The 137469-nt window shown below is 35.9% G+C and overlaps 1 protein-coding gene and 1 pseudogene across 1 annotated transcript; both read right to left on the bottom strand.

The window, feature by feature from the left end:
- Positions 1–46629: 46629 nt before the first annotated feature.
- On the bottom strand, positions 46630–113193 carry LOC131432116 (uncharacterized). The gene is made up of 6 exons (XM_058598206.1): positions 111913–113193; positions 60362–60570; positions 60093–60228; positions 59760–60022; positions 59505–59637; positions 46630–52020 (listed from the first exon to the last, which is right to left on the bottom strand). The coding sequence occupies exons 1-6, from the start codon at positions 111953–111955 to the stop codon at positions 51869–51871; spliced, it is 936 nt and encodes a 311-aa protein (XP_058454189.1). The 5' UTR covers positions 111956–113193; the 3' UTR covers positions 46630–51868.
- LOC131433359 (U2 spliceosomal RNA) lies at positions 94735–94948 on the bottom strand (annotated as a pseudogene).
- Positions 113194–137469: the final 24276 nt, after the last annotated feature.

Below are 137469 nucleotides of genomic sequence, written 5' to 3'. Positions count from 1 at the left end.
ATTCTTGATGTATGTAAGTTCAATCATTGGATGATTCGATAAGCTTTGATGTTGGTGGAGGAAAATCACATATGATCAAGATAAGACATGACATGATCTACGTCTAAAATCGTTGATCTCCCGCCCTTTTTCAAATGGAGTACAATTGAATAAACTGCATCAGAATCAGATAAGAGAAATTCTTGTGATATACTATTATCAATGCTAGAAAATCAAATTACTGAAAAAATTGTCAGTGCATAACTTAAGTTAAACCGTTTGAAGACATCTTATTCTTTTTTACTCATATTAGGCAAAATTTATTAATTTCGCTAATTTACTCGCTCCTCAGTGCACTTTTGCTGATCACAACAAAAATGATATCCTGCACCACTCATTTCCGAATTTACAATAAGAAGCTTTTACATCAACAAATACACGTTTTCCTATAGAATGTAAACGTTTATTGTGGAAATTTTTTTCAGGAAATAGGACAAAGCAATAATATAATTAGGTATTTTAAAAAAGCGCTCATTGAAAATATTGGACGTCACATTCCAAAAACCTCCCCCCTTCCCCCTGTCACAAAAGGTCACGTTTTAAGAAACACCCCCCTCCCCGTTGCGGCGTGACGTCTTTTATGGAGAGCCCCTTAAACCACCTAGAACTGAGACCTAAGTTATATTTTGCCAACATTGCGTGATAGAGAACTAACTTCTTCGGATAAGTTGTACACTGGGGTCTCTTTTTACGCGGTTGTTTTCTATGCGGTTTCATTTTACGCGGCTTTTTTTGCGCGTTTTTTTACGCGAATTTCCAAAGTTACGCAATTTTTTTTCGGCATCTCAAAAAAATTTTCGATTTTGGAAGTCTCAAAATTTTTCTATGTCCCAAAGTCGACTTTCACAAAACAATTTTTTTCCAGAATACACCAGATCTGGACGTTTCATGCATTTCTAAGGTATTTGGCATCAAAAATGTTTTTTCCTTTAGTTTGCAGGTTTTTTGCACGCGGATCTCCGAAGTTACACGGCTTTTTTTTTACGTGGATTGCCGAAGTTACGCGGTACGTATCTTCCGCGTAAAAAGAGACCTCAGGGTAGATTATATTATTACAAGAAATACGCCCAACACATGAACTTTGTGAAATGGATTAGTGAAGCATTGTTCATCGGAGATCCCAGAATGTATAGTTTAATTTTTTTTTACATTGTATTCTAGTACAATTGCCCATAAGGTATTACTGGACTGCTCGAAGCGCCTCTACAGGAGAATTGCTACTTGGTAATTGCTTTTTAAAACAACCGTTAAATTTTTTACACAAATTGAAATTTCTACTTGCATGTCTGTTCTCTGTACCTGTACAGTATAACTGTCGCACCTGATGTATTAATATTACTAGCTGACCCGTCGAACTTCGTCTAGTCAGAAGAATTGTCGAAAGACTAAGTGGTCAACGTTTCTCGCCATTATTTTTCTGATAACTTAACCTGCAATCAACGGACTTCGACACACACTCGCTTTAGCTCCAAAAATAGTAACATCATCAAAGATTAATGTGAAAATATGAAATACTTCTGTTAAGCGAAAATTGAACAAATGCACAGATTTCTATTCTGAACAGTCCGTTTTATGGAATTACTCATACGTGAATGTTCACTCGACTGAACAAACTTTGAAGCAGTTTCTTATACACAAAAAAATCTATTTTTGTGTTCGGTAATAATTTTGGCGCCAACGATCTGTAAAATATTATTTTTACTGAATGATACGTAAAATTTATCCAACTCCTAGGTAAAAGTTACGGTTATTTATTATTTACTGACACGGTCTGTGAACTCTGGAATGTCATTTCTCTTGACGAACTAAGTGAAAGCTCTACCAATATTCGGAAAATTTATAAAAAAATAATGAAGAATTTCAGTAACCGTCACTATACATTCAGCAGAAATACAAATCTGTCAAATAACATAATTTTCGGACGTAAAAATGTGAAAATTTCTGGATTTATAGAGATAAAATATTAGTGCGAATTGATTGCTTACGAAAAATAGATAATACTGATTCCTAGCGGTAATTTTCCATTTAGTGAATAAATTCAAAAAGCCTTTTACAACTTTTTATTCCAGAACTCTAAAATTATGAAGGGTGATCCCATATTCTACTGAATTGCATCAGAAAGATATCTGATCATTTTATTTGAATAAATTATTTCTGGAGAGCAAAGGTATTCTTCACAGAATATGCAACATGAAATAAGTCTCAATTCATTATGGTAATCATCTTGAACATTGATTTCTAATTACCACTTATTGTGTGCGCATAGTCTAATCTAAATCATTAGAAAAAAATGCATCTTTTCATTGATTCATTAAAAAAATTTCTGATTTGTTAATCTTGCCCCCGCAACGACCAATACTTTTCATCTGACTCCATTGAACACAATTCATCAACTGGTAAATGATATCAAAACTTCTTTTCCAGCCTACAACGGTTTTCTAGAACAGTCATTGAGTCATTTATGTCGTTTTCGCTTGATGCCAAACCTAACCCAGTTTCCACTCTAACTGCTGTCAAACCGTTTGTTTGAATTCAGTTTCGAACCTAGTTTCAATCGAGTCAGTTTCGAACCTGATTTTTTTAAATCAGTTTTACTCAAACCCCCGTTGCTAAGTGCGAAATGAACACAGTTTCGTGAAAAGTGTTTGTTTGATGAAACTACCTTGGGTCAGTTTCAGTTTTTTCAAGCGAAAACGACATTAGTAAGCAATAATTTGGATACCCATTTAAGCACGTGGCTCAAAATGACGAATCACATCCATCAAGTATGCATGTGAAATTTCCACACAAAATATCTCGTTGCGCGCCAAACAATTTTTTCAACGATCCAGTATTCTTTCCTTCGACGGCCAAACACTTGCAGCAGCCCTAATTTTTCCAAAGAAATCTTTATATAGTACAGACAGTAGACCAGTAGAGTAATAACTGATAACGATGATGACAGTGTATCGATATTCATCAATCATACAGAAGTAATTCTTACATTTACTTACATTGTAACTGCAGCAGCCCTAATTTTTCCATAAAAATCTTTATCTTAGCTAGTACAGGCAGTAGAACAGTTGAGTCATTGTAATGCCCACGGCTGGCTATTTCAACATATTGCATCAGCCAGAAAAAACTGTATCACCGATCGAATTAATTGATTATGTACATAAGCGACGCGATCGCAGTGAATTTACGTAGGTGGTAGTTAGTCTACCAGACATATATATATAAATATAGGTTTTTGTTAGGTACATATATTTGAGTATAAAAGGGTCGGTTTTTGATTTTATCGGGGCTTCTTGGTTCAACTGTTGGACCCAGAACATCGGATCTCGTCGTTGGTTTTTTCCACTTTGCATCCGTTGGTCGATCTACTTCCTTGTTTGTACCGCAGGCGGGGAATCAGATTAACCAGACGACCGGAATTAGTATCGGCTTGTAACGCAGGACGGTACTAACTGGACGAAGGACTCCACCCCAAAGACTATAAGCGTGTAGCATTTGTTACGCAGGTGCTGCAAACTATAGATTCCATCTAGACTTAGAGGTGGCTTGTGCCGCAGGACATCTCTAACTAGAACCTTGTTCGACCGTCGGTTAACCGGTAGAAGTGATTACCGTAGAAGTTAGGGCAGAAGTTAGGTCAGGCACAAAGTTATGTGCTGTAGGGAAGATAGGGCAGTAAAGTGCAAAAAATTATTAGAAGAAAATAAAGAAAAAAAAAAGTAATTTGTGCGTTCTATAAGTGCTTCGAAAAGAAATACCCCTCTCGCCGCTCGGGCAACGCACACTTATGCAACACGTTATGCCTCAAACACCTATCGATGATCTAGCAATCATTAGCGACTTTTTCAGTGGAAAATTCTATTGTCCATACAAAACAACTTTATGGATTTTTCCCACTTTTCCGGTAAGTTTCCCTAATTTTTTTGATGTACGAACCCGGTGAGGGTAAAAATTGATCAAACTAGAAAAGAATCATGTAAATCCGTCCATCCCTTCTTACGTGATGCGATTACAAAGAATGATCTCTGCATTTTTATATACACCCGAACCTCCATTTACGTAATAATCGGGACTACGTAAATCGAATTATGACGTAAAAAAAGTTTACGTTATTTGGAAATTTCGACGTAAAAAAAGTTTACGTTATTTGGAATTTTCGACGTAAAAAAAGTTTTCCTTATGTATATGTATTATTGGATATGTATAATATATTGGATAGTTATGGAACGAAAATTACGAGTGTTTACAGGAAAAGGATGTTCTATGCAGCATAAATTTCCAAGATGGCGACTTCCGGTTTATTGATATTCCTTGAAAACCCTTACAATATGGGTATTTTCGGAACGGGTTTGATAAGTAAATGTCGGAAAACGATGTTTGAGGTGGTTCTGAATTCCAAGATGGCGACTTCCGGTTTATTGATATTCCTTGAAAACCCTTACAATATGGGTATTTTCGGAACGGGTTTGATAAGTAGATGTCGGAAAACGATGTTTGAGGTGGTTCTGAATTCCAAGATGGCGACTTCCGGTTTATTGATATTCCTTGAAAACCCTTACAATATGGATATTTTCGGAACGGGTTTGATAAGTAGATGTCGGAAAACGATGTTTGAGGTGGTTCTGAATTCCAAGATGGCGACTTCCGGTTTATTGGTATTGCTTGAAAACCCTTACCATATGGGTATTTTCTGAACGGGTTTGATAAGTAGATGTCGGAAAACGATGTTTGAGGTGGTTCTGAATTCCAAAATGGCGACTTTCGGTTTATTGATATTTCTTGAAAACCCCTACAATATGGGTATTTTTGGAACTGGTTTAGTGCATATTACGTAGAAAATAATGTTTGAATATTAGTGGATTGCTGATTGTATCCTATATTGTATTAATATTTGGGAAGAGTCGCTTAAAACAAACTATGTTGTGCCTCTAAAAAACACGAAATATACTGTGAGTCCAAGTTTTTCACTTTGTACTCCAGTACTTTCACACTTGATGATTTATTGAAATCCGTCCAATGTAATGTAAAATTCAATTGGCTATATTTTGCAAATATTATTTAATTTAATTCTCAATTTATTGAATAACTAAGGTTTTCAGTGTTTAAATCATAGTCCTCCATTGATACCTTCCACTATCAATATATGTAACACATGGTGACTGGTAATAGGTGTTACACCCGAAAGGAGGTGATAGTAAACCTTTTATATAGCCAAAATTTGTACAGGAAGGTAGGTCCGAAAATCATCCTCAATGAGTTTTTGCCAAAATCAATTTGATTATTGTGTTTACTCTCTAATACAGTCGTCGCATTTCAAACATATACCGAACGCTTTTGGATGGAAAACTGTGGTTATTTAAAAATAGAACTAAAATGTCTTAGTTCATCATTCATCGAGCTGAGTTGAATGATATATAACGACAAGTGTCTCCGAGCTTCAAACAAATTTTTATTTTAATTCAAATCTATACTCTTTCTATAGAGAAATGCAAAAATAATGGAATGTACACGACTCAACAGTGATCAAAATCGAAATAGATGTTGAATATGGTTGACAGTGCCAAACCATATGATGTGAGTTTTCTTAAATCGGTCAGTCTAAACCGGAGCTTTATTGTTTAAGTGTAGGAAATGTACTTGTGAGATTGTTTTATGCCTCACCGCCTTTATAACAGGAATTCGAGTCAAAATTTTGATTACGCAAGCCGACTTTCTATCCGAAGCCCGGAGGGCCGAGTGTCATATGCCATTCGACTGAGTTCGTCGAGTACGCAAAATGTCTGTGTGTGTATGTGCGCATGTGTATGTAACGTTTTATTACGCTAAATTTTATAGGAGATGGCTGCAACGATTTTCACACTCTTAGATTCAAATGAAAGGTCTCATACAAAATGTGAAAATAAGTACGCCTTATTTCCGGAACTTTTTCCGGAGTTGAATAAACCGATTTTAACACACTTGGATCAGTTAAAAAAAACTCTTCAGGCCTGATAAAAATTCCTGAATTTGTTTGGATCTGACTACTGGCTCCGGAGTTATGAGGTAAATGTGCAAAAAAAAAAATAAAATTTTTGTGCTAACTTTTCTCAGAGATGGCGCGACCGATTTTCACAAACTGATTCAAATGGTCTAATAGTCCATTACAAACTTTCTCAACTTCATCTGGATCCGACTTCCAGTTCCAAAATAATTGGGTAAAGTGTGTCAAAAAAATGTGCACACCTTTTTTGTTTCAAATGTTTCGCGTATGAAAGTGCGTCGCCATATGTCATTAGTGAGTGTTATTATATTTGAATCTTAAGCCTGGCCATGCTGATATGGACCGATTCGTGCATAAGAATGAATAACAGTTCAGGTATTGAAATCAGTCAACGAAAACGAAAACAAAAGTTTTAACAGCAGTACAAAACTTGAATCTATTCAAATAAATCATATTTACTACAATACTGAAAATAAAATATTACCATTTCTTTCACCAAAGAATGAACCTTAAAATATTTACATCGAAGCATATTCATCAATTTATGTATTTGTTTGACAATTTGATTGTAAGTGTCAAGCTAATATCATATTGAATTTGGAATAAAATTCCTAAAGTTTATTTTCAACAACTTTCTTCCAAACATTGACTCGTAAAATCCATTCCAAAAGTAACAATATTATAAAATATTTGACAGTAAGTCATACTTACTCAAACAACGTTTAATAAGAACTGTTCTTTAAACTCGTTCCGAAAACATTCGTTTTGATACGGGTTTCGAGTAACACCATCTTCCATATTAAAATTATTACCGTTCCAAAACTACCCATATTATGAGGGTTTTCAAGGAATATCAATAAACTGGAAGCCGCCATCTTGGAATTCAGAATCACCTGAAATATCATTTTCCGACACCTGTTCATCAAACCCGTTCCGAAAATACCCATATTGTAAGGGTTTTCAAGGAATATCAATGAACCGGAAGTCGCCATCTTGGAATTCAGAACCACCTCAAATATCGTTTTCCGACATGTACTCATCAAATCCATTCCGAAAATACCCATATTGTAAGGGTTTTCAAGGAATATCAATAAACCGGAAGTCGCCATCTTGGAATTCAGAACCACCTCAAATATCGTTTTCCGACATGTACTCATCAAATCCATTCCGAAAATACCCATATTGTAAGGGTTTTCAAGGAATATCAATAAACCGGAAGTCGCCATCTTGGAATTCAGAACCACCTCAAACATCATTTTTCGACACCTATTCATCAAACCCGTTCCGAAAATACCCATATTGTAAGGGTTTTCAAGGAATATCAATAAACCGGAAGTCGCCATCTTGAAATTCAGAATCACCTCAAACATCGTCTTCCGACATCTACTTATCAAACCCGTTCCGAAAATACCCATATTGTAAGGGTTTTCAAGGAATATCAATAAACCGGAAGTCGCCATCTTGGTATCCAAAACCACCTCAAACATCGTTTTCCGACATCTATTCATCAAACCCGTTCCGAAAATACCTATATTGTACTAATTTCCATGGAATATAAATGAGCCAGAAATGATTTTCATTGTACGCAAAAACCTCTTTTTACGACGTATTTTCAACGTAAAAAAAGATTACGTTATTTGGGATTTATGTCGTAAAAAGAGTAACGTAAAAAGAGGTAATGTAAAAAAAGTTTACGTAAACGGAGGTTTGGGTGTATATAGATAGATTTTATAGTAATTATTATTTTAGGTAGCATTACTATTACACCCAAACCTCCATTTATGTAACAATCGGGAGTTCGTAAAAAAAGTTTACGTTATTTGGAATTTCATTGTAAAAAAGTTTTTCTTATGTATATGTATGTTTGAATATGTATAATACATCTATGAAATATCGCATTATAAATCATTCTTTTCTTGTAGAGAAAATTCCTGTGGAGGCTTAGCAATATATGTCAAACAAAATATCAAGCATAGACTAATAACAAATTATACAATCGATGGATTTCATCATCTAAATATCGAATTATGTTTTAACGGACATTATTATGACATTCATGGTGTGTATCGTCCCCCTAGTTTTGACTTCAATGAATTTTCCGTCTAATTAGAAAGCTGTCCAACCGAAGCATACGTGTTTTATTGTAGGTGATGTAAATGTTCCAATAAATCTCATCAATAACAACATTGTGACGATATATATGGCTTTGCAAGAATCCTATGACTTTTCGTGTACAAATTATTTAACAACCAGACCAATTAGCGACAACATACTTGATGACAGTAACCGGATTAGTAACGACACAATATATAATGAGTTAAGTGACCACTGTCTAATCCTAACGACCTTCAAATTATTTGTTGAAAGGGAACCAATGACCCTAACGAAAAAAAATTGTTAACAATCGTCAATTGACTCAAGAGTTCTTCAATTTCATTAATAAGTATTGATGTCATAGACGACGTTGAAACTGTTCTACAAAATATTGTGCATGTGTATAACTTCCTACTTGAAAAACATACGAGAATAATTTCAAAAACAGTTAAAATGAAAGGCTCTCATTGTCCATGGATGAATTTGGGTGTATGGACACTGGTAAACATTAAACGTAATTATCTCCATCGTGTTAAAGCAAATCCACAGGACCAACACCTTAAACAAATGCTATTACATATATCTAAAAAGGTCGATATCATGAAAAGGAATAGCAAGAAAGCATATTATGAAAACCTTCTTACAAAGACACCTCATTCAAAATTCTGGAGAAATCTTAAAAATACATTCGGAATAACAAAAAAAAAATGTGACAAGATAAATTTGATTCACAATGGTAACAAAATTAATGTAAACTCTGAAGTTTGTGAGATATTTAACCAATTTTTCTCCAATGTCGGCCAAGAATTAGCTGAAAATATTCGTATAAACCCAACTGTTTGTCCCACTGATAATGTTCGTCGTGTTAGCGACTCTATATTCCTACGTCCGTCATCTTCTAGCGAAATCATTCTACTGATACAAAATTTGGCCAATAGAAAGAGCAGTGGCCCCGACAACATCTTTGCAAGTGTACTAAAAAGTAACTCTGTTATATTTTCCAGAATTCTATCTCAATGTTTCAATGTAATCGTTCAGACTGGTTATTACCCTGACTGCCTCAAAGTGCCCAAAGTTTTTCGTGTTTACAAGTCTGGTGATCGTTATGATTGTAATAATTATCGTCCTATATCGACTCTGTCTGTCTTCAACAAAATCTTCGAAAAACTATTGGTTAATGGACTTCTCGAATTTTTAAACAAACATAGTGTCCTTTATAAATTTTTAGTATGGCTTTAGACAAGGTTCTAGCACACATACTGCTGTCATAGAATTAGCAGACAATATAATGTACGAGATCGATAAAAAAAACATGATTGGTGCCTTATTTTTAGATCTCAAAAATGCCTTCGACACTTTGGATCACAGTATTCTCTTGGATAAACTTCAGTGCTACGGGATCAAGGGCATCGCGAACACTATTATCAGTAGCTACTTGATAAACAGAGTACAATTCGTGTCCATCGAGGGCGGCTGTAGCAATCTTACTGCCATAAACATTGGAGTGCCGCAGGGTAGCAATATAGGACCACTATTAATTCTTTTGTATATTGATGATATAGGTAACCTGCAACTCACAGGGACTCCGCGGTTATTTGCCGATGACACAGCTCTATTTTATCCTAACAATGACATCAATGCTATTATAAACTCAATGGAGAGCGATTTAAGTATTTTAGATCAATATTTTAGTGCAAATTTATTGTCCTTAAATCTTATAAAAACTAAATATATGATTTCCCGGTCCATAAGGAAAATAATACCAATCCATCGTCATCCTAAATTGGGACATTATATTATTGAAAAAGTTGACTGTTTCAAATATTTGGGTGTTTTTTTTTACCCCACGTTAACCTGAATTCACCATATAAAATCTATTGAAAAACATGTGGCATCCTACTGCGGTATTTTGTGGAAGGTCAAGTCACATGTTTCTAAGCGTGCACTTCTAAACCTTCATTTTGCTTACATCCATTCCCAGCTCATTTATTTGGTATCTCATCTAAAAAAAATTCAAACTCTACAAAACAGGTGCCTCGAAATCATCTGTAATAAACCTACTTCTACTGTTTTCAAGCTTATTGTAGTACTCCGATAATACGCATAACATCTTACCTCTAGCATACTTATGTGTTCAAACATTACTGTTCGTTCATGATATCCTACACAACACCTCAACTCACTATAATTTACAGTTTCCAACTTTAACTGACTCTCGAACTACACGTCGTAGTAACAACCTGCTTCGCGTTCGAGCAGTCACAAACATTGGTCAAAGAAGGATTCTTTTTGTTGGTCCAATAAAATATAACGCACTTCCACTTGACATTCAAAGAACATCCAGCCGTGCCTTATTCGGGGCTAGACTGAAGTATCATTTTAAGCATAGACTGAACGAGATATTTAATAAATGTAGTTCCTTAATGTATTAATGCATTCCTTGTTTTACAAACTATCAACAGTAATTCATTCTTGTATAATTTCTTTTTTAGTTAGCCTGTATCATTGTGAATCCCCTAAAAAGAAAATCAATTCCACTGGGATTCCGCAATATTTATTAATAATGTTTAATTGCACATCACGAAAATACAAACATCTCAGCGTATTGTAACGTAAGACTTTCTTTTAGTAGTATTTTGCCAGATTACCAGAATGCTTAACAAATTGAAGCTCTTTGGTGTGGGGGAGTGTGATGGGCAAAAAAAAAATTTAAAAAAGCCTAAAAAAGTTACGCGGAGCACCAAGCCTGAAAAAAAGTTGAAAAGGTAACTTTAAGCTATCATAGCTTAGCTGTTACTTGAACAATTTCGATAAATTTTCCACCCCTGAATTTTGTGAAGTTTTAAGATTATTTTAGGTATATCATTATTGTTGATTGTTTAAGGAAAACTAATGAAAATCAGATTTTTCTCGTTCCAAGTTTTTTTTTCAAGCTCGAAATATGCCCCATCTGCATTCATGCGGCACCTGCATCGCGAATAAGATATTGAGAACTTTAACTTTACCGAGTCATAACTTTGTGGTTAGTCAACCGATTTTCGAGATTTGTTCACCATTGAAAAAATGTTACGTCCATAAATAAAATGCACTGAAAAAAAAAGAAAAATAGGTTTGTTTCTATTATTGGGAAAATTTTCCCAAACAAAATCAAGTCAAAACTTTTAAATTTTATTACATATATTTTTTTATTATTTTAGTTGAAAATTGATTATGAACAAAACTTACAAAAAAATTGAATCTTGGAATTCACTGACAATCTTAAATTTGTTGTTATCAGGTGTACAACTTTGCTTCCGCCGTTTTTTTTAAACTTAAAAGCTTTATTGCGAAAAGGTGCTTACAGATGTATTATTCAAAGTATTGTCCGTCTTTTTCTTGTTAACGACTAACGGCGTTTTTCATTGAGAAACACTGGTGGCGTGGATTGCTCTGGTTTTGCACTTTAGAGCAGAAATGGCAATGAAACACCGTCAAAATATTGCATTTCTGCTCGAAAGTGCAAAATCAGAGCAATCCACGCCACCAGTGTTTATCAATGAAAAACGGCATAAGTTTAGTAGTCAATATTTCTTTTCTCTTTTTGCGATATTCTCCTAACCAGAGACCTTTCTTTTGCCGGTTCGGATAGTAAATGGTAAAAGACCTTTATCACTACTTTCCGACATACCAGAGACTTGGGTGATTCGCGTTGTTCAGATGCCTAAGCCCAATTCTTCTGGTAGAAGGTAAAAGTTAAGTTACTAGAAGATTTCTGCTTGCTTAAATGACCCTCTGTCACGTCTCACCTTTCCGTTCTATATATTCACATCCTTGCTCTGCCTTGAGTACTATCATTCTATAATTTTCATTGTCTGTTTCTACAAAAAATGGTCTATGGTTAGAAGAATATCGCAAAAGAAAAAAGTATTGTCCGTCGCTAGCGGACTTTCTCCCATCTTTCCTACAATTTTTGGATCCCGGCTCGAAAAAAGGAGTCTTTTTTTGACGCAGTCCATTTTTCCAACTCTTCGAAGGATTGAAAATGTTGATCTGCCAGGCCGTGTTCCATCGAATGGAATAGGTGGAAGTCAGAAGGGGCGACATCTGGAGACCCACCATTTCAGCGTTTCCAGGTACTTTTGCGACGTGAGGCCGAGCATTGTCGTGTTGGAGGATGACTTTGTCATGTCACTCTTGATATTGTGGCCGCTTTTCTTTTAGCGCGCGACTAAGGCGCATCAGTTGCGTTCGGTAGCGATCTCCTGTGATGGTTTCACCCGATTTTAAGAGCTCGTAGTAAATCACCTTGGCGCCGTATTCGGTTTTGCCTTCGACGAAGTAGCATGCCCGGGCTTTCCCCATGATTTTCTGCGTTTAGGATTATCGTATCGAACCCACTTTTCATTCATTCACGATTCGATGTAAAAACTCCTTACGATTTTGTCTTTGAAGCAGTTGCTCACATACAAATAGACGGCGCTCGATGTCCCTCGGTTTCAACTCGTACGGCACCCAGTTTCCTTTTTTCTGACTTCATGCCCAGGGCCTTGAGACGTTTTGAAATGGCTTGTTGACTCGCTTCCAACGATTCGGCAAGCTCTTCTTGGGTTTGGCACGAATCTTTATCAAGCAATGCTTCTAGTTGTTCATCTTTGGAGGTTTTTCTCTTTTACCACCATTGTTTGTCTTCGATATCGGAATCACCATTTTTAAAACGTTGAAACCACTCCCGACACGTTCTTTTACTCAGAGCAGCATCACCGTAAGTTTCTGAAAGCATTCGATGCGCTTCAGTTGCATTTTTTTCGAATTGTAACAGAAAAGTAAAACTTCCTGCAAATGGCGAGAATTGGGCACATATACAGACATTTTCAAGTGTGAATAATACGAAAACAAGAGCAAAACCAGTTCAAAAACAGAAACTGCTTTATCTTTATCTTTGAGGCAAAAATCCGTTTCTTGCATTTGACAGAAAATACTTTTGAGCATTTTCATAAAAAAGGCGGAGGAGAAATTTTGTTTTAAAGTTGTGTTCAAACGTTGGGTTTTTCCATTGAAAAATACTCTATCATGTAAGGCATTTATTAGCTATACATGAAAATAAAGTATTTTTGTCTTCTAGAGCTTAAAATTAACTCAGGTGCAAATTCGGGAAGATGAAGCTAACTCACGTTGGTTGTAACTCTATTTAATAATGCTATTACAGAGATTATCTGACATTAAAAGCAATCGTTACCTCCTCCAGATTCACTAAACGGTTGAATTTCTTTATACTTGTGTATGGATTAATTTCGACTTTCTTGCATTTCCTTACCGAACGTCGAGATCATGAGTCATCTTTAATATTTTTTTTTAAATCGACTCTCTGGGACTTTGAATTTTAAGATTTCCGATATCGAACGTCGAGATTTTGTGTTATCTCGACGTTTCAGGCAATTCTAAGATATTTGATATAAAAAATAAATTTCCGATTTCGGTGATTTTTTTTCAAACAAAGTAACATAAGTGCAGGGTTTCATTCAGTAAAAAGCATTCAAACGGAGAGGTTGTTTTTCGAGACGAAGACAACTGTGAGCTACAGATAGATAACCTGTTGGTGCTAATCGAAATTCCAGTTTCAGAAGTACCTGGAATAGTGGAACTCACTTCACAGAGAAAGATTGCCTAACCTGAACAGCCATAATGAAGTGAAATTCTGGATATAAAAAACTGAAGCAGATGGCTATGTCATCTTGGAATTCAGAACCACCACAAATATCATTTTCCGACATGTACTCATCAAACCCGTTCCGAAAAAACCCATAATGTAGTAATTTCCATCGAAGATAAATGAGCCGGAAATGATTCTCGTTGTATACAAAAACCTCTTTTTACCAAGTAGGTTCGTAAAAAAAGTTACCATTATTTGGGATTTTGTTCGTAAAAAGAGCTACGTAAAAAGAGTTAACGTAAAAAAAGTTTACGTAAACGGAGGTTTGGGTATAAAATTTTATTGTTATTATTATGTCATTATAATTTTTGTTGTCATTATATTTTTTTAAATTTAATTTGAAATTAATTTACAATTATTTTCATAAGTTCATTTATAATTCTTGTTATTATCATTAGTACAATATTTAATTTAGCATGTGTTGGATTTTTGTGTGTTTGTTATTCTTCAAAATAATAAATGCAATGTTGAAACAAAATTCAATTTATGTTCACTGTAACATTGATGATTTTAATTTGTCTAATGGAAATAAATACGGAACTCAAGCTGTCCGGGGAAGTGATTGATATTAATGGTGTTTATTGTCCACCATCTTATGATTTTTATATTAACAAAACATTATAACAAAATATAACAACAACATATTAAAAGATTGCACCAGGTTAGTCACGAAGTCACGAACTAACATCAAAGACACACAATGTCCATGGATAAATTTTGATTTTGAGTATTAATAAAAATTAAAAACAACTACCTTAAACGATATTGGCGAGACCCCAACGATGTTCGCTTAGCTGATTTGTTGATGCATGTTTCTACAAAACTGGCCCTAGCTAAAAGACAAGCAGAGAAGAATTTTTTGAAAGGCTATCGAACAGCACGCTGCGCTCAAGAATGTGCAAGAACTTAAACCTAATATTAGGTAAAAAGTAACCCAAACCAATTCCATTTTTGATTTCATCGGAAATCGTATAACTGACAAGAAATTTATCTGTGAAGCATTAAACAAGCACTTCACTACAGTTGGTTCAAAGATAGCAGTGAATATCACCACTGCAGAGCAAAGAATATGCCCACTGCAACACGTTGATCCAATTACAAATTCAAATTTCCTTCAGTCATCATCAGTGAATGAGACTATATTTCTCATCAATGAACTGAAAACGAACAAAGGTCCAAGGCTTTGATTTTGTTCCTGCAAAGATAATTCAAAACATTGCTGCATCCTTTTCTCGGATCTTATCTGACTCCTTTAACTTGAGGTTTCTACCCAGACTGTCTTAAAATTGCTAAAGTTGTTCCAATTTTAAAATCAGTTGACTCTGTAATACCCGATAATTACTGACCTATAGCGACACTTTTAGTTTCTAACAAAATCTTTGAAAAATTACTGATAAGTCGTATAGATTGTTTCCTAGAAAGTCACAAAATACTCTTTAGTATGCAATATGGTTTCCATAACGGAAGTAGCACAACTGTTGCTATAACTGAGCTCATAGATAATATTCTAGAAGTAATTTTTTTAATGACCATCTTCAATAAGGACACTTGCTACGCTCTCTCCCTCCATGAAAATATTCTTATTACTATCTCTGAAGAGCAAGAAGTACATGTGCCAAGTTTGGTGGCAATCCGTTCAGTAGTTCCGAAGTTATGGCGTTACAAACATACAAACTCACATCCAACATATATCTAGATTAGCTACTTTCTACTCAATAATGAATAAAACTAGTATATCATATACATATTATCGATCATAGATAGTGGTTTCCAAAATTTAAAGCTTTATTGCGAAAAAGTGTTTATAGGTGTATTATTCAAATTATTGTCCGTCGCTAGCGACAACTTTCTCCCATCTTTCTGGGAATTTTCGGATCCCGGCTCCAGAGATGGCATTTCACTAGAGTAATACATCAGGGCGTAGGTTTCAATTCTACACTGCGGATACATTTGCTCCGCTCCACACAAAGAGGAAAGCGCACTTCTTCTCAGTGTCCAGACAGACAGACTTTGAGTGCGTGCTTGTGTTGAAAGAAGCTGGTGCGAGAGAATATCATTCTCTTCGCACGAATCACTCTCACGTGCTCTCGCCTAAATACACCCAAGTGATCACTGGCGCGTGATGGTGAGCAAACACTTCTGTGAACTTTATTTAATAGAGAGTAGATCTGGTCTTGCTATGAAAAATTTGCAATGAAAACTGAAAATTTAACAATAAATTGTTTTATATTGCTGATTTTGCGTGCCCCAGGCTTCTTCTACGCAAACCATACACCAGAGTGCTCACCGGCGTGTACACCTCTGTGAAAGTATCTGCATCCACCTCAGAGAATTTATTAGCTAATGCTCTAGCACTTTGGAGCGAATCAGTGCAGGAGGTAAAAGGAAATAAACAAACGCACTCATAATGCGTGCACACTTTATACAGGGTGATTTTTTAAGAGCTTGAGAACTTTTTTAAACAATAAAACGCATAAAATTTGCAAAATCTCATTGGTTCTTTATTTTAAACGTTAGATTGGTACATGACATTTACTTTTTGAAGATAATTTCATTTAAATGTTGACCGCGGCTGCGTCTTAGGTGGTCCATTCGGAAAGTCCAATTTTGGGCAACTTTTTCGAGCATTTCGGCCGGAATAGCCCGAATTTCTTCGGAAATGTTGTCTTCCAAAGCTGGAATAGTTACTGGCTTATTTCTGTAGACTTTAGACTTGACGTAGCCCCACAAAAAATAGTCTAAAGGCGTCAAATCGCATGATCTTGGTGGCCAACTTACCGGTCCATTTCTTGAGATGAATTGTTCTCCGAAGTTTTCCCTCAAAATGGCCATAGAATCGCGAGCTGTGTGGCATGTAGCGCCATCTTGTTGAAACCACATGTCAACCAAGTTCAGTTCTTCCATTTTTGGCAACAAAAAGTTTGTTAGCATCGAACGATAGCGATCGCCATTCACTGTAACGTTGCGTCCAACAGCATCTTTGAAAAAATACGGTCCAATGATTCCACCAGCGTACAAACCACACCAAACAGTGCATTTTTCGGGATGCATGGGCAGTTCTTGAACGGCTTCTGGTTGCTCTTCACTCCAAATGCGGCAATTTTGCTTATTTACGTAGCCATTCAACCAGAAATGAGCCTCATCGCTGAACAAAATTTGTCGATAAAAAAGCGGATTTTCTGCCAACTTTTCTAGGGCCCATTCACTGATTTGCAAGCGTTGCTCGTTAGTAAGTCTATTCATGATGAAATGTCAGAGCATACTGAGCAAATAATAATGCATGAAAATCATAACCTCAAAAAATCTGAGCAAATACTAATGCATGAAAATCCTAACCTCAAAAAAATCACCTTTTACAACAGTGGTGTAACATATGTAAAAAGAGAAGAGCTCTCGTTGAAGTTGTCAGTGCGTGGGGAGAAATTTTGCTTGCTCTTCGTCACACAGACGAGATGGACATCTCTGCCCGGCTCGAAAAAAAGAGTCCTTTTTGAAGCTATCCATGAAGCAATCCATTTTTCCAACTCTTCGAAGAATTCAAAGTGTTGATCTGCCAGGCCGTGTGCCATCGAACGGAATAGGTGGAAGACAGAGGAGGCGATATCATAAATTGTTATTCATCTTTGAAGGTTTTTTCTCTTCCACTATCATGTTTGTCTTCGACATCGAAATCACCATTTTTAAAACGTTGAAACCACTCCCGACACGTTCTTTTACTCAGAGCAGCATTACCGAATTACTTTCTGAAAGCATTTGATGCGCTTCAGCTGCATTTTTTTTCGAATTGTAACAGAAAAGTAAAACTTTCCGCAAATGGCGAGAATTGGGCACATAAACAAACATGTTTGAGCGTGAATAATACGAAAACAAGAACAACTGTCACTGAAACGGCGATGACAATTCGTTAGGCACTGTGCAAACTCACCTTAAAGGCATTATCATCTATGTATTTTGACCAGCCTCAGCCGGTACAGCCACCTATCGGAAAACGGCGGAAGCAAAGTTGTACACCTGATAGTTAAATTTATTTACTGAATTGGAAAACAGATTATGACATTTCAAAGTATACCAACCATGCCAGTAAAAAAGAAACAAATGCTCGGAAATGTTTTTTTAGAATTTACCGAAACCCGCTAATTTGAAGACTGTCCCAGAAAGAATGGACGCAACCAAAAACCGCAGCCATTTCGCAACGGTTCAGAATCTGTCAATTTTTATGGCTGCGTCCTGTTGTTTACACTCTTCTCTAACCACTTGTGCAGTTGTTTATTCGTTATCATTAGTTTGTTTCGAAATGCGTGGACTTTCAGCAGCACAACGTCGAAAAATTGTGTACAAATGGTGCACAGAACGCGGACTGCCATTGAGAAAGATAGCAAAAATGGAAGGAGTAAGTGAAAAAGATTTGCGAAATGCAATCAGGAAGCTCGGTGAGGATAACACCTTTTAGGATAAACCGAAAACGGGTCGAAAAAAAGGTCCTGCTAACCCTCATTTGGATAAACGTATACTAAATGGCGTTCGAGCAAAAGAAGGAGGTTTCAGTTCGGGATGTGGCCAAAAAAGTGGGCCCTTCGAAGTCAAATGTTCTTCGTACTAAAGAACGTTTGAATCTTCGAACCTATATAAAGCAGAAACAACTAAAACATAGTCCGAAACAAGAAGCATCGATCAGGCCGAGGCTTCGAAAGCTGTACAATACGATTCTTGCTGGAAATTTGAACTGCATAATCATTGACGACGAAGCCTACGTGAAACTCGATTACTAATCCTTGCCGGGACCACAATATTATACGGTGCGAGAAGGGCAAGTGTTAAACCAGTCCGAAACATCGATTGAAGTCGAAAAATTTGGTAAGAAAGCTATGGTCTGGCAAGCAATTTGTACCTGCGGTAAAATTTCGAAACCCTTTATCTCCACTGCTTCAATAAACAGCGAAATATACATCAAGGAATGTTTACAAAAACGACTTCTACCCATGATTCGCAGCCACAAGGATCCTGTTGCCTTCTGGCCAGATCTTGCTTCTTGCCACTACTCGAAATCAACGGTAGAATGGTATACTACCAAAAATGTCACTTTCGCCCAAAAAGACATGAATCCACCAAATTGCCCACAACTGCGAAATATATCTTTGTTAGACGCAACGTTCGACCAATTGACGAATTTTGGGCATTAACGAAGGCACATCTTAGGAAACATGTCTCGGCAGCCAAAACCATTCAACAGTTCGAAAAAGATTGGAATAAAGAGTCCAAACTTGTCGCCAAGAAGTCTGTACGGAATATAATGAGGAACGTTCGCAAGAAGGTACACCAGCTAGTCTACAATGGCTAAGTAGCAAATGTTAAGAATAATATTCTGTTGTAGTTTAAAATTATCAGTATATCGAATAAAATTTTAATTATCAAAGCGAAATCAAAGTGCGTCTATACTTTCTGGTACAGTCTTTATTGACAGATGACTGTGAATTGGATAAATTTTACAGGTCGTTCAGTGAAAGCATTGTTTTACAATTAAAAATAATTGCTGAACATCAGTATTTGGAGTTGGCAGCACCTTCTCAGATTACACTTACGTCTTCTGGACATGTAGACTTTGATTTTATTCGATAATTTGACTAATTTTTGAAAAATCACTAGTACACCACATTTTTGTTGGATTTGTCATTTTTCGACTATAACCATTTGGTCCTTTCCAAAAGATAGTTTAGATCAATTTTAGAATAAACAAAGTCTGTAAAGTGTCTTTTTTCAACATGTCCAGAAAGAAATATCTCGTGCGGTAGGCGATCTGTACTTGTGGTCTGAAGAGCGACAGTTTACATCACGGTCGGAATCATTAACCGGAAAATTTGTTCCTTTTACCTAAATTAACACAACACAATACATGAAATAATATTACGAAACGAAATCTACTGATCTGCGTAATTGTTCAAAACCTTACCACTTTTCTGTCAGTCTAACAAAGATATATTTCGCATTAAAAAACTTGTAAGAACCACTTGTTTAATGATGATAATCAACGGAGTTATAAAAATCTAATCTAATTACCTATTACAAGTCGATTGTCCTAATCGATTATAGAAGAGAAAAAACCCTTTTCCGATTTCTCCAAAATGACAATAATTGAAAATCTTTTCGAAGAAATGTTCTTCAACAAAGTGCGGCCGAAAAGGTTCAGCGTATGTGGGTTGTCGAAAGCATCAATTTTTAACTGAATCCGGGTTCGGGCACCCATTTGAGATCACTATTAAATGAATATGTGATAAGATCGGATTCGAACGGTCTTCGTAAATGGCTACCGATGAGAGACAGAAAGAGAAGGAGAGGCGAAAAAAAATCAACATCACAAAGCTGCGACCGATATTTGTTGGATGCTGCGAAATAAACAGCAAAACGCTAAATGTGCAGTTGTCCCAGAGCGACGAGAGAAGAAGAAAAAAATTACCTGCCATTTCTCCCCGGTGACACACGATAATAATTCATTAAAAATTTAATACCGATCAGCCGAAATCTGACACCCGCGAAATGGGATATTTATCTATGGCATAATTCATCACGGCTTAATCGCTGCGGAGCCCACTTCCGATGGAGATAAATGATTGTGGGTTCTCGGGTTGCTACTGGGATCGTAAGTCACATTCCATTAACTGGTCGAACGAAGTGCCCCGTGACGATGATGCTGATGATGCTGATGATGATGATGATGACGATGATAACGCAGTGAGTCGCTCAACCACTTTTTTTCCTGTTTCTTCCGCAACGCCAATATGTTATGATATGTGTTGGCACCCCGCATTAACTCATAAGCTCCGTTTGCCGATATTGACCAAATCAGTTCTCCGACAGCATGCTCGCTCAAACGACACCAGTTCTGATGCCGTCCCGGAAGAGGACATCGAAGGGATGAAGTGTAATCCAATTTCCGGATTTAAGCTTTATATCCGTTCTTGGGCTTCGGCGTGGACTTGGACTCGGACGATCGCTCCGCTGGTTTTTGGTGTGACTGCTTGTATGCTTCCGGTCGCTCCGGATGCTCGGTGACATGAACCGACACTACACGACACACCAACCGACTTCAACAACAACAACGACGACGACGACCTCTACGAAGCAAAGTGTAACCATCGTCGTTTCCCATCGCAGCAAGCCAAAAAGACGCAAAGTTCTTCCGAGCGGTGTTTTTTTCACACTTTTTGCTGCCACCTACAGCAAACAAGCAAACATTTTCCGCCATCGGCTGTTTACTGAAAGCAAACTGGAAACGAACCAAGCAAAGCAGCGGCAAAGATGCGTTTTGGGTTTACGTTTGTCTCCGAGTTCCACGGGATTCACGGGTTTCCGCCGGGTTGCCGTGCTGTTTGGCTTACGATGTTACCACTTTGCATTAAGGTTGAGTTTTTCGGAAAAAAACGGTGCAGCTGCGTAAACAGGGTCGAACGACTCGTGCCAGCCAGCAAAAACCCAGAGACGGGTCTGATCTGCATACACCAAAAGTTGATGGTTTCTGTGCAATGAGCAAATTGCACTTAAGCAAATTGTTATGATTTTCACTGCACACATGTCGGCCAATCGAGCGTGATCATGGCGCTATGCTGAGAGGCGCTTCTTGCAAGAGTCAAACGATTCGTGGGAAGTTTTCTATGGTTCGTTGATGAAATGGAAGTTTGTTCTGCAAAGCTGATGTTACAGGTTTCTGTGGGTTTTAAAGGTACTACTAAGCAACTCCTGGAATGTGTAGCAGATCGTCAGACTTCACATACACCGACTAAAATGAAACTTAACATACATCTTCAATACGACAAACCGTTCATTTTTCACGAATGGGGAGATCAATTCGACACAAGAGTAAATTTTGGAAAAAGAGTGAGTGATTTTTATTTAATTTTAATGTAGGTATACTCTGCCCATACTCGGATATCAGTCCCATATTGGTTTGGCCACTTTTGAGTTAGCCCGACGGATAACGTCTTTTTTTACCCTACTTTCAAAATTTTCAAAAATAATTTTGGGTTTGTCAGTAACATTTGAAAACAATATCACGTTTTAGCAACTAAAAAATGTAAAAATTGTATTATTTTTTTTCCTGCCACTTTACCAATAATGAGTGCAAAAATTTAACCAAATGAGCAGATATCATCAATTCCATCATATTTTGTGTTGAAAACGTTGAGAAATGACATATCACAAATTATGGAATGATTTTATCAACGGTAACAAGGCGCAACTACATTTTTAAAACTCTGTCACCAAGTGACTTTTCTACCATGTAACTGAAAATTTTGAAATGAAATAGTATCATAAATAATGATATTTGGTTCTATATCTGAGTCTGAATAACTCATTTGTACTAAACCAGGGAGGACGCTTCAAAATCATTTTCAGAATTTTATTCTGAATCCTTTGAAGCGTTTTCTTCCTGGTGGAACAACAGCTTGACCAAATTGGTACCGCATAAAGCATGGCTGGTCTGAAAATTTGTTTATAAATTAACAATTTGTTTTTTAGACAGAGCTTAGAATTTCTGTTTATAAGAGGATATAAACATTTAATATATTTATTACACTTTGCCTGGGTTCCTTCAATGTGATCCTTGAAAGTGAGTTTTTTGTCATACGTTAAACCTAAGTATTTAGCTTGATCAGACCATGTCAATTCCAAGCCATTCAATTTGAGAATGTGATTATTGTTTGGTTTAAGAAAAGAAGCTCTTGGCTTATGAGGAAAGATAATTAATTGCGTTTTTGCTGCATTTGGTTTAATTTTCCATTTTGACAGATAATCACTGAAAATATTTGAACTTCTTTGTAGGCGACTGCAGATTACTCTTAGATTTCTACCTGTGGCTAACAGACTTGTGTCGTCACAGAATAGCGATTTCTGACAACCAACGGGTAGATTTAGAAGATCAGAAATGAAAATATTATACAAGATTGGAGCTACACTCGAACCCTGCGGAACACCGGCTCGTACGGGTAGCAATTCAGATTTACAATTCTGATAGCTAACCTGAAGAGTGCGATCAGTTAAATAATTTTGAATCATTTTGATCAAATAAATAGGAAACTGGAAATCAGACATTTTTGCTATTAAACCTTTGTGCCAAACACTGTCGAATGCTTTTTCTATGTCTAGAAGAGCAACTCCAGTGGATAACCCAGAAGATTTATTTGATTTTAGCATGTTCGTTACTCTGACAAGCTGATGAGTAGTTGAATGTTCATGACGAAATCCAAACTGCTCTGGTAAAAAAATTGAATTCTCATTTATATGAGTCATCATTCTCAACAAGATAATTTTTTCAAAAAGTTTACTGATAGAAGAAAGTAAGCTAATTGGGCGATAACTTGATGTTTCTGTTGGGTTTTTATCAGGTTTTAGGATAGGAATTACTTTAGCGTTTTTCCATCTTTTTGGGGAGTAAGCTAATGAAAAACACTTGTTGAAAATTTTAACCAGGAGTCTCAAGGCAACATCGGGAAGATTTTTAATAAGAATATTAAAAATTCCATCATTACCATTACCATCAAAATTCGTCTCAATAATGTCATCTTGTGATAACACTTGGGTTGAAATATGATCATATTTCAGTGAGACTTCATTTTCAATAGGACTCACAACGTTCAAATTAAAATTGTGGACACTCTCGAACTGCTGAGCAAGTTTTTGAGCTTTTTCGCCATTCGTAAGAAGTATTTGATTTCCTTCCTTGAAAGCAGGAATTGGTTTCTGAGGTTTCTTAAGAACCTTAGAAAGTTTCCAGAAAGGTTTAGAATATGGTTTAATTTGTTCAACTTCTTTAGCGAAATTTTCATTTCGCAAAAGAGTAAATCTATGTTTAATTTCTTTTTGTAAATCCTTAACTATGTTTTTCATTGCAGGATCACGAGTACGTTGATATTGTCTTCACTACAAATGTGACTTAGATCCGTTAGAACCAGATCAATTGTAGACGGGTTTTTCACGGAAGAGAAACAAGTGGGATTATTGGGATAAAGAACTGTAAAGTAACCAGCTGAGAGTTGATTATGAAGTATTTTACCATTACTGTTATTTTGCCTACAATTCCACTGGACATGCTTAGCATTTAAGTCCCCTATGTCGAAAAATTTCGGTCGATATCTTGTGAGTTTTTGCAAATCGTCTTTAAAGAAATTTAATTGTTCGTCGGTGTATTGGAATGGCAAATATGCTCCAGCGATGAAATAAATTCCATGAATGGTTTCAACTTCGATTCCCAAGCTTTCAATAACTTTAGTATTGAAAGAAGGTAAAATTCGATGTTTAATTTGCCGTTGGACAAAAATGGCAACTCCACCACCCATTCCAGTCAACCTGTCAAAGCGATGAACCACATAATGTGGATTACTTTTCAATTTGACATTTTGTTTAAGAAAAATTTCTGTCACAATGGCAATATGAATTTTGTGAACTTTGAGAAAATTATAAAATTCATCTTCACTCGATTTCAAAGATCGAGCATTCCAATTTAAAATATTCAAATAATTATTTAACATCACTGTTAAATTTTAAATTCATTATAATATTGTTTGCAAATTGCAATCCGATTTGAAATGCTTTAAGAAGTGATGAAGTCGAATTCATTCGGATGATCATTTGAAAAAGTTGATCTTGTAGTGTAACGAATCAGAAGAATTTTCTTACCACCAGGTAAAGTAGGAAAACCTAAATAAATAAAAGATAAAGCACCGATCGAGTAGGCCAGTCATTCCGGCGCAGATAACGTTTTGAGCGTAGGGTATATCAGCAAGAGGTGCAATAAAAGTTGGATTCATTCCTTCTCATTTTATCTTTCGCGATTTGTAGAATTTGTTATTAGATATGTAAGCTGAAAACTTGTATAAAAACCCAAGAAAATTGAATAAAGTCAAGCATTCCTTGGAAGAGTGTTCTCGTAGTCACTACTTCGAAAATCCCTTCTTGGCAATCTGACGATAGTTCTTCAGTTTTGAAGATTTCTAACGTTCGTTGAAATAATCAATTGATTTGCGCACAGAGTTCAGAAATTATTCATCCTCGTTGATCCTCTTGCTCAGATAGCTCTAGAACGTATTTTACCAAGCTTCCGTTCCATACTCACTCAGTTTGTACGAAGGCAGCGGGTTTAACCGTTCAAAGAAGTTTCTACCGTGACTTGACAGACTTCCAATTTGCTTCAAGTTAAAATTGTCCCATCTTAACTCAGTAGGGTCGTTTCTTTCGCACGACCATGTTCAAGATTGGGTACAACATTTACATGTAGGTAGATCATTTTATTTTCAGTTATATCGCCTAAATCGACTTCATTTAAAGAAGCGAATGGCGTTGAAGGAATAATTGTAGGTATACTACCATTAGAACTGCCATTAGAAGAAGATGATATGGCCGATCTACCTATTAATAAATTGTTTTCGTTAGAAGATGAACTGCAATAAATTGTTTTCGTTAGAAGATAAACTGGCGGTGTTTGAGTTGCAAGGTGTTTTGATTATTTATATTAGAAGAATTAATTGGTAGATTACTACCTGTTATACTAGCATAACTGACTTTAGAAGAAGATGATGACAAGGTCGGTCTACCTGTCAATAAATTGTTTTCGTTAGAAGACGAATCGGCAGGCGTACCTGTTTTTTGTTTTAAATTCGAAGAAATAAGTGCCTTAGAAGAATTAGGCGTGGCATTTGTAACGGTTTTTTGATTTTCAGGTATGTTCTGTAAATTTAAGGTCGTTGATTTGACTTGTTGTCTAAGCGAACGAGCGTTTAAAATTTTTTTCCCTGACAGGACATTTCAAATAATTGGATTTATGATTTCCATCACAATTTGAACATGAAAATTTATCAGTGGTTTCATTCATTGGACAAACGTCTTTCGAATGCGATTTACCACAATTCAAACACCATATGACAATTTTTGGTTCCATGATTATCATTCATATATTATATGACTATCAGTTACGTTTGAAATGTTAGTGAACTATGTGTTAATCATCATGAATCAGACTGAATGTATGTTACCAATTGTCATTTTAATCCCTGAGAAGAGTAATATTCCTAATAATAAATTATAGAGCAGTTCGAATAATTTTAGGATGAGCGAAAAATGAGTTTTATACACATTTCTTCCATCATTTTATATGATTGGCATTAATATATGGAATTATATTACAATTGTATGTAAGTTTGCTAGAATCGAGATGAATCTTTTATATGATATTTCCGTAACAAAAATCTGTCCATGCATGCATTATTTCCATTTTGCAGTGTTTCATACAATCGAACACAGAATTTCTTCTTTCGAAATTTGAATGAAACTTTGATGATTCGCAATGTGGAAGGAAAAATAACATAGCATGATTTTATTATTAATTATCAGTGCGTTTCCTCCAATTGTTAGAATATTTTTGGATAACTTGTCAGAGAAGTCAATGACAGAATGTAAACAAAACGCGTTTTTAACCGAAGTTATACGTTTAAGTTTTTATTTAATCAGTGATTAAGAATGGTGCTCGATGGAAATATTGGAAAACCTGGTGTCAGAGTGCTTTGGTGAGTATTCAGTGAAGTAAGAGTCTGTAGTAGACTTAGAATTCACGTAATGTAAGGGCAATTTCCGCTTCAGATAAACAATTATTGTGGCCAATTCTATTTTGCTAGGATTGTATATTGCCCCCCTGATTTAATAAATTCAAAACCTTTTTGAATACGTATATCGGATCAATAATATTTTATTTGTATCTACTACCTTAAACAATCAGTTTGATAAGAGGAGACTTGCTCCGACCTCCGACCCTTATGTTTAATAGAAAATCGAGCCAAAGAACTGAATTGAAATGAATGACGACGCATTTTAAAGAAAAAAAAACTCAGATTTAATCAGTAGAATGAAACATGATCAAAATTTGACAAGAAAGTTTTCATTCTACCAGGATCAAAATGAATGGATCAAATCTGAGTTTTTACTTTTTACAAACGTCTTTTTCCAGGATTGCTATGGAGATGGAAACGAACAAATCTCTGTAACTATATTGCAATGCAGAACTTGATCATCTGCATACTTTGCTGCAGATTTTTAGTGTACAAGTCAATCATGTTCTTACTATCAATCAATTTTATTGAAAATAAAAATATTATTTTAAATAATCGTGGAAATTTATTTTAAAAGCATTACTTTTACAGACAATAAATAACAAAAATAAATCGAAGCGCTGGACGTGTTTACTTTATCCAAATTTAACTTTTCTGGCTGCTTAAAAGAATTTATTGTGAAATCGTTTGGAAAGGTTATAACGGTTTTCAACAGTAATATAATTTGCATTTGAATGGATACGGAAAGGTCGTGTATCTCACAGCAAACGATATTTTATATGAAATTGATACTTTCAACTTTAAAGTTTTCTTACATTTTCTTATATTAATAAATCATTGTATTTTTCATTTGACCAACCAATTCTACAGCGGAAATAAGTGATTCTCAATCTGAACTATTCGGATAAATACAATTTATTGCATTTTGATGACAAAATATATTTTTCACTGTGCAATATGCTTTTCTTATGTTGGTTTCTGCTGCTAAATGATGAATATATTTAAACTGCACACTTGATTTTTTTCAGAAAAATTGTTGTTAATTGTTACGATACTTAACAACCTACACACTTCATTGTAAAAAGTTTGTGTACAATCCATTGAATACCCTGACGAAAATTAGTACGTTAACTCAACCGACTCCAGCATAGTTTATACAGAATAGTGCAATGTCTACTTATGTTGAATGGAAAAGTTTCAATTAACTAATATGTAACAATAAATCTTATGGTTTCTCTGCAACATTGTCCCAGGTGTCTAAGTGGTGTATGTGAAAGCCTTGCTCTCGGCATCTTAAAACTAAAGCAGAGTGCCTTATTAAATAACAGATTGGCTGAAAAGTTCGTATCGTTTCTATGAGAGGGCGCCACTAGAATTAAATCCATACCATTTTCAGTTAGTACCAACCTTCAAAAGATACGTGTATAAATTAGACAGCTGTCTGATTATTAGTTTGTGAGATATTGCATTTTGAGTGAAGCTACTTTTGTTATTGTGAAAAAAATGGAAAAAAAGGAATTTCGTGTGTTGATGAAACACTACTTTTCGATGAAAAAAAGTGCCGCCGATACCAAAAAATGGCTTGATGAGTGTTATCCAGACTCTGCACCGGGCGAAGGAACAATTCGTAAGTGGTTTGCAAAATTTCGTACTGGTCATATGAGCACCGAAGACGATGAACGCAGTGGACGTCCAAAAGAGGCTGTTACCGATGAAAACGTGAAAAAAATCCACAAAATGATTTTCAATGACCGTAGCTGAGTGAAGTTGATCGAGATAGCTGACACCCTAAAGATATCAAAGCAACGTGTTGGACATATTATTCACGAATATTTGGATATCAGAAAGCTTTGTGCAAAATGGGTGTCGCGTGAGCTCACAATCGATCAAAAACAACAACGAATTGATGATTCTGAGCAGTGTTTGGAGCTGTTATATCGAAATAAAACCGATTTTTTCGTCGATATATAACAATGGACGGAACATGGCTCCATCACTTCACTCCGGAGTCCAATCGACAGTCAGCTGAGCTGACAGACTGCACGCGATGAACCGAACCCAAAGCGTGGAAAGACTCAACAATCGGCCGGTAAGGTTATGGCGTCTGTATTTTGGGATTCGCATGGTATAATTTTCATCGACTACCTTGAAAAGGGAAAAACCTTCAACAGTGACTATTATATAGCGTTATTAGAGCGTTTGAAGGACGAAATTTCAAAAAAACGGCCTCATTTGAAGAAGAAAAAAGTTTTGTTTCATCAAGACAATGCACCGTGTCACAAGTCGATGAAAACCATGCTGAAATTGAACGAATTGGGCTTCGAATTGTTCCCTCATCCACCGTATTTTCCAGATTTGGCCCCCAGTGACTTTTTCCTGTTCTCAGACCTCAAGAGAATGCTCGCTGGTAAAAAATTTAGAAGCAATGAAGAGGTAATCGCTGAAACTGAGGCCTATTTTGAGGCAAAGGACAAATCGTACTACAAAAATGGTATCGAAAAGTTGGAAGATCGCTATAATCGCTGTATGTTGAATAATAAAAACGAATTTTGTCAAAAAAATGTGTGTTTCTATAAAACGATACGAACTTTTCAGCCGAACTGTTATATTATTATAACTACCATGTGGGAAGGTAAGTTTCTTGAGACATTGTCAACTATTCAACCAATTGTCTTTCAGTTATTTTAGTCAAGGGCAAAAAGCCCGAAGAAACTATTTTTGATTCGCATACATACGACCAATGTTGCGATATGTTTTACATTTCGGAATTTTTTTCAAAGAAAACTAGCACGCTCGGTAATTTCTGGTGTAATCAGTGTAAGTGGATTTACATAAATTCGGCAATAAATCATTCGATTATTATGAACCGTTTTATCAACAGAAAAAATACGACTAACTTCGAAAAGCAGATCAAAACTAAAAAAAACTGTCGTCGTAATGGTTAGAAGCAAAGCCTTCCAGATGAATCGGGTAATAGTGCTGATCGGTTTAAAATATAATAATTATAATTATAATAACACGTATGCGAAAATAAACCAAATTTAAATGGGAACAAATATATTTTTATTTTTGATAAATGAATGATTTTTATCTTCAGTGTTATTTGTATCTTCTTCTTTCAATGTCATGTTTTTTGTTAATTCAGAAAAAATATTTTTAAAAAAATCTAAATCCATTAAAGGTAGACAATTTGCAGCTTCAACCAATTCTATTAATTAAATTAACCTTTTTAATGATTTTGTTGCTATTTCAATAAAATAAATTGAAAGTGCCCAAACTTATTAATTCGTACAATCTATCTATCTATCTATCTATATCTATATATATAAAAATGCAGAGATCATTCTTTGTAATCGCATCACGTAAGAACGGATGGACGGATTGAGATGCTTTTTTTTTGTTTGATCAGTTTTTACCCCCACCGGGTTCGTACATCAAAAAAATTAGGAAAACTTACCGGAAAAGTGGGAAAAACCAATAAAGTTATTTTGTATTGACAATGGAATTTTCCACCGAAAAAGTCGCCAATGATTGCTAGATCTACAAATGATGTTTGGCGCGCGAGGAGATGCTCAGTATTTCGCCGTTGAAGAAAAGAATACTAGATCTTTGGAAAATCGTTTGGCGCGCAACGAGTAGTTTTGGGTGGAGATTTTACATGCATGATTGATTCGTCATTTGGAAGCACGTGCCTAATAGGGTATCAAAATCATTACTTGCCAAATGACCTTATGGTGAAATGCACATGACTCTATTAGCTATACCGCAAACAGAAGCGAATGTTCCAATATCATTTACCAGTAGATGTAGTTAGATGAATAATGTTGGCCATCGTGGCCGTGAGTTGAACAAATCAAATTATGTAACGATTTTTTTACGTATCAATGATCTGCTGTTGAAATAATGAGTTCAGATGAAAATATTTTCTTGGCATTTAGCATGCTGAAGTTTGTTCAGCCGATTCGGGTAAGTTTTCAAGAGTGGTTTACTTCAAAACGGTCTGCTTAGGATGCTATTCATGACATTTGTAAGCTGCTTAAGCCAAATCATTTCATTTTCCGAACTTTGGATTACTTGACGAATTATCATATGCGAATCGTGAATATCATATTTGAAGGAGAAATCGTGGCATGTAAGAACCATTAATTGTGAGATCTGTTGTTTTATACATTGGCTTTAACGATAAGAAGAACACTGATATAATCACTCCTCATGTTCACTCCGCTAGAACAGAATATTGATTCTCAGGACTGAATACTAAGCAAACCGATGTGGTGGCTCGACGAATGAGAGGCCTTTTGATACAATTCTTGAACGAATATAGCGTTCATGTCAAAGTTAATGGACACAATATTTAATAAAAGGGTAATTTGAACTTTCGAATGTCCAGGAATTTTTCATTTTATCGCTAATTCGTTAATCGAAAATTGATCCTGTAATTATCATGCTATCACTAGATCCTGTAATTATATCACTAGCGGTGAAGCAGGTTATGTACAACCGTTCAAAATAAAATTATTACTTTCGATGATCTCTAAGTTACGAGATAAATTGAAATCAAATTCATCAGAGCAAGTATTGAATACGCGACACATACTCGAAAACGGTTCATTGAAGCCATAGTTAGCTCTAGCACGAGGAATTCTGAGAAAGGGATTAAACCGCAAATTACGCCGAAGAATGTCAAAACTTAGTTGTTGTAGGAGATCTGCACAATCAATACGAGATTGGATTAAGTCCGCGACGGAAACAGCTTTTTGTGTATCACGGCGGACAGTTAGCAAATCGAAGTGTATGAGCCTACAACGATTTTCGTAGCTTGGAAGATTCAATGGATCTTTTCAGGGCAGGCGACGCAAAGCAAAACGAATGAACTTGCACTGAACAGTTTTAATGCGTAGCTTACCTGTTTGGTAATATGGTGTCCAAACAACAACAGCATACTCGCGAACTAGAGCGCAATATAACGATTTCAGGCAGTATATGTTATTGAAATTTTTTGAGATGCGAAAGATGAAACCTAGCATCTTTAATGCTTTAGAGAGGGTATATTCTATGTGATCTTTGAAACTAAGTTTTGAATCCAATAACACTCCTAGATCCCTAATTGATGTCTCCCGTTTTAGTACAGCTTGCGAAATAGTGTAATCATACATGATCGTGGTTCGTTTACGAGAGAAGGAGATAACGAAGCATTTGAAGGCGTTAATAACCATTCTGTTGACGTTGCACCAGTTAGAAAATACTTCCAACTGTGACTGCAAGAAGTTTGAGTCTTTCAGATATTTGATGAGATGAAACAGTTTGAAATCGTCGGCGAATGATAGCTGCATGCATTGCAATGCGAAATTCAGATCATTTAGATATAGCAGAAATATGAATGGTCCTAGATGGCTTCCCTGAGGAATGCCAGAGCTCACGATGAATGATGGAGTAACGCAGTCGCCAATTTTCACGGTCATACTACGACCAGTCAGATATGATTCAATCCAATCCATCATCCCACATGTCAAATCTTTAGTTTGAGAGAGATCTACAATCTCTGTTCAATACACTGACTCGAAGGATGAGATGGCAATAGGTGCATTTGTTTAGTTTTTGCGTAACAAAAGCATTGAACATATCCACAATAATTCATGATGTTGGATATGAATTTGTCGTAATTCGTTTATTGTAAGCCAAGTAATCAGTAAAATAATGGAAAGAAACATTAACGTTTGACAACTCTGCTGTCCGAAAACATAAATTAAAAAAAAAATAATTTCAGGCGAGACGAAGTTCGACGGGTCAGCTAGTCTATATATATAAAACCTGTCTTAATCCACCTAGTGGTGTAATGATGCCTTTCTCATGTACATATAATATTGTGGTATTCTATTCAAAAATATTCTCTTCGATTTTTGAAAGAAACCAAGTGATTGTTTATGCATAACATACAGAATAAAACAGTGCTTTGATTGCGTAAGCCATCCTTAAGAGAACGAAATGGGTTCACTATTATATGCACTTCCGGCACCGGAACCCGAGAACCGGTATAGACAAAGTCGGTTCGTACGGCAACCAACTAACATGACACACAAACTCTTCTAGTACGCACTCTATAACTCCGGATTCGGAAGTCGGATCCGGATGAAATTCAGGAATTCCGTATGGGACCAGAAGACCTTTCATTTGAATCTAAGTTTGTGAAAATCGGTCTAACCATCGCTGAGAAAAGTGAGTGAGATCCATTTTGGTATATATGACCACTATTTCCGGTACTTCCGGAACCGGATACCGGGAACCAGGATAGCCGGAATCGGTTTGTTTAGTTGCCTAATGATAATAACTATCGATTTGTGTAGTTTTGAGACCAGTTTAGAAAAATTTTCACGTTTTTTGCTTCGCCGGTTTTAGGTGATGGTGTACAATATTGAACACACTTTACCCTATAATTCCGGAACCGGAAGTCGGATCCGGATGAAATTCAGGAATTCCGTATGGGACCACGAGACCTTTCATTTGAATCCTAGTTTGTCAAAATCGGTTCAGCCATCTCCGAGAAAACCTAGTGAGATTATTTGACACATACACACACACACACACATACACACACACACACACAGACATTGCTCAGCTCGATGAACTGAGTCGAATGGTATATGACACTTGGCCCTCCGGGCCAATTTTCACTAGTCGTTTTTTCAAGTGATTGCATAACCTTTCTATATGAGAAAGGCAAAAATGCAGAGATCATTCTTTGTAATCGCATCACGTACGAACGGATGGACGGATTGAGATGCTTTTTTTGTTTGATTAGTTTTTACCAACACCGTGTTCGCACATCAAAAAAATTAGAAAAACTTGCCGGAAAAGTGGGAAAAATCAATAAAATTATTTTGTACTAGCTGACCCGTCGAACTTCGTCTCGCTTGAATTTTTCTGTTGAATTTATATTCCCTGACAGCAGAATTGTCATTTAGCCTAAAATAAACGAATTACGACGAATTCGTATCCAACACATTAACTTCGGCCCGAAAAAGAAATTTCATACAAAATTATTATGAACATGTTAAAAGATTTTGTTACGGAAAAATTAAGTGAATGCACTGATCGCCATCTTATCCTTTAAGTCAGTGTATTGAAAGAGATTGTAGTTCTCTCTTATGGGGCAATTTACCTTTTCAGAAAAACAGCCATTGTTGCAAAACGCAAAAGTAGTTTTCTTAGCGCTGTCTTCGAGGAGAAATTTAAAACAGAAATATCAAAATGTTTGGTACATTTTTTCTGAATAGTCTGATGTTTTCTTCGATTCATCAAGCAATAGTGGAAAAAACTGCCATTGAGTTTTTCAACAATGGCTGTTTCCCGGAGATTGTTTGTAGAACCTTAAACTAATTGTTTCGACATATGAAAGAGCGGTGGAGCAGAGATGACCAAGATGAATACTTGAAATTGATTCCGCAAATTTCCAAAGCGACTTGTTGTTTGTCATTGTAAGGCTTAATTGTAGACTGAAGACGTTAAAAAATTTAATGGTAAATAATACTGGATTATCGGAAGGAATAAACCTGTTTTGAGCGGTTGTCCATTAGCTGCTTCACCGCTAGTCTGATGATAATACCTAATCTTGTTTGATGAATGTTCGTAGCATGACAATCACAGGATCAATTTCCGATTAATAATTTAGCCATGAAATAAGAAATTATTGAACATTCAAAAGCTCAAATTATCATTTTATTAAATTAAATTTATTTTTTAAATTATTGTATCAATAGTCGTCTCATTTGTTGAGTCACCTCATCATTTTGATTAGTACTCGATCTACAATTAACGAATGGCGTTGAGTTCGGTCTTGAGAGTCAATATCAGAAAGAATTATATGAAGGAATGTGTAATTTTTTCTGTTCTAGCGGAGTGAATATGAGGAGTGATTATACCAGTATTCTTCTTATCGTTCAATTCAATGCATAAAACAGTAGTAGTAATGGTTTTTGAATGCCACGATTTCTCCTCCAGATATGGTATTCACGGTTTGCATTTGGTAATTGGTCAAGTAATACAAAGTTCGAAAAATGAAATGATTTGGCTTAAGCAGCTTACAAATGTCATGATGTCATAAGCAGCCTAAGCATCCTGTAATCCACCCTTAAAATTTTACACGAAGCGGCTGAAGGAACTTCAGCATGCTAAATGAAAGAAAAATCTCTTTATTAGACCTCATTATTTCAGCAGCAGAATCCTGTCATTAATTCGTTAAAAAATCGTTCTATATGTTGACATGTTCAACTCACAATAGTCAACATTATTTATCCAACTGATCACATTGTACACAATGCATCAGCTGGTAAACGATGTCAAAACTTTTGATATATTTGATACGATATATCAAGAACAGTCAAATGCGTTCCACCAGTCATTTGGCTAGCAATGATTGTGATATCCTATTGAGTACGTGTTTCAAAATAACGAATCACATGCATGTAAAATCTCCACCCTAAACTACTCGTAGCGCGCCAAACGATTTTCCAAAGATCTAGTATTCTTTTCTTCAACGGCGAAATACTGAGCATCTCCTCGCGCGCCAAACATCAATTGTAGATCTAGCAATCTTTGGCGACTTTTGCAGTGGAAAATTCCATTGTCCATACAAAATACTTTATGGATTTTTCACACTTTTCCGGCAAGTTTTCCTAATTTTTTTGATGTACGAACCCTGTGGGGGTAAAAGCTGATCAAACAAAAAAAAGAATCATGTAAATCCGTCCATCCGTTCTTACGTGATGCGATTACAAAGAATGATCTCTGCATTTTTATTTATATAGATAGTCAATGGAATTTTCCGTTGAAAAAGTCGTCAATGATTGCTAGATTTACGATTGATGTTTGGCGCGCAACGAGTTGCAGAAGTATTTGGCCGTCGAAGGAAAGAATACTAGATCGTTGAAAAAATTGTTTGACGCGCAACGAGTTATTTTGTGTGAAGTTTTCACATGCATATTTGATTCATGTGGTTCGTCATTCCGAGCCACATGCTAAATTGTATATCACAATTATTGCTTGCGAAATGACTCAATAACGGAATGCATATGACTGTTCTAGAAAACCGCTGTAGGCAGGAGAAAAAGTTCTGATATCGTTTACCAGTTGATGGATTGCGTGTAATGGAGTTAGATAAATAATATTGGTTATCGTGAGCAGTGTTGGCATTATCATTCTCAAAATATCAAAAATCAGTTATTATCGCCGATAATAATTGTTGGTGATTATCACTTACAAAATCATCGCCGAACATCATGAAGAAAATCATTTGATATTCTGAGAATGATATTAGAAAACGATTATCACTTAATATCGGTGTGCGAAATTTTCAAAACATCAAATATCACCGCTGAGTATGGGGGAAATCATCACCCGTTCAATCTCACTTTAGCGATGTTTCGTAAACTCACACATGATTATCATTCAAAAGCATTATCACGATTATCACCCATGCGCGATTTTCACTACCACATGGTGATATTCCGTGAGGTGAGTGTGGTATTGAAAATCAATTTCAACCAAATCTTAACATGCAGTATGATTATTTTTGGAACGGGTGGTGTCGAAAATCATTGTCTGAAGTTATTTGAAATTGATGATAGTGAATTTCGGTTCGTAAAATTTTATCAAAACCCATGCAATATTGGTATTTTTGGAATGGGTATGATGAGTAGATGTTGATTATCGATGTCTGGAGTTATTTTGAAATCCAACATGGCGGCTCTCGGTTCATGAAAATTCAACTAAACCCATGCAATATGGGTATTTTTGGAACGGGTATGATGAGTAGGTGTTGAATATTGGTGTCTGGAGTCATTTTGAAATCCAACATGGCGGCTCTCGGTTCATGAAAATTCAACTAAACCCATGCAATATGGGTATTTTTGGAACGGGTATGATGAGTAGATGTTGAATATTGATGTCTGGAGTCATTTTGAAATCCAAGATGGCGGCTTTCGGTTCATGAAAATTCATCTAAACCCATGCAATATGGGTATTTTTGGAACGGGTATGATGAGTAGGTGTTGAATATTGATGTCTGGAGTCATTTTGAAATCCAACATGGCGGCTCTCGGTTCATGAAAATTCAACTAAACCCATGCAATATGGGTATTTTTGGAACGGGTATGATGAGTAGGTGTTGAATATTGGTGTCTGGAGTCATTTTGAAATCCAAGATGGCGGCTCTCGGTTCATGAAAATTCAACTAAACCCATGCAATATGGGTATTTTTGGAACGGGTATGATGAGTAGGTGTTGAATATTGGTGTCTGGAGTCATTTTGAAATCCAAGATGGCGGCTCTCGGTTCATGAAAATTCAACGAAACCCATGCAATATGGGTATTTTTGGAACGGGTATGATGAGTAGGTGTTGAATATTGATGTCTGGAGTCATTTTGAAATCCAACATGGTGGCTCTCGGTCCATGAAAATTCAACTAAACCCATGCAATATGGGTATTTTTGGAACGGATATGATGAGTAGATGTTGAATATTGGTATCTGAAGTCATTTTGAAATAGAAGATGGCGGCTCTTGGTTCATGAAAATTCATCTGAAACCATGCAATATGGGTATTTTTGGAACGGGTATGATGAGTAGGTGTTGAATATTGGTGTCTGGAGTCATTTTGAAATCCAAGATGGCGGCTCTCGGTTCATGAAAATTCAACGAAACCCATGCAATATGGGTATTTTTGGAACGGGTATGATGAGTAGGTGTTGAATATTGATGTCTGGAGTCATTTTGAAATCCAACATGGTGGCTCTCGGTCCATGAAAATTCAACTAAACCCATGCAATATGGGTATTTTTGGAACGGATATGATGAGTAGATGTTGAATATTGGTATCTGAAGTCATTTTGAAATAGAAGATGGCGGCTCTTGGTTCATGAAAATTCATCTGAAACCATGCAATATGGGTATTTTTGGAACGGGTATGATGAGTAGATGTTGAATATTGGTGTCTGAAGTGATTTTGAAATCCAACATGGTGGTTCTCGGTTCATGAAAATTCAACTAAACCCATGCAATATGGGTATTTTTGGAACGGGTATGATGAGTAGGTGTCGATTATCGATGTCTGGAGTCATTTTGATATCCAAAATGTGAACTTCTAGTTTATGAAAATTTTTCGAAAAATTTGAACTTAGTTTGTGTAGAACGCTCGTCGCGTGCGATTGTATTTCTTTGTTGCTCTGCGTTGTTTCGCTGTGTTTCGGTCGGATTTTTCTGCAGGTTCCAGTGTTGCATTCAATATTTTTGTTGTTAAAAACGGAGAAATGATGAATTTGAAAGAGGAAAGAAACTACAACTGATGCCAGAAGGGTGGACAGTGCATGGAAGTTCTTTTTTGGTGTTGGTATTTTATTCTCGTGAATGCAATCTATCACCGTGTTTTACCCACCAAAACTGAAGTGAAAACCACGGAGTTTTAACTTTTTCGGGAGTTGAGTGTCATCTAGCGGCAAGTAACACTCATCAATTAACCATTTACTATATATTAAATGGCATTAAGTGTGAATTGAAAATATTAAACGTCACCGTGATTGGTAGTATCTGCTACACAACCTTGTAATTTTGTCGCTATAATCTGCATCTCTAAATTCTAATTTCATAAGCTTGTAGGTCTACTAGAAGACAACTGTGCAGGCTATTGCGCATTAACGTCGATTTTGCAGTAATGTTTCCGACATTACTTACCGTTTGTTTATAGAGGTAATTTTTTTCAAATTTCGAATAAAAACGGACAATTTTCTTTGAAAAATTAGTGCAACACTTCGAGACGGTATTGTAGATTTGAATTCATTGTGCGAAAGCAGACATTTATTTAAGAATCACTATCAAAAATTTATCATCGACAGTTCTGCAAATATTGCACTTGAACCAATACTACTGTTCTAAAGCTTGGGAAAAGTAAGGAACTCGTTTGTTGAGCATTCTGGTAGTCGAATTGTTGACATCAAATTGGTTGCTGTCAACCAAATGATTGGCGATTGAAAACTAACACAATCCAATTATACATATTTTCGAAAATTTGCTATGTTTAATCTATCACTTCAAACAATTTTCTTACTTTCGTAGTATATTTTTATTGCTGATCTTGGATTTCAAAATGACTCCAGACATCAATATTCAACATCTACTCATCATACCCGTTCCAAAAATACCCATATTGCATGGGTTTAGTTGAATTTTCATGAACCGAGAGCCACCATGTTGGATTTCAAAATGACTCCAGACACCCATATTCAACATCTACTCATCATACCCGTTCCAAAAATACCCATATTGCATGGTTTCAGATGAATTTTCATGAACCGAAAGCCGCCATCTTGGATTTCAAAATCACTTCAGACACCAATATTCAACATCTACTCATCGTACCCGTTCCAAAAATACCCATATTGCATGGTTTCAGATGAATTTTCATGATCCGAGAGCCGCCATCTTGGATTTCAAAATGACTCCAGACATCGATATTTAACATCTACTCATCATACCCGTTTCAAAAATATCCATATTGCCATGGGTTTAGATGAATTTTTACGAACCGAATTTCACTATCAACAATTTCAAATTACTTCAGACATCGAGATTCGACACCACCCATTCCAAAAATAATCATACTGCATGATAAGATTTGGTTGAAATTGATTTTCAAAACTTCACTCACCTCATTGAATATCACCATGTGATAGTGAAAATCTTTGCATGGCTGATAATTGTGAGAATGATTTTCAATGATGATAATTTATAATCATGTGTGAGTTTACGAAACATCACTATGGTGATATTGGACGGGGTGTGATATTTTCCATACTCACTTCGAGTGATCACAATTATCATTGATATTGTAGATAGTGATAATCGCTGTCGAAAATCGCGCATGATTTTCTGCAGCGGTGAGATTTGATTATTTGATATTTTCGCAACACTGATCGTGAGTTCAACAAATCAGAAAATTTTTGATTGAATCAATAGAGAGATTGTTCTGTAGAAGCACTAATGTCAAACTAATAGATTTTCCTTGCTTTGTAATGATTTAGCGCACATAATAAGTGGTCATTAGATATCAATTTTCAATATGATTATCATGATGGATTTATACTGCCATTTTATATTTCATATTCTGGAAAGAATGTTCAAATTTCCACGATCAGTATCAAATTAAAATTTAGGCGCCGTCTCTATAAGCAACCAAAAGTTCCACAGTACCTGACAGGCCCGTGTGGGGATTGTAGAGAGGGTTCAAGGGAGGATTCAAAAGAAGAAGCGGGGGTAGGAGTTCAAGAGAAGAGGGGGGGGGGGGGTTCAAGGAGGGAGGAGATTCAAGGGTGGGGTAGGCGCACAAATTTGAAGGAAAAGTCATGTTATTTGCACTTTTATATAACAGGTACTCTACATACATCTGCTTGGTGTGTAAAACGAGCATTTAAATTCATACAGTTACAGTCGAAACCAGAAAAATTCAAGCTAATTTAACATTAAGTCATTACAAATGAAATTTTCCGTCATTTGACAAAATAGGTCTTTATGAATTACATCGTATGAGGAATTAAGTCACCTCTAATATTCATTCTTTTGGTATGTAGGCTTCTAATTTCTTCTTACGTCTTTGTCATGATGATCGATGCTGTTAAGATGCCTTGAGTTTAACCGTTTGAAGATTCCTATAAAGCAATTCAGTGGCAAATAATGCATTTGTGAATTTAAAAGTTCAACGGCTTTCAATAGACCGGATCAAAGCTGCGTTTATTTGTGATAAGGAGTTCAATAGTATATGACACTTGTCCGTTTATTCCAGGTTTCGCGGTAGCACCCTCCATACGGTATATTTTCCTCAGGCGTCTTCTAGGTTCAGTACAAACAAGCATAAAACCATTAGAAGTAAATGACATATGATATTACAAACAACATAAAATCGTCGAAAAGCTTCACAGCCATAGCAATGCAAAATCGTGTTAGTGAAAGATAGTAATGAAATTTAATCAGTTCAATGGTTGTTCCAATAGAAATCCGTACTTAGAATTTGTGCACGGAACAATCGACGACAATAGTGCAATTTCCCGAAACATTGTAAATTTCTAATTGTATTAAAAAGTTCTGTGCACGAATTGCCCAAGACCAAAACCGGTTGGCGTTGCTTCTGTCCAGTTGTTAGAGTTAGAGTAGACAATTCTAAGCCGTTGCCGTTGGAAAGCAGTCAACCGTTGAACAAAACGGTCGATCGACGGAGGTGGCAACTGCTTAGCACACTAATGCCGTATTAGTACACATTCTGTGTTCGGCACTAATGGCAGTAAAATTATGTCAACCAACGTCGGGAGTCGGGCGTCCGGTCGGCTGCAAAAATCCCTGCAAATTGCACTTTACATGACGAAAGCAAAATTCCCATCCAGTAAATAGCCGGTGCAGAATCACATTCATTGCATTAGCTTCAAAGTGGATTAGCTGACCCGATTCAGCACCGGTTTGGCGTGGCAAAGAAGCTAGAACTGGTCCGCTTTTTACAAGTGCTTCTGCTAAAGCGCAAGACTTGCTGGAGTGAAAATTTTTATGGATTCCAAATACTTTCTACACCCACGGCGTCGTCGCTTTGATTGCCTTTTGCCGTGCACTCCAAGAAACGGTTTGCACTTACCAGCCATTATTATTGGGCTTTCCGCTTAAACTCGGAATGGTCGGAATTAAGCATTCATAGTTCATAATTTACTATCGAATGGTGAAAAGTTCTACAGTCCATCCGAACCCGCGTCGCACTGATAGGTCACCAAGGGTTTGCAGTTAGATTTTTTTTCTTCTCTCAACACGTTCGTACCGGAGCAAAACGGTAACGGGGGAAAAAAACCCCGACTATATAAGGACAATCAAGTGGCACCGGACCGGATTAAGTTGCAATGCTGAATGCGGTCAAAACTAGGGGATGTAATTAAAGGGTTTTTGCTGCGACAGCAGCAAATGTGGTCAAATGAATGCTGAGTGGCGAAAATAAAATGAGCAAAGTTGTTTAACCTGGAGAACCGGTGGGTTGGCACCGTGATGGAGGAATTCAGAACCCGGCTGGATAAGGTTCGGTCAGTTGGAAACGTAATCGGCCCGCCGTGGTTGTGGGTTCTTTTGGGTTTTAACGCTTTGGAAGTGAAGATGCTGAAAACTAACTTACCGTACTTTTTACAGTTTGACGGCTAGGCCTCGTCACAGTAGGCGTCAGTTCGGATAGAATAAAAACACTGAACGAAATTATTACTCAGTTTTTAGTATAGTATTTCTCAATAATAATGAAAGTTTTTTTGTTTGTTCGTTTAATTAAAACTTAAACACTTAACCGAGAACGGTTTCCCGGCGTACGCTAATGACTGATGTATTACCTCTTGTTCTCTATTTAGTTTGTTCTACAGTTTTCAACTTGATTTGTTTTTTGTGTGTGTTCGACCACCATTCTTGATTTCTTTTTTATTTTGATTTTTTGATTTGATATCATGGCACTCGTGTTGTCCTACCGCTTCTTTGATATTATAGCCTTCGTGTTTTTTTTTTGTTGTGGGAATTTACGATAGTAAATGTTGAGTTAAGCACGGTTTTAACAATGAGAAACAGTACAGAATTGTTTGGACTTTGCTTCGATGTGACGATATTGGCGCAAGGTTTTTTTTTTGTTTGTATGTTTTACTCTGATCCTGCTCTTTTTGTACGTGAATCATTAGTTTTCCGAATTTGAATCTGTTATTTTTTCGTTATAGTTAAAGCTTACTAATTTTACTACCCTTCGCCCGTTCGTTATTCTAGGGAGACCTTAAATACCCTTTCGATTCATTTCTGATATGAAAACAGTTTTATTTTATTTTTTTTTTGTTCACGATATGTTGCATATGTGATGTGTTTGCTTTTAAAAACAGTTCATTCACGGGGGACGGGAAGGGGAGGGGGATATCAATTTCCGCTTGTTTAAAGTCGCACTCTCGAAATACAATAAGCTTTGAAAAACGGTCTGTTTACGATTCGCCATGTTTGATAGAAACAGGGTTTAAAAAATGTACACATGCATATTGATGAGATTTAATTACATTCATAATTATTCCGTTTCAGCCTCGTCCCGCGTTCGTTTCGCGTCCAGGGGGGAGCACATTTCGGTACTTTATCGACACAGCAGAAACTAAAAGCTGGAAATTAATCGTTTCATCAAACCTATAAAATAGTGTGTGTGTTTCGGAGTAAAACCGCTTTTGTGTGTTCACGTGAGTAGATATGATAATACCTGATTAGAATGTACGGATAAATGCATTCCTCGGGGATCGAAAACACGCAGCTGCTGCACCAAATGCGGACGGAGATTGCGGTTGTTTTAGTTGATAATGGCGTCGGATCGTCGGGCGCAGAATGGGAGTAAATGGGATTTTTCGTTTCAATCTACGAAACCAAGGATGGGTGCTTACTTCGGGTAGAAGGATCATCAGTTGCTCACCAGGAGGAATGAATGCGTCGGTTGCGAAGTGCGGAGACATCATTTTGCCATAATCTATCACATAATTCATGTACAATCGGTTTATCGGCTTTCGCCACACGATTTTAATTGAATGACGAATGATGTTGGTGTGATATATGATAAAATATGCAGCGTTGAGTGGGTTTCCGATTGGCTCCGGTCATTTTTTGGTTGATTAAATTTGGTTTACAGCAAGCGGAAGGCGGAAAATAATTTCCACGAATTTACATCGATCGGGAGCCTTTCGAACCTTTTTCATTCGCAATCATGCAAATCGGTTGATTTTTTTTTCGTGGAGCTAATGTTAATGGATTTCATTTAATCCTCAAATTCAATTGAGCCGAAAAGAAAGCTGTTTGAATCGATCTATAGGAGCAATTTGGAACTTGTTTAAAAATGTACTTAAGGTTTTCACTTTTAATCATGAGTGTTTTCTCACTAGTTTTTGAGAATGTAGCTTTATTTGAACTTAAGGTGAAATGTAGCGGAATGCGAAAATCGCATTTTTGATCAATTATTCAAAAACTAGACCGATTTTCGAAAAACCAAAAACACTTAAGTTTTCGAAATCAAATTTATCATAACTAAGTATTCTTAGAATTTTGAAATTTTGCTTTGCCGAGCCGTAATTGGTTTTTGAAATGTATAAACGGTCACTGTTCCGTCCCACGGGGATGATTTTAGAACTGAGAAGTAGTGTTTGTAGCAGAATTTCACAAAGAATCTAAAAATGCAACTCAAAATTATAAAAGTTTAGCTAAAACAACCGAAAATTAAAAAAGTTTACATAAACTTTTCTGCATTTTTTTTATTGCTTGCGCGCTGCTGTTTCGTATTGAGGTGATGTGAGAAATGCACGGTGGGCTCGTGAGCAAAAATTAGATATAAAATAATGACGCGAATTTATGCATTGCATTATTATTGGGTTTTGTGTTGAAATAAAAACGAGTTGAATACAATAAAATGGGTATTGTAAGAAATCTTTTATTTTCTAAGTAGCTGTCATTTATAATGCTCCAACTCTGTTGAGTTCAATGCATTGATGTTGCTGAAGCAATAATGCTTGGCTGTGTAATATCGTAAAATAGGTATTATTTTAGATTGCAGCAATTTTTATAGCAAAGCTAAAACTTCAACATTGACAAGCTACTATACAAACAAAGTGATAAACATTGAGGGTCAGCTTTGAGCCAGTCAACATGGAAAACTTATTGGAATTCATTGGTTTTTCAATTATTATGAATACAACGAATCAACGCTTGATTTTGCTTTCAAAACTTCATGGTACGATGAACTATTAGTTATAATTGGAATGTTTTCCAATAATGTAATCTAAGAAATTATTAAACTATTGATGATTTCTGGCACCGGACGCCAGAGGCTGTTTGGTCTTCGGTTCATTATCGTTGAAACAGACATTTCTAGACTCATCATGCTATATAATTCCGAAAGTCGCTTCCGAAAAAAAGTTAATGGTGAATACTTTTACGTAAATTCTATCTCATCGGCGGGAAGGGCCTGGTGAACGACTGGCAAATATATCGAAAATACTTGAATGTTCTCTTGTCTTCAATCGTTCTCTTGAAGAAGAATCCATGCTTGCTACTAAGCTACATGGTTAGCAAGTGAGTCAATACATGTACATATAACCTCATGTTAGTCATTCATAATTACTCATGATTTATAGCTCTAGTGTAAGAGTAATCACTAACAATAATGATTGAATTAGCATATATTCAAAGTGTGAAGAATTCAAAACTGCATTTGCAACGTCCATTTTTTTACAAGCCAATATAACGAGAGGTAAGCCCACTGCGCTCAATCACTGAAAAAAGTTCTTGTTTCTATGTGTCCGTTTTTCTTGGTACGCTTTGTGCGACGGTTCGTTCAACTGAAGCGGATAAAATTTTGCGCGCATTTTATGACGCTACATTTCACCTTAAGGCCAAAACAATCAGTGAATGAAAACCGAATTATAGATCCTTGAGATTCTATGCCTGTGAGTACTAATTTGAAATACCATTGAATTTCATCATTATTACACACAGCACAGTAAAACAGACGTAATAATACAAACATGTATTTCGGATGTTAATTACATTCTTATTCAGTGATACTATTTAAAAGTCTATTAACAGTCACTTAACATTCCATTAACAGTCCCAGTTACAATTTGTAACTAGTTTCAAAATCACCTTTCGTGTTCCGAATAAACTTAGTTGATTCTGCAAATTTTCGAAATTAATTCTTCGAGAATGTTGGTTACCTTAACCTTTCAGTTGTGTTGGGGTTTATGATGGAAGGTGCTGAACTCGTTCACTCAGCTTTCCATAATCGAAGTCAGTGCGTTTCCTCTAATACGACGAAACAGCCGATTTTCGATCAAAATGTGTCTCGTGCGAATCGAACGGCGCATAAAACAAATCCAAACAAACAGTCCAGCCACTGATGTACATAACATATTGTTTGAAAAGTCCCGGGACTGGCCCACAGATGACGTTTGTAGTGTCAAACTAGCTAGATCAGATGATTTGCGTCAAATTTTCACGTCAATCGCACCACAAACAATAAACCTACCGCAATTTACATGTGACCTTACTTATTCATTTTTAAAAAAACTTATTTTACTTTTTTTATTTATGACTCCTGGTCAGTCAGTAATTTTCACTTTTTCGGTTTTTAACTAGAAATAATGGGAGCAGAAAGAATATGAAATTATTGAGCCATAGTACTTAAGGAAGAGCAAGAATGTGAAGATAAAGTGCCTTTGCCTTTACTTTCTGACATTTCAGAGAATCGGATGATTCGCTAAGATGCCGATTCCTCTGGTAGAAGGTAAAAGTTTAGATACGAGAAGCTTTCTGCTTACTCTAATGACCCTTGTCACGTCTCGCTTTTCTGCACTTTATCTTCACATCCTTGCTCTTCCTTGAGTACCATGGTTCTATTCTTTCTCCTCTCATTAGCCGTATCCGATGTTGTTAATAAAGATGACGAAATAATCCGTAAAATTACTAAGGTTGTTAAGGAAACGAGAAAAACTAAATATACCCTTCATTTTGAGCTCAAGAAGGCATATAGAGCTCCCCTCTGGAGTTGTACTAGATGGGCTGGGAGATACAAAATGGTGAAGTCAATCGTGAAGCAAGAAGCTTTCTATGTTGAATTAGCTATACAGTTTGAAAATGTTGGTATGTATTCGAGAGTATGTATATCATAGATTGAATAGCAGCTAATCATTCGTTTTTCAGCATTCTCGTCAGAGGACTGGAGATTCATGAAACATTTTATTACCGCTTTCACACCGGTGTATAAATTGACCAAATATCTACAAAACCACCACGTTCCATTGAATGATTTTTATATACAATGGTTAAATTTGATGCGGACCATCGAGCATGACCGTTTTGTATTCCACTTCTTAAAGCTCTTAAAAGTCGTTTGACAAAACTGTAGGAAAATATGGCATTTAAGGCATCTATTTATTTAGATCCTCGTTTCAACTTTTTAGGTTCAACAATATTTTCATCTATAGAGGAAAGGTTTGCGGTTCAGGTAAACATAATACAATAAATTATAAATAAATATATATATATATATATATATATATATATATATATATATATATATATATATATATATATATATATATATATATATATATATATATATATATATATATATATATATATATATATATATATATATATATATATATATATATATTATACTGCGAACTATGCTGTATAGTAAAAAATTCACAATTATGTTACAGGGTTTTATAACTGAAACGTGGATGCGTATCAACCGGCTGAATCCAAATACTTTTTCTAAGTTAGTAGCAGCAAGTTTTGTTCAAGAGCAAGTTGTCCTTCCAGAAATGGTGGATATGGACCGTTACATGACTGATTTATTTGGTGGTTCTTCAGCAATGGAATCTGCCTCTTCGAGTGAATTATCTTTTAAAACTCAAATGGAGGAACTAGTTACTGAATCTCGCCAACCGCTCAATTATGATGTGTTCAAGCATTGGACTTTAAGAAAACAAACACATCGTGAACTTTACGAAGTAGCCATGGTAGTTTTTGCTGTGCCAGCTACGCAGGTTTCTGATTATATCTCCAGAATTGAAAGTCTTGGGTCTTTGGACTAGATCAGTGGCCTTCCAAACAATCCAATCGTAATCCGTTAGCGCCATACGTGGAAAAGTGCACACGCACAACTTTATCTTGTCTTTGGGGCTCCGACCAGTAGTTGATTAGCAATTCTTTTTCTTTTCTTATATATAAAGGTCAGAGCTTAAAATTGTCACGCATTCTCAATGAAAGAAACCATTTCAGCAGTTCAATGTTTTACTGTCTCATTCGTAAATGACCGACACCAGAACAAATGAAGAGAGACGAAGCATTGTCGTTTCTCATCGAAAAAATGAGAGAGCATGATTGCCAACGTCATTCTTTCCTCTGTGACAAGACGAAACCAAACTAACATCTTCAGGTAGCAACAGCAGAATTTCAATTCTCATTCTTTCATCGATGTATTGAAAAAATGTGACGCTTGGCTATAAAAAGCGACAAAAATATGGCAAATCGAAGTAATTACATCTCAGAACTTCTTTGGAAACCAATACTACTACAAATTCTAGCACCAACAGTTAAAACTTATTGTGAAACCTTTTTCTGTCGTTTTCAATTCTCACAGCTTTGGTTGAATATCGACACTGCATACTATGGGAGTTTCACTGAAAACTGCAAATGACTGAAAGGGCAAATGAAAGAAAAACACAATTTTGAAACTACTGTCCCGCTTATGTCATTGACTGGACATGGATTTCGTTCTCAGCGTTTGCAAGCGAAGCTGAGAGTGAACATAATTTCTTGTCATTTTCGTCTATTTTTCAGTCAATGAAAATGACTTTTTTTAGCTCTGATATAGGTAAAATGTAATAAATCTTCCAAATTGGTCTCAAAACTGTCCCAATTTGTACATAGTGGAGATGGTCCATTGCAATCCGACGTACTAGTTTTCTTCAAAGTTTCAAGATTTTTGAAGTATTTCACAGAAAGGCATCATTACATTTACGAGTGAGGCTTCATTGAACCTCTAGGAGGATTACGACACAATATTAATTTGATGCTCTCATTGAATACGTAGTGAAATTCGATGTAAAGAAACATTATGTTTCAATATCTGAAAATAAAACAGTACTAAATATTTCGGCTATTTTATGTTGAATCAAAGAAACCTATAATGAAAGAACTGAAATATAAATTGATTAATTTTATGACGCTATTAAAAAAGTCATCGGAATCAATTTTTATTGGTTCAAATGAAAATTTCAATTTTTGTGCTGTCTAATTTTTATCGTATATATCAATCGCATCGGCAATCAATGAGCGTCCCGGTGAGTATAATATCAAGAGAATTTAAGTTATGACAGATCGGCTCTCAGACACTCAATATATGATGATTGGTAGAGCCTGGTTGGCAGCAGTCCAGTGACATAAACTTTCCAATCTTCGTCGCGCAAAGTTGCTCGTTGATAGTGAGATTTTGCAGCTCTGGTACCGGCTGAGGCTGGTCAAAATACATAGATAATAATGCCTTTAAAGTGAGTGTGTAAAGGGCCCGGCACTCGAAGTGTAACCAATTGAAAAGGCCATAAATTCAGTTTGGAAAATTACTTTTACTTAATTCAAAGTACAAAATGTGTAAAAATAATACAAAATTCAGAATCAATTCACTTTTGCTCGATATGACCACCTTTTACCTTGACTTGATGACTTGAGAGAGCGAAGGAGTTGCTTCGTTTGGCCGAATGTGACTTGCAGGTATTTTGGCCCACTCGCGGACAATAACTTTTTTCAGCGCCTCGAGACTGGTGTATCTTTTAGTTCGGGTGGTCATATCGAGCAAAAGTGAATTGATTCTGAATTTTGTATTATTTTTACACTTTTTGTACTTTGAATTAAATAAAAGTAATTTTCCAAACTGAATTTATAGCCTTTTTAATTGGTTACACTTCGAGTGCCGGACCCTGTATAGTGCCTAACGAATTGTCATCGCCGTTTCAGTGACAGTTGTTTTTGTTTTCGTATTATTCACACTCGAAAATGACTGTTTATGTGCCCAATTCTCGCCATTTGCAGGAAGTTTTACTATTCTGTTGCAATTCGAAAAAAATGCGAGCTCTTAAAACCGGGTGAAACCATCACAGGAGATCGCTACCGAGCGCAACTGATGCGCCTTAGTGGCGCGCTATAAGAAAAGCGGCCACAATATATAGAGCGACATGCCAAAGTCATCCTCCAACACGACAATGCTCGGCCGCACGTCGCAAAAGTGGTCAAAAAGTACCTGGAAACGCTGAAATGGTGGGTTTTGCCCCACCCGCTGTATTCCCCAGATGACGCCACTTCTGACTTCCACCTATTCCGTTCGAAGGAACACGGCCTGGCAGATCAACATTTTCAATCCTTCGAAGAGTTGGAAAAATGGATTGCTTCATGGATAGCGTCAAAAAAGGACTCCTTTTTTCGAGCCGGGATCCGAAAATTGTCGGAAAAAACGTAAAAAACTTTTCAGAAAAATGTTTAGGAATTCACAATAGTTTCTCAAAGTTGACATTCCGTATTCTGAACGGTTTGGTAGTATCCCTTAAAAATCTATGAAGGCAAAGCAGCTGTTTTTGCGGATAGTATTGCACAAATAATTCCTCCATAGCTGCTACGTAATAACTAGTTTATAGTTTAGCTGAATTTCATCATTATAAGAACTGTTATTTGACGAAAACGTTGAGGAGAACATTATTTTCCTTTTCTTTCTCAAGTTTCAAGAATTTTCTTCTTGAACTTGATGAGAATTGCAATATAAGAAAATATGCGAAATCTCTTTTTGAAACTTTCAGATCTGGCTGCTGATGAGAACTTATTAAAACTTTTCGGAAAACGTTCAAAAGTTCAAACAGCTCCAAAATTGTTGGGCGCATCATGGAACATTAGTTTTTCCAATTTAATGTAATTTTATCACCATCTAAAAGAAACACCAAAAAAATCCGAAAATACACCAATTATCGATCATCATTCGGAGAAAACCGGCGCACCTTTCTTTTCCGATCCGGCAGTCACATCATCATTCCAATAATTTTCTTTTCCTAGAATTCATATTTTCTCAAGGACAACTCGATTAACGCTTCAGTGCCCAGCCAATTCAGGAAGTGTGAATGACTGAAACAACAGCCAGGGTTTCGGCTGGTTTCAACGGAATTGAGCTCAGTCCGGGCCAGGTCTGGTGAAAACGTCTTCGAGCAAGAGAAATGAAAAAAAAAAAACGATGATCCTTATTTAAACAGTGTGGAACCAAACTTTGGTTACCTGGTCGGGAGAGCTCGTCGGCAGTCGCTTACGATGTAAAGCAGACTGCACAAAAAAAAACGTGCAAGCGTAGTAGGCGCCCCCGGTAAATCGAAATAAGGAAGCCCTAAACCGTGTCGAATAAATAACGTCATCATTTGTTTCGATAACGAGGAGTAGGCAAGCAGTAGCCAGTCATCCTAGCCTACTTCGATGGTGCTATATTTTTTGGTTCACGTGGCGTTGATGATATGCGGAAAAACAAATTGACGCGGTTCGCGTTCTCTTTTCTTCGTTAACTGACTGCTGATGCTGATTACTGCTTTTGAATGGTGGCAAAAATGTTACTGATCGTGACGCCGATACAGCCGATCCCGGTGGGGGAGGGGTGGTGCAAATGGTTTGCTTAACATTCGTCCCACGCTGAACCCATTTTGTTTCGATCGACCGTAGCATAGCTGCACGAAAATAAAAGGCTTTACAGATAATATCTCTCCCCCGCACCCACACACCTCAATTCTCCGTGCCGGCTTGAGGTCCATGTTTTGGCTATTGTCCTGTCCTATCCTGCAACCTCAAAGGATTCTACATGCACGTGCGGTTCGGTTTATTGTGTGATTATTAGTGGCTTGACTTCACGTTGATGTGGGCTCAACCATTAGCAACCGTTTTCAATATTTATCCGGTAAGCGGTTATCGACAGTACGATGTCAAATTTAATTTTAGGATTCCCATTCTGACATCCTGCTCGACATGTTTTTTTGTATCGTACGTGTATTTGTGTGAGGGGCATGGTTGCTTACCTGGAATTATGGTGAGCCCGCGTTCTGAAACCAGGAGGGTTCGTGTGGCACCGATTTTGACATTTTGAATCGTGCTCGAATGAAACAACAACGAATCGGTTTCGGTGGGTGTGGGAATGGGGCAGTAGGGTAGAACGGGGCATGCCTATTTCCTGATTTCGTGCACGTTTACTGTGCGCCTTCTGTGCGTGTGGCTGAAAAAGGGAACAGTCTGAAACACCCCATGGTTCGAGTGGTGGCTCAAAGTATAGCAAAGCAAGTCTATTTATAGACTTTGTTGAAATGATAATACTATTTGACTAAATGAAGGAAAAGCATATCGTTTTCGACTGCTGTCTATTGTGTATCGGAACCGAAATGGAATGAAGATATTGGCCTGAATGAAATAATTAGTTTCCAGCCTGTTGCTACTTTCGACGCGAATTCGAACGCTCCCGCCACTTTCAATGAAATTAATTCAACGCGTCGTTTTGGTTGCAGATATAAATAAATCGTTATCCTATTCATTTATTTATGCGATCCAGTCACAAATATTATCCTTATTCTCAATCACTATCTTTTTTTTTCGATTCTACATTTATCTGAGTTTGAATTATTTAAATTTCTTACAGCTTATTTATTTAAAACAACAGGATACTCTCACATCGTACTCATTCAACGATTTACGCACAGCGACCTTACCTAAAAGTTGGCCAGCACGGATAATGACTCACTTCGGCCCATTTTGATTAGCATAGTTTTAAGGTTAAAATTTTGGTTTTGATTTCCGTACTCCAATCAATGTTTGTAAAATAACCTAGCAAATACCGGCGGTTTCTAGTTACCTCAGAGCAAACTGACTGTCGAAAATACGGCGATTTGTGCTACTTCCCGTTGACGCGAACGATGTTAGCAGTGTGACTGACAGTGCGAGCAGGGCTGCTAGAAGTGAACTGCTACTACTGCTGCTTCGACTGGGTGCACTGCTGTTGGCTGCGAAATAAAAGGAGATGAATTTCATATTAGCTGGGGTTGGGGTGAGGTATGATATTTTCTGATTCGGCAATGTAAATATAAAGGGAAAGTCGATAAAAATACACGCTGGAACGTTTATATTTCTGTCGAAATATTAATGGCTGGCACGAAAGTCTGGGAGGTTTCATTTCTCTTCCTATTTGAAATGCAACTTGAATAAATGATGGACATCGAAACTAAACATTGTGAAAGAAAACAGTTTTAAAGATTGTTTCGTTTGAAAAATTTATTAATAATACGTATTCTTGGTTCAATTATGCAATAAGTTTGGCCAAAAAGCTAAGCAAAAACTCGCACGAAACTGAAGCTTTAAATTTGTAGTATTTTCATGAATACGAAGTATCTTATGATAGACAAGCACACTTTCTAGCCAGAATGTGCAGCAACTGTGGCTTTGACGAAAATTCGAACAGTAAATTAACCGATCTCTCCGCTTTATTTCGGAAAATCGGAAACACAAAAAAACGGTCAACTACCTTATTTTAAAGACTGGGTGATAACCAATATAAAGAAAGACCCAGCAAAATTAAGCTAAAATAGTAACAATTGTGGAACGACAAACCGAATCTAAAGTGCAGCGAGGAGTAACTAAAAGCTGAAATAATTATGAAAACAAGCACTAGGTTGTCGTTAGATACGAATCTGTATCGTCACTCTGATATAAATTAAGGAATGAATTGTAAAGAGCAAACAGAGTTAAAAGAGTGGAAAAATATAATGAAGAATTGAAAACATTTGAAGGAACTCAACGAGAAAAAAATGAAAAACGAATTAAATAAATGAAAAAAATACAAAGAGTAAAACGAGTTAATAACACGAAAAAGTTAAAATGCAAGAAATTAAATTGTAGGAAAAGAGTTTGAAGCAAAAGGAGGTTTGTAGCGAAAAGAGATTTGATGTAAAAAGATGCATGAAGTGAAAACCGTTTGAAGTAGAAAGAGATTAGAACCAACAGAGTTTGGAATCGAAAGAGAATATATAATAAAAGAATAGAAAAGTACACTGAGTTTGGAGTAGAACGAATTTGGACCAAAACAGTGTGGAGTAAAATCCGATTGGATTAAAAAATTGAGAATCAATAGAGTTTGAAGCAAAAGAAATGTTGGAATGCCAAATATTTCGAGTAAAAAGAGTTTTGAGCAAAAATCATTTGGAGTAGAAAAAGTGTGTTTAGAGTTAAAAAAAAATGTCGAAGTTTTGTTCCAAATATTTTGGTGTTAAGACAATTAGAAATGTCGGCGAATGGCCGCAACTAGGCTAAAGCCGGGTAAGGAGTGTATCGGAAAGTAGTTAGCAAAATTGATTATTGAATAAAAAGCAAAAAAAAAACATATTTTGACATCAGTTTTCGACATATTGTACAAAAATTACATTTTTATGCATTTCACTGATTATATTGAAGAAAACCTTAGTTTCTGTGAAACGCTAGCACATTGGACTTGACATTCTTCATTAAATTCTGCACAGTTACTTTTGTGACTTTCCTGGTGGCAGCAGTCCAGTTTTTTTTGAACTGCTGCATGTTTTGGGACACTGTACCTTCCTTCCAAAAGTGCCGCTTGACAATTGCCCAATACCTTTCCATTGGCCGAAGATCCGGGCAGTTCGGTGGGTTGATGTCCTTTTCCACGAATTGTACATTATTTTTTAACAACCACCGTAGAACGGAGTTGGCGTAGTGGGCTGGAGCCAAATCCGGCCAGAAGAGAGGAGGAGCCTTATGCTTTCTGTACAGTGGCAGCATTCTCTTCTTCAAACATTCTTCCTCGTACACCTTGGCGTTAATTGTGCCCTTCGTGGAGAAAATCGACGACCGCAAACCACAGGTACAAATTGCTTGCCAGACCAACACCTTCTGCCCAAACTTTTCCATCGCCACCGTGGTGTCAGCGTCTTCCAGGTCCTGGTACACCGATCTCGCATAATATTGCGGTCCGGGCAGCGCTCGAGAGTCTTCCTTGGCGTAGGTTTCCTCGTCGATCAGGATGCATCCGTCTTTAATCTGTAGAATCCGGTTATACAGTTTTCGCGCTCTTTTTTTCAATTTAATAACATATTTTAAGGCACATTGCGTTAAGCTATAAGATGCCGAGGGCATATGTTTAAACTACTTAAACTAGAATTTTTTTTATTTTCACACCATATGATTTTGATGGAGGAGATCAGCTTTGGGAGATCTAATTTTCGCGCTCTTGTTTTGGCCTGAACTTGCTGTACCAGGGCACCTTCTGTTTCTTGTACGTTTTCAGGGAGTTTCGAACTTTGATCCGTAGAATCATCCCGATGCTGGTGTTGAACTGCTTGGCCAAATCCCGCGTCGACGCCGATGGGTTTTTCCTGATGTACTCAACCACATTTAAGTCCCGGCCGGACTGGTTGGGACCCGTTTTCCTACCGGATCGGGGCAAATCCTTCATGGAAAGGGTCTTCCCGAACTTCTCGATAATATTTTTGACACTGGTGTGGTGCACTTTCACCCGTTTTGCAATTTCGTTGTACGTGACACCACTCTCTGAGCACCAAGTTTGCAGAATTTTTTTTCGCGTTTCCGGATCAATTCGACTCATCATTGAAACGATAAACCGTACCGAAACCAATCGATTGCGCAGCTGTTATGGACATGTAAACAAACATGTCACCGCAAAACATGCTGCAAAAAATTAAGCCATTTCAGAGTAATAACTGTTTGAATATTGTTAACTATTTATCGATACACTCCTAATAAATAAACGATATGAAAAAAATCGGAGTTAGAAGTGTTGGGAATTCAAGGAGTTTAGAGTTAGCATAATTTGAAGTAAAATAAAGTTTTGGTGAAGAAGTATTGGTGTAAAAAGTATTAGGAGTGAACCGATTTTGGTGGTCTGGAGTAAACCGAGTTCAGAGTTGAAACAGTTTAGAGCGAGCAGAGTTCTGAGAAAAAGTAAACTAAACTGTTTTACTGCAAAACCTTTTCACTAAAGACTCTGTTTACTTTAGTGAAAAGATTTTGGAGTAAAACAGCTTAGAAGGAAAAAGTTTTGAGCGAAAAGTGTTTGGAATGAAGCAACTTTGTAGTAAAAAGATTATGTGAAAAAACTTTGCAGTAGTTCGAGCTTGGAGTGAAAATAGTAGGAGTAGAAGAATTTAGAGTGAAAAAATGTGGTGTGAATTTTTTTGTAGTAAAAAGTGTTTGAAGTAACTCGGATCTAGTGTAAAAAGATTTTGGATTAAACCAAGTTCAGAGTATAAACAGTTTATAGCGAAAAGAGATCTAGGGTAGAGCGAGTTCGGAGTGAAAATATTAAGGAAGTAAACCGAATTTGCAGTAAAAAATGGTAAAAGGAGTAAAAACAAAAATCCTGTGTTGATGCACAATTGCATATGTCAGAAGACAAGTTAAATGAGCTTCACTGTACATGAAGTAAAAATCGATCAACGTTATATTCGATCTGTTTTATTAGTAGTTGAGAGAGTTTGCGATAACATTCGTCTGCGATATAGGCTTTCCGGCATATTGTACACAGATGAAAATATTTTGTGATTTTACATTTATTTTCATGCACATATTTGGAGCAGGCAATTGAATGGAAATTTACATTACAAAACGAAGCGCTTTGTAAATATACAGTCTTGTTCAATGGAAAACTAAATGAATTTTAATGTAATTTTACATCAATCATGGTTTTAAATAAGATTTTTGTTTCAACTGATGTCTATTTCATAGTACTATCAGTTTACATGTCGTGTAAGTTTCATCTTTTCTTTCTGTGTACCTAAAATGCTTTCCGGTGGAGACAAACTTTGTTCATATAATAATGTACGCAGACTATATAAGGGCAGTGTAAATCAGATCAGGTGCGATTCTGTTTTATTACGGTATGACGGTACTGTGGTATTACGGTACTACAGTACTACGGTACTTTGATAGTACATTAAGTTTACGTTATATTCGTCGTGATTGTCGTAGTCGTAATTCGATGCCGTCTAAGTGTTGTCCTAGTTCGTTAAAATATATTAGTCAGTTAATCAAGAATAAACGCGTACCAGTTCATTACATCACATCCGAAGTGTTCCGCGATGTCCCAATCTGCACAAAGCCGTCCCAGGATTAAGTTGGTAGCCGTCCCCGACTTCATATTTCCGTACAATTTAAACAACAACGTAGGGTTCAGATGAGCCTCATCATAATCGTGTGGTGAGCGCCATCATACTGTGTAAAAATATTTGAAGTTCTTGGAGCAGAGATGCAAGGTAAAATACCATCAGATAGGGTTGCAGAAGTTTGTAAATCCGACAAAATATCTGCGATATGAAAGTATGAAAAACAAAACTGATTCAGCGAGCAAAAATAAAAAAACGAGCGTGGCCATTTCAAAAGTTTGTAAACTTTGTCGAAAGTCTGCGAAAACTCGGATGGTTTCAAAAGTCTGTGGAAAAGTCTGCAACAAAAAATGTCAGCAGCACTATAAAAGAAATAAGCATTTGAGGTACCCCCTTTCTCACCAACTCGGGGGTACCTCAAGGTAGTCACCTCGGACCCTTTTTATTTTTGCTGTATCTGAATGATTTGAACCTTGCGCTGCAATGTCAAAAAATATCATTCGCCGACGATTTTAAATTGTATCATCCTATTAAAGACCTGGAAGATGTCAGATTCCTGCAGCAACAGTTAGATATCTTCTCCAGTTGGTGCGACCTCAATAGAATGGTCCTGAATGCTTCAAAATGTTCCGTGATTTCTTTCTCACGTAAACGCACAGTAGTTGTATTCGACTATACTATTTCCCAGACTATTCTCAATCGAGAATCGACTGTCAAGGATTTAGGAGTTCTGTTTGATTCATAACTTAATTTTAAGAATCACGTAGAATAGACGATCTCTAAGGCTGCCAAGATGCTAGGCTTCATATTTCGCATTACAAAGAACTTTAATAACATATATTGTCTTAAAGCACTTTATTGTGCACTGGTTCGCTCTATACTCGAATATGCTGCAGTCGTTTGAGCTCCCTATTATCAGCTCGACATCCAACGCATAGAAGCTATTCAGCATAAATTTATTCGGTTTGCCCTTCGCAGTCTTCCTTGGAGGGATCCCAACAACCTGCCCAGCTATAGTGAGCGCTGTAAACTTATCGATTTCGACTTGTTATCCGTGCGCCGAGACATTTGTAGAGCTATCTTCGTGACGGATTTGTTACAATCTCAAACCGATTGCCCCGAATTGTTACATAAACTAAACCTAGCTATTAATTTTTGCACCCTCCGATCTCATCCATTTCTCAGAATTCAATCTGCTCGCACTAATTACGGCTATAACGAACCGTTTTCTAGTATGTGCCGTCTATTTAATCGATGTTTTCACTTGTTCGATTTTCACTTATCTCGCAACACCGTGAAAAGATTGTTTCTGAATTACTTCTCTACTTCTTAAGTATTAAGGTTAGTAATAGGGGTAGTTTTAATTATCAGTAATAAGTATATGACATAGTATCTGCTGGATTATTGTGATCTTTCCCATTCCGTCTCTTCACAATCTCCACTGGAAACTAACTAGATTCGCTCGTCGAAATTAACTCGGTCATCCCTTCTACTTTTTCTTTGTCATCCACCATCCGGTTTTCGATCACTAACCAGATCTTCATGCCGATTCTAATCCCGTCGTTTTCTCTGTCTTTCACCATCTTTTTGGTCACTAATTAGATCTACATGCCGATTCTAACACCGTCGTTAGCCCACTCTCGTTTACCACCCCACCCCCCACCAACCTATATATAACATTTATCTATTCACTTTTTTCTTTTTTCCCACTTTTTAAGCAACAGCGCTATTACTATCCTGTAATGCTTAGTGTCATCAACTAGTTATAGATAGGGTTATAGATTTACTTTTAATTGTTAGTTTTAAATGTTAGTGTTAAGGTCAAATGTATCTGTTGGATCATTGTAATCTGTTGATACAAATGATGAGGAGGTTTTATACCTGCTGGAGAGAGAGATTGCCAAATTTCATCTCCATAGGGCTTTTCCCTCCTCCAAAATAAAATAAAAATAAAATTAAAAAAAAAAACATATTTCCTGACAATTCTGCAGATCTGGCATCTCTGGTTTGGAGTTAAACAAATTCGGAGTGAAAAGTGTTTGGAGTAAAATGATTTTCTAATTTAAGAGTTTAGTGAAACGAGTAGTGATGAATAATTTAGAATGAAAATTGTTTGGAGTATACAAGGATTTTGGCAGACATTTTGGGGTGAACAAAATTTGAAATAAAAAGAGTTTGGAGGGAAACAAATTTGGAGAAGAACAGTTTCGGAGTAAAAACTATTTGCAGTGAAAACAGTTTAGAGTCAAAAGAGCTTGGAGTAAGCAGAATTTAGAATAAAAAGAATTGCAAACAAACAAAGTCTGGAGTAAAAATAATTTTGAGTAAGAAAAGAGCTGATCGTAAATATAGTTGGGTCAAGAAGAATCAATAGGTCGCGTAGGTTTAATGTGTCGGTTTTCTGAAACTTTCCGCGTACGGAAAGGGAACAATCAGTGCAAGTCGGTTGCAGAATCGGCGAAAATAAATTCATTGTTGCAAAACAATTCGCCGATGCACAAAAGCATCACAACTAGTGATGGGCGAAACAGTTCATTTCAAAGAACCGTTCGGAACGATAATTTGTTTTCCAGAAATATCGAACGTTTCGGCGAAAATCGTATGAGAGCAAATAATATTTCGTTGGTAACCAACTTTTTAATGGAATTGTTGAACTGTTGTACACTCATTTTTACGGAAGAACTAGTTCTTTTGAACCGTTCGCGAATGTATTACCCAACTTTAACTACAGCCATCGTCGATTCAGGCAAAATTCGAGGATCCAGGCCTCCGTACACTTCATTCACTCGATTTAGCTCCCTCGGATTATTTCCAAGCATCATAGGATGCTTCTATTCTGTTTTTTTTTAATTCCCAAAAGAGATTACTTTTTCTTTCGTATAGTGGAAGTCTTATTAATTTTGAATTTGATATTCCTTTCAATGCGCATCGCATATATGAACAGTCACCGCTTACTTGTTTTTTCACTCGGTGGTTTAATGGTTAGTATATTAATGAATTGTTTCACTTTTCACTGTTTGACAGCTGATTGCCAGAAACTCAGCTTAGCTTTTTATTTAGATTTCAGCTCCACCAAACTTTTCTAGTTCCTTTTGGGTTCCACAAGAACTATGAATTATTATTTTCAATTTACTTCCATATTAAATCAACTTCAGAATAAAAAAATCAACGAAACACTGTTAGTAAAATATTAATCAAGAATTCTCGAAACTCATTCCTTTCGTTGAATCAGACAAAGAAAATAGATTACTGGCGGCGTTGTCTGTTGCCAGAAATACGAGACAGAACTTCCACGCGTACAAATCAAACGAAAAATCAGCGCCTGCTTTGCTACCGACAGGTCGGCATCCTGAACTCACCTTGAACTCGGTCTGCCCGAGTGTTGGAGGAGACAGCTTTTCGCGACTCAAGCATCGGAGCTTTCTGTGGTTTGTCCCCCTCGACGCTTTCCTCGTTGCTCTTCCAGTACACGGTTGATATCGTTGCGAGGCACTGCGTTCGTAAACAAAAATAGCAGAAACGGAAAATGATGATAATAATGATAATAATAATAATAATGCCTGAAGTGCCATCCTTAAGGGAGTGGATTTGCAGAGAGTGTATTTTCTACTTACCTTTAGTTTCATGTCACCGCGCTTAAAGTGCTTTGGTTTGACGCGAAATTCCAGCCCCAGGATGGATGTTTCCAGCTTATCGAAACCGGACACGACGGGTTCGTACTGTCGAACCAGTGCCGGATCGGCCGGTTCACTATTGATGTACCAAGTCAGGTGCACTGCCGGCTTGGACCGGCCGGAAGAACAGTTGACTCGTACGTAGTCGCCAATCTGGTAGCGGGGCTTGCCACCCGTTATGTGCGGATCCTCGTCAGGCAGAACTGGAAAGGAAAATGTAGTTACTTTTAGATACGATTTCTTATATGCATTTTTCTCCGGTTTTCCACTCACCTACGACAGTCATCTCGCCGTGGTCGGACACGGTCTGGAAGGACGGAGCTTCGGCTGACACTTCACATCGGTATTTTCCGCTCGAGGATAGCTCAATTGGATCCAACACCACTTGGTCGTTGGTGGAATTTTGCAACTACATCAGATAATCATCGGCATCAGCAGAAGAGCAGAAGGTTGGTTGGTTGATAGAAAGAGAAAGGTTCCTCATTATCACAGTCATCATTTTCGTCTGTTGGATCGGAAAGTGGGCTAGAAGCATAACTTACATCGACGTTGATTCCGCTGAGCTGGAAAACCTGAGTCGGTGGATTATCTCTTGGCACGTAGCGATAGAATTCGTTGCCATCCTTGTACCACTTGACGGAGTAGAGCGCTTCGCCTTCCATCTCGTAGTGACACTCGAGCCGCACCGGATGGTCCTTGATGGTGTGTTTGGGCACTCGTACCTCCATCAGTTTGATTCCGAAGGTTGTTTCTGTTTGATGTGTTTTTTTTATGTGTGCAAAGAAAGAGAAAACAAAGTGATGGAATGAATATTTTTATTCGTGTCGAAGCTACGAAGGACATTCTTCGGATGCCATTTGTCGTGTGATCGAGACTTAAATGAGATTTTGCTGACGTTTCATTTTATAGGGATCGGGAAATTTTATACACCGGGAAATTTTATCGAATCCAATGTAAACTAAAGTATTGATTTCAATTAAATGCGAATACCGTAGTTTTCGTCTGATCATGTATTGAAATTTTAAATCTTTCTCAAAGGTCTTTTTTCGAAAAAGAAAATTTAGATGAATACATAGTTAATAAATCGATATCGAGCATCAATTAGATCCATTCCACTCATTTGTGTTTTGTATTCTTTAATGGCGTTCGGACATTTCGGGCATTGCATAAAAAATCTTTTATCCTTTCTTTGTCATAACAGCTGATTGTGATTTTTCCATTACCTCCTGTTTATCGGGATGTTTGGTATTTTTCAGTCGGTTAACCCTTATTGTACCACTGAGGGAATGGATGCCATGTTTGACTAGATAAATTACAAGCGGAATTGAAGTAAAGAAATTGTTTTTTGCAGTTTCGCCCAAATTGGGCTCAGCTGATAAAAAAATATTTTGTTTACTACTACCTTAATATAATTTAAATCCCCATTTATGTAGCTTATTCGGTAACTATTTCTTCATGTAAAGGGTGATATTGAAAGAGGTATAGGATTTGATTTGAAAAGAAACACAACAATTTTAGAAAATTGTTGAAATCTCTATTGGAATCAATAGAACGATCAATAAAATTTAATGTTAGAAGCAGTGGTGGAAACAAGCAAATTTTTTAATTCACAGTGAATAAAAATAGCCAGTATTATTCTTTCATATCCCATATTTATTTTAGATATTGTAATAAATTTTGAAAAAACAAATTGTTTGTTAAGATTAATTTTGGTCTTACTTTCAACAAAGTTTGGCTCGTTTTAATGCTACTCTGTGTTCATTGAACAGGTTTGAAATTCAAATGGCTGTCACTTACGGTTCCGGTACACAGATAAAAATATTTTGTGAATTTACATTTATTTTCATGCACATATTTGGAGCAGGTAATTGAATGGAATGTTACATTACAAAACTAAGCGATTTGTAAATATACAGCCTTGTTCGATGAAAAACTAAATGCATTTCAATGTAATTTTACATCAATCGTGGTTTTAAATCAGATTTTCGATTCAACTGATGTCTGTTTAATAGTACAATTGGTTTACATGTCGTGTAAGTTTCATCTTTTCTTTCTGTGTAATGTAATGGTAGAAGTGACGTAAATGTCAAAACTGATTACCGCTAAATTTTCTCGGATATGGTTTATCCGTCATCAATAATTTCAGGCTCGTTAGGTGAGCTTATTTCGTCGGTCGCATCGAAATTCCATGCTTCTTGATGTATTTGAAATTTATTCAGTAATACCGTCGTGGTGGAGTAATATCAAATACAAATAATAATACGCCTAAGTCCCATACTAACGTATCTCCAATTTTTGGTTCACCAAATGATAAACTTAGCCTAAGCCCTTTCTTTTTCAAACCTTGACAGGTCATAGTTACCAAAAAATACATTTACTGGCAACATAATTTGATGTTGCTATGGTAATATTTGTTTGTTTAGAAATCCATAATAAATAAAAAGTCACTATCAAATTATACCAAAGAATGGTAATGTCCATCATGAAATCAATTATTTTGAGCTCTCTCTTTCCAGATTAGATGGTAGTCGTTGTCAAGCATAGAACTAGGAATGATCGACGAAAGAATAAAAGTTACCAGAATCATATTTGCACGAACATTTTATATGAACTTTGTGATAGTCCATACGAATGTGTGTCCTTTTCTTTTAAAAACGGCAATATCAGATATTGACTGGTAGGATTGCGTTGTCTCATTCTCTTTTTCTTAGTTTTTTACTCGTATTGTGTTCTGAAAGCCTTGAAAGTCATACTTCATAAACGAACCTTTTCGCTAATAAGTCTGATGAAATATGCAAGGTAAAAAAGGGTCTTGTTTCCAATTGAGCTCAATAATGTAGATCATCTCGAGTTTAGATGATGATTCCAATAATGCAAAGTTAAAACCATTTCACTGCGGTGTAGTTTTGTACATGAGCGTATGTTCAGTTTACGTTCATCGTTCAACTGAGTCAGGCATGAATAAACCCGCACAAAAAGCTGTTTACCACCAGTGATAAAAAGTACAGTCACCATATTCGGATGTAATAAACTTACGAAAACTATTAATTTTTCAAATCCTAGATGTAAAAAAATTGGTTTAATTACGTTTTGTATTATTAGATGAGAGCTATGACTTTGTGTTACGGTTTATTCTATTGCAGATATGACGTTTTAAAGTTCCCCTACACAATTTTCTTTGGCATTTCAATTAAACCGCGGATGAGCTTTTGGCTAATTGCCTATCTCAAACATCTTAAGATTTGAGTTTCTTCCTTCGTATCCTAAATGTTGAAAATCATTAATTGTTTTTTTACTAATTATTGAAACCTAAATAACATTTGAATGAGAATTACGGACACTCCAGTCTCCATTATTCAAATATATTAATATAATAAACAGTATCCATGGAGAATTGATTTTCAGCATTCAGCGTTGCTAGTTCTACAGAAATTTCATCAAACTACACTGTCACTCTGACAGTGTACCATGACCGGTGTACCGCATAGTACAAAACGAAATATCATCAGAGCATTCCGTATTATAATTTATATTTGATAATATCATCAAATATCATCAATGAAAACAGCTAAAAATATTAATGCTGCGATGAATAATAATTATAATGATAATAAAATATGTCCAATCACAAATCGTGCTATGCAGCTAATTAATATTACCCTATTTAACTTGAATATCATATACAGAAGTAAAAGGAATGCATGATTTTACTACGCTTATTCACCATTCAAACGATGCGCCAAATGCTGCACTCCTGTTACTTCTATAAATCAAATTCATGTCAAATAGCGTTTTATTGGGTTTAATCTGAGTAGTGCATGAACATCATCATCAGCTAGTGATTACGATTTGATGATTTTTTGATCTTTGATTTTTCCAGCCCTGATTCAAGAGTATATCAGAAAATACAACTGACAATAAATGTAGGGTTTAATATTTTCATAAAACTGTATAAATGTTATATTGTGATCGGGGACTTATCGGAGAGTTAATTAGCACAGGTTGCGACGCCTATTGTCATGCGATTGGAACACTAGAACCTCGTTCTTGGCTAAATGCGCTGAGAGCGTACGAAGCGTTGTACATTCATTTCTGCCGCTGTACACAAATGTGCGAACGAGTTTTTGTGAGAGCAGCTAAAGCTCTTCGTCTGCGCATGGTTGTCTTCTGAGAATGAGAACAAATTTGCCTCAGCGCAATAAAAAGAGCGCGTCTGCATAAGGTCTACTGCTACTCTGTGTATTATGCTGCTTCATTTATTTAAAAGATAATCGTAATTTGAGTTTTGTTAATCAAATTTTTAATTCACGGTGTTCGGTTTTTTGACTCACAATCGGAAATCTTGATTTAACTTTTTTGTGCGCAAAATGGGCTTATTTCCACCTCTGGTTTGAAGATGAAACGAAAATATTGACACACTATCTCAAACATATCGGCCAGTTTTTCTCGAATAAATGCTTCAATATTGGCTTCCAGTGCGTTAATCGTTTCTGGTTTATCCTTGTGGACATGAGGATTTACATGGCCCACAAGAAATTGTGTAATCAAAAGGACAAAAACGTGAGATAAACTGTTCATCGAAAGCCATTTGATTATTGTTTCACGTACCGTGTAGGATGTGACACCGTCTTGTTGAAACCACATGTCAAAAGCAAAGCCTTGGTATTACATTACTGTAATGGAATTTGACCTTCTGTTTCAACAGACTTCGCAGCCGATTCAGAGTGTACAGAACCATTGCATGGCTGGTGCTGCTGAAACCACATGTCAGGCATTACGGGCAAATTATCGCACGGTAGCGCTCGCCATTCACCGTAACGTTCCGCGAATCGTCGCCTTTGAAGAACCACGGCCCGATGATGCCACCGGCCTATAATCAACACCAAACAGTGACTTTTTTGGGGTTGCATTGGTAGTTCTTGCAATATCACCCTGAATGTTTCTTCTGTTGCCGATCTTTCTCTACTCCTTAATTTTCTGGTCGACTGCTTTTTGAAAGAGATGTAGCCGGAATTCCCGTAGATTCATGATTACTGATTTCAATACCAGAGCAACCTTTTAGTGAACCACGAATTTTTCGACTTTTAGTATTCGATAAAGACCAATTCATCAGATCCATTTGTGCGTTTTACTCTTTAACGGCGTTCGGGCTTTGTGTAGAAATTGTACTTTGTTCATCACTTCCTTTTTTAGCGGGAAATTTGGCATTTTCCAGTCGGTGAACACTTATTGTACCGCCGAGGGAATACATACTTTGCTTGACTAGATGAATTTCAAGCGGAATTAAGAAAATTGTCGAAAAATAAAATATGATTTAAATTGCGCGGAACGGTTCCTACTAGACATATAACTAGTTATTTGCAGTTTCGCCAAATTGAGATCAACTGGTGAAAAATAATTTTTACAGCTACTTTAACATACCTCGAAATCATAAACGATTTATAAATATAAATAATTTAAAACCCCATATGTGTGGCTTATTCGGTAAGTATTGCTTCACGTGGGATGATTTTTAAAGAAGTATAGGATTGGATTTAAAAAGGAACACAAAAAATGAGAAAATCGATGAAATCTTTACTGGAATCGATATAACGATCAATATAATTTAATATTTGATGATGATTTCAAGCAAATATTGACCGTGGCTACCCTTTAGATGGACCATACGAATGGTCCAATTTTGGCACACTCTCTCCAACATATCGGTCAGTATTTCACGAATAAATGCTTCAATATTGGCTTCCAGTGCCCCAATAGTTGCTGGTTTATCCTTGTAGACATGAGCCTTTACCTAGTCCACAGGAAATAGTCTAATTGAAAGGCCCAAAACCTGAGATAAACTGTTCATCGAAAGCCATTAGATCATTGTTTCGCGTGCCGAGTGGGATGTAGCACCGTCTTATTGAAACCACATGTCAGTCATGTGTTATTCTTCCATTTTGGGCAAATTATCACACGGTAGCCCTCGCCATTCACAGTAACGTTCCGCCCATCGTCGCCTTTGAAGAAGTATGGCCCAATGATGCCACCGGCCTATAATCCACACCAAACAGTGACTTTTTTGGGATGCATTGGTTTTTCTTGCAATGTTTCTGGTTGGTCTTCAGATGCGGCAAATTTGCTTATTAGCGTATCCATTCAACCAGAAATGATCTTTCTCGAACTTTGCCAACGCTCATTCTCCGAATGTTAGACATTGTAAGTCGATTCAAGATGAAATTATAGACCAAACTGAAAAAGTTTGACAATGACACTAGACCCGATTCACGCATGATCTGTCAAAAACAGTGTTGCCAAATAGATACCAGCAAAAATGTCACCGTCTATAAGACTATTTTTGTATCGCACATTTGTTCGACCATGGACAATTTTTGATCCATTTGTCTACTTATAGAACCTGTCATATTGAGGATGATTTTTTGTTAAAATTTGGTCATTGTTATTGAAGTTAATAGCAGAACCTATGTTTATAAAAGCATGTTGGGGCATAGTTTTCCTAATTCTGTCATAACCATATTTGGTACTTCAATATGATTTCATATTTGGGAATTCCGCAAACGAGATAAATAACAACATGCCCAAATATTTCCCATATAATTAGGAGAATGCAAAATATATTTTTTGGACGATATTGCCTATTAAATTCGTTGTGAAAAATTGTACGGTGTCACGCAATCAATCAGTTAATCTGATAATATATAATCACACCGGAAATAAATATTATTTCGATCAAACGTCATGCTTTCAAATTTGCAAGTAGGTCTAGCAATAGTTGGGTTTTCGGGAAGCTACTTCAGATTCCCCATCAGAATCCTCATCGTCCTGAACCAGTTGATGAACAGATTTGTAATGTTTGTATTCATATTCAATTTCCGAATATGACTGCTGGAAACCATCTCCCGAATCACCAAGACTCTCCAAATATCGCAGTATTTTCAAATAAAAGCGGAATACTATTTTTCGTTGGATCAAATATCAACCATCTAACGGGTAAATTTAAAGACAATAGGTTGAAATATTACAATGCATCAAAAATCTTCCAAGTTAGGAAACAGGTTATTGATAAGCAACAAGCAAAGAAATAAATCTGCAACTTCAGAATTGAGTAAGTCAAACATCTGCTCAATTCAAACAGGAAAAAAAAATTCCGAACAATCTAAGACCCACTTCGTAGACCTAATAGAGGCAGTCAATTTTGTTAAAATGAGATAAAAATTCCCAAACATTTTTTATCTGCGGAAGAAATAAATTTCTGTACTTATGAAATGGAGTAGAGAAGAAATAATCCTAACCAGTGGAAAATAATTCTTGGTTTTTGATTACATTACCAAAATTATTTTTGTTACAAAATTGTATGGTCAACAATTTTATTTTATATCGTTTATGAGTAAGCAACAAAGTTATAAAGCTACACGGAATGAATTCCGTTACCGTTATCGTGATTAAAAATCATGAACCAATCGTTTTATCTCCTCATTGACTCAAAATAATTGTTCATGGTTTTTGTCGTGAATACGACTTACCTTACTATGGGGCGCCTTTTCAAAATTTACCCTCTGAGAGAGTGATAAGTTTTTGATCGTGAATATCTCTTGTTGTATCTAACAAATAAACATAATTTTTGCTACATGCCATCGGAAATATGATCACAATTTTATGATAAAATTTTCAGTTGTGTTACATAATCTCAAATAATTCAAAATTAAACTTTTCTGAAATGTCTGTATGCGGAAAGGATTTATATAATCTAAGTACCAATAGAATCGAAATTTTTCAACTTAAGCGTCTATAGAAAAAACATTGAAGTATTTCAATAGTTCACTATTGAAAAATCTGTCTCATTTGACTCATGTCAACACCAGCCAATCAGAACGCGTTCTGAGGAAGAGAACAAAATATCTGCTGCTGTACAACAAATCGTTCGAGAAAAATGTTCCGAACAGTGTTTAATATCGTAGTGAGTTCCACAAAGGCAGGAATGAATCCCGTACAGCATCCTGATAGTTTCTTTCAATGAAATGCAAATCCGAAATGAAATAATCGACATTAAAATTCTGTATGCGGCTATTTTTATACCCGTTAGGACCGCCCATTAGTGAAAAAGCTACAAACGAAATCACGTAAAAAGAAAGCTCCTAACAAAAATTGGATCAGTTTGGATTCTATCGCCACTGCTAGCAGATGTATTACATCACAGCTGAGAGTTGTTTGCATTGGTGAAAATACAACGAAAAGAGGACAACGGTGGAGAGGAACATGTCAGTTGTTTTCGCATTCATGACATCCAGTAATGTCTCCGACATTACCCATCCGCCTTTTTTTATCAGAATGATCCAAATGACGAGCAACAGGTCTTGTTATATGCAAACTCGTAACCCCATTTTACATTCCGGATATCAAGTGGTAACTATAGATTAATGGAATGGAAGAACGCAGACATTGTAAACAAGCACTACTCAAACTGATTACTTGCTTCAGATACAAAATTCAATTATTAATTAGAAATAAATTATGTTTAGACATTCAACGACTGAAGAAAACTTGTCATCATAAAATTTAATGAACGGACTAAGATAATCGAAAGGGAGAAAAGTCTCCGATGATGAATTTCCATTACGCTTTAGTTCGACACCGAAGTGATTCGAGCAAGATTTATTAATTATATTTTCATCAATAAAAAAAATTTCTGCTGCGCTCCTGTTACTTCTGCGTATGATGGTTAAGCTAAGTTGGCTAAAAATTTTTCACAGCACTTACTGCTTTTATTAATGATATTACTCCACCACCACGGCAGTGCCGAATAAATTTCAAATACATCACCACTATTGATTCACTTATCAACAACCCTACGCACACTGAACATTTTTAAGATTGGTTCATCGTTTACCGGCAAATATATTCATCACCAAACCTGTGCCATTTTTTCTGTTGACATTATGCTGGAACATGTCAGGTGGTTTCGTTAATTTGATATTTTGATGAAAAATCTGAAATAGCAAAAAAGTTTGAATTGCAGGCGTTGTTGGATGAAGACGCAAACCAAACGCAGCCGAAGCCGAAATTCATGGTTTTCATCCAAAGAGCCCTGCCCAACGATTGTAATGTCTAATTGCTTTGATCGTAAGACAATACACTGTGTTAAGTGGGACCAGTGTGGTGTGATGTGTTCTACGGGTTATTGAAAGCTATTGAAACGAAAAAATAATATTTTTATCACCTATGATGGAAGGTGATATATTATAATTTTTGTCTAGACATTCTACTAAAAGTCAGTCGAGTAAAAGTCAGCTCTTGAAGTCATTCTAAGGATTCTGAGACTGGATATTAAGGACCGAATCTTAGATCTAGAAATGAATTTTGTAGACCAGGAACTGAATTTGGCTACTGAGATTAAATTCTAGAACTGAATTTCTGACATGGATATTGGAACTGAATTCTGAATTTGAATTCTCGACCTGGATTCGGACCTTAGTAAGGGAAATGAATTTTTAATGTGAATTAAATTTTTAGTCCGAGTATTCAGGCTTAGAATTCAGCTCCAGGATTCGGATCCAGAATCAAGTTCCAGGTTCAGAATTCAAGTTGAAGTTGAAGTTGAAATTAAGTGTTTCCATCATTGAAAAAAATCCGGTATATTGGTAAATTTACATCATTAGTATATTTTGAGATATAATAATTTTACTGAGAAAATAAAACTCTTCGTGTAATAATGATCCTTTTGAAACTTAAAGTTAAATATTCAGAGTCACTAGTAATTGAAATTGAGACCACAAAAGAACAAAAATAGTTCTCGGCTTCAACAATTTCCATTCACTACAAGACAACCAGCATTTTACAAACCAAGACGGAAAAGAAAAACTATCCGAGTAAATGTCACACCCAACCATCAAACCGTACTGTTACATATGGCAATTTTCGGGTAGCTTTTTGGTTCAGTGTAACGAAAATGACAGAATATAGAGTCTAGTGAAATTATCGGCGAGAAGCTGATATTCTCGTTCAGACAGTTAAAGTGTGCAGACATAAAACTGTGGTGAGCTCTTTTTTAAGTCAAACTCTGATTTTTCCTTTATTATTTTAGCTGGTGATTGTCCCATAAGACTTCTCCTTAATTGGTTCTGCTTAGCTGGAGAATTGAAAATAATCTTTTAGATGAAGTAAAGCCGTTTAATTGCTCAGTGAACTCTCTAATCCTAATACAATTTATATAATCGAATTCTGTCGTTATAATGTCTATCTTTTTCTAAATTTTAAAGAAAGCTATCTAAGCATTGTCACACTAATAAAAGCAAACATTAACAACAGCACTTACATTACGTCACGTTCTGGTAAAAGAAAGAACTGACTGATGTTCGCTGCTGAAATTCATTGCCTCTCTTCCGGAACCACCCCCGACACGGTCCGAACTCTTGCTGATACAGATATTAGGCGGTTCGTTTGGTAGTGGCAGTCGACGATAGGCAGAAATAAAAGTGCAATAAAAAATTAGGATGGAATTAGGCTTAGACCGGACCCTCCCCGGGCTTCAATATTTAGAACCTCATTTCAATCTAAATTCCAATGATGTCGGCCATGAAATTAGCCCACGTGCTGCGGCGTCTGCTGGTCAGTTCCGAGGGCGAATCTATTTTAAAGTGAAGCTTTATTATCCTTCGATGCACATTTCCGTATTTCCATAGTTAGATATGCGCTACAATTCACTTCCCTTCCATTCCAAAAACACCTCCACCTTGTTGGGTCGAAGCAACGACGTACAAACTGTCAGAATGAGTGATAACTGAAAAACGAACGCACGTATGGTTTCGGGCGTGACTCGCACATGCATACCTATTATGATAGCGACCCGACAGCTGTTACTCATATCGTGGTAACGCCATGCAGAGCGGTGCAGTGCAGTGCCATGCCATGCCGTGCCGTGCCGTGTCGGGAAGTCACTGTTGACCGCATCCTCACGCAGTGTGAACGCGGGGGTGAATCTCCCCCTTTGCAATGGCATGGCCAACTGAGTCCTGCCACAGCAGAGTGCGCAGTGTCATTTTATCGGACATGTGATGCGTATGTGTGTATGTTTTTGACAAGCAAACTGATTGGCGATAAAACTTAATAGAAATGAGTGGTGTTTATAATTTTTCATCGAACCCGAATGAGTCATCGGGCGGTCATTCCCAGTGGGGTTAGATTAGTATTTTTGTGGTTTTTGTGGACCGCGAGCAAATTATGAACTGAGAGTACGTACGCAATTTGGGTTTTGTCGGACACCAGAGAATGTAGGTCGGACAAATTAAATGATTGTTATCGGGCATCGTTTGGTTACAAAATTCTGAACTTTAGGATGGAATTGAATTTGTTTACTTATCGTGACAATTGAAACATAGCAAAAATGAAATTTTAGAGCAACTCTTTTTGAATCTTGAGGTTAATTTTTTTCAACTTTTGCTTAAGTTGCTTAAAAATTCAAAAATAGCCTTACTTTTGCGAAGGGCCAAAGCAATCAATTATTGGAAATTTTAAAAATAAATCTTTAAAAATAAGTTTATCCGATTGATTTGATGCCTTCGGTAATGTCTTTGGTAGCTATTAGGACTATTTGGAGTGTACATAGTTTTAAAATATGTTGTATTTTTATTCTATTCGGTTTCGAACACAAGTGGATTGCAACACGTTTTACACTCATCTACAAACAGCGTTTGACATGATTGATCATCAAATATTGTTGCGCCATCCGAATTTTCGAACAAATCAGATGCTACGCAAGGTAGTTACTTAGAATCCTAGTTATTTGTATTACTTTTTAACGATAGTCGTGGGACCTGATTGTAAATAAATCTACGTAGATAATTTAAAACTGTAACATATCTAGTGGATGACAGTGTGAAGAGCTGCTCAAAACTGTCATAGGCAATGTTAAAACTATTATACATTCTCCTTATGAGTTCGTTTTGTCCATAGTTAGTACGTTGATAGTCAAGTCTTAAGTTCCGCGATCTTAAGGGCTGAGACCAGTGTGTTTTAGTGTGTTTGAGGGGGCTATTTTCCCGCTTCAAATATGATGATCTGACCAAAAAACCCAACTGACAATCTCTTAGAAAATTAGTTTAGATTATTCTGTGAAAACGCCGTCTTTCAACTTGTTCATTGAATATCTCCACGGAACGACCGAAATTAGCTCTGCGCCTAATTCGTATTACTGTTTTTGAATTAGTTGATTTTAACAACAACATTTTCAAAATAACTATAAAATTAGTTAAAATTGAGAATTTGCTTTGCTGAAAAAAACTCTTATTTTTAGAGAATGTGTTTAGTTGGCGAATACCCTGGACACAAACCAGCAATATTTCAATCCAACACGAAATTCTCATTGACAACTAATTTTGTTATTAAAATCAGAAAATTTGTTTCTATTTATCTATCACCATCATTACTGAAGGACAGCACAAAGAAAACAAAAATGAAATGGGTTTTATTAACAAGTTTATTAGCCAAAAACTCATGAGAAGTGTCAAAGCAAAACAATCCATTAAAAAGCTAAAAAGGACAGTCTTGTTGAAACTGCTTGCACATTGTTCGAATGTTTTTCGCATGTGTTACGATATATCCGTATATAAATTTCTAAACCGATTTGTAAAAATGACATAAACTCTTAGTGGAAAATGTATTTATTCAGAATTTGTGCGCATTTGAAGTGATTGTGCGTAATAATGTTTTCACGCGGAACAGTGAAATGAGTTTCGAATGTTGCACTCTAATTGTACAGGGTGATTTTTTAAGAGCTTGAGAACTTTTTTAAACAATAAAACGCATAAAATTTGCAAAATCTCATCGGTTCTTTATTTTAAACGTTAGATTGGTACATGACATTTACTTTTTGAAGATAATTTCATTTAAATGTTGACCGCGGCTGCGTCTTAGGTGGTCCATTCGGAAAATCCGCTTTTTTATCGACAAATTTTGTTCAGCGATGAGGCTCATTTCTGGTTGAATGGCTACGTAAATAAGCAAAATTGCCGCATTTGGAGTGAAGAGCAACCAGAAGCCGTTCAAGAACTGCCCATGCATCCCGAAAAATGCACTGTTTGGTGTGGTTTGTACGCTGGTGGAATCATTGGACCGTATTTTTTCAAAGATGCTGTTGGACGCAACGTTACAGTGAATGGCGATCGCTATCGTTCGATGCTAACAAACTTTTTGTTGCCAAAAATGGAAGAACTGAACTTGGTTGACATGTGGTTTCAACAAGATGGCGCTACATGCCACACAGCTCGCGATTCTATGGCCATTTTGAGGGAAAACTTCGGAGAACAATTCATCTCAAGAAATGGACCGGTAAGTTGGCCACCAAGATCATGCGATTTGACGCCTTTAGACTATTTTTTGTGGGGCTACGTCAAGTCTAAAGTCTACAGAAATAAGCCAGTAACTATTCCAGCTTTGGAAGACAACATTTCCGAAGAAATTCGGGCTATTCCGGCCGAAATGCTCGAAAAAGTTGCCCAAAATTGGACTTTCCGAATGGACCACCTAAGACGCAGCCGCGGTCAACATTTAAATGAAATTATCTTCAAAAAGTAAATGTCATGTACCAATCTAACGTTTAAAATAAAGAACCGATGAGATTTTGCAAATTTTATGCGTTTTATTGTTTAAAAAAGTTCTCAAGCTCTTAAAAAATCACCCTATATATGTCAAATGATGTTCTTTGTGTCTTCCAACCTTCCGGGCTACGTCATCCTGTGTGCTACTGGTATTCGGTATTTGTTTTCCGAGTGCTCAAAGTTTTCAGTGAGAGATTTCGCGAAGTCGAATAAAGAAAACAGCGATTTAGGAGAAAAAATTTCAAAAATAATTTTATGTTTCGTTTATGTCTTTTTTTTCAATACAACATCGTATTCATGCCTGCCAATATAGAAAAGACAACCCCGACTGAATTTTTTTCGGTAGTAGTGTGCCATCTAGTGGCTAGTAGTCATTACGGTGTTAACGTTTTTTCGATGACAGTGCGCCATATAGCTGCAAATTACAGAAACCAATTCAACCATTTATGTTGGTTGAAGTTGAAAACAACGTTTTATCTCTCTAATTCAACTAAAAATTAATTGAATGGAAATGAAGTGTGCCTTAGCTAAGAAATGACAGCATGTTTAATTGGTGAATTCACCTAAAAAAATAGCCATTTCAACAAATAATTTATTATCACTAAGGGAATTAGAATTAAAAAATCTAAATTAGCAAAAGAAGGATTTTTTTAGTTGTCTCAAAAAATAACTAACTAAAATCAGAAAATCAACTAATTTTTTCGCCAAAATGCTGATTTCGGTCTTTCCGTGTAAGAAAATCAAATCGATCATTTTTATTGTCATTTGTTTAAGGATCGTTTTGCTTGCTCTACAAAATATTTATTTTGCGTTAAAAGCCGACGTTGCGAAGGAAATACCCCTCATCTCCAGGGCAATGGATTGAAAGTAATCGAAAATGGAAACGGCTATTCAGTCACTTCTCCCGCACATCAAACCAGATTGAACATTGAATGCCCTGAAGATGAAGGGATATTTCTTCAAAACGTCGGCCTTTAACGCAAAATAAATATTTTGTAAAGCATCTCTTGGCCAAAAAAGCCATCTTTCAATGAATTTATTTTTTGCATTATTGGTTGATAACTCACAAGGAATGTCATTCCTTTTTAAGGAGAAAGGGATTGACGAAAAGTATCCGATTGTAAAGATTTTCGCTGTATCTAATCAAATATTAGGAAATGAGCCAACTAGAAGAAATGGTTGATGGTCTATTTGTCAGAGTTCAAGGACATTTTTCATAGCAGACCACCAATTTGAAAATAGAAAAAGATTTAGAGTAAAATGTTATTCGCCATATGGTTAAAATTTATATGGCCATATGGCAATGTTTATTCCGAAAAAAATAAATGATATACAAATATAAATTTTTCGGGAAAAAGGCGGGACATCTCTTTTGGCTATCAGAATTTTAAAGTCTTTAAAACAAACGGATGATGCTTTTTTTGTGGCGTTAGGTATTGAAAACACAAAACCTGTCTCGAATTAAAACAACCTAGTCAATTTGGGTAGAAACTAGTATAACCTGTTCAATTTGTGAACAGATTAGAGTTGAAATATTTTTTTTCTGTTTTTTTTTTTGCAGCTTCGCTCTAAATGCCTGCATGAAATCTCAAACACGCTTAACCCTACAGATCCGGAGCCGGAGGTTAAATCCGAACAAAATTTAATAGCAGATTGAGAGACCGTAAGACCTTTCATTTGAGTAAAATTTTGTGAAATCAGTTCAGACGGTTCGTAGAATATGAAGTGAGTTTTTTAACTTGACATTACAGTAAGATCATTGCGTTGAGATGTGTAGAAAATCAGAAATATTAGAATATTGTGTGTTGTAAATGTACTACAAAACAGTTATTTTATGAAACACTACGGGAGACCACATCGCGATGCATGAAATCCCGTTACATGTCATTTCATATAAATTTCAATCCATTGAAATCCTTTCAGTCTTTCGGCCTCACCTCTCGTAATTCCCGGATTTTTTTAATCGTCAGTACCGTGTTCAACCAAAATTACTCACCGGCAGTGATGGCCCAGCACACGAGCCAGCTCTCATACAGTCCGTGTGCTGTACCTTTTCAAAAACACGCACACGAAGTCTGAAGCACACGCTCGTGTGCCGTGTTGCTACTAGATCGAGCTTGCGATGCTGGCTCATCTGCTGGTTCATGAGCTGGAATGGGGAGCTAGCTCGTGAGCTGATTCATGTGCTAGCTCACGAGCTGAGTGGAGCGTCCGTTATTTAATAATATAATATAATTTTTAAGCACACAGTGTCCGCTCTTGTATTGTCTCTTGTCAGTAGGTGGACTACAAAATAGCACACGCTCATGAGTCTGGTTTGAAAAGCATAGCACACGAGTTTAACAGGCACACACTGCAGCTATAGAGCAGCTCGTGTGCTGAGCTTGGACATCACTGCTCACCGGCAATCATTCGTACTTGCACCGAATTTTTTTTTCAACACGGTTGGAAACGCGTGCACATGCATGCTCGATGACAATGAACTCGGTTGTGCTCTAAGCTTCGGTTTTCGTTTTCTTTATCGCGTATACAAAATCGATCATGGCTTGCTATTCTAACCTCGTCGTTTTTTTCTGCCTTCCACCATCTTTTTGATAACTAATTAGATCTACATGCTGATTCCAAACCCGTCGTTCGTTTTCGCTCGTTTAGCACCTCCTCCACCAACCCTTGTTTTCAATTTACCTAATAAATTTTCTCCTTTATCTCACCTTCTAAGTAAGAATACTAATATTGTTATGCTTGGTGTCATTAACTAGTTATAGTGTTATAAATTTAGTTTTAACTGTTAGTTTTAATTGTAGTGTTAGGCTTAAATGTATCTGTTGGATTATTGTAATCTGTTGATACAAATGAGGAGGAGGTTTTATGCCTGCTGGAAAGAGAGATTGCCAAATTTCATCTCCATCGGGCTTTTCCCTGCTCCAAATAAATAAATAAATAAAGAACATGTTTGTACAGGTGAGTTTTATGTGATTATAAGAAATTTTTTTCCGCTACCGGAGCTCTTATTTGGATGAAATTGAGGAGTTTCGTATGAGATCATGAAATCTTTCATTTATACCTAAGTTTGTGAAAATAATTCAAGCTATGGCTAAGGAAAGTTTTGACCACTATTTGCGATGCTTTCGGATGCGGAAACCGGTGGTCCAATATAGCCGGAGATTGATTAGAATTGATTTGAGTGCTGCTCCAAATATAATAAAAGAAAAGATAAGAGAAAAGCAAAGAATTCAAAATTTATTCCGTGTTTTGTATCACCGCTCCATAGACCTGTTTGAAATTTCTTTTCATCCTGTAATTCTGCAACCGGAAGTTGGATTTGGATGAGTGAGAGAATGAAATTTAGTCCACGAATTGTTTCAATTTGCTCTGAGGAAAGTGAGTAAATAATTCGAAATTTAATTTATTTTCACTTATCACAATTATTACGGAAGCAGGATCCGGATAAAATTCAAGAACTTTGTAAGTGTCCAGAAATCTAAGTTCATGAAAATCGGTTATTTCCGAAACAAGTTAGTGCAATAAAACACACATACACAGACATACATTTTGCGTAATCGACGAATTGACTCGAATGGTATATGTGACGCGTAGATTTTCACAGTGATTACTAAGCCTATTCTCCATAAGAATTATTGGAATAGTTCGTGAAATTCAAAAGACCGAAGAAAGTCGAAACCTAAAAAATTCCGCATAATTGAAATATGTAATGTAATGCTGAATACATGGCCGCTCTCAAGATTTGCAAAATCGTTGAAGTTGGATTGTTGTGACCCTGCGCGGAGCCGATGTTGGGTGATTCTGAAAGTATTTTCTTGTTGTTCTCACTGGGTTGTGGAAACGCCGAACAAAATAGAAACAATCGGACCATACGAAAATGATAAATTTCGTTTTATGAGCTTCTTGAAAAAATTCATTTCTGAAATATTGTATATTGAAAGTTATCCAGTAACCCAGAAGAAATATTATCATAAACAAGAAGTAATCACGAGTAATTCAGATCAATTCAGAGTAATCAGATAAATTTAAAAGTAATCGAGTAATCCAGAAGTAATCAGGGTAATAATGTAAATAATCGAAGTAATCCATTTCGAGACTGATAAGTAATCCAAGCTGTTGGAAACCCTTGCAGTTATAAATCCGCCCGCAACCTTCTTCAATTCGGGGAAATCGCTCTGCCAACTGAACTGCTGTGGATGTTATGATACACAACGCAGAAGACTTCCTGCTAGAAAAGACCTTGATCCCCTGTGATCCAATTTCGTACCCAGAAACTTTATTGCTTTACCAGTCCATCTCAATTTATTTCTCCGGTTGAGCAATGATATGGGAGGTAGATCTTACTCTAACTGATGATTTTCGTATATGAGATGACTAATGGAGCCGTTGCTTTAAATCCACATAAATTTTCATATATCAAATTCTGAATTGGGTCGCAGTTCTAGTCAAGTTCAACTATTCGTTGAAAATTAACTATTGAATTGTTCCCAGCATTAGCTTTAGAGAGTCTGAAAAAGCTTGGTAAGATCGAACAGAAATTATTGATACACCAGAAAATCTCCAATTGCACCAGTTATTACAGTAGTGGCATCAATACTTTCAAATAATTAGTGACTCCTGATGTGATTCTATTATTTAGCCGACTGCAATCTCGTGTTAACTTCCGGGATCATTCCTAAGCGCTGTTCAGTTGAGAGATCCTTGCAACATAACTCCAACAGCTCGCAAACGAAAAGTTCTTTGTTAAAGTTTCGCCCTCCTCTCTGAATACGAGCTGGTACCCGATATCTCGACGATGATGCTAAACTCCGATCCCGAGCAGACGTAAATTAATGATAATTCGCCAACATTCGACCTACTTGGGGCACTCCGGAATGCCGCAAATTTTCCACCCAATCGGGCAAAAGCTCGATTATCCTCCGAGTGCCGGCTCCGCGTGAATCTCGGAGCCAAAACGCAGCGAACGACGACGGCCAAAGTTGGGCAAGCTGTTTAAAGCAGATTACGAAAATTTCCCAAACCAGTCAAGTTCCCGCTGCTGTCGAGCTGCCGGTCGGTTTAACGTGCCCGGAGAAGAACCCCCTTACTGGAACCGGCAGTGGCAGCATATGTTAGTGAGCTAAAATATTTAAGTCCTAAATAATCCCTACAAGTTTTCGATGCGATAGTTTCTGTTTGGTGCAAAATAGTTCCCGTATGTTTTGCTGTTGGTTCCAGTGTCGCAGCGGCCGGTTTTCATTCTTCTGCTCCAGCCAAATAAATGCCACCCCCGCAAAATGAACCGTTCCCCCGCTTTTTGCGTATGTCTGTTTGTTTGCACAATTTTACACCCTGCTTGTTGTCAGTCGGTATTTGTTTATCGATCGATTGCTGCAGCTGGGCTTGCCAAACGGTTTTCGGTTTTGCCCGGAGACCAGCACTAATCTGCAAATTTACGACAATCCGGTGGCAGTTATTTTTTTTGTTGTCACGTTCCAACCACCCCCTTCCGGAAACCGACTGGTTTTGCGACACTGGAACACTTCAATATTGTCCTCACCTAGGTGGTATTTAGTCGTCTACCTGAGCACCCACTGAGCACCGATCGTTCCCCGTTTGGTTGTTGTATGAAAATTGAATAAATTGAGATTAAATATTCGGAAACAAAAAAAAAAAGACACTGACGTTAATGCCTGTGTAATGACTTTCCAAGTGTCCGACGAGCAGCAGTCCACCGGGTGGTGTTGGTCGATGGTTCTCGCTCTGCCGGCTTAACACGTCCACTTTGGCTTAGGGCTCACTTTTTTCACTCATTTCACACTGACCTGCCTGCCTGTCGCTTTTCCTCCTGCGCGGTACAGTTTATTCCTGCTGATCCCTAAATGGACACGACTGGAATGGGACTGGCAGCTGCTCAGGGGTCGGTGGCGCATTCTATCGAAATAATTCTAGGTCGAGCCCCGGTCCCGGTTTTCCGGTGGTGCCAGGCGCAAAGGTATCGGGAAGGCATGAACTTTATAGTGCGGAAATTGTTTCGATTTCAGCTTGTTTATTTTTCACACAGTGCCGAAAGAAAAATAATTGCAATTCGAGAAATAAATTTAGGTTTCAGTCGGATTAGCTGAAATTTACCATCAAATAATGACATTAATTGATTTCATTGATGTTGTCTCAAGTTGCAAAATTTTCCAGGAACTGTCTATTATTTTTTTTGCTGCCACTGTTGTTGGCATTTCACGCATGTAAGCACCTCACCAAACTACATGTTTCTGCGGTGCGAAAGAAATTGGTGAACCTATGTTTACTGTTCGGGTTTATGTTTGTGTGTGTGTGTGTGGGAGGAATGTGTGTGTGTAAATCGCAAAACAAACTCATTGTGGTCTATGCTCATGGCGTGGAATCCTAAGATTTAGTTACACCACAACATACTCTGAATTCTGTTTGTTTTCCGACGGATTTAGTTGCGGCGGATTTATGTTCAACGGTTTGAGGCGGTCGAGGCCGAGGTTGGTTTTTAGTTGGTGTATTTCCATTCTGGTAACAACACGCCCAGACAGCGCGAATAACAAAGCAGGCTTCGGAGTCGGAGAGCGTCGTTTGCTTTCGACCGTCCGCCATAAGCCGTCTGTTTTTGCACATTGTTTATAGCTTTGAGTTATTTATTTGACGCGCCGAAGATGATTTAAGTCGTCGAATAAACAAGCTTGCTTTGATTGCTGGATCATTCCCTCTAGGAGCAAGATTAAAACTGTTAAAGTTCTACTTCATTCGAGTTGGATTTTGAAAAGTTTTTGTTGGTAAGGCACATTAGGAATGTGTTCGGTTTCGTACAGATGTTGGTATCTTATATTGTCTACTAGTGAAGCAATGGAAGGAATTTTAAGTAGAGTCATGTGTAGGGCTACCAGTTCGGATGCATTTCTAGCCCGACAGTAATTTTACTTCCAGAAAACAAATGAAATGATGAAGAAAAGCATCATTTTTGCGATTTTTTTTTCAGAGCTATCGTTAAACAACATAAACTCTAACGTTTTGCATAATACAAAGCATCATTCGAACAATATTTTCTAATTTTTTTGGAAAAAAAATTTTGAGAAATAAGTCAGTGAAGAGGTGTTTTTGAGAACGCTTCTTAAAAATCATGATTTGTGGTGTCCACCAGTGCTGTAGTTGCGGTTAGTCACAGTTAGTCAGTGACTAACCAGCTCTTCAAACTGCAACCGAAAAATTTTTTTTTTTGGAAAATTTTGTAATGACTGATTCAAGTAACCTGAAGGGTGCAAAAGAAATAATAATGCAATAGAAAAAGGTGATTGCTCCCAGGGCGCAGGATGAAAGTAATCTTGATTATAGTGAAATATCCTTCTGAGGGCGCAAAACATTATTTATTTTCAATCTAACTAAATAACATCTTGTATGGATAATTTGGAAGGGCGTTTTGGGAATGATTCCAGGGCGCAGATTCACGGTAGGAGAATTGGAAAAGGCGCCCACTTAATTGCTTCCAGGGCGCAGGATGAAAGTAATCTTGATTATAGTAAAATATCCTTCTGAGGGCGCAAATCAATATTTATTTTCAATCTAAATAAATAACATCTTGTATGGATAATTTGGAAGGGCGTTTTGGGAATGATTCCAGGGCGCAGACTCACGGTAGGAGAATTGGAAAAGGCGCCCACATAATTGCTTCCAGGGCGCAGGATGAAAGTAATCTTGATTATAGTAAAATATCCTTCTGAGGGCGCAAATCATCATTTATTTTCAATCTAAATAGATATCATCTTGTAAGGATAATTTGGAAGGGCGCCTTGGAAATGATTCCAGGGCGCAGGATGAAAGTAATCTTGATTATAGTAAAATATCCTTCTGAGGGCGCAAATCAATATTTATTTTCAATCTAAATAAATAACATCTTGTATGGCTAATTTGGAAGTGCGCCTTGAAAATGATTCCAGGGCGCAGACTCACGGTAGTAGAATTGAAAAAGGCGCCAACATAATTGCTTCCAGGGCGCAGGATGAAAGTAATCTTCAATCCAAATAAATAACATCTTGTAATGATAATTTGGAAGAGCGCAATAGGAATTATTCTAGGGCGCAGAATCACGGTAAGAGAATTGAAAAGGGAGCCCATATCATTAATTCCAGGGCGCCGGATTAAAGTATTTTAAATACATTAAATAATTGTAGTGAGGGGACAAATTATAACTTATTTTCCAGCTAAAAAAAATCTTGTAAGGATAATTTGGATGGGCGCCTTAGGAATAGTTCCAGGGCACAGAATCACGGGAGGAAAATGGAAATAGATTTCAGGGCGCATAATGAGAGTATTTTTGAATACATAAAATGATCCCAGTGAGGGCGAAAGATTTTATTTCTTTTCAAGGTTAATAAATAACATCTTGTAAGGACAATTTGGAAGGGCGCACTAGGAATGATTCTAGGGCGCAAAATCACGGTAAGAGAATTGAAAAAGGCGCCCATATAATTAATTCCATGGCGCAGGATGAAAGTAGTTTAAATACATTAAATAATCGTAAGAAGGGGGCACAAATTATTACTTATTTTCAAGCTAAAAAATAACATATCGAAGGATAATTTGGAAGATTGCCTTAGTAATAGTTCCAGGGCGCAGGAAATGGGAAAAGGGCGACCTATACAATAGATTACAGGGCGCAGAATGAAAGTATTTTTGAAAACATTAATTGATCCAACTGAGGGCGCAACTTATTACTTATTTTCAAGCTTAATACATAACATCTTGTAAAGATAATTTGGAAGGGCACCTCAGGAATTATTCCAAGGCGCAGAATCACGATAGGGAAATGAAAGAGTTAAGGATGAAAATATTTTTAAATACATTAAACAATCCTAGTGAGGGCGCAAGTTTTTATTTGTTTTCACGCTAAATAAATAACATCTTGTAAAGATAATTTGGAAGGACGCTTTAGGAATGATTCCAGGGTTCAGGGTGGAAGTATTTTAAAATACATCAAATGATCCAACTGAGGGCGCAAATCACTATCTATTTTCAAGCAAAAAAAATCTTGTACGCCTAATTTGGAAGGATGCCTTAGGAATGTTTTAAGGGCGCAGAATCACGGTAGGAGAATTAAAAAGGGTGCTCTTAACACTTATTCCGGGCGTATGGTGGAAATCTTTTTGAATACTGTATATAATTATACTGAGGCGCAAATCATTATTTATTTTCAAGCTAAATATATAGCATAAGTAAGGAGTGCCTCAGGATTGACATCAGGGTGCAGAACGAATTTTTTTACCTAATACTACAAAGCTTTCAAAAGCATAAATGGAGCGCAAATTATTTCTTTGTTTGTGAGTTCTATAAATAGAATCTCGGGAGGAAGCAATGCACAAGTCAGCTTTGAGCAGTGCTGCCTTAACAACAATTTTTCTAACAGCTATTATATTCAAACATAAAATATACTAGCATTTATAACTGTTTGTAATCTTCATTAACAGCTTTTAATAGTTTTAAGTTGTCTTTATTGAAAAATTGGACAATAATGAGGATTTGAATAAGAAATGATGAATTTCAATAATTTTGAACGAGATGAATTAATATAAATACTGGCATCTTTTCTTAAAACTCAGCCTTGTATAGTGGAAGGTCGGTATAGTAGAATTAATTACCACATGAATTCAACTGATGGGGGTTTCATTAGTATTTTCCAATTTCTTATATGCTTCTGAGATGAGACTTTATGAAATTTTATCATTTTGATTAAAGACCTACTCAATACATAGTGAGGTAGTTCACCATTCGATAACATGAACAAAAGCTTTAAATTCACTTGTGAAGAAGCAAATAACAGCAGACTTCTTTGCCATTTTCATCACGAGGAAGACGGAAAACTTATCCTTATATATAGAAAGCTAACTAATACGGAAAGTATTATACGTTATACTTCTAATCTTTCTCATCAGCATAAAATGGCAGCTTTTCACCATGATTCATTGAATGCATAACCTAGCTCATGGAGAAAATGCGGTAAGAAACGAGAAAAAATACATTCTCGATATTGGAAAGCTTAATTATTATTCGAAGCAATTGATTCAAAAAAATTTTGATAAAAAGAAATACTGTTGAAAAACAATCACTTCCTACTTCAACCCAACCATCAGAAAAATTAAAAATAGTTTTAATAGATTTCAGCCATGATATTAAACATCTGCCCAAAACAAAACTAAAAAGTTTTGGTCTGGATTAATAAGAATAATACTAGTATCTACATAAGACCATAGAGATACTTTGAAAAAATCCGGATCATATAAACAAAGTGCACTTCGGAGAAATTAGATAAAGTTATCATTCCATTAAAATTATATGTTAAACATCTAACCGATGGAAACTAAACGTAGCTGAATGTTTAAGAATACATGTAAATATAAACATTCCAATCTACCATTTATTTAAATGTAACTTATCAAAATGAGTTATCTGTAAGATGTAAAATGATTCCCCTGTACTAGTACAACAGAGATAGCACCGCACTTTCCTCTCACTATTAGTATCTGTGTCTGTTACTATTTCGTGACATTAGTGGGAAATAGTTAGGAAATTTTTAATATTGTAGAAATAAATGGAATTTATTTTCTTAAAAAGCTATCCACTAAGCGCTAAAATAAACATTTTTTTCTGAATTTGATGTGATATTCGTATTTATCGGTTACTCAATTTACTAAGTATTGGTCGCCTTAAAAGTTAAAAAATCAAAATCGAAAGCAGATAAATATTCCTATAATATCGAAAAACATACTGAAATCGAAAAGAGATATGGAATTTCTCTAGTTGATAACAAAACTTATTCTCAGTTTAATTTTACTGCCAAATAACAAAAACAAAATTGAAAAACATAATCAGTTATTGATCTGCTCTGACATTACTGAAAACACCGCGAACTAAGGCTAAAATAGAAGAATGGGCAAAAAATATAACAATCTCATCCGGGAATTTACATTTTAGTGATTTTATTCGCAACAACGAAAAAGAATTCTGTGATGGATTCATAATAACTGGTTTCGAACTTCGGATCTCCCGATTTCAGAATATCTAACTCATTTAACGCTATAGACTATGATAGCCACTTGAAGAAATCATGATTTTTTTTCAATGATATGACAAGCTGTATTAATTCGAAAAGCTGTTTGCTGGTATTTTCTGTCAATGTATACTCGTTTGTGTACAAGACGCGTAGTACGAAATTGCATACATTTAGGCAATTTGACTAAAATGGAAAATAATCAATCGCCAAAATATTGATAATGAACTAGAGTAGACTGGATTATAATATTGTGCCGTGTATACGTTAGCTGTACCCAGCATGTATTAAATGACATTTTTATGAATAAAGTTGTCAGTAGATAGATTCTACCGGCATGAGCTCCATTCGTCGTTGCCATTAGGGTATGAATAGATACTGTATTTCATGGATAGTCAGACGTGCTTTTTGTTTTTCTCATTTTGAGAACTATGCAATAATTGCATCAACCATCTTTTAAAACGAGGTTGTGTTTCATAGGGTATCTGTACCCTAGATCATCTCAGGTTTACCACTAATTTAACATTTTAGGATCATTACTAATAATGATATCTGCTGTCTTTGATTAATACATTGCACTGTGGGGAAAAAGGATGAAAAACGCGACTTTACTCAATAATTTCATAAGATTAGTCTAAGACGAAACGTAAAGAAAAGTTCATAGAAATCTTTGAAAATATTTTCAAAGTAGGTTTATCTTATGTAGAATTGACCGTAGAATCGATTGATGACAATTAGAATAGCCACAAAATTCACTATCATGGCCGTTTTGCCCCAAATTTTTCTTTTTTCCTACCTCACTAACTGTAAAACCCTGAAAAATGTATTCGACTAATGACTCCTGACATTTTTATTAGTATTATAAATAGATTGCTGTTTGTCAGCACGATTGCAAAAAACTGTTTTCTGTCTTACTCCAAATCATTTTCTTCAATCAATTATATTAAACCAAGATAGTTCGATGTTACGCACATAGCCCTACAAATTAATTAACAGGTAGTTTCCATGATCCCATGAATCGTGCAACATCGTTCTACCCCAATTTTCCTTCAAACTTAATTTTAAGTTCAATTCTGATTTACGATCCTGAAGCAGAATCAATGCGACCTAGCCATAGTGGTCCATATTACTTAGAAAACTTCAGTGATCCAAGTGCATACAATGGGAATAACAATACTAGTTCGTTTAATCCGTTTTACTCCAATTAATTCCATAAATCGTACCATTAATTAAACTTTCTTTCGCATTTCAAAAGAAGGCTTACTGCGGTTGATCAAAATCGACTGATATTGTGTAGAATACCATAAAAAGTAGATTACAAATAGATGCAATGACCGCACGAATCATGCTATACCGTGTTACTCCAATTTATCCTATCAATATTGGTGTGAAACGGTATAACATGATTTTAATTTTAAGTTTTTCTAGTTCTTCTTTTTTTTTGACTGATATAATTTTAATCAACCGCAATAAGCCTCCTTTCGGAATGCGATAGAAATTTTAACCAATGATACGATTTATGAAATAAATTGGTGTAAAACGGATTAAAAGGGCTAGTACTACCAATCCTATTGTATGTACTTGGATTTCTGCAGTTTCCTTTGTAATGTGAACCAATATTGATAGATCGTATTGGATCTGGTTCTGGATTGTAGATTAAAAACGGTACAACGAGTTTCCTGCTGTCATTAAAACTATATGCCAATGACTTGTCAGACCTTTTTACATCAGAAACATTCTATTCGGTCTTCTGAAACTTCTTCTGTGATATGTTATATAGTTAAACTTTATTACAATCCAGTACAAAAAGAAGGGTGGGTAATGTCAGAGACATAACTGGATGACTTGAATAGGAATTAAACTGGTACACTCTCGAATATCAGTTAGTGAATCGATTATGTGAATTGAGAAAACTTTCCCCTTCTTTACTAGAGTTTGAAACGATGCACTGCACTCAAGTACGGATTAGTTACATCAAACGTTCTGACATACAGTTCAATATTATGAAATAATTTATATAGTTCTTCATGATAAAAAAGGAGGACGTATACGTTAAACTTTTTTATTCAATACGAAAGATTTTGAAATTTATATTAATGCAAATATAATGAACATTAAAACATGTGACACTACCAAAATCCAAATAAAAAAGTCGAGAAAAAATGCGTAAAATTCATCAAGTAGAATCAATTAAACTGTAAACCTTCACTAAACTGGTTATATTCACTTCTGATTTGCATAGGTATTTCACACGATAAGTATTTCTAATAGTCCTTTAGATAATATTTAAATCCATTAGAAGAGCAGATTTTGCGTAATTTTCCCCATCGTTTTCCACTTATTTTGTTAGAATACAAACGATAAGCAGCAGGATGACGCAATCGATCTGCTTTGAAGGGATTAAATACTGAACGCAATTGATGAAATATCGAACTGAATTCTTGATACTTGAACCTGAGCTGAACGAAATATATCAAGTATTAAGGTTTTATACCTACCCTGGTACGAGAAAAACGTCATGACTTTTCTTTCGTTTATACCAAAAATTTCAGAACACTTTAATTTTTGATTATTTGTGATTATGTCATACAACTGAAAATGTTATCATAAATTGATGATGATATTTCTGATGGCATGTAGTAAAAATTATGTTGATACGTTAGATACAACAAGAGATACTCACGATTAAAAACTTATTACTCTCTCAGAGGGGAAATTTGTAAAAGGCGCCTTTTAGTCGACGACAAAAGGGACCTTGAGGTAAAATGAACATGATAACATTTAGTGCGGTCCTTCTAAGTACGTAGAATCGATTTTACTGACCATTTTACACCAAAAAATGCTTTGTGGTCATGTGCCTCCAAAAAGTCGTAGCGTTTTTGATCCATTTTTCCCTACTGTGCATTGGTTCAAAGAATAAGAAGAAAATATATGCATTCTGCTCCGATTTTCACGTTTTCATAACAGAAGTATGGTTCATTTTCACACTAATTTTGATTGTTAGGGCTGCATTGGCGAAGATATTGGTTCCGAATGCATCATATGTGTGCTGAAGACCGAGTAATCGGATAAATACTGTGATGTCCTGACTAATGAGACGACTATTGGTTCAACTGCTCTATATCATTTGAATTAGTCTAGATGGCAAAATGTTCGTGTAGGTGTGTGTCAAAATATTTGACAAATTTTTCACAATAATTGCTTGGCTAATTTGCATAAATTTCAATTCAAACGAAAAGTATTATAACAGTTTAACTGAAATTTCAATTTAATTTTATCTGAATCTTACAACGGATTTCAATTTCCACGAATATTTTATTTGAAAGTGACAGTGCAAAAATACGCAAAATCAATTTGCAGGTCTTATTAGTTCATGGCTAAATACAATTCGTTGAAACAGCTGTTGCATTCTTTATTCTTTTATTTCTGATAAATTTCCTAACCAAGAAGACTTCCGGATCCGGAAATATAGGGTAAAGTGGGTTAAAAATTTTATACCATCACTGAAAAAAGGGCGAAAATTTTCTAATTCCACCTCAAATTTTCTCCAATTGATAGTTTTTATCAGTAGACGGTCAAACAAACCAATTTCGGTTATTCTTTCAAGAATCGAAGAAAATTATTTTGAAGAATACTACAGTATTATATATGATAGTATGATTGGTATGAGAAAGGCATAATTACACCAGTAGGTGGATTAAAACAGGTTTTTGGAATCGCCATCACCGCAATCACTTTTTCAGAGATGGCCGAACCGATTTTCACTAACTTAGATTCAAATGAAAGGTCTTATGGTCCCATAGCTTGTTATTTAATTTCATCAGGAATTTCGGAGTTACAAGGTAATATGTGAAAATGAAAAACCTAGTGGTGTAATGATGCCTTTTTCATATTACTAATATTTTCAAAAACATGACTAGAAGATTCTGTCAAATTTCTTTTTTTCAAACTTGAATAAAATCAAAAACTTTCTTCGGTATAAACTACCATCACCTTTTCAATTTGTAAACAGTTTTGTCAGATTAACCAAGATCATCTTATTTAAATTAGAAATTAATCTTAAGCACGCAAGATTCATCTGGGGTAGTAGCAGATATCTTAGGCGAGAACGACATAGCAAAAAGTTTCATCGAGTTAATAACAATTGATCGCAGCCTCCACAGTTTCGCTTCTGCATTGATTGACCAATTCTTTCCAGCTTATATATCCCCCACTCTTTCAAAACCATCGTATCCGTTAGGGGAAAGCCAGTAAGCCAGAATAGTGTCTTTTATTTTTAGCAGAAAAAACTGGTGAGTAATGTCAGACATAACTGGATGACGTAAATACGAATAAAACTGATATGCTTTTTCTACATATCTGAATATCGACAATCACACGTACTAGTTGATTTGCAAACTTTCAATGCGTCACTTGCATAATTGTAACAGTAAAGTTTTACGGCAGACCACATGAGAATAATATGACATTAATTACAATAACTTACTTGTCAAACCTGTTTCGAAAACACTAATTGTATAGCGAGTTGATAGAATATCCACAAACCAAAAGCCGTCATCTTGGATTTTATGAATCTTAAAATATATATTATTAATAACAACTTGTCAAGCGCGGAAAAATGCCAGTTGTAATTCCTTATAAAAAGATTTTGGGCCATGAACCGTGGAATTGAAACATATGCTTGATACAGTGAAGAACAATCCGGGACAGCTGCTAGGAATGAATGCTGTCTTCAATCTACAATTTTAAACAAACTAAGATTGAAATAAGTTTTCACAGAATTATCAAAACATGCACTATTTGATGCTTCACGCAAACTAACGTGAAAAACATGTAATGTTGTGAGTGTTGAAAATTATATGGCATGAAATTCAACGATATGAACAAAAAATAAAAACTCATAGAGCAAACAATGGTAACTTCAACCAAGAATCATTAAATGGCAAAGTATGTCCGTTAGTTGACTGAGTCACCCAAGCCGCTGATGAGTAAATGGTTCATACAAATTTATATAGTCCCATTTGCTAACCAAGTTCAAATTACTTCAATTTTTGCGTCATTTGACAATAACAATATCTGACAATTTCTCAGTTCAAAAAAATCTTGTGATTTTACATCTTATAAAATGCACATAAATGGAGCGTCATGTTTTAAACTAATTTATATGCAAGAACATGTAGAATTGTGTGATATGAAAATTACATGGCTTGAAAACGAATGAAATAAAATACAAAATATCGATAGCAACTGCGCGAGACTTGAACAAAAGAAGCATCAGATCTCAAAGCGCTCCAGTTAATCGACTGGGCCACAGAAGCACATATCTGCTCAGTGAATAATTGATACCTCTAAACGCATACAGCGTCACTTGGTAGCCAAGTGCAAAATGCATTAGGAGCTAGTAAAATTCTGCTCGAGTGGAATATTGCGTCAATTGACATATTAAGTTGTTATGAATCGTATCGTTTGTAGAATTGTGTCACCTGTAAAATTTACATTTTTTTTCTGTGTTAATAAAATGTAATCCTAATGCTTACAAAAACAGTGAAAACGGAAATCTGCATTAGACACAATTTTCCATTAAATGTAACATAAATTTTTTATGCAGAGTAAACTTTAAAATAGATAATTCTCCATTTTCTTTCTATCAGTTGTATTTTCCATCATGATTGATTGAAATTAACATGTTTAGCGCGTAAATTTCACTTACTTACACTTACTTACTTTTTGTTACATCTGATTCAATTCAATTTTACAGGTTTCTTCCAAACTGCGAAGTGGTATCGGTCCAAAAAGTGTAGCACAGGTTTAGTGCAATTGGCAATTGGTTTCAGACCATGATCTAATATTCTCAAGTATCATGCATTTGGTGCAATATGCAATTTCAAATGGTTTTTGATGATAGACGGAAACATTAGATCACAAAGCACACCAGATAGTCGACTGAGCCACAGAAGTACATATCTGCTTGGCTGTAAATTAGTAAGAATTATGTCACCTGTAAAATTCATAATTTCTTTCTGTGCAGTTTTGAAGAAGTAGATTTTGAACTCTATCTCAAAATCACACAATCGGAACTATTATTTGAAAGAATAATAAATACAGAAAGTGGAAATCTCAACACCTGGGTACTGAGAAACATTAACATTCAGATTATGATAACACTTATGTCTGTTGCAAATGAGTCTTCATGGTTGATTTGTGTGGCAATTGTAGAGCTTCAGGAAACTTACAAAAGAGTTAAAAATGAGTTATTGAGGAAAATACGGCGCCTCGCTCGCAACAAATAAGTCTGATAATAGAACTATATAACTGTTGTATACAAAAATACGAAGATGAAGAAACAGCAAACCCCGTTAAAAAATCTAACTTCAGTCAATTGCAATGCGCCCCTGTACCACGGAAATCCAGGCGCCCCATCAACAAAGTCAACGACTAACCAATTAAATTTGAACAACTACGGCACTGGTGTCCACTGCATCTCAGCGCAGACTAATTAGAAGTAAACAAATCAAAGCAGCATGGATAGAGTAGATGTTTTTCTAGACCCCAACGTTTCTGTTTGATTTTTTACCTTTGTTATAAATATAAAAAATAGGTATAGAATTCGCTCAAACTTTAGAAAAATTTTCCGAGGCCGGGAAAGGAGGGCCGAATGTCATATACCAATCGATTCAGCTCGACGAACTGAACAAATGTCCGTGTGTGTGTATGTGTGTGTGTCTGTATGTGTGTTGTCAACTAAGAGGTCGAGATCTCAGAGATGGCTGGACCGATTTTGATCAAACTAGTCGCAAATGAAAGGTCTTCCCGTCACCCAGAAAACTATTAAATGGTTTTGAGATTGGATGTTTACTTTTTGAGTTATACAAAGTTTTATGTCAAAATTTTCAGTTTTTCGACAGTATCTGTCACATTTGACCTTGAAAACAGAATATGTTTTCAGGCTTAGATTCCGCACGGTAATAGCTATCCAACAAGCCATAGATTGTTAAAATCCGTCCATTTTTAACGGAGATATCGAAATTTTTGTGTAAGCGACTTTTCTCTCTATTTCAGAAGTAGAAGTTTTGAGCGCTGTACGGCGAAGAAATGCTTGGGAGCAACGTAAAACTCGATTTTTTATACTGTTACATACAATTGTTCCTAAGTACCAAAAAGACTGTGTACAGCATCCTTTTTCATGACAATTTGCCTCGGGCGGATTTTAGCACGGTTCGTTTGTGGCAACATAATCGTTCGAATATGGCATATGTAAACCAGATGATATCACACGGAAAGACCGAAATCAGCATTTTGGCGAAAAAATTAGTTGATTTTCTGATTTTAGTTAGTTATTTTTTGAGACTTGATTTCCATTCAACTAATTTTTTAGTTGCATTAGAGAAATAAAACGTTGTTTTCAACTAACATAAATGGTTGAATTGGCTTCGGCAATTTGCAGCTATGTGGCGCACTGTCGCCGAAAAAAACGTTAACATCGTAATGACTACTAGCAACTAGATGGCACTCTACTACCGAAAAATATTTCAGTCGCGGTAGTCTTTTCTATATAGGCAGGTATAAATACGATGTTGTATTGGAGAAAAAGACATAAGCGAAACATAAACTGCTTTTTGAAAATTTTTCTTCTAAATCGCTGCTTTCTTCATTCGACTTCGCAAAATCGACTCTCTCACTGAAAACTTTGAGCACTCGGAAAACAAAAACCGAATACAAGTAATACACCGGACGGCGTAGCCCGGAAAGTTGGAAGATACAAAAAACATCATTTGACATATACAATTAGAGTGCAACATTCGAAACTCACTTCACTGTTCCGCGTAAAAACATTATTTCGCACAATCGCTTCAAATGCGCACAAATTCTGAATAAATACACTTTTCACTAAGTGTTTACGTCATTTTTACAAATCGAACCAGAAATTTATATATGGATATATCGTAACACATGCGGAAAACATCAAAACAATTTGCAAGCAGTTTCAACAAGACTGTCCTTTTTAGCTTTTTAATGGATTGTTTTGCTTTGACACTTCTCATGGGTTTTTGACTAATAAACTTGTTAATTAAACCAATTTCATTTTTGTGTTCTTTGTGCTGTCCTTCAGTACTGATGGTGATAGAAAATAGAAACAAATTTTCTGATTTTAATAACAAATTAGTTGTCAATGAGAATTTCGTGTTGGATTGAAATATTGCTGGTTTTTGTCCAGGATATTCGCCAACTAAACAAAGTCTCTAAAAATAAGAGTTTTTTTCCAGTAAAGTAAATTCTCAATTTTAACTAATTTCATAGTTATTTTGGAAATTTTGTTATTAAAATCAACTAATTCAAAAACAGTAATACGAATTAGGCACAGAGCTAATTTCGGTCGTTCCGTGCAGCATTTTCGAGTTGGAAGTAATTCCATAATTATATTGATTTAAACTACTTACAGCAATAAATGCTGGAAGAACATGACTTCAATATACCATACGACTCAGTTCGTCGAGATCAGCAAATGCGTGTGTGACAAATAATTTCACTCAATTTTCTCGGAGATGGCTAAACCGTTTTCTACAAACTCAGATTCATATGAAAAGTCGTATACTCCCAAACAAGGTTCCTGAATTACGTTTGGATCTGACTTCTGATTGCGGAACCACAGGACGATATGTGAAACGCAATTAAAATAATTCAATTCATTTTTCTCGTAGATGGCTGAACCGATCTAAGATTCAAATGAAATCTAAGAATCATCTATGATTCAAATGAGAGGTCTTAAAATCCTATAAAACATCTTACTTTTTAGTCAGATCCGACTTCTGGTTTAGGAGATACAGGGTGATTAGCATAAAAATGTCCATTAGGTCTATCGGGTTTGTAGATTTGAATAGTCGGGTTTGCAGATTTTGATAGTCGAATAACAAATAAATTTATTTCAGTTTAAGCGGTATTGGTTTTTGGATTCGGAATGTACCCCCAAATTTTAATTCGCACTACAATGTCTCAAAGATGTCTACACCGATTTTAAAATTCCGGTACCAGTATCGAATCGTTTCTCAAAGCTCAATCATTTTCTCAAAAAGGCCAAATCGAACTTAAAAAAAAAACTTAAGACTTAAGGTCCCATACAAAATTGGTGAATTTTATCCGATTCTGGAATTACAGATGATGACTTTTTAAAATTCATACCGATATAGAAGATGTAAATTGTTTGGCGTATTAATTTATGGCCATTCGAATCATTTTGGGTTATGCTAGTTCCTGAATACCGGCTCTGGAAGTACCATAAATAATGACGAAAAACTCTAAAGTGGAACTAACTTCGACATCTCATGAAATATTCAATCGATTGTCACACGTTAAGATTGAAATTCGATGCGATTTGCAGTTTCAACATTACAGGGTAATGAGTGATTAAAATCTCAATTTGCCGTTTAAAACGACGATAATTAAAATAATGTCATGAGAACTAAAACACCCAAGAATATCCATGCAAAAAACACATGCGGAGTGATAAAAAAGGTATCATCTCACTTCTAGGTGGATTAATCACGTTTTTTTGTTTTGAGTTTTCCACCATTTTGTAGCTGTAGGTTTTACACCTTCCCAAAGTAAAAAAAAATGAAAAGGAAAACGTTTTTAAACGACGATGGACACGGACTTTCAAAATCTGCTTTCGAGAAAAACGCATTTAAAGGTTTTTGTCTATAAAATCGAAGAAAACAATTTATTACTCTAGGGAACAAACCATCATATTTTTCCTTTTGTATTTTGTTATAATGAAACATTTTAAGAATGTTTTCTCAAGTTTTTAAGACAATTGAAGCAGAAATCTTGGGCCTGTGCACCGAAGCCTATAACTTGCTGAGTTTTGCTCCGATAGGTTTGAAAATTTCACCAAATATTCTTGAAATGTTTTACTATAAGAAAATACAAAGAAAAAAATAAATGATTTTTCAAAAGTGTAAGACCCTTAAAAGCAAAAGTGTAAACCTCTGAAAAGCAAACCGGAGCTCTTCTATGGCCTACGCACTTAAAATCCACGCCTAAAATCGTGTAAATTTACGTCTTTTGGGTCCGATATAAACGAGCGTAAAAAATGACTCATTTTTACAGTAAACTTGACAAGTATTAAGAGCTGAAACACGTTAATTTAAACGTCTGCTAGAAAAATGGGATATGTTTGAAACATACTTAAATAATTCTTGTACAATTCAGTCATTTTACGAATTACGTCTGTATGAATTGAGTCATAGTAAATTTTCGTCACTTGTAAATTTCATAACTTCTTATTGTGTATGTCCTAAAATTGTACCGGCTGTTACCGGTAGAAGAAACCATGTGAACAATCTTTATTTTGAGTACACACTTAGAAAAATTTACATCTTCATAGATGCACATAAAAGGAGCGTCGCGATTCACTTATATTCACAATTCAAAGCAGATGTTAAGCTGATAAGAACAGATACTACACTTTGATCTTAGCCTTTAGGCCGAGAAGCAATACAATTCAAAGCATGTAAAGATAAGTTACCCTCTGAGAGAGTGATAAGTTTTTGATCGTGAATGACTCTTGTTGTATCTAACGATTCAACATAATTTTTGCTACACGCCATCGGAAATATGATCACAATTTTATGATAAAATTGTCAGTTGTGTGACATAATCTCAAATAATTCAAAATTAAACTTTTCTGAAATGTTTGGGATAAATGACGCGTTTGCCTTGCTCGTATTTTTAAAGCTCATAGCTCAGTGATCTGTAGAAGGATTTATATAATCTAACTACCACTAGAATCGAAATTTTTCAACTTAAACGTGTACAGCAAAAGCATTGAAGCATTTCAATAGTACACTATTGAAAAATCTGTCTCATTCGACCCATGTCAACACCAGTCAATCAGAACGCGTTCTGAGGAAAAGAACAAAATATCTGCTGCTGTACAACAAATCGTTCGAGAAAAATATTCCGAAAAGTGTTGAATATCGTAGTGAGTTGCACAATTTGGTCCTTCTGAAAGGCAGGAATAAATCCCGTACAGCACCCTAATAGTTTCATTCAATGAAATGCAAATTCGAAATGAAATAATCGACATTAAAATTCTGTATGCGGCTATTTTTATAGCTGTTAGGGCCGCCCATTAGTGAAAAAGCTACCAACGAAATCAGGTAAAAACAAGCTTCTCAACAAAAATTGGATCAGTTTGGATTCTATCGCCACTGCGAGCAGATGTATTTTGTGTCGTTTGCAAAGCTAGTTTCGCTTCCGACAAGAGCGATTACGTCACAGCTGCCAGTCATTTGCATGGATAAAAAAGCAACGGTGGAGAGCATTACACAAAATCAGCCGTTCTAATGGCTCTAAAAGTTTTCTGAAGAACTATTAGGATTTGTTGTTCGCAAATCGAAAGGAAATATCCTCAGTTTAGTGCAAATCTAGAACAGTTTGGTTAGATTTTTGAACTTTTCGCTGTGTGAAATTCACAGTAATCGAGATCAAGTGAAGCCTCCTTTGTTTTTGCGAATAATGTGGAAAAGGGAAATGCTTGCATAATTCATACAATTGATCAACTAATTTATATTCGGAAGTGTTAAGGAACATGTCAGTTGTTTTCGTATTCACGACATCCAGTTATGTGTCTGACATTACCCACCCGCCTTTTAATTATCATTATTATCCTATTCCCCACATAAGGGATTTTCAGAAAGATTTATAACCCGAAATTCAACATCTTGGATTTACAGATACGAGAATTTGAAAAGGCTTCAAACATTATTTTCCGGGTTCTGCTCATCAAACAGTTTCAGAAAACATCGATATAGTAATGATTTCCAAAAAAACATTGTGTGCCCGGAAGATGTCAATTATAATTTTGACACGACTCTAAATATAATTTTCGAAAAGTTAATGCTAATCGTTAAATCTGTCACAAAAACACTGTATATATTTTTTATATTAGACAGATGAGTTTTATATTAGACAGATGAGTTTGATTCGTGACGTGATTTTTTTTTTCTTTTGACACTATCATCATATTTTTAGGTTATGTAAAGGCTTTCTAGTCAAGATCCTTTTTTATTCTGTCCTCTATCTCTTTGCTATTATTCATCATCGTTATAGATACTCATATAAGTGCACTTTCATATGATTCCTACTCATTTGTTTCTCACACAAAAATGTGAATTATGAATCAGAACTAATTGGCTCAAGTGGCACGTTCCCCTAGTTATTTGGAGATTTGTGCATACTCATTCGTTTCTCATACCAAAATATGACAGTAGTATAAAAAAATTTAACTGATATTTGTAGATTGAATTATGTACAATGTTAACTTTTACTTTGATAATCCAATCTGCGCGCTACTCTATTGCCTTAGAAGCAGTGTAGTTTATTTATTTGTTTATTTATTACTGTTGTATTTTTCATCGGACACAAAACCTACATGGAAATAAATGGGAAAAAAGAACTCACTGAGGCCGTATGAATGAAACGTAGCAACATATGGATCACGTTCCAGTCAAAAGCAGAGACTTTACTACACAACAACTTTCAAGCATGTAATATTTGCTACAATTTTTCGGTAGGTAGCTCCAGAGTAGAAAAATTAAATAAGGTGGCATTTTTGCAGCAGTAAGTACGTTTCTTGCTTTGTGCATACTTATTTCAGCTATTCCGGCTCCGAGTCGATACGGCATGCAATAAATGCTCAAATTCGAAGGTAGCATTAACTACATGTTCGAACTTGTTTTTTTATTCATATCAAATGCGTTTCACTCTGTGGACTTTGTTTTTGAGAAGATACTACAAACAACAGAGTTTACTACATTTTATTCATACGGGCCATTGAGTCAAACATTTCATAATTTTGGATACATATTATCATGGCCATCTTTGAAAAAATCAAAATCTAAAAAAAATGTCAGTTACACGAATCCACTGTGAAACACTTTTTTTGTTGTTGTTTTGATTGTAGATTTTCAGCGAAACGTACGGCGTCGTGCTCATGAAAAATATGAATCGATACCGAACTACTTACTTTGTTTATTTGAATTTCTGTACCTTTCTTTGCATTGGGATTCATTTTCTGTTTTAGCATATCTTAAAAGTTAGATTATTTAAGTCTACCTTGACAACGCTTTGAATCAATGGTGTTTGAATTGATTGAACCATCATTTTCTTCTGTATTGAAATTTTCCTATCGTTCACAACACTATCTCAATTGAGACAAGTTATTAATTGATTACTATTTATTATCACTGAAGCCCAACTGAAAGTGGCTTACGACTGTATCGAAACTAAAGAGGAAAATGAAAGCAATCGTTTTACTTTGCATTATTCTTTCACCTTTCATGAATCGAAGCAAATTCACTTCGGCAGCAGTTTGCGAGTGGGGGCTGCAAAGGAGTTTCCGATGGTTGGGGAAAAAATAGACTTGTTCTTTTTGAGCTTTCTTATAAGCCTTTTCCAGGCAGTTTGGCATTCTATTTTGATCAATTTTGCTATCAATTATTCCAAAAAAAGCAATCCTAAAAATGAACGGTTCGTTTTTACCGTATTTGTTGCTTTTTATACTTTAGTCAAGGATTTTTGTGGAAAACAAATTGCGGCTCAATTTCTGAACTTCTGAACTCGGATTGATTGCAGCAGAAAGGAACGTAATAAATTCGGTAAAGAGCTCAAGTATCTTCTGGATAATTTTTGGCTATTGTCGTTTATTTTGTTCAATTTACTGACGTCATGCTTGGTTATTTTTTGCTTGTCGGTAGTGGCATGCTCAACACTAATAAATAATTCCTGGTATTGATTTTTCCGATCGGTCAGGCTTCGATTAAATACAATAGCATTAATGTGCTGATGTATGAGCGGTCTATTTGCACGAAAAAAAAAACAACACAACATAATAAGTCATGAAGCGATTTGGATAGTGATCTGCGTCCGATTACTGTTCGGTTTGAAAAATTCAGTTTTCCGGAAAATAATAAGGTGGCATCTTTTCATCATATATCACATATCGAAACAAATTATTAACGCTTTTGCGTCGTGCAATTCGATACTATGTTATTCTTCGCATGATATTAATTGCTTGATTTCATTGTTTTTTTTTTTTTTTTGACAAAGAGAACTAGGAACCTCTTCCATTCAAACAAGCATATATGAGCCAGTCCACTCTAGTTTAGAAAATCAATCGATTCAGTAAACTCTATGTTAAAGTCAATGTATAGGATGAACATCGGTAGGCAAATGGTACGTAAATTACACGGTTCAAGTTTAGAATTGAAGTTCGGCAACCTTTCCAAAACGGTGTATGGCCAATGGATTCAAATCACGCCTCACATAAGCAATTACGAAGAGACATAATGACTCTTTTAGGAAACGAACTTTCGGACACGTTTCCCTTCCCATTTTGTAAGTGTGAATACATTACTCAAGTACCAATTTTAGATTCTTTGGATTTTTTGCGACGTGAGAGTAATATTGCAAATTGAATGCGTTAAGAAATAATGTAGATAATAAAACGAAGCCTTGATTATTCTCAGTTTTCTTTAAGTAATAAGTTTCTTGAGTGTTTGTAAACTGATAAACATGCAGCGTGCTTTATATGACGGCAGTGGAAATGCGGTCCAGTTTAGTCTTCGAAGCGTGTACAAAACAAACGGTTTGTGAACTGATTCTACGCGCTCGCCATTTAAGATAGTATAAGGATTCCATACTACGCCACAAGATATCTGAGTTGATCCAACGTTCGTGATATGTACTGATTTAACAGTTTACGGAAATTATTGCCGAGTCGCTTGATAAATCCTAGTAAACTGTACTGCTACTGTATTGTTCGACAAACGTGAGTTCATAGTCTAAACTTATGCACATATCTCGCACAGTTTTATGTTGTTGTACTAATTGACTCCTCAAATATCGCTCTCTGATACTTATAATGGCTGCCATTTGCATAAGTTTTTCCAACGATCCACTATCGTGACAAACCGTTCGAATATTTTCTGGTAGGGCGAAGATATTAACCAAAAATCAAAAACAAAGTTTGTTTAGCACGAGTACCGGCAAAAATTCTTCAAAATACCAGTTGCTCTTCGTATTGCGATAGGCTCAACTATACCCATTTTTTTAATATTTAGAGATTTTCCTCTACTTATGTTATTGATTTAATATTGTTGTCTGGGAAAATGTGTGGAAATTTTCAAACGTTTTTGTTTTTCTTTGTTGAATCACAACGAATACGGTAACCGATATGAAATCATTACTTAACTTTGACTTGTAGTGTATCACATTTTCATTTGACCGAAAAGCGAAAAGTTACGTTGGAACTTAGTGGGATCGGATGTGAATTCGTGACAATATTTTGAAATCATTGTCAGCTTGCGGCCATAATGCAGCATAGGATTTTTTTTCTTTTTTTGTGAATCAGTTACAGGTGATACTTGGGTAGTGACATATTGGAGATCAGTTAAAAACTAGTTGTCGTTTCGCTTCAAGGACATACTAGCATAACTGATCTTAACGCAACAGGAAAATAACTTTAACAATGTAAATGATATATAAATTATTAAATTTTTAAACCTTATAAATGCTTGAAAATTATCCATGTAGGCTAAATGAACATTTGTTGCAAATCCCACCCTTAAGAAAATGATCAAATTGTTCAGACCGATTCCTAATCCATAAATTGCTGTCTTTGATTATATGGTAAAACATCGAAGAAAAATTTAGAAGTTTATTATTTTATTTCATAGAGCATGTTTCAGAGAAATATAATATTTCTATAATCTTCTGGAAACGCCACAAAGCTTTTGCGGTATTCAAACCATGTAGCCTATTATAAAAATGTGTTTATATTGCAAGTTCGATTCTTGAATGTATTCAGAACATCTTGTTTTGAAAGTTGTTTTATTGAAATTTCGATTGAGGATTCCGGCATAAATGTGAAGTAGTCACGGTCTCGATAGGTTTGATTTTAGAATAAATTGCAGATATCATTACTAGTTTTACCCACACGTCTATCATAATGATTCTGAGACGTAAAGCTGCTACTATTCAATTTTATTTAGAATTTTTTTTCTTATATTCTAATAATTATTTTTCGACTTACATCGAAATTAATATTTTTTTTTGGGTAAGCTCTTCAGAACAAATTGGCTCAAATGACACGTTCCCCTTGATATTTTTAGATCGTGCCATTTGAGCCAATTTGTTCTGAAGAGCTTTCTCAAAAAAATGGTTAATTTCGAAGTAATTCGGAAAAATAATTATTAGGATATTAGGAAAAAAATTCCTAAACGAAATTGAATAGTAGTATCCGACTTCCGGATCCTGCAATATAGGGTAAAGTGTGTTAAAAATTTGATATCATCACTGAAAAGGGCGAAAAATTGTCAAAAGTTATTTAAATCAACCCCAAATCTTCTACATTTGACAGTTTTTATCAGTAGACGGTCAAACAAACCGATTTCGGTTATTTTTTTTAAGAATCGAAGGAAATTGTGTTGAAGAATGCCACAGTACTAAATATGATAGTATGATTGATATGAGAACGGCATCAGTGTACCACTAGGTGGATTAAAACAGGTTTTTCTGATTGTAGTTATAGTGTTCCTTGCAAATAACGAGACAACTTTTGTAGTTATTTTTTTGTCTCTTTTGTGTGCTTTCTGTTTTAATGTTTTTTTTTTGCGTGTAATCTTTTTTCGGTTTTCAGATTTTTCAATTACGGGTTGAGCCACAAAGGCAATTTAGTATTATTGTGTTTTCTTCTTCTTTTCATAGATACAGTTCCAGAGATTGAATTATTGAATAGAATATTTCAGCACTACATACTACACATACTACACATAATACGGTTCACTAATTCAAAATCTGTTTGATTATCAGTTTTCCTTACATTGTGACCTTGACTCGTCAGTGCGTAACAGTTTATGTAGAGCTGGGCTGGCATTTTGAAGTCGATTCGACTAACTGCTTTCGACCACGTGTTCGTGATCGTGGAACTAAATTTCGACTGGCGATGATCACATTTCTGCTATTTCAATCAATAAAGACACAGATCTATTTTCATGAAAGAAGTTTTTAAATGCTTTCTTGATCTCAATCTATAGATGAACTTCAAAAATTATGATGAAAAATTTGGTGATGCTTTTGTCATATCACAGGAATAATACTACGTGTTCAAGTGACAAATTTGTGATGTACCATGTATTTTGAAAATTTTTGGAAAAGTTTTTTAATTTACCTAGATGAATTTTAATTTACCAAGATGAATTTGAAAGATTGCTTATGGTGGAATATTACAAATTGAAGCTCCCAGAATTCATCGTCAGTTGAATAATCATACTTAATCATTTGAAGTTTTGCTTGCTCAATTTCAAGTGCCAAGTAGTCTACTTGCTTCATTATCTTCGCTGTTGGTAGTGAGCAAGTTCGAATAAATGGAATAAATGGAGAAAAAAATGAAATCTGAAGCTACCTGGTTTGTATTTCATCTAATATCTTGAACCAATACGAATGCTAACATGAACCTTATTTGAAGGCCACCCTCACACTATTGAAAAAGATATTTTGTTACTTCAAGGGATCAACTGACGGTGGTTAAACTGAGCTTTGATTTGAAGAGAATCGATTGAAGTACTTAATACTGTCGGTTCGGTACGTCAGCGAACATTGTGTGTGTCAGAGTGTGAAGTTTACTGCAGTAGAAAGATCGTCAATGTGTTTCACATTCGGTTTCAATTGAATTGAGTGAAATTTTACTGCACTGGTCACAATACTTCAGTACAAGTGTGTAGTTAAAACTAACGTCAAATAAACGAATAATAATTATTATTTTAATCAATCTTTTACCTATCTTCTACCGGAGGAATGAATTATCATATGACTGAATTCTTCAATGTTTCCTCAACGATGATTTTCACATGCTTAGGATTAAAAAAATCCGCGTTGCCGGTTCAATGCGTAGGGCGTTGGTCTTACAAGCCAGTTGTCGTATGTTCCTGGAAGGATTCTTAGTGTCAGTAGGATCGTAGTACTAGCCATGCAAGTATTCTGTATGCTATAAATCGGCTGCAAAGTCTATTGACACGAGAAGGCCCAATTCCACATAAGGAATGTAATGCCAAGACTTTGCTTTTGAGATTCAAATGAATGCTTGAATTCTTAAACTTGATCGGGATCCGATTTTTTTTTTTCGAGAATGCAGAGTGATAGGTGTTTGCTTCGATTATACAGGTCATTCACCTCTAAACCCGTCCCCAGTTAAAAATTTTGAACCCGTCATTGAAATTGACGTTGCAATAAACGAAAAACAGAATCAAAACTGGGCGCTACATGAAATTTTCGAAATCGAAAAAAAAAAATTTGATGTCAAAAGTCTTAGAATTGCATGAAACGTCGAGATTTAGTGTCATCTCGGAAAACAATTTTTTTGAAAATATCGACTTTCTTGGACTTGGTAAAAATATCAATTCCCAGAAAGTCGATTTTTTCAAAAAAAAATTGTTTTTGGGATAACACTAAATCTCGACGTTTCATGCAATTTCAAGGTGTTTGACATAAAAATAAGTTCATGTACTCCCCCCTATGGTGCTTTTTCAAGATCGAAAATTTTCAAACTTTAACCGCTGGGCAGCACCCCTTACCAATGTCCGATTTAGCTCAAATTTTGCATGAGGACTTTTTCTGAGATGATTAAACTTCTGAACAATAGCGCTTTACGAAATTAGAGGTGATCCCAAAATATTGGCACCCTGATATAAGTGCGGTAAATATCAACGTGTTTTGTCGGTTACGTCACTTATACCATCATATCTCCGGAACCAAAAGTCACTGCCATATGATCTTTGAACTTGACCAATGGCCCGACAGTAGCTTTCAAACGATCCCAAGTTTGTTAAAATCGGTTCAGCCAGCCCAATTTTACGACAAACACAATCAAAACGAACACTTATTCTTTTACTGTTCTGATAGGTTATCCCAGGAAAATTTCAGAATTTTTAATTTGAATTTCGGAAAGTACTTATATCAGTCATGAGTGTTACATCATAAATCTCGCAAAGAATCTGTAAACTTCACAAAAGCCCACTGAAAACCATTATAAGATCATATTTCAAGTGTTAATACTTACTCTACGATTAATATTGAATTCATTCGGAAGTATTCCATACTAAAAATATTGAGGATTTTATCGGCGACTTCAGGCTTTCTCTGAATTTAAAAATTATGCTCCTTCATGAACGATTCATGTAAGAATTGTAGCTAATCGCCTTGAAATAAATACGTGTCTAGCAAAATTCAATCTGCGTGATTTATAAAAATTATTTTTATTGATTCATTGTTATTTTTGAGTAAATCATCCAAACACATTGACTTTGTGCTTGTTTTGTGAAAAGAGTTTTATTAAAAACAAAGTTTTAAAAAGGTTGTTTGAAAGCAACATTGAGAATGCAATGCAATGGTTTGATTCTCGCTCCAGATGGCTTTATTTTGTGGTGAGTTGTCATGCAATTAAAAAACCAATGGTTAAACCAAAACCTTGCTGAGTTACCTAAAAATTATTAAATTTCTCATCAAAAGAAGAACTGATTACAGCTTCTAGGAAACAATGCCAAATTCATCAGGAACCCCTCATGTTTTTTTTAATTGAAACTCAAAGGAACTCGCATTGTTGTTTGAGTATGTAAGTACATAGCATGAAACACTACAGAAGATAGTCCTATGCGAATGTTCGAACTGTTTACGTAGGACTACACAACTATTGTTAAAATCACTGTTAATTTTTATCTTGAACATTCCGGTAGCAGTTATCTTTTGAGTTGCTCATATTCTTTTTTGTATTACTGCTAAATATTTTTTATGGTAATGATGTGAGTAGCTGGGCCCGCATCATTTATCTCGAAACGAAAAACTTTTTGTACGAGCACTTGTACGGACAAGTCGATTCAACTTGGATGCATAATGTCACCTCTGTCAAAGTTATCCTGCACTCGTTCAACACCTCGAATGCGAAAAATCAGGAAAGCGCCGAAAAAAATCGCTGCCTCTCGTGTTAAGCGAACGGCGCACAAAAATCCACAGAAAGTCCATTCGCTGATGAGCACAGAATATTTTTCCTCAGCGCCAACGAACCGCCAATATGTCCTTACACTTTCAACAAGCTCTCATTTTCTGATGCAAAAGCAGCGTATGTTTGCAATTCACAACTTCCAGGTTCTAAGCTAGTTAGTTGTTCTAGCTGATGATTTTTTTTATGACATGTCAAACACCTCAAAAACTATATATAGTTTTGCACGGTTAAACATTTCTCTCCAAAAAAATGGGTAATAAGAGTTGAAAAGTCGTACACAATTTTTAATAAATTTGGATATAATGTTTTTACGTATCAACGTTTTTTACCTAATATATAATTTTACTTATAACGGGGCTAAAATTATGACTAATTATGAAATAAAAAACCTGTTTTAAACCTCCCAGTGGTGTAATGTTGCCTTTCTCATATCTATCATTTTCTCATATATAAATGTGTGGTTTTCGCAAAATAATTTTGTTTGGTTGTTGAAAAACAAAACGGTTTGTCCATCAACTAGTATGACCTATAGAGTAGAGCAGTTCTCAGATCGTTAAGACCACCTATGAGGAAACGAAGTGAGTTCCACTATTGCAGGTACTTCCGAAATCGGAATCCGGGAGCCGGTATAATCGAAGTCGGTTCGATAGAAATGACTGGAATCCATTTTAGAGTCTTTAGTCACAATCTCTGGTCGTTAATCGAGAACCGATAATCAGAAAAGCCGATATTTATCTGTTTGCTCGTCTACTGACAATGACTATCGATTGGTGTAGTTTTAAGGTAGGCTTAGTCTACGTGTTTTACTCACCGCTTTTAGTGATGGTATAAATATATCAATAATCTTCACTCTGTAACTCCGCAACCGGATGTCGGATTTGGATAAAATTTAGGAATTCAATAAAGGACCGTAAGACCTTCCATTTGAACCTTAATTTGTGAAAATCGGTCAATCCATCGCTGAGAAAAGTGAGTGAGATTCATTTTGGAATATATGACCACTATTTCTAACGCTTCCGGAATCGGAAACCGGGGATAGCCAGAATCGGTTATTTATTTTATTTGTCTACTGAAAATTACTACCTATTGAAATAGTCTCGAGGTCAGTTTAGAATTTTTACGTGTTTTGTTTTGCCACTTTAAGTGAGGGTATCAAGTTTTCAACAAACTTCACCCTATAATTCCGGAATCGGGAGTCGAATCCGGATGAAACTTTGGAGTTTTGTACAAGACTATGAAATCTTTCATTTGAACCAAATTTGGATATAATCGATCACGCCATCTCTAAGCAAAGTGATGTAACAATTTGAAATTGTAATTTTTACACTAATTACTCTATAATTCCGAAACCGGAAATCGGATTAAAACGAAATTCAGGAGCTTTGTATATTCATATGAATGCAAGTTTTTGAGGATCGGTTCAGCCGTCTCTGAGAAAGGTTAGTGCATTTATTTTAAAATTTTTGCCCATAACATCCTTTAATTCCGGAACCGGAAGTCGGATTCGAATAAAATTCAGGAACTTTGTATGGGACTACAAGACCTTTCATTTGAATCTAAGTTTGTTAAAAAAAATGAACGAACTGAGTCGAATGGGATATGATACTCGGCATAGGTTCAAAAGTCGGTGTTCACAGTGATTGCATAACTTTTCGATATGAGAAAGGCAAAAAGAAATAACCTCAGATACAATTTTGTGTTTTCTCGTTGATCGGGAAATGTTTCATTTTTCCCTAGTGGTGTCGCGCAAAAGATTTCAGTGCAGTTTTTGAATAGAACCTTAAACCTAGATATAAATGTTGTCAATTTTGTACAGAATTTTCTTGATGCGGGCCGAAGTTTTATCAAACAGGTATTTTACGGTTTCAATCTCACCCACGGATTTTGTTATTGAACCAAACCTATCAATGGTAGAAATTAACATGCTTTAGTGTGAAATAAGAGGTGAAATATCAAAAATCATAACAAAGTCTACACGAGAAGATAGCAACAAAATATAAAATTCTCCCATTGCAAAGCAAGCAAGCAAAGCAAGAACAAAATATTTATAGAAGACGAATTTTTCTGTTACCATTCAGAATAGAATAATATCGTAAGCATTTCTTTTATCTGCTTCTGATTCAATTTATTCCATTGTATTTTGTTTGAAGATAGAACTATAGGATCAATTATACTTAATGAAATTGGAATAATTCATCAATAACGAAATATGATATCAGGGGCGTACACAAAAAAAAATCGGAGGGGGTCTTAGAACATGATGATTAATTTCCATACGCATGAAAATATGGATTCAATTACTTGAATTTTTTTTTGGATAAAGTCGTTTGTTAAAAATTATTAATTTTATAATTGACTTTAATATGTCGACTTTCGCGTTAAATGTCACATTGCATACTTTGTTTTTCCAAAATTGATCTAGTCTAATGAAAAGGGACTAAACTTTTTCTATTATTTTCTTCAAATAGTTGACGAAAAAGAACAAAGTTTACAAGAAGCACTTTTCTAGTGATTTTCACAAAATTAGTCAAATTTTTCAATAAAAATACTGAAAAGCTTCCATATTGAATTGACTTTAGGAAGCCCATTCACAAAATTTTTTTTATCATATCATATTTTGGAACTACATCACTAGCCGCAAAAAATCGAACGGTATACCAATAAACGTATGCTACAATGGTGAATCTGCTGAAACCTCACTAGGCACGGCTAACCTATTCTCGTCCTTCTTTCAAAGTGTGCTAAGTAACAACTCACCACCTTTGTCAGAACCGTACTTGAGTGGTTTGGCCCATTACAGCCTGGACATACCATGCTTAGTTTTTGGGCTCCAAGACGTCACTAGAAAGCTGCCTCTCTTACCTTCCCAGTATCCATAATCTTCAACCGATCTTTCGCCGATTGCGTATTTCCTAGTGCATGGAAAACTGCTGCAATAATTCACGATTTCCTAGTGCATGGAAAACTGCTGGTAGTGTTCACGGTGTGAAAAATTATCGCCCAATTTCAATCCTCAGCTGCTTACCGAAAATACTTGAAAGCATGGTTCATGATGCCATATATGACTCTGTGCATCACATAATTGTCGAAGAAGAACAAGGTTTTGTAATAAAACGTTATACGACAACAAATTTGATGTGCTACGTTTCGAGTTTAATCGAGAAAATGCAGAAACGGCAGCAAGTGGATGCCATCTACATCGACTTATCAAAAGCATTCGACAAAGTCCCTCATCGTCTTGCTGTTGAAAAATTTAAAAACTCGGATTTCCAGATTGGCTTACTCAGTGGATTTGGACATACTTGATTGGACATAACAACGTCATCGTTCGATATATCTTCGGGCGTACCACAAGGAAGCCATCTTGGTCCGTTAATATTCGTTCTATTTATCAACGATCTCTGCAAGGTGATAAAATTCCCAAAATTATTATACGCAAACGATTTGAAGATTTTCCGCAGTATTACATCTACACTGGATTGTTACGCACTGCGATCTGATATTGAAACACTTATCGACATTCGTAAATGTAATGCTGTCACATTTCGTTTACGTACTTCAACTGTTTTCGACTATAAAATTTCCAGAAGAAGTATTGGACGAGTCACTATAATAAAGGATCTTGGAGAATCAGAAGAATTTTGAAAGCGTGCAAAGGAGCTTCATACGATACGCACTACGTCTACTGCCTTGTTCGGATCCCGTTCATCTCCCCTCTTACGAGGACCGCTCTCGACTCATCGATTTACCAACACTGGAAAGCCGGAGACAGGTCTTGGAGTGGCTCCTGATATTCGATGTAATAATTAACAACATTGAATACGCAGAGCTGTTAGGAAAATTGCCGTTTTTAGCACCATAAGAACGAACTCGACGTGTGCAATTTGTACGGCTGCCAATCCATGGCACTCAATATGGACAAAACAACCTTTTTTATGTATGTTGCCGTCTTTTTAACGAAGTTTACGACAAATTTGATTTCAATGTGTCCAGATTGATATTTGCAAAAAGTATCAGTAATTGACAAGAAAACATTTTAGTTAAAACACTTATTTTCCTAAAACAACGCGCGTCTTACAATACCTAACTTGGCAAAAGGTTGCGTTGAATTCGAGAGTGGTTTTGTTTTTTGTCGTGAATACGACTTACTTTACTATGGGGTGCCTTTTCAAAATTTACCTTCTGAGAGAGTGATAAGTTTTTCATCGTGAATATCTCTTGTTGTATCTAACGAATCAACATAATTTTTGCTACATGCCATCGGAAATATGATCACAATTTTATGATAAAATATTCAGTTGTGTGACAATAATTCAAAATTAAACTTTTCTGAAATTTTTGGTATAAACGAGTATCAAAGGGGATAATTCATAAGGCGCGTTTGCCTTTCTTGTATTTTTAAAGCACATAGCGCAGTGATCTGTGAAAGGATTTATATAATCTAACTACTAATAGAATCGAAATTTTTCAACTTAAACGTGTATAGCAACAGCATTGAAGTATTTCAATAGTACAGTTATTGAAAAAAACCTGTCTGATTTGACCCATGTCAACATCAGCCAATCAGAACGCGTTCTGAGGAAGACAACAAATATCTGCTGCTGTACAACAAATCGTTCGAGAAAATGTTCCGAACAGTGTTTAATATGGTAGTAAGTTCCACAATTTGGTCCTTCTGAAAGGCAGGAATGAATCCCGTACAGCATCCTGATAGTTTCTTTCAATGAAATGCAAATCCGAAATGAAATATCTAAATTAAAATTCTATATGCTGCTATTTTTATAGCCGTTAAAACCGCCCATTAGTGAAAAAGTTACAAACGAAATCTGATAAAAACAAGCCTCTTAAAAAAATTGGATCAGTTTGGAGCCACTGCGAGCAGATGTATTTTGTGTCGTTTGCAAAGCTAGTTTCGCTTCCGACAAGAGCGATTACGTCACAGCTGCCAGTCATTTGCATTGGTGAAAAAGCAACGGCGGAGAGCATTACACAAAATCAGCCGTTCTAATGGCTCTGAATGTTTTCTAAACAACTATTAGAATTTGTTGTGCGATAATCGAAGGCAAACATCCTCAGTTTAATGCAAATCTAGAACTGTTTGATTTGTTTTGTGCTCTTTTCACTGTTTGAAATTCACAGTAATCGAGATCAAGTGAAGTCTTCTTTGTTTTTGCGAAAAATGTGAAAAAGGGCTTGCATAATTCATACAATTGATCAACAAATTCATAATCGGAAGTGTTAAGGAACATGTCAGTTGTTTTCGTTTTCACGACATCCAGTTATGTCTCTGACATTACCCACCCGCCTTTTTGTGAATTGACTTTAAATTTTGGAAATCTTTTATTTTTACCAGCGTAGGATTCTAATAGACTTCGTACTTCTAGCAAAATCGTATTCGTAGTTGGCAGCATATAGACCTTATCACAGAAAGCCATTTTGCTCATTCTGTTTTCACGAAATTGATCTATCTTTTGAAAAGGACGTGACATTTTCACTATTTTTTTTTTGCAAATAGCGAAAATAGAAAAATGACGAATGCTACAGAAAAATTGTTATGCTGTTAGTGTTCTCAAAATAAGTCTAATTTTTGAATGAAAATACTGAGCAATTCCAGAAATGCTTAGCAGATCATCAGCTGTAACTTCTTCATTTTTCAAAAGGCACGGATGGGATGGCCATCAATAAAATCAATGTAGCTTTACAATAAAAATTATCAAAAAACATTTAACCGTGATTTTTTGTTATTTAACTTTTTCGGATTATTTTGTAATTATTGAGAAAAATTTTTTATCAGTGTATATTTTTTTAGAGTGCTCAATCGATTCCCTACAACTTCTTCCTGAACACCTTTTCTGTACGATTAACGGTTCCCGAGTTACAATGATATAAAAAAGGTAATTTTTGTGAAACGCAAAAGTACATACGCCCTTTAAAAAAATCAGTCGTGAGTCGGATTGACCCCTCCATCAGTTCAAAACTTATGGTTTGCCATACTGAAGCCATGTGGAAAGTCTCATCCAAATCGGAGAAGGTCGATTCTGATTTTGTCCCTTTTTCGTCTAATCATTCCTGGAATTGCTTTACTGCAAAAATTACTATTCGGATTTTACACTGAAACAAATCGATTCTAAAAATTTATAGTCAAATTTCAAAAAAAACGCTATTTTTTATCTGAATAAAATTATATTGTAAAATAAAAATATTTTTTTATTCAGCAGTGATACTTTCTGCAAACATCGGGCAACTAGCAATATTCGGTATTCGGTATTTGGTATTGTTTTGATTTATATTTTGCTGTTGATGTGTGTGATAAAATCTAGAATGCGTTAGTTAAAGTCGTCATAAATGCTTTATTTCTGGATTCATTTCCATTTACAAAGTGGAAAAAATACAGAAGTGAAGATGTGTTCTTCTCTGAATATTTTTGATTGAACCCATACATGGTCAAATTCATTTGTTTTGGAATTATATATTTTCCAAAGACTTTTTGTGACTAAGAGATAAGTATCGATCATGTCAGAAATACATTGAAATAATTTTCAAATATTTCTTCGCTTTTTACGTTGCACTCAGTTCAGTCCCAGCTATTTTCAATTCCTGAAGGGTTACAAAAAAAGAAGATGATCATAAATTTTTATGAATTCTTTCATTTTTGCATAGGTTTTTAAGCGATTGATTATTCTGACAATAAAACAGAATAACAATCGAATTCTGTTTGGGTAGTGAAGTTATAATCGTTCTATGAGAATCAAAAACTTCACGACCGTCAAATCGAAACATTTTACTCTCGTGATTGCTCGACTGTCTCGTGCATCGAATTTAAATTTGGAACCTGTCCACATACATTTTTTTCTCGATTCACCTTGAATTCAATCACGTTTCTGTCTAATTTACCATCGTCCGGATTTCCGAACAAACATCAACGGATTGGCACAGAGAGTAAGGAAAATTCATGACCTAAGGTTTTTGCATGACCGCAACCGCAAAAATTTCACCGGAAAGTAGGTAAAGTCCTACCGCGAACCGGAAGTCTGCGGTCGGGTGTTTTTTTTTTCTACCAAGAGAAAGTTTCACGATACTGCGAAGTTTGGCTACGGTGGTGGGTAGTTTGTACTACGGCCTGTATCGTGACATCGAAAAGTAGTAATAATAATCCGCTGCACCGAGCACACAGCTAATGACGTTCGTGAAGTGCAGCACATGAAAAAATCCTATATTTAGCACGCTATTCATTCGTGAAAATGAGCACTTGTTTCATTCATAAATTCGTTAAGGGCCTGTACAAATAACCGTTTGCGCATCGATTTATTCATGGGCCTTCGCCTGAAACATGGTAATTTGCGTTTCCTAACAAGTTTCCGGTGGGTGGGTTGGGTGGTTGGATTTGGTGGATTCGGTACTAACCTTTAACGAGAAAGATCTGCAGTAGCACCAGCAAACGCCACATCTCATATTCCGTTTCACTGAAGCCTGAATGGAGTGGAAGATTGGATTTTCTTGTGCTATCCGGCGATAACGATTATGTTTTTATATTTTATGTTATGGCGAATTTATTTATCACTCGCGCCGCGCATCCATCGAACGGATCGGACGGGAAGTGGCAATAGATCTTCCCGATATCGGTCTATCGGTTATTTGTTTGTTGTTTGCCGTCGATGCATGATGGCTGCTGCCGAAGATTGATGGTGGTTTATGGTTCCAGCGATGAAAAATAAATGTTGATTTTCACACATTATTTAACAGCTTCATTTTTATCGACTGCACTAAACACAATCCCGGCCGGGAGCAGCAGATTGTACTGTGTTTATTTTTTTATTGGATATGGCAATGATTATTTATTCTTCGTGTTCACAAATATTTGATAGCATTTGATGTCTGAACGGGACGGGTTTGCACCGTACAAGCAAGCAAAACTAACCTCGAACGTACTTGGAGCAGGTAGCGGACATAAATTTTACTCTTTTCTGATTTTCATTACGATGCACTTGCTCATGAACATTTTTCACTTTGTTGCAATTCTACACACTGCCAGAAAAGAGCACAGCTGCACAGCTCGTTCGCCGCTGTCTGGTCTGTCCTATTCCTGGACCGTAGGTAAAGCGGCCACTAGTTTCAACGGCTATTTAAATTGGAACAAAACATCCACGTAAATCACTGCCAGCCCCCCTACCGGAACGGCTATGAGTCGAGTGAGGCCAAGTCAGTGCAGCAGCCAGGGCACAGCGCACTGCACACGCGGATGCTTCCCGCCGTGATTAATGACTTCCAAATAAAACAAACTAATTTATATATTTTCCCTCGAGCTACTGGCGACGAGTGGAGGCAGGCCCTTGGACCTGAAAAACCGGATGAAGTTTGGGTACCGTTTACCAGTGGAAAATTTGACGTTCGTAAATCCTCTCGCCGGTTTCCGTTCACTTCACCGTTTCACTGCTGATAGCACAGGTGGCAATCTTGAGTGCGACTCGGAGACCTCACTGACAGTTTCTAACCGCCGGGGTTCAGTTTCCACTTGCTTATCGAGACAGAGAGAGAGAGAGAGAGAGAGAGCACCCGAAGGGGTCAAAATTTACGCGTGTCCGCGGGGGCGCTAGAAAGGATCAGATTACCCCGAAAGAACCGACGGCCAAAAATCGTACCACGCACTTTCATCCACGCTCGGCGTTGATAGTAGACTGAAATTTAGGGAAAATTGTATCGCGAGCATAAGCAACCGCGCGCTCTAAAAATTGCGCCGATGACCGACGGGACGACGTTGACATCGTAGTAAGCCTAGCGAGAGAGAAATACGCGAAACGACGTCAGTTCAGCTCCCATCCCACACACACACCAGCCGTGCCAAGAATGTGTTCGGAGAGAGACGCCGAGACAGCAGAGAACTTATGCTGGTGAGAGCCAAAACACATTCATGCCGCATTCATGGTATGCTGATGGGAATGATAGAAAGGAGCGAGCATGCGTGACTGGTGACGGACGGCATTGGACACGGCGCCTGGTGGTCGGTAATCGAACTGTTTGATAGAGTCCGCTCTACTCCACATTAGGATGAGAAATTGTCTGACGGCATTCACTCTGCACGGAAAGTGGAATCGAATAGATGAAAACCGATGAACGCCGGACGATCCGATGTGGGTGGGTGCGAATGAATACTTTTGGGATTATGATTTATGACATCGCAGCAAAAGTTTCGATTGGTTTGTATAGTCGAACGAGCGCTGATGAAATAATGAGTTTAGCAATAAAAACTGATTTATTTTATCTATCGGTGGGGTGATTTCTTACTTATATCTCCTATTGCTACAGAGCTAATGCTAACAAATGAACTTTCAAAATCAAATACCTATCGAATATTTGATTAAAAAAAATATCGATCCACCTTGTTGAAAAATTATACCTTTCCCGTTAAGAAAATTCGAGAAATGTGGGAGTTTTTACCTTTTTTACCTTTTCCATAAATATCAAAAATAGGCATAGCATTCGTTCAAACTTTAGAAAAGATAATCCGAGTGTCATAGAGCCGAGTTTCATATACCTACAAATCGAAACAAAATTGAAAAATATCAACTTTTCTTCTCAAATGAACTTAGATGGAAATAATAGTGCTGCAAATTCCGACATATTCGTCAATTTTTGAAAGAAATATGTACTTCACACGCCGGGGCAAACCGCAGAAGTAATTACTTTCCTTTCATACCGGAATTTTTGTTTGCCATTAGCAGGCACGTATACAAACCCCCCTTGGTTCAAACCCCTCCCGAAACCTAGAATAAAATATTATGTTATGAAAACTCTTCTCTACACGCATAGACCGAAATCAGCATTCTGGCGAACAAATTCGTTGATTTACTGGTTTTAGTTAGTTATTTTTAGGGCAGTCTTAGTATTACTAATTTGAATTTGCTAACTTTTATCCCTTTAAAAATGCTAGAACCATAGTTGAAAAGGTAAATTTTGTATTTAAATTCACCAATTCAACGTGCTGTAATTTCTTAGCTAAGACAGACTCCATTTTCATTCAACTAATTTTTTAGTTGACTTAGCAAAATAAAATATTGTTTTCAACAAATATGAATGGTTGAATTCAACAGAAGGTGTTCCTAAATTCAATTAGCTAAATTGATCTTAAACATCACATTTATAAATTAGTGTATTTTTTCTCTATTTAAACTAGGTATTAGAAATCAATTATAATTTCTAGCAATGCTGACAAAATTATCTCCGAATTACAAAAAAAAAATGTTGGCAGGTATAAATACGATAGGGACTTCCCGTGCTGTATTTACGGAAAAGACATAAATGAAAATGAAACCCAGGCAGTCTTTCTTTATTCAATTGTGCGACAGAGACTCTCTCACGAAAACAAAAAAATAACAAATACAAATAGTACTCCGAGCGAAAACAACTAGGAGCTACAGAGAAAAGCAAGCGCCCACTGCGAGTATTCTACGAAAACTGTGATGGATCTTATTTTCTAGATCCAAAACTATGTTGTGAACAGTAGAAACGGGGCTACCACGTTTGGCATAAAGTCGTTTGGCATAATACCGTTCGGCATAACGCCATTTGGCATAATGGTTATTTGGCATAACAGTCATTTGGCATAACAGATGAACATGCTTTCACAACATCAATCGATCGAAACACATACGAAAATTTTCATTAGATTAAAATTTTGCAAATCCAATTATTATTATGCCAAATGGCATTATGTCAAATGACCATTATGCCAAAAGACCATTATGGCAAATAACCATTATGCCAAACAACGTTATGCCAAACGGTATTATGCCAAATGACCTTATGCCAAACGGGCCGCCCCCGTAGAAACTTACCTATTTTCTTGTTTCATTCATATTAATTGTGTAAAAATTCTGCACTTTCCGCTAAGAGTTTACGGCATTTTTGGATATCGGTTTAAAAATGTAAATATTTATGTACCATGACACATGTAAAAAACATCAACAAAATTTGCAAGCAGTTTCAACTAGACTATCTTTTTTGCTTTTTAATGAAATATGTTGCTTTGACACTTCTCATGAGTTTTTAACTATTAAACTTGTTAATAAAACCAATTTCATTTTTGCTTTCTTGGTGCTGTCTTTAAGCAGTTATGGTGACAGTCAGACAGCGTCAATTTTTTTTATTTCAACCACAAAACTAGTTGGTAATGAATATTTGATGAATTGAAAGTTTGGTGGTTTGTGTCCCAACTAATCAAAAAAGCTTTTTTTTTCAGAAAAGCAAATTTTGAATTTTAACTAATTCACTAGTTATTTTGGCAATTTTGTTGTCAAAAACAGTAATATCGCAGAGCTGGTTCCGTGTATTAATGTGACGAATTTCGCGCCAACTCGATTTGTTGTCCCAAAACGTCACTTTACATACTTTGTTTTTTTTTTCCAAAATTCAGACTGTCGTTTGAAAATGGCTAAATATTTTTAATCAATTCTTTTTTCAAATAGTTATTGACGAAAATTATATGTCCTACAAAAAAGTGTTACACTAGTGATTTTCAAAAAATCTGTCAAACTTTTCAATCAAAAAAATACTTTTCGAGTTCTACACTAAAAAAATTGATTTAAAAAATTTCTTTCTTGTTCAAACAGGAGAGCTGCCCTCAAAAAAGTCTAATTTCAATGTGTATCAGGCAACTTATAGTAAAGTAATTGATCGAAACAGTTATTTTGAGTGAGAATGCAGCTGTGGCAAATTTGTGTTAATTAGTGAAAAGTTTTAAAAGTGTTGTTTATTGAACATTGCTGATTCGCGAAAAAAAAATTATTCCAGTGACGGAAATTGTGAATTTACCACCCAAAATTAAGTGTCATCAACCGATCAAAGCGCCATCTGAATATCATTGTCGGTGTTATCAGATTTATATGGAATGTGTGATTATTTACAAGTAAATCGTGTGATTCAGGCTAAAAATCTAAAATTGGTCTGCAGCAAACCCGTCCGCGAGTGTTTATCTCATTTTTTCTTAGTAGTGGTGTGTCAGCGTTGTTTACAGCAATTCTGATAGGAGAAGCAGGATACTGGTGAGATCGTTCCTTAGAGATATTTCACATTTTTCTTATTATATTTCTCCTAACTAAAAATCGGCCAAGAACTCTGTCGATTGTTCGGGCAACGTTTGATCTATTTTGCTTCGGATTGAACGCTAAGTTTGAGATGCGCGCGTGAAGTTTATAACCGTTCAAATATCTTTTTGTGACCGTTCTAGGACGTAAAATGTAGTTTAAACTGCGAGGAGAATCCATTAGGTATTTTATTATTTTAGTTAGGGAGTAGATGCCGGTATTACTTCGTATTGCGTATCACGTATTGATGATGATCGAGTGATATTTTGCCAGTATAAATAAACAGAACACAATGAATTAAATCAGTCGTTCGCACCGCACGCGTATAGCTCTTGGCTCCTGGAATTTTTTTCTGGCTACCTAGAGTTTCATTGATTCATGGCTTCAGTCTTTTTCAAGGCTACCTGAATCACTAACTAAGTGATACAAAGAGTGATATTAGAGTGACTAAGTGATACAAAGAGTGATATTAGAGTGACTAAGAAATTAATCAGCCTTTTTTAAGGCTAGGAGTCTAATCGAAGACTAATTTAGCCTAGTTAATTTAATTTAAAATTTCATTAATTTCAAAAATGCCTGCGTCCAACCGGAAAGGCAACAAGCCTAAGGCTAAAAATAATTCAATACGGAATAAATCACAATCCGTTATTCAACATTTTTCTAATAACATTCACGATCTTATAGAATCTGAATGTAAAAATAAAAGACAACGGACGGATTTCCCTTCCGTTGATCCTATGCCGTCTAACAATATTTACGAGATTCTTCCTGAATCCGATTGTAGCGACATAGAAGAAAATTCTTCAAAAATTCCCAAAATGGACGCTTGTCGTTCTGGGAAGAAACATCAATCTATGCCACCAGTGACGGTGATGATTTCCGACTTCAAAGCATTCCGTACTGAGCTTTCTACTTTTCTCCCGGAAGTAAAAGTCTCATTTCAAATCGGACGAAGAGGAGAATGTCGAGTCTTGGTGGATGGATTGGAAGATTACGAACGTCTTATTCGATATTTGTCCGAAAAACTTCATAAATTTTATTCATATGATATAAAATCAGACAGACCCTTCAAGGCTGTCTTGAAAGGATTATCAAATGATCAAAGTATTGATGAAATTAAAAATGAACTAAAAGAATTGCTTGGTTTTGCCCCTTCCCAAGTAATACTTATGAAAAAAAGAGCGAATGGTACTTCTAAACCACGCTCTGGAATTTCCCATGAACTTTACCTAATACACTTCAATCGAAGTGATGTAAACAATTTGAAAACTTTAGAAAAAGTACGTTTCATTTCCCACATTAAAATTCATTGGGAACATTATAAACGGCATAATCGTATTGCTAACTTAACGCAATGTCGTCGTTGCCAAGGCTTCGGTCATGGAACCAAAAATTGTCATATGGATATACGGTGTTTGAATTGTGGTAAATCGCATTCGAAAGACGCTTGTCCAATGAATGAAACCACTGATAAATTTTCATGTTCAAATTGCAATGGAAATCATAAATCCAATTATTTGAAATGTCCTGTCAGGGAAAAAATTTTAAACGCTCGTTCGCTTAGACAACAAGTCAAATCAACGACCTTAAATTTACAGAATATACCTGAAAATTCTTCTAAGGCACCTGCCAATTCGTCTTCTAACGAAAACAACTTATTGACAGGTAGATCGACCTCGTCATCATCTTCTTCTAATGTCAGTTATGCTGGTATATTAGGTAGAAATCTATCTCCTATTTCTTCTAATGTAAATAATCAAAACACAGGACCGCCTTGCAGTTCTTCTTCTAACGAAAACAATTTATTAATAGGTAGACCGGCCAAATCATCTTCTTCTAATGGCAGTCTACCTACAAATATTCCTTCAATGCCATTCGCTTCTTTAAATGAAGTCGATTTAGGCGATATAACTGAAAATAAAATGATCTACCTACAAGATCAACTTTTTCAAATGATCATCCAAATGAATTCGACTTCATCACTTTTTGAAGCATTTCAAATCGGATGGAAATTTGCAAATAATATTATAATGAATTTAAAATTTAACAGTGATGTTAAATAATTATTTGAATATTTTAAATTGGAATGCTCGATCTTTGAAATCGAGTGAAGATGAATTTTATAATTTTCTCAAAGTTCACAAAATTCATATTGCCATTGTGACAGAAACTTTTCTTAAACCAAATGTAAAATTGAAAAGTAATCCACATTATGTGGTTCATCGATTTGACAGGTTTACTGGAATTGGTGGTGGAGTTGCCATTTTTGTCCAACGGCAAATTAAACATCGAATTTTACCTACTAAAGTTATTGAAAGCTTGGGAATCGAAGTTGAAACCATTCATGGAATTTATTTCATCGCTGGAGCATATTTGCCATTCCAATGCACCGGCGAACAATTAAATTTCTTTAAAGGCGATTTGCAAAAACTTACAAGATATCGATCGAAATTTTTCGTAATAGGGGACTTAAATGCTAAGCATGTCCAGTGGAATTGTAGGCAAAATAACAGTAATGGTAAAATACTTCATAATCAACTCTCAGCTGGTTACTTTACAGTTCTTCATCCCAGTAATCCTACTTGTTTCTCTTCCGTGAAAAACCCGTCTACAATTGATCTGGTTCTAACAGATCAAAGTCACATTTGTAGTGAACCGATTACTCATGCTGATTTTGACTCAGATCATCTTCCTGTAACATTCAGACTTTCCAACGAAGCTATAATTAATCCAATTAGTTCTATTTTCAACTATCATAGAGCTAATTGGTTGGATTACAGATCTCACATTGAAAATCATGTGGATCATGAAACTATTTTAGAAAATTCTGCGGACATCGACACAGCAATTGATAATTTGAATCATTATATTATCGAAGCTAGAAATCTTTCAGTTCCCAAAGCTCAAACTAAATTAAATTCTCCTATCATCGATGACAATCTTCAACTGCTCATTCGGTTGAAGAATGTTCGTCGACGACAATATCAACGTTCTCGTGATCCTGCTATGAAAAACATAGTTAAGGATTTACAAAAAGAAATTAAACATAGATTTACTCTTTTGCGCAATGAAAATTTCGCTAAAGAAGTTGAACAAATTAAACCATATTCTAAACCTTTCTGGAAACTTTCTAAGGTTCTTAAGAAACCTCAGAAACCAATTCCTGCTCTCAAGGAAGGAAATCAAATACTTCTTACAAATGGTGAAAAAGCTCAAAAACTTGCTCAGCAGTTCGAGAGTGTCCACAATTTTAATTTAAACGTTGTGAGTCCTATTGAAAATGAAGTCTCACTGAAGTATGATCATATTTCAACCCAAGTGTTATCACACGATGACATTATTGAGACGAATTTTGATGAAATTAAATCAATTATTAGGAAACTCAAAAACATGAAGGCTCCTGGTAATGATGTAATTTTTAATATTCTTATTAAAAATCTTCCCGATGTTGCCTTGAGACTCCTGGTTAAAATTTTCAACAAGTGTTTTTCATTAGCTTACTTCCCAAAAAGATGGAAAAACGCTAAAGTAATTCCTATCCTAAAACCTGATAAAAACCCAGCAGAAACATCAAGTTATCGACCAATTAGTTTACTTTCTTCTATCAGTAAACTTTTTGAAAAAATTATCTTGTTAAGAATGATGTCTCATATAAATGAGAATTCAATTTTTTTACCAGAGCAGTTTGGATTTCGTCATGAACATTCAACTACTCATCAACTTGTCAGAGTAACGAACATGATAAAATCAAATAAATCTTCTGGGTTATCCACTGGAGTTGCTTTTCTAGACATAGAAAAAGCATTCGACAGTGTTTGGCACAAAGGTTTAATAGCAAAAATGTCTGATTTCCAGTTTCCTATTTATTTGATCAAAATGATTCAAAATTATTTAACTGATCGTACTCTTCAGGTTAGCTATCAGAATTGTAAATCTGAATTGCTACCCGTACGAGCCGGTGTTCCGCAGGGTTCGAGTGTAGCTCCAATCTTGTATAATATTTTCACTTCTGATCTTCCAAATCTACCCGTTGGTTGTCAGAAATCGCTATTCTGTGACGACACAAGTCTGTTAGCCACAGGTAGAAATCTAAGAGTGATCTGCAGTCGCCTACAAAGAAGTTTAAATATTTTCAGTGATTATCTGTCAAAATGGAAAATTAAACCAAATGCAGCAAAAACGCAATTAATTATCTTTCCTCACAAGCCAAGAGCTTCTTTTCTAAAACCAAACAATAATCACATTCTCAAATTGAATGGCTTGGAATTGACATGGTCTGATCAAGCTAAATACTTAGGTTTAACGTATGACAAAAAACTCACTTTCAAGGATCACATTGAAGGAATCCAGGCAAAGTGTAATAAATATATTAAATGTTTATATCCTCTTATAAACAGAAATTCTAAGCTCTGGCTAAAAAACAAATTGTTAATTTATAAACAAATTTTCAGACCAGCCATGCTTTATGCGGTACCAATTTGGTCAAGCTGTTGTTCCACCAGGAAGAAAACGCTTCAAAGGATTCAGAATAAAATTCTGAAAATGATTCTGAAGCGTCCTCCCTGGTTTAGTACAAATGAGTTACACAGACTCACAAATATAGAACCATTAGATGTAATGTCACATAATATTATAAGCAAATTCCGACAAAAATCGATGCAATCTTCAATTGAATCGATTCGCTCTCTGTATTAGTTAGTAAGTTAGTATATAAGTTCCTTTTCCCCATTACACAATACAAGTAGGTTTAGAATTTTCCCTACACAAAAATCTCAGAATTGCGGAAGCAAATGATGTCCTCATGGTAATAACCAAATCATATATATAATAGGGCTGAAAAGTCACCACTTGTGGCTGAACACCCAATTTAAATCTTAATAATTTAATTTTAACTCATATTCCAATAAATAGTTATTAAAAAAAAAAAAAAAAAAAAAAAAAAAAAAAAAAAAACAATGAATTAAATGTATGAAATGATAGCGAACCTCCCGGCAGTCGACTGTCCGAAATTTTACGAGTTTCGGAAGGAATTTTCCCGGTAGCCGGCTACCCAGAACAATAAACACATGATAATATTATTCGAAAATTTACCAACAAGCAACCTCTTCATGTGATGCATGTGGGAATGCAAAGGATTCCTCGGTTTCTAGTAGCAACATGCATTGAACTGCATCCGGACGTGGCCGGCGTCGGTATTGATCAGCATGCAGGAATCAAAATGCAATTTATATAATGTAAAACTTTGTGTTATTCCCAAGCAAATTGTTTCAGAAAAAATATTTGCAAGATTAATTTACAAGTTTTTTATCCAGTGTCTTTTTTATTAAACTGAACTAATCTGAAAGAATCTCAATTTGTGAGAAAATTTCACCGCGTACCCTATTGTCAGTTGCCCGATAAATGCAGAATGTATCTGTGCTGGATAAGAAAAAACTTTTGTTAGAAAAACCTTTTTTCCCTTCAAAACACCCATCTTACAATATATGGAAGTGTGCCAGGGAACATGATTATCGATGTTGGGATAAAATTTTATTCAAATAAAGAATTGCGCTTTTTGTAATTTGTACTTGACTTCAAATATATTAGATCGATTTTTTTCAGTGTAAACATCGATTAGGATTTTTTTCAGTTTTTTCATTAGAAAATTAGACTTATTTTGATTTGATTTTTTATTTGCAAAAAATGAGTAAAACTGTAGCTCTTCTCAAAGGACAGTCTGAAAATCAATTTTGGAAACCAAAAGTGATGAGTCTATAGACTGTCAACTCCGAATATGATTTTGGGTAAAATTTGTCTAATCAAATCCTGCACTGAAAGAAATCGGTTTTCAAAATTTGAAATCAATTTACAAGAAAACAACACCACTTTCGAATTCAACGAAACTTTGGTCCAAGGTAGGCAATATGGTTCCTTTCAACCGTCCATGTTTTCTAAGGCGGGCAGTTTTAGGAAAAAAAATGTTTTAAACTAAAACTTTTTCTTGTCCACTACTGATACTTTTTGCAAATATCGGGTAACCAGTTTTCTGTGAAATTTTTTCTCAATTTGCGATTCGTTGAATTCTTGGATGATAATGACTTTCAGTTTAGTTTAGTTTTCGATTGAAAGACTGTATTTTTTTATCAACTTAAAAAAAGTGTTTGTTTTTTGTAAATTGATTTTAATTCTTAAAAATCAACTCGGTATGATAGTTTTTCAGTATTATTATAAGAGAATTTGAATGATTTTGTGAAAATTACTAGTATAATATTTTGTTGTAGACTTCATTATTTTGTCAACTATTTTTAAAAAATGGTTAAAAAAGTTTAGTTGCATTCTAATCTGAACAAATTCTGCCAACTGCGAATATGATTTTGTGCGAAAGTCGTCATATTAAAATCACTTATACAATGAATAATTTTCAACAATCGACTTTATCAAAAAACAAAATTTCTAGTAATCAAATAAATATTTCCATGCGTATGAGAATTATTCATGTTCTGAGACCCTTTCCGAACAAATCCTCTGGGTTCGTACATTAGTGTCTATTAATTTTCATAGTAAAAAATTTACACTGCACATAATAACTTTGATGCAGAAAAAAGACCTGGACTTGACGCACCAATATTTCTGAATCAATTAACAACCGAACTGGCAACACCTTTACGTAATCTTTTCAACTTGTCTCTAAAGAAACGTATCCTGGAATGGGAGAATTATCCATCGTAGAACTTTAAGTCCTCAAATCAGGCTCTAAATCTCACATACGTTATAATCGAGGAATTGCCATTCACTTTGGAAGTTATGGACTAAGGAAACTACCTGAAAACCCTGTACGCCGACTTCAATAATGCTTGTCATATAATTGACTGCCATTATTACTATTTAAAGCAAAAAAAGCCATTTAACAAAAATCAGTTACAATGACTTGAATCATATTTTATGTAACGTAAACATATTTAAAATTGTACGCCATTAAAACACCTACTCCAAATCAACCAACGACACATCAGATTTTCCTCAGGGCTCATATTTAGACCCTGTTCTTTTAATGCTGTACGTGAATGACATTTCCTTCTTGCCCAAAAATCTAAAAGTTCCTTATTATGCAGAATTATTTAGAAATAAAAAATGCCGAAAAATTTTGAAGTATTCCAACATTGAATTAACGTAATCATCATTCAGTGCACCAAAAGTTAAGTAAAAAAAAACGTTAAGAAATGTAATAAAATATCTTCTAGAAGAAAAATCATGACTCCTTCTAAGGACATATATTTGGGAGACCAACCAGTATTTAGATGTAAATTGTATGGGACCTAGGCGCAGTTTTTAAACTCAAAGCTTATTTTCGTGTAGCATTATAATTCAATTGTCAATAGAGCATTGGAATGATTCATTGTCAGGATTAATCGCTTTAGTAAGAATTTCCAGGACCCTCACACAAAATTAATGTCAACAACTGATGTTCATCCAATTTTAAACAGGCATCAGAATCAGAGCTATTAAAAGGCATTTTCATTGACTCAAAATAGACGAAAATGATGAAAAATAAATGTCACTCTCAGCTCCACCTGCAAATTATGAGAACATGATCCACGACATAAACGGAACAGTAAACTATGGTCTCTCTTTCGTTTACCCTTTTATTCATTTTCGGTGGAAAATCATATACTGTGCAGTTCAACTGAAGCTTCGAGAATCGTTAATGACAGAAAACGATTTACAATGATTTTTACCTGTTAGTGCTAGAATCTGGGGTATAATTACTTCGATTTATCCTATTTCAGACAGTCTTTATAGGCAAACTTTACAGATTTTCATTATATCTTGAAAGAATGACAATTTAAATTCGACTAACTCTCCCTGCAGACGTTATTTTGGTTTTAGCTTGTTATATGGAAACGAGTGACGTTGGCATTGATACTCTCTTTTGGTTCCATGGGAAACGAAAATATATTGATATTGTGATACTGTGAGGCTGTGAGATTGATTCCTTTCATTGAAAATGTGTGACAATTTTAAGCACTTAGTAGCATAGTACGGAACCGACACCCGGCGAGTTAGTCAGAATACAACTTCTACTGTATGGACTTTGTGCGCTTAACTGGACCACATTTCCTCATCCATCATACAAAGCGCGTTGCATGCTCATTAGTGTGCCAATGAATAATTTCGTGAAGCGGTAGTGCTCAAAAGCTTAAGCGCATCAAAAAAAAGTTCCTATGCAAAATGGGTAAGGGGTGCTGCCCGGCGGTTAAAGTTTTCAAATTTTCGATCTTGAAAAATAACCATTGCTCCACCTTTTTTGCGAGTTCGGAAATTTCATGTACGGGGGAGTATATGAAATTTCCGAAATCGAAAAATTTTCTTTTGATGCCAAATGTCTTAAAATTACATGAAACATGAAATGTTTTTTTTTTGAGACTGCACTAGATCTTGACTTTGCATGCAATTCTAAGACATTCAACATATTAAAAAAAATACTGAGTTGTGTACGATACACCACCGATCATGATGACATGAAAAATGTAATTTTAAAACTCTCTCAGCAGATTCAAATTTGACCAATAGGCAAATAATTGTGAAACACTATCTAGGATTCTAAAACTAATTTTGGGAAACTGGAACCTGCAGTTACTATTTTATCATCGTTACGTGCGTTCAAGAAGTATTTGTAATAATATTCATTCCTTGTATTTTTTGATAGTTTTTTCAAATCATATTAAAATATGATAGTATAAGTTATTGTTTATTGAAAATAGCATCTGTCATTTAAAGCGTCGATAAATCAATTCAATTTTGAAGTAATACTTTCGAATCATGTTAAATTTGGCAAATCCATTTACAAATTACCAAGGTACAAGCGATTAAAACTTGACCCGAAAAATCTATCTCCGATAGTTTTGAATTGGCCTGCTGGTTTCCGTAGAACTGAATAGCTAATCGGTATTCAATATACTCAAGCGAACACGGTGTGTACCAGACGGAAAAAATGACATCATGATGGCATGCTGAGATTGGTTCGTGAAAACAAAGATCGATTCAAACCAATTTTCCAAAATTATGCTATTGAAATACTAAAACGACGTTGCCATACATGTTTAAGTTGAAAGTTTCCGATTCGATTGGTTGTTAAATTATATCAATCCATCAATAAATGACTGAGTTATTATCGTTCAAAAATGTGACAGAAAAAAGTCACGCGGCTATTTTTGAAACTTTTAATTGACACTCGGCCCTGTATAGTGGAGAGTAAGTTTGATCTTTTAGTGTCTTTACAGTGAGTACATGACCTGTCACTTAAAAAAGAATCTTCAAACTAAGTCGAGTAACTATCGTAAAGCCATAAAACAGCTCAGATCAACCGTTATAGCACAATAATAGATAGTCAAACCATATTACGACCACTTTTATTATTGCTACGTTTAGTGTCTCCAAATACACGTAGTATTGGCCAAAATCTTGAGAAATATATTCCGCAACATTTAGGTTAGGCTAATGCTATTAGTTATGCAAGATCTAAATATTAAATTTCACTTTAATTCCCATTAGTGATGACGTTTAATTATAAATAGTATACCTGTATAAGGAATGGTTTAACGGGAATTATAAAATAAATTGGAATTATATAATTCACGGAGAATATTCAATAACCCTGTAAGAGTACACTGATCCAGCAAGGTCTAACTATGGAATTTAATATGATAATACTCTTCTTTCATCACTACTCTTACTTGCCTTCCTATCCATAATAATAGACAAGAAGACAAGAAGACAAGAAGACAAGAAGACAAGAAGACAAGAAGACAAGAAGACAAGAAGACAAGAAGACAAGAAGACAAGAAGACAAGAAGACAAGAAGACAAGAAGACAAGAAGACAAGAAGACAAGAAGACAAGAAGACCAGAAGACAAGAAGACAAGAATACAGCGGGTTGTTAAATTTTTCGTACTCAACGAACTGATTGGAATGGTGTAAGAACTCATATAGAAACATTTCAAAAGTCGATAAAATCGACTAATTACCTATTAGAATGGTGCAGAATAATAGTAATAATTCAGTCGTTTACTTGATTTTTCTGTCGTCATTCCTCGTTCTTATCTTTTCTCTGAATCTAGCCTCAATTGATAGGTTTAATATGCATGTCCTTTTATTGTATTAGATATTTGATACTAACAGGTTTATTAGAAATTTATCACTAAAAGTTTGTAAATTGTTTTTTCTACTGACTGAACGGGAATTCAACATTAAGGAAATAGAAGAAATCTCTTCACAGTTTTCTTATAATTCAAGAAATGTGGTGTTCGGAATTCGCCTGCTACTATAAATAGGATTCTCATCCAGTTTTGCAAGATCCAACGTATGTCCTCAAGATGTAGAGGGTTTCGAAACTAGTTCAAAAATTCCAGTTCGAGCTTCGAGATTTCCAACGTGATTGCAACCTATCCATTTCAATGGTCATTTCGGTGAAACCTAAAACAGTCGGAATGTGCCCGGGACCGTCGGAAATAGTGTACCACCAAAAATGAACTCATAACCGAAGTCAGGCCGCAACACCGAATCGACAGACAGACAGACAGACGAACTGCGCTACACGGAAAAATAGATGATCGTGTCTGGTTTCATTCCCTGTTGGGTTGGGTTCGGAAGGACGGACGGATGGAAGCTACTACATTCAGCTCCCGGTGTGTTCCATCACCGTTCCATCGTTGTAAGGACGAAATTCTAGCCGTTTTCACTAGCGCCAAAAGGATGGGTAAGTGAATGTACACACACTCGGGTCCCCGGTATGTGCCGTACAGTCGTCGAGGATATTTTATATCATCACCATCGCACATCGCACATCGCAGCGATAAATGCCGATAATGTTATTAAAGCGTGTAGGGCTTCGTCAGACCGGTTCGGCCAAGTGGGTTTACGTTTTTGCCAGTGCTGTCCATTCGGAACCGACGTGAGTGAGTCAGTCAACAGCAGCAGCAGCAGAAGCAGCGGCAAGAAAAAGCACCATCACGAAAGGCAAGCAGGGCTATTTCTCTGTGTGTGTGTGTGTGGCTTACTTAGTCCAAAGGACGTGACTTCCCTCAGTGCATCGGGTTGGGGTTGAGTGGCAGGGACAGGCGAGGACTGCGTGAAAACCTGGGACCTGGGAGAGTTTCACTAAGTACTTGGATCCCTGAATGTTTGTTTTACTCTTTGGCCGTTTCCAGCTACGTATCAAATTCTCATCATCCATCCGTCGGTTTGTTCATGTACTATCATTAGTTGAACAACGATAAGGGGTTTCATTTGCGAAACTCTACGCCGAAGTGGGGTTAGCAACGGACAACACGATATTATATTATGTTCAGTTTTTCGGGGAAGCAAGTTAACAACATTAGTTCGAGTGCGGGTAGAATTTTTCTCCGAAACCTGTCCGCTTTGGTCCATCTGGGGTCCGGTGATAACTTTCAAGCCGGCGAATGTTTCGTGACGTAGAATCGCAATCGTATGTTAAAATTCTGGTTCAATTCACTTAACGATGTGATGATGCCTTTCTCATCATTGCGAATAAGAGTAATTGATCTGGATCCCTAATCGGTTTCTAGGAACATCAACGAACAAGAGACAACAGTTTTATAGAACTACCTTTTTTGCATCATCTTATCACATGAAGGTTCAAAACTTTTAACCATCCTCATTTTATAAAACTAGAACCGAATGTTGAATACTATAATTTAACAACCATCTACCGAGCTATAAGACATTAAATAACTATTCCTGGTGTTTTAGGAATCAAATCGGTCATCGACTAACGAGTTCTGATTTCAATTCAGTTTCTTAGATTCCAGGCCACTTTTTAGCTTCGTCCTAATCAGACCACTTACGGTCGGAACGCCAGTACAGTGCTTTTGTCCAAGATTCTCGATTTTTTTTTCTACAGTTGTAGTTTGATGTTAACACTGAGAGAGTGCTCTCTTCACGAAAACCCAACACAGCCCGATAAGTTGTAACTCCAGGCAGTTAGATTAAATTCATCATTTTCGGTACACCAAGGAATCCATTCGGTTTATACCATTCCAAATGTGTATCCTAGTGATCAGATGCCAAATCAAACCAGAATAGCGAGAGAACAATCGTTTCTTTAGGCATTATTCACGGTATATTTCCTTGTTTACCATTCCGGTAGTGATAAAGCTTTGCCTTGCTCGACCACTGCTGCATATTGCCTGCCAAACCAGATAGTTTTCGCGAATCTTAACCTTTTTCTTCGTCCTAAAACTCTACTCTGTGCCGTTCCATCGCGAGGTTAGAAGGTCGGTTCATTATAACGCAGAAAAACTTCGTCACATTCTGCTTGTCATCACGGTTCAGTACGGTATGAAAGACTTCATACCTATCCGGTGTTTAGAAATATGCACGAAATTTGGAGACATTTTTTTGCATGCTTACCTACTGACAGATTAGGATTTTTATTGCGATCGCACCTAATTGCTTTCCACACTTGATTTTATTTCGACGCCACGTTCGATGTTGAAGCTTGTAGTATCACCAAAAATTTTACATAACGAACAGACATACGTTCATCAGTCGGCGCTATATTTCACGCGTTGATACAGTATTTCCAGAGATATCCCAAGTAGCAATTAAAACTTGTTATAATTCGCATGTTTCACAATTGCTCCAGATCTATGATTTTTGTTAGATATGTTAGATAATTGATTCAACACGTTTTTATAAGGGATGTAAAAGTCATTCATATTACTGCTTGTGAAACCAACTCAAAAACCTGAATGGATAAACTTCCACATCCGGGTTTTCAACTGACTGTACGACAAGATCACTTGAGCAGATTCAATTCCGGTTTCCGTTTAGCAAATATTACTGTTATTAAACATATGAAACAAGAAACTTGTTGCACATCATACAAGAAAAGTGCGCTTTTCCAATAGCATAATCGTTGCGAGAAAAGTTAATAAATTCAGTACTAAAACAATGTTTGAGATACGTAATTGGAGTAAAAATACGTAAAAATCTGAGTTCGCAAGGAGAACATAAGTAACAATTTAAGGGGATGTAAGGGATAAGCAGTTTCGGAAAATCGTTTGATATTTTTTTACATTTGACATTTCAAAAATATTGTAGAAATATTCAGTGTAAGCTACCAAAAATATCTTTTTGCTCACTTTTTGAGGAAAAAAATTGAACGCGTTTTTCTGAAAACCAATTTTTCCAAGTCCGTGAACACGATCCCACAAAATCTACTGAACAGATTCTTTTCAAACTTTCTTGGTATAAAATAAATAAAATTCTCCCCCTCCCCCCTCAACGTTTTTTAAAGTTTTCCATATTCATATTATGATAGTTTTTCGCCTCAAGTCGTGTTCATCGTGCAACGTGATTCTCAAAATAGGTTATGGGGAATGCTCTGTTACCGCCTTATTCTTCAATATTAATATACTGATGCTTTATAATGTAAAAAAAGTTTAAATAAATTTGCCTAAGCTTTTTCTCCGTAAAAAATTACAAAAAAAGTGTGTTTCGATTCAAATTATCTCTTATTGCCCCCTTAAGTAATAGGTCATATATTTTTTTGATGGGACTATGAGGGATTGAGGATAAAAGTTTATGTGTAGCTTGTGCTTCAGCTTGAGTTTGAGCGACCACCTCCGTTACTCCGTTACTGATCGGGATTATCTGAAATTGTACAGAGAGTTTCTAGATGATCCATCCTGGGACTGGTAAATCATCCTTCAATGTAAATCTTCGGGTAATCACAGAATTCATTGATCAGTACACGTACCGGCTAGGCCCGAACGTAGATCGTCTAAGGAATGGGAAGGGATGTTAGTCCAACACTTGTTGTTACTAGAGGCCGTATATACTACTGCGCACTCCACAAGTGTCACGGGAGAAGGATATTTGTTAGTAAAAATTTCAGTAGTGGTATTATTCGCGCGCGGCCTAGTATGTTCCGGTTTCAAGATGCTCGGATGCACGTTTCAACAATATCCTAGATTGAAGTCCCGGGAAGTCTTGATTCACAGCTCTTAATCGAGGAAACTGAAGAAAAATTTGCATTACTATCGCGTAAAGAATAAAAACTTCCCTATTTTTTATAAATGAAATTACGTGATACAAAATAAACGAGTGAATAGGATTTAGACAAAATAGTTGATGTCAATGCAACGACATATTCTAAACAGTTTTTACAAAATCATTTAAAATCACCAAATAAAGCTCAACAGATTTCACGCGCGTCTTGATTCTTTATTATTTACACTTTATTATTTTAATTTTTTTTAATTATTATTATTAATTATTAATTAGTTATATTGGTTGATCTGGGCAGCCGGCTACCGAGAGAAAATTATTAATTTATCAAACGAACAAGAATTTTTTACTATTTATTCAATATACCGATATATGTTATCTCTGTTACAAGCTTTGTAATATTAACGAATTTGCGCAAAAGTTGATATTTATCATTCAATTTATAATCTTGAAAGACTAGCAATAACATAGAAGAAGAAAACATATCAAATAAAACTTCTATACACCAAAACCTCCATTTACGTAACTTATATATGTATCTATGTATTAATATAATTACGCATGTGTGCAAATATTTGTATTTCATAATACATATAAATATTGGTGAAGTAAAAGCGATCATTTATATGTATAAATATTCACACATATACGTAAACGAGTGAGTGTGTAAGCATACATACATACATATATAAGTTACGTAAATGGTAATAATTTAGTAAAATACAGGGTCCGGAACTCGAAGTGTAACCAATTAAAAAGGCCATAAATTCAGTTTGGAAAATTACTTTTACTTAATTCAAAGTACAAAATGTGTAAAAATAATACAAAATTCAGAATCAATTCACTTTTGCTCGATATGACTACCTTTCGCCTTGGCTTGATGACTTGAGAGAGCGAAGGAGTAGCTTCGTTTGGCCGAAAGCGGTCAATTTCCGAACATTGTATTTTCTGACGAGAAAATTTTTCCAATTGAGCAATTCGCAAACTCTCAAAACGATAGGGTTTACTTGACCGACCGTTCATACGAGAATTTGAGTCATCGATTGGCCACCAGGAGGCAGCACCCGCAACAGATAATGGTTTGAGCCGCTGTAACCGCAGATGGGCGCTCTCCAATCGTTTTCATCGAGCCTGGCGTCAAGGTAAATGCGACATATTATCGGGAAAGTATTCTGGAGGTTGCTTTGAAGCCGTGGGCAGACAAACATTTCGGTGGCAGACCATGGACGTTTCAGCAGGACTCGGCACCGTCTCACAAAGCTCGAGTGAACCAAGAATGGCTGAAAAACAACGTTCCGAACTTCATCACGTCCACACAATGGCTCTCGAATTCACCAGATGCGAATCCAATGGATTATTCTCTTTGGGCCATTTTGGAGAGCAAAGTCCGAACTAAAAGATACACCAGTCTCGAGGCGCTGAAAAAAGTTATTGTCCGCGAGTGGGCCTAAATACCTGCAAGTCACATTCGGGCAGCTTGCGATTCGTTTTTTGACCGTCTCAAGGCCATAGTCAAGGCAAAAGGTGGTCATATCGAGCAAAAGTGAATTGATTCTGAATTTTGTATTATTTTTACACATTTTGTACTTTTAATTAAGTAAAAGTAATTTTCCAAACTGAATTTATGGCCTTTTTAATTGGTTACACTTCGAGTGCCGGACCCTGTAGAGTAATCAGAAGTAAAACATTGAAAATATCTGATAACTGAAAGCAAAAAGAAACTCCTGCAATTGTCGCCTTTTACGACATGGAAGCAGGAACCCAGTGGAACATTTTTTTCTGCCAGATTCCACACGGCATCTAGGCTGGTACTGTCCGGAGAGAGCTAATAGGTACTATCAATCTTCTAGTGGACCCCAGCCCCTTGATGATAAAAGTTTATGTGTGAGAGAGGAAAAGACCAATTTTACCTGTCATCCAGTCTTATGGTCCAAATTCGAATTCCGCAATTACAAAGTGATAAGTGTTATACCTTCCTTTTCAAAAGTGTGTGTTTTATGATACTTTAAAAATATACAGTGAGCTCTTCTAGTTTTGAAAATTTTATTGGTTGTTGTTGAAAAAATTTGTTTCGTATCTAGCGGTTCCGAAAGCAATGAAAATTTCGAAACAAAACTAATATCGATTTCTCATAGATAGCTAAACTGATTCTTCGATCAAAAACTTCAAAACGCATAGCTCAGAGATGATTAGAACGATTTTCACATATGTAACAATGGATTCTATTGAAAGACTTTATGGTTACATAGATATCAATTCAGTTTCGTTTGAATCCAACTTTCGGTTCCAGAGAAACAGGAGAATAAGGGCTTCCAATTCAAAATGATGATATAAGTTTATGTTTCTTTATTGTCTTCAATTAGTTACATTGTCTATGTAACTACACCCTCACGTAAACATTAAAGAGACTATACACATCGTTGAAGTTTTGAGTGTTGCGGTTGATGAATCTTAAAACTGCTTTTGCAGTACTGGAATAGGACAGGATCCCGTTTCAGCCACACACCCTCTCTATGTCTATTTATAGAGCACCATCAGGAACGTAAACAAGGGAGTGTTTTAGAGGTTCAGAACCCCGTCACTCAGAAAAATGTTATATGAAAACTCTTCTCTTTAAATATTTAAGTCAATTAAAAAAATGAATAATTTTCAAACAAACGATTTTATTACCAAAAATTTCTCAAATAATTTTACACGTATTTTCATACGTATGGAAACCGATCAACAAGTTCTGAAACTCCCTCCGAAAAAAATTTCTGGATACGCGCTTGAACACCACAATGCACAAGGCTTGCAGTGCAGCGAAATATTTTTAAATCATCGGCATATTTTACTCACCATTCATGAATAGTAAGAGAAAAAGTTCGACGATATAAGAAAGAAAAAGGAAAGAAGTGGTCCGAGGTGACTCCCTTGTTTCGACTTGTGAAGAACCGAAGAAAAATTTCTTACCGTGCCTCAAAACTATTTCAATTTGTAGGTCACATATTATTTGATGGTTTCAAATTCAGGAAACGGCTTTTTGCACATAATACTTTCTCTCGATGGTTTTTTTTCTTTTCGAGATAAGTCACGAAAAGTGCTCCATTACAATCCCAGAAATCCATGATCTTTCCTACCCATTGAGCCTCTCTAGGGCACTTCGGAACAGTCGAACCGGCTTCAGTTTAACGATATGTTCAATAAGGCACAACACCTTAGCTATAAGATGCCGAGGGCAGGATAATCATTATGTATCAACATTTCGTCAACAGTTATCAACCGCCACCAAAAGTCCAACTGAATCTACATTAGCATTTTCAAGTATGCGTTTGCGAGTGACCGAATATCTTTTTCATCCAAAGAATAGACGCTATACGAAATTGAACAAAGCACATTGTGTGCTTCGTTCGCAAAGGCGGTGGTGTTTCATTCTTCCGTACCAGTACGTACCTAGGCGTACTAGTTTTGCGTCGTCATTTTGTATGACGATTTGAAAGTTTGAAAGGAAGCGGACGTTGGATCCGGATGAAACTACTCATACTTTTGTGATAATGAGAGCTTTAGTTTGAATCAAGATTCGTGAAAATCGGTTTATCAGTTTCTGATAAATTGAAGTGAGTTTCGTTTTTACTATAATCGGTGCTTTCAGAACCGAAAATCGCAGACTAGTAGTCCCAAAGTAGGTTTATATTTCCACCAACTAACAAGATCTGCCAACTAGAAGATTTCACTAGTCTGTTTTATAAAAATTTGCACTCATTAAATTAAAAAATCACTTATCGCATTGCACAGTGACACGAAACGGGAAATTAGCGTGAGAAAAATATTTTCACCATTAAATATTAGTTTTTTGTAGTCAGTATCTTCACAAAAGTTGTTTGTAACCAAATGGTGTTCCATTTGATGAAAAAAGTTAATAGGGTGGTCCTTATTTAGATTGAAAGCTGTAATATAACTTTCTGAATTGAACTGAATTACTGAAAACAGCATCTCTCTAGCTTTTCATTTGATCGAGTTACATAAATTTTCTCGAGTAAAAGTAGGGTGGCTCATGAAAAAACACTTTTTTCGCTCTAACTTTTTTTTGTGAAACGTTCTACGGAAAAGTTGTCTACAGAAGAGTTGTTGAACTAATTATTGCGCACAGTTTTGCTGAGCCTAGCTTTTTCATGTGAGCTACCAGTAAAAAGTTATGATTGTTTTTTCATCAAAAACTAGTCAAGCATCAAATATTAATATTCATTAGATGCCAGACCGATTAAAATGTATCCTATACGGTTCCTGAAAGGTCATAATATAAGTAAAAATTTAGGAGAAAATTGAAAGGGTGTTATTTTTTGGCTTTCTCTATAGAAAGGTATTAGAATTGTTGGAAAACCGACTTTCGAACGCAGCCTCGGAGACCCATAGTATTATATACCATTCGACTCAGTTCGACGAGATCGGAAAATATCTGTGTGTGTGTGTGTGTGTGTGTGTGTGTGTGTGTGTGTGTGTGTGTGTGTGTGTGTGTGTGTGTGTGTGTGTGTGTGTGTGTGTGTGTGTGTGTGTGTGTGTGTGCACTTTTCGAAAATATTTTTACCGCAGCGATCAGCTTGAATAAGACGCCGATTTTTGCCAACAAATCATCTTCTCTGATGAGGCACATTTTCATCTCGGAGCAAAATAATCATACTTTTAGCAAGATTCTGCGAATGAAAAAGATGTCCTGCCGCACTTGCATACTCAGGATTAAAACGATGAACGCGAGCACACGTCGGAAGCATGTCCGCCTATGCTGATGATGATGATGTCGGTTAGTTACTGTTGACGGAGTCTGCATCCATTATTATACACCGGAGAACAGAATGATTAACCGACAATAGAAGGAATTCGGCACGAGTGCTCCGAAGCGACCTAGGTAGGCTAAATTGGGCGGAATGGTTATGAAGTCGGTTCTTTAGGTTTGTCTCGGTATACTTTTCGTGGACTACCTCGAACAAAGAAAAACACCTTCGACAGCTAGTATAAGTGTGCATTATTGGAGCGATTGAAAATCGGGTTTTCGAGACAATGCACAGAGCAGAGTGTGAGCTTCATTTTGGAGTTCTGACCGCTTCTTCGGAAACTGTACGGAAACCGGAAGCCGGATTGGGTTAAAATAACATACAAGTCTATGAATCCATAAGACCATCCATTCCTATATTTGTGCAAATCGTCCTAGTCATCTCTGAGAAATTTATGTGAATTCAATTTTGGAGTTTTTGACTACTACTAAGAAGATTTTTCTGTTGTAGCATCGTCACTTCCAATGACTAATTTAAATTTTTATACTCATCACCCTGTATAACCAGACCAGAGAAGGGTTGAAGAAGTCTGTAAAAAGTCGGCGAACTCCAAGTTTTCTTCAAAAAATGATGTAAGGAATTCAAACAAAAAAAGACCGCGGCGATTTCAAAAGTCTGTAAATTTTCACAAACGTGATTTTCAAAAGCCTACAAAAAAATCTGCAACTGAAACATGTCTGCAGCTCATTTTATAGATCTGCTGATTTACAAACATATCTGCAGCTCTGACATCTCTGATCCAGACACGGAAGATGACTCGATGAAATTAAATAGGAACATGCGGGATTATTAGGCATTTGAGTATAAATTTATTTAAATCTGCTCGACCATCTGTTCGACAAATAATCAACAAATTTTGCAAACTAGAAGAGCTTGAATAGTTTCAAAATATTTGTTTCTTTTTACATCGTGAACACATAAGAACATCCTATTTACATAAAACACACCTTTAAAATTGAAGGTTTTAATACTCATCACTCAGTTTTTCCGGAACCAGAAGTCGAAGCCGAACTATGGGACTATATGATAAAAGGAATGTAAAAAATAGATCCCTTTCCTCTGACACAAATAACTTCTTGCTTCAATCCCTCATTGTCGAATCCAAAATATGTGAGTACAAATCTACTTAAATTTATAATTACTTGCACTCACTCTTCAAAAAAAAACTACTTAAGATACACGAATCATCAGTTAAATGCATTTTTTCTTATTGTGGGCCCCTCCCGAAACGAAATCCTGGGTACGGGTATGTCTTCGATATTCACGATTCGGATAAATATTGCAGGCTATGGGACCACAAGACCTTTCGTTTGAATCTTAGTTTGTGAAAATCGGTTCAGCCATCTCTGAAAAAATTAGTAACATTATTTGTTACATACACATAGGCAGACATTTTGTGGTTTCAAGGAACCGATTAAATGGCAATGTCAGTTTTCACAGCGATTGCATAGCCTTTTCTTTTTCCAAAATTCTTCTAAATTTGACTCAAAACATTTCAATTTATAGGTTATGGTAGTTGCAGACCGAAACGAACCGATTTCAGCTATACCGGTTCCCAACTTCCGATCACGAAAATACCGGAAATAGTGAACAAAAATGGAACTCTCTTCATTTTCTCAGAAATAACTGAGTCGATTCTCACGAACTTAAATTCAAATAAAAGGGTCAACGTCTATAAAAAATAGACTGCTTCCGTTCGGATCTCATTTCCGATTTTGGAACAAATGGGTGAGATGTGTTGAAAACACAATTTTTTAACACCCGGAAACTTGGCTTACATTTGATCCTGAAGGATATCAATTTTGGTCGAAAACGTTAAAAATCCCAAAACCGTTTGAGTGTAATTGTAATTAAATTCGATGATTCCATTCAAGCTTTGACACATATCAAGTGAGAAATGAACTGATCTGAAGTGCTCAAAATCATAAAAGAGTGTGGGATGGCAAATGAATACATTCACTCCGCTATTTTGCAATTCTAAACCCCGTCGAAGTTTTAGTTGTTCGGAATTCCCAACGATGTACCACATATGCATGCCCTCGAACATGTAACACATATGGAGG

Source organism: Malaya genurostris, chromosome 2 (assembly GCF_030247185.1).
Source record: "Malaya genurostris strain Urasoe2022 chromosome 2, Malgen_1.1, whole genome shotgun sequence".
In the NCBI taxonomy this organism is placed as follows: domain Eukaryota; kingdom Metazoa; phylum Arthropoda; class Insecta; order Diptera; family Culicidae; genus Malaya; species Malaya genurostris.
Note: the sequence above shows the minus strand (reverse complement) of the source record. Positions and strands in the feature narration are given on the sequence as shown.

Coding starts and splice junctions, on each gene's coding strand:
- LOC131432116 (XM_058598206.1), bottom strand. CDS start 111,955: ATGTGGCGTTTGCTGGTGCTACTGCAGATCTTTCTCGTTAAAG. Junction 59,638..59,759: donor GCGGTGACATGAAACTAAAG/GTAAGTAGAAAA, acceptor TTACGAACGCAG/TGCCTCGCAACGATATCAAC. Junction 52,021..59,504: donor TCGGGCAGACCGAGTTCAAG/GTGAGTTCAGGA, acceptor TTTATTTCGCAG/CCAACAGCAGTGCACCCAGT.